The sequence below is a fragment of the Nerophis lumbriciformis genome, linkage group LG10, assembly GCF_033978685.3.
Source record: "Nerophis lumbriciformis linkage group LG10, RoL_Nlum_v2.1, whole genome shotgun sequence".
Taxonomy (NCBI): domain Eukaryota; kingdom Metazoa; phylum Chordata; class Actinopteri; order Syngnathiformes; family Syngnathidae; genus Nerophis; species Nerophis lumbriciformis.
Window position 1 is genome coordinate 27,086,925 of NC_084557.2, and position 144,179 is coordinate 27,231,103.

Here is a 144,179-nt window from a genome sequence, read left to right on the forward strand (position 1 = left end):
AGTAGTGAAATATTAGTATCGGGACAACACTAAACTTAATTTACAAACACACACATTTCGTTTACAAATTTTTATTCAATGAAATTGTCGGGATAGGTTGATTGGCAAGACTAAATTGGCCCTAGTGTGTGAATGTTGTCTGTCTATATGTGTATGAGGTGGCAACTTGTCCAGGGTGTACCCCGCCTTCCGCCCGAATGCAGCTGAGATAGGCTCCAGCACCCCCTGCAACCCTAAAAGGGACAAGCGGTAGGAAATGGATGGATGGATGGAAATTGTCTGCATAATTTGATGTAAAGTTCAGTTCAAAATGTGTGTTTAAAAAAAGCTTTCATAATAAGGCACAAATTAACCTCCATAGATCTCACCCATAGAACATACCACTTTATATAATTAGTGTTAGTAAAAGTATTTTAGTTTTATAATATCCAAGCTGCGGGCCGAAAAAGTACCCGGACCACACTTTGGAGAGCAGTGCAATGTAACGTCACGTGGGTTGCCTGCACTTCCGCTGTGCTCCACCAGAAGAGGAGACGATGTACGTGAGTGATGTAATGTCGCCTGCCCGCTGACCACGGATGGCTGTCTGTGCCAGGCTGTGCGGTGTGGGTCAGTCGCGGAGGTGCCGGAGGCGACCGCGGCAGAACCAGCAAGACCAAAGCAGCGATTCGGACATGGACGAGGAGGAAGAAGAGCGGATCGTGGGTCAGCGGCGAGGCGACGCCGGCGCAGAGGCCCCAGACGGCGGCGTCAACACCGCGGGGCCGAGTCGGGTGCACTGCAGCGGGGCTGGCAGCAAACGACACGGCGTGGGACTGCCGCACCCGCAGGTTTTGTCGGAATTACCGCCGGAGCTTTTAGTGGAGATATTCTCCCTGCTTCCCGGAATTGCACTACCGAATGTCGCCCTCGTCTGCAAGACGTTTAGACAGATTCTCAACACTGAAACCATCTGGAGAAGACGCTGCGTGGAAGGTAGGAACTCAACTGTCAAGCTGCTTTTGTTTAGTGGTCGGAAAGAAGACGCTATAAGTATATGGCGGGTATAAGTGCCGTCAAAGCAAAGCCAGGCCGGCTGACGTTGTTGCCAGGCCCCGGATGGAGCCACTTTGTACTCCTACTGATGGCATATAACATTTTATAGCTATTAGCCTTAAACCCACAGGTGCGTCGTATTTTGTATTACATTGTCAGTGCACAGTACTGCGGTACCGGTACCAAAAGTATTTCGGTACTTTTCTAAAAAAAGGGGACCACAAAAATATCATTATTGGCTTTATTTTAACAAAAAAAAAAAAATCTTAGGGTACATTAAACATATGTTTCTTGTTGCAACTTTGTCCTTAAAGGGGAACATAATCACAATTTCAGAATTGTTAAAACCATTAAAAATCAGTTCCCAGTGGCTTATTATAATTTTCGAAGTTTTTTTCAAAATTTTACCCATCACGCAATATCCCTAAAAAAAGCTTCAAAGTGCCTGATTTTAACCATCGTTATATACACCTGTCCATTTTCCTGTGACGTCACATAGTGAAGCCAACACAAACAAACATGGCGGAAAGAACAGCAAGCTATAGCGACATTAGCTCGGATTCAGACTCGGATTTCAGCAGTTTAAGCGATTCAACAGATTACGAATGTATTGAAACGGATGGTTGTAGTGTGGAGGCAGGTAGCGAAAACGAAATTGAAGAAGAAACTGAAGCTATTGAGCCATATCGGTTTGAACCGTATGCAAGCGAAACCGACGAAAACGACACGACAGCCAGCGACACGGGAGAAAGCGAGGACGAATTCGGCGATCGCCTTCTAACCAACGATTGGTATGTGTTTGTTTGGCATTAAAGGAAACTAACAACTATGAACTAGGTTTACAGCATATGAAATACATTTGGCAACAACATGCACTTTGAGAGTGCAGACAGCCCAATTTTCATCAATTAATATATTCTGTAGACATACCCTCATGTCAGCAGGCCAGGGAAGTTAGGGTCGATATTCTTCTCTTGATCATCTTCGGGACGGTGTGAGCCAAGACATCCAGGGGGTTTAGCTCGCTCGTCTGCGGGAACAAACTGCCGCCATTGCTTGCCGTGCTACCGAGGTCCTTTGTCCCTGAATTGCTCACACACTCCGGCAGATTCAATGGGGGTCTGGCGGCAGATTTCTTTGACTTTATCGTTGGAAATGCATCTGCTTTGAGTGTCGCAGGATATCCACACATTCTTGCCATCTCTGTCGTAGCATAGCTTTCGTCGGTAAAGTGTGCGGAACAAACGTCCAATTTCTTGCCACTTTCGCATCTTTGGGCCACTGGTGCAACTTGAATCCGTCCCTGTTCGTGTTGTTACACCCTCCGACAACACACCGACGAGGCATGATGTCTCCAAGGTACGGAAAACAGTCGAAAAAACGGAAAATAACAGAGCTGATTTGACTCTGTGTTTGAGAAAATGGCGGATTGCTTCCCGATGCGACGTCACATTGTGACGTCATCGCTCCTAGAGCGAATATTAGAAAGGCGTTTAATTCGCCAAAATTCACCCATTTAGAGTTCGTAAATCGGTTTAAAAAATATATGGTCTTTTTTCTGCAACATCAAGGTATATATTGACGCTTACATAGGTCTGGTGATAATGTTCCCCTTTAAATAAAATAGTGAACATACAAGACAACTTGTCTTTTAGTAGTAAGTAAGCAAACAAAGGCTCCTAATTTATGCAGGAACATATTGTGTCGTTTATCATTCTATTATTTTGTCAAAATTATTAAGGTCAAGTGGTAGAAAATTAATATTTAATCTACTTGTTCATTTGCATCATGTACCTACACTTCTGTTAAAATGTAATAATCACTTATTCTTCTGTTCTTTGATACTTTACATTAGTTTTGGATGATACCACAAATTTGGGTATTGGGTCACCCACATCTGCGGTCCTCTCCAAGGTTTCTCATTGTCATAATGATAAATTATAAATGGGTTGTACTTGTATAGCGCTTTTCTACCTTCAAGGTACTCAAAGCGCTTTGACACTACTTCCACATTTACCCATTCACACACACATTCACACACTGATGGAGGGAGCTGCCATGCAAGGCGCTAACCAGCACCCATCAGGAGCAAGGGTGAAGTGTCTTGCTCAGGACACAACGGACATGACGAGGTTGGTACTAGGTGGGGATTGAACCAGGGACCCTCGGGTCGCGCACGGCCACTCTTCCACTGGGTTGAGTTTTTCCTTGCCCTGATGTGGGATCTGAACCGAGGATGTCGTTGTGGCTTGTGCAGCCCTTTGAGACACTTGTGATTTAGGGCTATATAAATAAACATTGATTGATTGATTGATACCAAGTAGTTACAAGATCATACATTGGTCATATTCAAAATCCTCATGTGTCCAGAGACATTGATTGATTGATTGATTGATTGATTGAAACTTTTATTAGTAGACTGCACAGTACAGTACATATTCCGTACAATTGACCACTAAATGGTAACACCCGAATAAGTTTTTCAACTTGTTTAAGTCGGGGTCCACGTTAATCAATTCATATTTCCTGAGTTTATAAACATAATATTAATTTTAAAAAAACTCAAGAAGATTTTGTGATGTTAAAAAATATCGATGTAATCATAGTAGTATCGATTAGATACGCTATTGTACGTGGTATCGTTACAGTGGGATGTTAGGTGTAGATCCACCAATGGTGTTTGTTTGTATTGTAGCGTCCCGGAAGAGTTGGCGCTGCAGGGAATTCTGGGAATTTGTTCTGTCATGTTTATGTAGTGTTGCGGTGCAAATAGTCTTCCAAAATGTGTTTGTCATTGTTGAGTTTAGTTTCACTATATGGCACATGTTTATGACAGTGTTGGCATTGTTCATACTGCCACCCTTCGTGTGACATGTATGGCTGTTGAGTAAGTATGCACTTCATTAACTCGTGTGTAATGTGTAAATGGTCAAGAAAATTGTAACATTAGTTCAGTTTTGGGTGCAATGAAATCTTGGTTAGGGTTTATTAATTATGAACTCTTTGATTTGTGACTCTTTAAATTAGTAAAATGTGTCTAACTTGTCACAAAATATCAACAAGAGGATTGATTTTTCAAAAATTATTTTTAAGATTGAATGTTGCCATTAATCCCACGTGGGTGCTCGGCATTGTACGTGGGTGCTCGGGCCCAAAGCACCCCTGGGGTCGGCACCTATGCTGCTGATCCCAGTGCAGTTAAAAAAAGGGGAACACTACTGAAATATGTCGACCACTAAACGACATCTCTAAATGTGAGAATTTGTTTAATTACAATAATAGTGCAAAAACGCCAAGTAGTTGTTTGGAGTGTCAACATTGCAGTTTCATAAGGAATACATTAAACATAACCAGTTAATAATACTGTAAGTACAAATACATAATAGTTCTCAGCAAAAGAATGTATGACCTAATACTCCTTTGCATTGACAAAATACAACTAAAAAGAAGGTACTGTATGTTCCCATCAGGATGTCATGCTGCCGATACTGATACCGATCAACCATGAGTGACATCGGCAGATACCAATATCGATCACATGTATAAACTGCAAATGTTTCCATTTATTTATGGTGAGTGCTACTGACAGTTTTAACAATATCAACACATTATTTAAAATAGCTCATTACTCTCTTTTATTGCATTCAATTGTTTGAGCAAAACAAAGTCAATAGTACACAATAAGTAAACAAAATGAAAAACTACTATCTATTACTCAAGTGTGGTTTTTACCCTCTATGTCAGTGGTTCTTAACCTTGTTGGAGGTACCGAACCCCACCAGTTTCATATGCGCATTCACCGAACCCTTCTTTAGTGAAAAATAAAATGTTTTCTTTTGTTCAAATTCAAGACAAAGTTATAGGTTTTTGGTAACACTTTAGTATAGGGAACATAATCTAAGTAACAAAGACTTAATTTTGAGTTATTTGGATACTAGGGGAACATGTTCTAAGTAACAAAGACTTAATTTAGAGTTATTTGGTTAGGGTTAGGGTTAGAGGGTTAGGGCCAGGGTTAGAGGGTTAGGGTTATAATAAGGCCATGCCGAATAAGGCATTAATAAGTACTTAATAATGACTAGTTAAGAGCCAATATGTTACCAATTTTAAGTTAATAAGCAACTAATTAATGGTGAATATGTTCCCCATACTAAAGTGTTACCATATTTTTTTACTGGTGCACAAAATGAACCGTGCATGAACATCACCTTATTCAAACAACAAAACCAACACAGTGCATAAACTCACAACAAATTACACACCTGCAAATCAGTCTGACTTCTGCTGTTGTCTTATCCGTAATACGCCGATAGGGAGAAGTTTTTATTTACACGATGAGTCGGGTGTGTTTCGACCTCCGCTGAACCCCCGAGCCCGACTCACCGAACCCTTAGGGTTCAATCGAACCCAGGTTAAGAACCACTGCTCTATGTCCTCCTGTGTTCAGGGAGTTATTCCTTTAATTTGTAAACATTAACAAAAACGACCAAAAATGATTTTGAGAGAATATAAGTATCGATGAGGTGGCGACTTGTCCAGGGTGTACCCCGCCTTCCGCCCAAATGCAGCTGAGATAGGCTCCAGTGCCCCCCGCGACCCCGAAGGGAATAAGCGGTAAAAAATGGAATGATGGATGGATCTGATCACTCTTGCGTTGATCATATACTGATACTACATTTGGTATCTACACCATATATTTATGGATCGATCCACCTTCCTCTTACCTCTCCTGCTGACACACCAAGAGTAGTTCTTATATTATCCTCGCTCTTGACTCTTATTAATCTACTTGTTAATTTCCTGTTAATAGCTGCTTACTTTCTGCTGTAATGCGGTTTCATCTACACATGTAGCACTTATTTTTCAGGGTTGTTTCAAACTAGCTCAGCTATTAGCGTGCCTTCTACTGGCTTGTGCTTGTTGTGTGGCATGTTTAGCCTCGTCCTCCAGTGATAATGATACTGATGATGCTAAGCAACACAGTTTATTTTCCGTAATGAAGGTGAATATTATTAGCTTAGGGGAGCGGCTCCTCACTGTGTACGAAGACGCACAATTAGCTGGTAGGACTAAAAAGAAATATAGTGTCAGTCAAAGGGGGTCGGCACTTTGTGATCGTTATTAAAAGGCATAAATCAGCAACGGCGATCAAATACTTTTTCACGCAAATGGGCCAATACTGATCGATTGGCACATCCCCATTAAAAAGTGTAACTGGTCATTTGAGTTCATCTATAAAAAAAAAAGGTAAAAATTCGAGCAAATATATTCTATGGACTTTGCGTTGTGCGCAGGTTGCATGTTGGATTAGAGCAGGGATGTCAAACATGCGGCCCGCGGGCTGGATCAGGCCCGTGAACAGGTTCAATCAGGCCCGTGAACAGGTTCAATCCGGCCCGCGAGATGAGTTTGCTAAGTGTAAAATGGAGCTGCATTTTTAGATTAAAGAAACTGCTGTTCTGAATGTGTCCACTGGATGTCACAATAGCAATTCTGTTAGGCAAGCAAATAGTTTATACCAGAGCGAGCATGTAAACCAAGCAAGAGGTACATGGTAAAGCGGGGCTGTGACTCCTCCCCCTCAACCCCAACGTAAAACAAACCGGAGTAAAATAAACAATTGGTAACCCCATTTAAAATGCTGCATGACACACTGCACATTGATATACAGTCGTGGTGAAAAGTTTACATACACTTGTACTTGTACATACAATTGTCTGCACAGTTGCTCTTGAGACCTTGAGCTGCTTTGAAATGGCTCCAAGTGACTTTCCTGACTTGTTCAAGTCAATGATTAGTTTTTTCAGATCTGTGCTGAGTTCCTTTGACTTTCCCATTGTCGCGTTTGTAACCGAGTCTAATGACTGCATCACATGAGCCCTATTTAAATGGGCTCAGAGAAGTCAACAGGTGTCGTCAATCATAATCACTCAAATGAAGTTAAGAGGCCATGCCATGAAGCTAATTTGATTTGATTGTAACTTTTCTACATCACCCAAATTGATAATGTATGTTGTTGTGTCATGTATACTTTTGACCCAGCAGATTTGGTCACATTTTCAGTAGACCCATAATAAATTCATAAAAGAACCAAACTTCATGAATGTTTTTTGTGACAAACAAGTATGTGCTCCAATCACTCTATCACAAAAAATAAGAGTTGTAGAAATGATTGGAAACTCAAGACAGTCGTCACATTATGTCCTTCATGTGTATGTAAACTTTTGACCACGTCTGTAGTTCTGTGAAAATAAATGTCTTCTGTGCAAATTTAAAGAAAGTGAACAATGGAAATGACAAATGAGGTAGTTGATACATAGAATAGTTTTTATTTATGCTTTAATTTGTATTTTGTTTAATTGCTGTGACTTAAAGTTTAATTTCTTTGTAGATACACAGAGATTAAGTCTAAGTTCATTGATTCATTCTTCATGGTGTTTTCTGCACCAATTTTGTGTGTTTTGTCAAGAGGATTATTTGTGATATGTACATTTCCAGAATGTGCTTGTTCTATTTTGGGCCGAAATAAAACAAAGAACACAATCTGAAGTTGTCGTAGTTGTATTGTATTTTGAGCTATTTTATTTGAGCTAAAATGAGTTCACTCATACACCCCTGGATTAGAGCTTTCCCAAACTCTTCCCACACATTTCAGAGCATACTGTCATGATTAATAATTGATTTAGGTCTATGCCCGTACTTTGTGTCCTTTACAGTGTAAGACCATTCAATTTGATACTCAGTATCATACCACGCTTGTTGCTGACTTTACAATGTCTCACAGGCTGCACCTGTCCATTCCTCCGGTGTGTCTACAGTCAACAGTTTATATTTGGGTCATGTCTCTTGATCATGGTGCATTGCAGCCTCGGGGGTTGATCGGGCTTTTGCAAATGCTTGTAATAACAATGCCACAATGTGCAACACATCAGTGCTTAACACGTGTAACAGTTTGTCCGTTGTGACAATAACATTGTGCATGTGCGGCCCTCTCTGGTTATGTTTTCATGACACTTTTTGTCTCTGCAGAATTCCACATGAAGGAAGATCTGAGGAAGATGGAATCGGGAGGAGTTTCTAGCCGTGACCTCTATGTGAAACGTGAGTGCCGTGATTTTATAGCAAAGTCTTTACCATGTTAAGATAATAGATAAGATAGATACTTTTGTTCATGGAAGATGATTGTTAATAATGTACTATACCAAATGTTGTTAAACTTTTTTTGTCAGTAAAGTACCCCTGTCTGTCAGCCAAATACACCCCCAACCCAATGCTTCTCAATTATTTTCTGTTGCGTCCTCCCAAGAAAGAAGAAAATATTTTGCAGCCCCCTCCCCACTCTCCACCTTGACTATAAATAGTATTGTTTGTCTTTAAACCTCTGTATACCATTGTAAGCTTATTAACAGTAAAGGAAAGAACACACTGGCCATGTCTCGTCTCCCACCGTGGTTATAGTGAAGCCAAGTGTTGCAAACAGTACGCTTCGTCCTATTCTGGTACCGAAAAAAAAGCATGTTCCTTAAGGTCAGAGGCGCCCCCCATAGGGGTACCCGCCCCACCATTTGAGACGGATGGCCTAACCCAAAAAAAGCATTGTTGGTTGCGTATCAGTAGCTGATTTATTTATTTTATTTATGTCCAAAAGAGTCCTTAACAATGCCGGTACATATTACTCCCCTTGCGTATTATTTCACCGCACACCGGTAGCTAGTTCTCTTTTTATTTTTGTACAGTATTAATTAGGGATGTAACGATATCAAAATCTCACGGTACAATGTTATTGCAATATTATGGCCTCGGTGCGATATTACTGTGGTATATGTCAACAAAAAAAATAAATTATATTGTGTAAATTGGAAATGGCTGGGATGTTTAGGATAACACACTTTAATTGAACACACACATAATGCTCAAATGTAATCTTATTTATTACTACAAACATGTATTTTTAAGTGCAAAGAATTGTGCAGGAACAACCACTGTTTTAAGTAAATGTTTAAAAAACAACGAGACAATGTAAAATTCCAGTGTAACAAGTATACAACACTAATGTACAGTTTTCAGTTGAGTGTCTTTGAACTTTTACTTGATCAGAAGCAGTGTCCTCTGCAGTGGAAATTTTTTTATATCAAGTTGGAAAATACAGATTGTCAGAAAAGTTAACTAACAAATACCTCACAATCGGATGTTTAGCTTCGCTGGCTTCGAATATACAAACCCCGTTTCCATATGAGTTGGGAAATTGTGTTGGATGTAAATATAAACGGAATACAATGATTTGCAAATCCTTTTCAACCCATATTCAATTGAATGCACTACAAAGACAAGATATTTGATGTTCAAACTCATAAACTTTTTTTTTTTTTGCAAATAATAATTAACTTAGAATTTCATGGCTGCAACACGTGCCAAAGTAGTTGGGAAAGGGCATGTTCACCACTGTGTTACATGGCCTTTCCTTTTAACAACATTCAGTAAACGTTTGGGAACTGAGGAGACACATTTTTTAAGCTTCTCAGGTGGAATTCTTCCCCATTCTTGCTTGATGTACAGCTTAAGTTGTTCAACAGTCCGGGGGTCTCCGTTGTGGTATTTTAGGCTTCATAATGCGCCACACATTTTCATTGGGAGACAGGTCTGGACTACAGGCAGGCCAGTCTAGTACCCGCACTCTTTTACTATGAAGCCACGTTGATGTAACACGTGGCTTGGCATTGTCTTGCTGAAATAAGCAGGGGCGTCCATGGTAACGTTGCTTGAAAGGCAACATATGTTGCTCCAAAACCTGTATGTACCTTTCAGCATTAATGGCGCCGTCACAGATGTGTAAGTTACCCATGTCTTGGGCACTAATACACTCCCATACTATCACAGATGCTGGCTTTTCAACTTTGCGCCTATAACAATCCGGATGGTTCTTTTCCTCTTTGGTCCGGAGGACACGACGTCCACAGTTTCCCAAAACAATTTGAAATGTGGACTGGTCAGACCACAGAACACTTTTCCACTTTGTATCAGTCCATCTTAGATGAGCTCAGGCCCAGCGAAGCCGATGGCGTTTCTGGGTGTTGTTGATAAACGGTTTTCGCCTTGCATAGGAGAGTTTTAACTTGCACTTACAGATGTAGCGACCAACTGTAGTTACTGACAGTGGGTTTCTGAAGTGTTCCTGAGCCCATGCGGTGATATCCTTTACACACTGATGTCGCTTGTTGATGCAGTACAGCCCGAGGGATCGAAGGTCACGGGCTTAGCTGCTTACATGCAGTGATTTCTCCAGATTCTCTGAACCCTTTGATGATATTACGGACCGTAGATGGTGAAATCCCTTAATTCCTTGCAAAAGCTGGTTGAGAAAGGTTTTTCTTAAACTGTTCAACAATTTGCTCACACATTTGTTGACAAAGTGGTGACCCTCGCCCCATCCTTGTTTGTGAATGACTGAGCATTTCATGGAATCTAATTTAATACCCAATCATGGCACCAACCTGTTCCCAATTTGCCTGTTCACCTGTGGGATGTTCCAAATAAGTGTTTGATGAGCATTCTTCAACTTTATCAGTATTTATTGCCACCTTTCCCAACTTATTTGTCACGTGTTGCTGGCATCAAATTCTAAAGTTAATGATTATTTGCAAAAAAAAAAATGTTTATCAGTTTGAACATCAAATTTGTTGTCTTTGTAGCATATTCAACTGAATATGGATTGAAAATGATTTGCAAATCATTGTATTCCGTTTATATTTACATCTAACACAATTTCCCAACTCATATGGAAACGGGGTTTGTATTTTCTGGGTGACTATGGGAGTATTATTGTAGCAAAAATATTTGCAAACGTGTATTTCAATCTGTGCGTGTGTAGCCCTATTTGCCAGTGTGTGTGTGTGTGTGTGTGTGTCTGTATGTGTGTACTAATGTGTGTGTCTGTATAGTAAATATCTGTGTGTGTAATCAGATCTGTGTGTGTCTGTTTTAAGTTGTCTGTCCGTATTATGATTTGTCTGTGTATAAAAAAAATATCTGTCTGTCTGTATTTCGTTTGGCGTCTCTGTGTAAAAAACAAAAATGTGTATGCGTATTTAGACTTGTGTGAAGCGGGAATTTATTTATCGGCTGTCTTTTTACACGTGACTTTTGCGACACTTCCCCCAACTGCCCCTTGCCTTTCCTTGTACTCACCACTAGTCAGCACCTTGCAGCCACTCACACTAGTGTTGCTGTTGAGGCCAAGAACAATGGACTTTTCATCACTTGCTGTAAATAACGCGCCTTTACCGCTTGTAGAGAAGGAGCTTCACGTCCGTGTTTACATTACAGTTGAATGCATTAATAACCTAAAATGTAGATTGTTACTCGAACTGCTTTAGTAAGTTGAAATAAAAGCTCAGCAGGAAAAAAAAGATGGTAGAGAGGAAATCTAAAAACACTTTTATCGGCGATTTTTGTCAAAACATGTCAAGACACCTTTCCTCATACCAATCACACAGTTCCGGCATCACAAAAATAGCGCTACGAGTCACATCCACTCTATCCACCAAAACAAGGAAAAATCATCTTACATTATGATCATGCTTGTTGTAATGTTTTATATTGTAATATGCAATATTTTTGCCTAAATAAATGTTTCATGATAGATTGAAACAAAGTGTATATTCTTTTATAACCTGTTCTGATTGACAGTTTGCAATTACAGAATATTTAGCAAGCTGAATATTACATTTTATTAATGAATAGAGAATGTCAAAAAATTGTCATGCACATATACTGTATGAATACCGTATTTTCCGCACTACAAGGCGCACCTAAAAACCTCCAATTTCCTCAAAAGCTGACAGTGCGCCTTATAATCCGGTGCGCCTTATATATGGACCAATATTGAGCCACAACAGGTCTCGCAACTACGGTAACAACGCCGACTTCATGAAGTTTGCGGCTGCTTACCATAGTTGCGAGACCTAAACTTTATGTAAAGACCCAAAAATGACTCCTATTAAGAGACACGCTTACGACGCAGAGTTTAAACTCAAGACGATCAGTCACGCAGTAGAACACGGGAATAGAGCAGCAGCGAGTTTCTGAGGGAACAAAGCGAGATAGCTACAGTTGGAGGACAAACTCGAACAGTGAGTTGTTGAACGGAGAGCAGCAAGTAGAAGTGTCAGTACAATCACTGTTTGTTTTGTTGACATTCCCTTTAGCGCAGCTCCATCTAATGGATGCATAACGTAACCCCAGTCTCTACTGTAGCGTCTATTCTATGCGCCTTATAATGCGATGCGCCTTATATATGAACAAAGTTTTAGAATAGGCCATTCATTGAAGGTGCATCTTATAATCCGGTGCGCCTTATAGTGCGGAAAATACGGTACCATTAATTTTACAACATGTACAGAATATGAGAAGCATTTATTCAGGTAAAAATATCACAGATTAAATGACCAAACATCTTTGACAACCAAAGCATGATCATAACAATCCACATTTTGTGTTATTAATGCGTGAAACTGGTAAACATGATGTAACTCCTCTCCTCTGAATACAAGTGCTTCTACAGCAAGAATACAAATTCTGTATTCTACAAAATACTAAATAAGGCAAAAAAAAACAACACACTGCAGGTATTTTTCTTTTATTGTCATTGAAAGCGTGTTTATATCCTTTTTGTGTTGAACTGTTTAAAGCATAGTGTTTACAAACATTTAATGAAAGCCAACTAATTGTCTGGTCTTGGTAATATAAACTTGAAAATTATCTTTTTAGGGTACACTTATTAATGACAACATTTTTTATTTATTTGCGATTAAGCACAATAATTTTGAGTAAACTATGAACAAACTGTGATTGCACGATTAAATATTTTGATCATTTAACAGCCCTTATATATATATATATATATATATATATATATATATATATATATATATATATATATATATATATATATATATATATATATATATATATATATATATATATAAGGGCTTATATATATATATATATATATATATATATATAAGCCCTTATATATATGTATATATATATATATATATATATTCAACATTTTTAAAATGTTTAGGCATACAATCTAATGAAGAATGAACTTTTTATATTACTCTCCATCTTTTAATATTGTATCCGTCGTATGCAAGGCTGTATGTTGAAAGTATTTTCTCTCATAATTTACTGTTTTGAGTTGAAAGAATATCCTGGTGAAAGCACAAGCATCTTTGTATCAGGCAAGAGGATATTCAACCAAATTGTTTTGGGGCCCATATTTCCGGAAAGCTAAGGACCGAGGGGCAGGACCTCTCCCTTCCCCATCAGTCTTACTTTGTATTTTCCGGAGAAGCAGCGTCCGCTACAGTAGACATTTGATTTTGGTCTATTTATTTTATCAGCGTTACAGGAGCGCTCTGACAATGGTCATCAGTACTCTAGTGTTTTTAAGAATCTGCTGCAAACATGTGAATCTCTCACAAGTTTTTTTAACTAAACACGCAAGCCACGAGTTGAATAGCCCAAATGATGAAAAAGAGGAGACCTAAAATGGAACCTTGAGGACCACCACTAGTATAACAAAAATAAGTTGAACAAATGACTACTGAATGCAACTGAAGTAAACAAGCTACTGCAACACCTTAGGTACATAAGTCACATTATGAAAAAAAATTGTAATTGCTGAAAAGGAGAGGACCTAAAGTGGTGCCCTGAAGAACCCCTCAGGTGTTCTTTGTTTACTAGCGAAGTTAAAATGTCAATGCAATGATCTGCCAATGTGTTTACAGTGGTCCAAGTTCTTCTATACAACAGGAGCACTCTCGTGCTGCAAAAATGCTGTTCTTCCAAGTTTTGAACTGACGTCTCTGGTTGAATAGCCCTTGTCTAGGCAGATGATGTCATTCATTAGAAGTGCTGCATTGGTCAGAGCATTCCTCGGTGCACGCCGGATCCTCTACACATGCCTGTGTTGTGTTTGTCTAGGTGTTAACCCACGAGTGAAGTCGGGGCGCTTTATGAAGTTCCTACCGGACTACGAGCATATGGACTATAAAGACGTGTACATGCACTGTATGTACATATTGGCCCTGACACGGGTGGTTACAGCATGAGGAGCCATGTGTGTGTGTGTGGGTTTGATTTGTTACAAATTAAGCATCGCTTGCTGTGGTGTGACAAAATATATGCTTAATAATTGGAATTTTAATGGAGGTTAAGCACCAATAAAATAGGACTTTGAGTAAAGCATGTGAGTAAGTAGCATGATAAGGTTATAATAATGATTATGCTGCAATGTGTTCTTATGTTGCAGTGCTTCATCCATACAGACATATATTAGGCCTATGGCAGCCTGACATTGGCCCTTATGGAGGATTACTCAATGTTGTGGTAAGCATTAACATACAGCTTAAATATTGAGTATCACCCACTCTAAAATGTCAAGTAGGGATCATGTATTGAACGTGATGCAATATTTAGCTAAATATATTTGTCAACAAAGCCATTTTTGATTGTCTGGCTGGTGAATTATTTAAAGGTGGATGGGCTGTTCATCATCGGCTGGATGTATTTGCCACCGCATGACCCTCGTGTGGAAGATCCCATGAGAAGACGACCGCTCTTCCGTATCCACATGTGGGACAACAAAAAGGCCACTGTGGAGTGCATGTATGGACACAAGGGTCCCCACAAAGGAGACATCCAGGTGAGTGTGACTCACACACCCATTGGATTCTATGCACGAGTGTGCATGTAAAAAGTTGGTAATTTGCTAATAGTGTTATATTGTTATGTTTTAGACCGTTAAAAAGGATGAATTCTCAACGAAATGTAATCAGACAGATCATCACCGCATGCCAGGAGGCAGGCAAGAGGTAGGTCTATCAGTTATGCAATGTCCGTCACTTCCTCTAATCTCACTACGACCTCGATCATCGTGACATAATTATATTGTGTGATTTAGATTGTATTTACTGTGTGTGTATGTGTGTAGGAGTTCAGGACATGGTTGGAGGAAGAATGGGGCCGGACGCTAGAAGAAATCTTCCACGAGCACATGCAGGAGCTCATCCTGATGAAGTTCATATACACCAGCCAATATGAGTATGCCATTTTTACAACATCAGAGATTATGTAATGCAGTGGTTCTCAAAGTTTTTTAACCAAGTACCACCTCAGAAAACACTTGGCTCTCCAAGTACCACCATAATGACCAACATTAAATAGAGTAACATAGTAGGCCTAGGTAATCATTAAAAACAAGGCAGAGGTTTTATTTCGCAAGTATATTTAATATTTTTGGCCACTGTAACATTACACACCGTTTGAACAGTGTTGCATCAGACCAGTCTTCCTCTCAGGGAATGAAAGTCACTGGTCAATCCCAAATTCTTTTGTAGACATATATGTTGAGTAAGAAGGATCATCAAGACAGAATAGGAATACTATCAAGTTTTACTAAAGCTTTAGGAGACCAGTCTTACAGTGCGTTAATAGCAGCATCTAGAAGCAGTCCAAAAATCAAACGGGAAGAGACAGCTTATTGAATACGAAAACAGCCCCCACCCTGCCTAGAAAGAAGTCCAGCCTCATTGTTCTAATACAGATAAGGTAAAAAGGGAGTACATAATACTCCCAATACACATTCCAACGCCTTCAAGGCAAGGAACAGAGTTTACTTGCGGACATAAGATTCAAACACAAAGTGTACACATGGGAAAATATTAGCTGCTTTAAACATGACTATGAATAAAGAAAGAACTCTTAAAAATATATGCATTCTCCACAACAGTAACACTGTGTTTGAATGTAAGAAAAATAAAACACTGTACTTTAATCAAGTGATTATTTGGCGTACCACTAGATGTAGCCTGCATAGTGGTAAACGTACCATAGTTTGAGAATCACTGGTCAAATGTCTGATTTATTTTGGAGTCTAAAATTTCTGCTTGATTGCATTCATTACACATAACACACACTGGCCACACCATTAGGTACACCTCTGCGATGAGATTTGATGCAAGTCGGAAGAATTTAGTAAATAAATATACAGTGGTGCCTTAACCCCGGATTTAGTATGATTCAGTTAAAGCATACTTGCCAACCCTCCCGGATTGTCCGGGAGACTCCCGAAATTCAGCGCCTCTCCCGAAAACCTCCCGGGACAAATTTTCTCCTGAAAATCTCCCGAAATTCAGGCGCAGCTGGAGGCCACGCCCCCTCCAGCTCCATGCGGACCTGAGTCCGCTTTCCCACAATATAAACAACGTGCCTGCCCAATCATTATAACTGTAGAATGATGGAGGGCGAGTTCTTGGTTTCTTATGTGGGTTTATTGTTAGGCAGTTTCATTAACGTCCTCCCAGCGCGGTAACAACACACAACAACAGCAGTCATGTTTTCGTCTACCGTAAAGCAGTTCATCTGCCGTAAACAGCAATGTTGTGACACTCTTAAACAGGACAATACTGCCATCTAGTGCATTTGATGAAAGCACTTTTGTGCATGCCACACAGCAATGCATCATCAGAGAGGGTGTTCAGCATGGTTAGAAAAATAGTGACAGAGAATAGAACAAGGATGGACAATTCAACCCTTAACTCAACAATGAGTAGATGAGTGTTATGTGTGTGTATATGCGTAAATAAATGAACACTGAAATTCAAGTATTTCTTTTATTTATATATATGTATGTGTATATATATATATATATGTATGTGTGGGGAAAAAAATCACAAGACTATTTCATCTCTACAGGCCTGTTTCATGAGGGGGGGTTCCCTCAGAAATCTCCTGATGATTGAGGGAACCCCCCCCTCATGAAACAGGCCTGTAGAGATGAAATAGTCTTGTGATTTTTTTTCCCACACATACATATATTGCGCTCTACTACGGTATCGAGCACTATTTTTTGGATAACCTTATTAAGACATATATATATATATATATATATATATATATATATATATATATATATATATATAAAATAAAAGAAGTAGTATATTTACAGCTAGAATTCACCAAGTCAAGTATTTCTTATATATATATATATATGAAATACTTGACTTGGTGAATTCTAGCTGTAAATATACTCCTCCCCTCTTAACCACGCCCCCGCCCCCACCCCCACCCCCCACCTCCCGAAATTGGAGGTCTCAAGGTTGGCAAGTATGAGTTAAAGGCAAACATTTTCACAAAAAATACGTCTTGGTTTTAATATGATTAAAAACACAGTGACTTAGTCTCTGTGAAGAGCTCGGTATAGTCTTAGCATACAGTACTAGTCAAGAGTAAGAGCTTTAGATTCTGTGTTTCCAGAGTGTCACTGAATGCATCACATTGCTACAGTAAGTCGAGCCAAACAGTCACAGTTAATGTGGTGCCTATTGTCTGTCCTCTGTAGTTTGGTAGAGAACCTGGTCTTACACTGATACTACCTTGATGGCAAAAATGGAACTTGCTTGCGCTAAGAGTTTCAAACGTTGCAAGAAGTTGACCTCTTTAAATCGTGCTGAGACAGGAGGCGCAACCAGGCATTTTGCCAGAACGCATAAGACTGCATGAAAGCAATTAAGGCAGCAAAGTCACTTGTGACCTGTTGTGCCGTAAAACTGTCTCGTGTACATGCGTGTGATTGCATCAGTTGATGTAAACAAAGTTGTGCACTTGCTTATTGCCAGCACTTTGACAACGAAAGTGACAAACACTACTGAATTCAAGAAATAATATAATTAATATTAGAGTAAGAATAAAAATACACATAATCGAAAAATATCAAAACAACTTTTTGAAAAAACTGTGGTGGGATCAAGCATTTTTTCAGCCGCAACAATCTCCAAAAAATCCTGCAAAATCATGGAGCAACTGAATAGTACACATAATAATAGCTCTAAGGTTTTTTTTTTACGTAATTTAACTGTCAGTCGCCAGATTTGGCTGACATTTTGAAATAAGTCTGTTACACTGGCCTTCAAAATAATGCAGCATTTTCTTTATTTTAGCAAGTATGTTAGTTTGTGAATTTCGAAGATTTTTGATAAACCTAAAAACAGAAAAAGTCAGTCTTTTTGGTCCTCTGTGTGTGTATTTAAAAAGGAAAGGGTTTTTAACCCCCCTGCTGATATATTTAGTTTAGTTTTTTGGTCCTCTGTGTGTATATTTAAAAAGGAAAGGGTTTTTAGCCCCCCTGTTGATATATTTGGTTTCGTTTTTTAAATATATATATATATATCTGAATTTATGTGGAAATATCATTCTATTATTAGTGACTGTTTTGTTTTAAAAGGACAATTAGTTTTTTAATATAGATGTATGGCTTGTGGTTTGACTGAAAAAGGTTAAGATTGGTGTCATGGAAAGGCAGCTCTAATAAAGGATAATTTTTTGTTCTTACAGCAACTGCCTGACATACCGGCGCATCTACTTGCCACCTGCAATGCCGACTGACTTGACTCAGCCGGGCCTCTTCAAAGGCACCTATGGCAGTCACGGCTTGGAGATCGTCATGCTCAGCTTCCACAGGAACTCTGCACGAGCCACCAAACTCACTGTAAGTCCAATACCTACTGCTATATTTCACTCAATAACAGCTATTGGCGAATGCTTTTTTTATGCCATATTCATCAACAGATTATTTTTCATTTCACTCTGCTCTTTCATTCTACGAGCATGTTTTCACTTAGTGATCTTAAGGGACTAGCAGCTCCCCAACAACCATTACAATTAACACATGTTTTAGGCTGTGTGTTCAATTGGGTTATCTGTTTGCGACAGCGTATATTATACTCTTCCTTGTCTTGATTAAGGGCCATATAAATAAACTTTGATTGATTGATTGTTCTGTGTGAAAAAAAATCTTCCAATGCTATCATTCATCTTGTAAGGTCCTTGTAGGACTGTTGACCATGCAACTTTGTTTTTAAAATAAATAAATATAAAGACCGAAAAAAATCCTTCAATTCAAAACATGGCACACTCGTTCACTCCACAAAACATACATGCAAGTGATAAAGACAGGTCAAAAGAAAAACCTATTAATAATAAGCTAATGAATGACACCAACTTTCCCTGGCCGGCGGGACGAGGAACAGGATGTGAAAGTGTCAGCCGCCATTCAGTGGTAGTGCTCATGTAAAATGGCAGCCTGTGTTTGTGATGCAGCTTGTTAAAGTGGAACTGCACTTTTTTCAGAATTTAGCCTATCATCCACAGTCCTTATTTGAGACAAAAACAGACATCACTTTCACTTTTCTGTGCATCCTCAATCGTAAAAAATACTGCTCGTAAGAGGTGACTGTAACAATGCAGGTAATAGAATATGATCTATTCAGCCTATAAAGCCCTCTAAAAAACATCCAAAAACCTTCAACACTGTTTTATATACATGCTGTAAATATACAGTATACTGTCTGTAATGTGGTAACAGTCACATTCATGATAACATGTCATTTTTACTGTATTTTGATCATCTTAAGCATTGCCGGAACTTATTTCTGAGTGCATTGATTCCACAGAGCACAAAGCAACGAACGTTACCGTTATGTGCTCTGTGAAATCGATGTCAACAACAGCATCGAGAGCACCCTCTGTTTGCTATAACTAATGTCAGACTTTGTGAGAGCCTTGGAGCCTTATCAGGTAGTACTATTGCTAAACATAAAACAGCCACTTACAATGCCGACTGATGGCATGTTGTATCTATTAGCACTTGTGTTCTCCTTAAAGGGGAACTGCACTTTTTGGAATTTTGCTCATCGTTCACAATCATTATGGAAAAAAAAGAACATACGTCTTTTTTTTTTTTTTAGGATTTTAAAGATGATAAAAACGCTTGGAAGATGCGGCTAATGGGAGTCACCATTGTAGCCTTCAAAGTCCTCCATTAATGTTTTATATACACACTGCAAGTATATATATAATGTAGTACCAGACACGTTTGTAATAATAAGTAATATGTACAATATTAACCGTATTTTGGTAATTTTAAGCATTGCCGGAGCTAACTTACTACTCAGTGGCCTAGTGGTTAGAGTGTCCGCCCTGAGATCGGTAGGTTGTGAGTTCAAACCCCGGCCGAGTCATACCAAAGACTATAAAAATGGGACCCATTACCTCCCTGCTTGGCACTCAGCATCAAGGGTTGGAATTGGGGGTTAAATCACCAAAATGATTCCCGGGCGCGGCCACCGCTGCTGCCCACTGCTCCCCTCACCTCCCAGGGGGTGATCAAGGGTGATGGGTCAAATGCAGAGAATAATCTCGCCACACCTAGTGTGTGTGTGACAATCATTGGTACTTTAACTTTTTTTTTTACCCCGGTGCATTTTTTTCAGTTTCAACAGCATCGCACTTCCGACTTCTGACAACAAATGTGTGTTCGTACTTCCGGAAACAAACGCGAGTGTGTTTTGTAATCATGGCAGACTTGGTAACAGACAATGAAGACGACTATTTTTGGTCAAATGAGGATTCGCAATCTTTCCTTTTTGAACCTGAATATACGGAGGATGAAGTGCTGGTTACTGAAGCGATCACGAACAGAGAGTGAAACGTTGGAACAGACGGAAGCCAAGAGAGTGAGGTCGGCGAGACTTTGACGGTGTAAATGTGCAACTTGAAGCCAAACTATGCCGACATACAGTAAATGGGTTTCTTACCCAAAATCAGTGTGTGAATGTGTGTGTGAATGGGTAAATGTGGAAGTAGTGTCAAAGCGCTTTGAGTACCTTGAAGGTAGAAAAGCGCTATACAAGTACAACCCATACAACCCAACCCAAAATCAACTCGTAACTTCCACGGCCAGCTGGACCAAACGCACAACTGTCCATCGAGTGTTATTATAATTACATACGCTGTCGAGCTAGCTGTGTACAAAAAAAACATGAAATGTGGGCTAATACTCTAGGGATACTGTAATATGATTGTTCATGTTTTTCAGTCAGTACAGATTGGTTTGTGTTGTGAATTACAAACTCAAATGCGAATCGGGTGCTGACGTAGAAGCCAACGTATCTCTCTTATCTAATACCATAGCACACCAATGTGTTGGTACACTAGATCAGTGGTTCTCAACCTTTTTTCAGTGATGTACCCCCTGTGAATTTTTTTTTTAATTCAAGTACTCCCTAATCAGATCAAAGCATTTCTGGTTGAAAAAAAGAGATAAAGAAGTAAAATACAGCACTATATCATCAGTTTCTGATTTATTAAATTGTATAACAGTGCAAAATATTGCTCATTTGTAGTGGCCTTTCTTGAACTATTTGGAAAAAAAGATAGGTTTTTATTTATATTTATAAAGGATTTTTGAATTGTTGCTATTTTTAGAATATTTTAAAAAAATCTCACGTACCCCTTGGCATACCTTCAAGTACCCCCAGGGGTACGCGTACCCCCATTTGAGAACCACTGCACTAGATAAACAGTTTCACAGTGTTCACTCTTACAATAACAATGTTGCTACAGTTTGGTTATTATACAGGTTATGGAATGTATATTAAGTATTGTTAGCGGATTTTGAATGCATTTTTAAAGTGATTTCGAGTCAGAATGGATTGGTCCCATCAGTGGCATTGCTAACCACCTAGAACGAGATGATTTTTACAAGCTAAATTTCGCAAAAGTGTTTCGGCATGATGCAACCCTCCTTCCTCCTCGTATTGGAATGTTATCAATGACATCTTTGAGTGACTCCGACTCCCCAGTAGATAGGGGTAGCAAGTTTCCAACGTACCTGGCAATCAATGTGGTTCAGGTCAGCCTTGGTCAACTGTTGCTGACTGGAAAAATCGATGGTTGCTTGTTTTAACAGAGTGGCTGCATTTGGGTTTAGAAGCAGCGGCAAGCGTCATGTGTTGATGTGAGGTGCTTCATAAGATTCGAGTTGCTTGAAGCAAATGTGGATAAACTCTTTTTTCCTGCGCATAGCGTGCATGTTACATAAACATTCTTCCCTTTAATTTCAATGAGCGAAAAGTAGTGCTAGGTTTGGGAATGCTACCTTTCCCTGTCTCCGGATTGTCGCCATCATTGCGGTCTTCTCATGTGTCAGTCAGAGCGTGCAGTGAGACAGAATTAGCATGGCTTGATTCGCCCACCCAGCCAATCATCATCATCACATTTACAACTGTGTCATCATCCCCACTCCTGCTATCTCCAGGCAACTGATGTGTGGCCGAAACCTGACACCTTGCGCTTCATTCTTCAAACTGTAGTAACGAGCCACTTCACATTCTCAGTAACGGCAACGGCATTGCAACAATGGGAATCGTAATGATATAAGTACTTGTTACTGAAAATAATTACGCTGTTAGTAACGCCGTGATTACCAACACTGGTAATAAAAGTTAAAGTTAAAGTACCACTGATAGTCACACGCACACACTAGGTGTGGTGAAATTGCTCTCTGAGTTTGACCCATCCCCTTGTTTCACCCCCTGGGAGGTGAGGAGAGCAGTGAGCAGCAGCGGTGGCCGCACTCGGGAATCATTTCGGTGATTGTAATAGGTACAATACTCACAGTATAAATACTTTGTAGGGTGCAACATAAGACTAGACTGGCAATACACCATAGCCTATACGCTACTGCTATCTAACATCTTGGACTTGCAAGTCCAAGATGTTACCGTATTTTTCGGACTATAAGTCGACTTATATATGTTTTTTTCCTTCTTTATTATGCATTTTCGGCAGGTGCGATTTATACTCCGAAAAATACGGTATATGTTAAAAGTCCATTATACTTGCAAATGAGATTCAGAAGTGTAAGAAAACAAGATAACAAATCTGGCTAGCACCGTTATAATATTCAGCTGTTACATAAAAAAATTAGATTTCAATATTAAAAAAATAACATTAATGAACACTCAGAAAAGTACCGAAAAATGGCATCTTTGAGGACCGGTATCCCAGGTTTCAGGAACTGGTACCATATCAGTTCATATGTGAAAGGTAACAATTGCTATTAAAGAAGGAGCTGTATTATGCTAACGGTAATGCTAACAGTATTTTGCCCTTTATTTACAGGGAGACCCCAACGTTCCTGCTGGGCAACTGACTTTGGATGTTGACTTGAGCCAGCCTCTACTCCTCCCGGACTTGGAACATCAGCGCAATGTGGAGGAGCTGTCACGACTCGTACTTGGGGTACACCAACAAGTACGGAGCGAGGCGAGAGAGGACACTACCGCCCCGGTGAGAGTCCCAGCAGAGGGAGCATGCGGCGGTGTTAGCTCAGCAGAAGGGCTTGAGGTCAATCATGGCGTTGGTTCAGACGGTTGCCAGGCGGGTCCAAGCGGAGACACCGGTCCTCCTGAGACGCAGCCCTTCATTCTGCCTCTAGGAGTCATGGCTCGAAATGAGGTGTATCCTCGCACCTGCAGAAAATGGTAAGGCATTTGAAATATTATTGTGGAAGTAATGACACTAATAAAAAACATAAAATTGGGGTTAATCTAGTCCATGGGCATCCAAACTTTTTCCAGCGAGTGCCGCATACAGAAAAATTGAAGGATGCGAGGACTACCGGTACTTTCACACATTTTGTACTAAAGATACTAAAAACAATACAATGTAAGTCAATCAATATATGCTGAAGGATCTAAAAAAACTTAACAGCTTAGCTTTGATTGTCACACACACACTAGGTGTGGTGAAATTATTATTCTTTGCATTTGACCCATCACCCTTGATATGTAACAAAGCATATTAGTGTAACATCTAATCTACAAACCCCAAAACCAGTGAAGTTGGCACGTTGTGTAAATGGTAAATAAAAACAGAATACAATGATTTGCAAATCCTTTTCAACCTACACGGCGTGGCGAAGTTGGTAGAGTGGCCGTGCCAGCAATCGGAGTGTTGCTGGTTACTGAGGTTCAATCCCCACCTTCTACCATCCTAGTCACGTCCGTTGTGTCCTTGGGCAAGGCACTTCACCCCTTGCTCCTGATGGCTGCTGGTTAGCGCCTTGCATGGCAGCTCCCGCCATCAGTGTGTGAATGTGTGTGTGAATGGGTGAATGTGGTGATACTGTCAAAGCGCTTTGAGTACTTTGAAGGTAGAAAAGCACTATACAAGTATAACCCATTTATCATTTATTTACACTGTATATTCAATTGAATACACTGCAAAGACAAGATATTTAATGTTCGAACTGGAAAACTTAATTTTTTGCAAATATTAGCTCATTTGGCATTTGATGCCTGCAACATGTTTCAAAAAAGCTGGCACAAGTGGCAAAAACGACGGAGAAAGTTGAGGAATGCTCATCAAACACTTATTTGGAACATCCCACAGGTGAACAGGCTAATTGGGAACAGGTGGGTGTCATGATTGGGTATGAAAGCAGCTTTCATGAAATGCTCAGTCATTCACAAACAAGGATGGGGCGAGGGTAGGGATGACGCTCGAACCCGGTTTTCCCGGTTGTTCGATAAGAAAAGAACCGAGTCCTCGGACTCGAATCACTTTTTGAGAACCGGTACCCGTTATCGAGACCACTATAGTAAAGAAGAAGAGTTGGTTATTTATTCGAATCCCTGGGAACGAATCCCGTCCTGACCAGAAATGCTCCGTGAGACATCACAAGAAATGACGTCACGTAGCTCAGTCATTTGTCACGGTGGGGTGCGGTTCGTTCCCGGGACGCAAAACTGACGGCTCCGGACAAAAGCGTGCAGGTAGGAGATGATTTATTTCTCATAAATCATACACATTACAACAGACAGGAACGAAACAAAAGGAAAGCGTGTCGTTCGCACGAGAAGCTAAAGCAAAAACTTACTTTTTTTTAAAATTATTATTTAGCACAGGAATACTAGAAGCTAAGGTAACTTTAGCACAGGAATCATGCGCTCGAAAACCAGAATGCCAACGTAACTGTTGCAAATGCAAACAATGAAGCCACGACGAGTGACCGTAAAATGCAGGCTTAAATAGAGTCCCTGATGAGCAACAGGTGCGCGTACAAGGCAGGTGAAAATCATAAGTAACGATGGTGACTAAAACAAACCCCCCAAGTGCACAAAACAACTAAGGAAGTCCTTGTGTCCTTGGGCAAGACACTTCACCCTTGCTCCTGATGGCTGCTGGTTAACGCCTTGCATGGCAGCTCCCTCCATCAGTGTGTGAATGTGTGTGTGAATGGGTGAATGTGGAAATAGTGTCAAAGCGCTTTGAGTACCTTGAAGGTGGAAAAGCGCTATAAAAGTATAACCCATTTATCATTTATAATTAGTACATACAACAGTTTTGTAATATGTAATTAATTAAATTCAGTCATTATTAATATACTGAGATGAAGAATATCTTATTTTCAATAAGGTTGAAAGTATTTCTCATAATTCTTCTTCTTTGTACTTTGTAAGCACTATTCATTTGAACAACCTCTTAAACTGGATCATATCATCAATCAATCAATCTTTATTTATATAGCCCTAAATCACAAGTGTCTCAAAGGGCTGCACAAGCCACAACGACATCCTCGGTACAAAGCCCATATCAGTACAATGTTTAACTTCTTTACTTAATTCATTCCATCATTTAATTCCACATCATTTTAGCTGTTTGCAATTTTACCAAATCATTGAACTTTAATATTTTTGACTCAATAAATAAAGTGTTTGTATGTTCTCTACATCCAACATTATGCATCAGTCTAATTGATCTTTTTTGTAACACGGTTAACGAACGTAGCGCACATTTGTAGTTATTTCCCCACATTTCTGCACAATAACTCAGATATGGTAATACTATAGTAGCGAGCAGTAGAGAATGGGAAGTGATTTGTTAAACCAAATATTGTGTTTTTTTCCATGTACAACAACCTATCTGGACTCGATAAGAGAATCGATAAGAAATCGGTTCGATAAGAGGATTCGATAATAGGCTCGAACTCGATAATTTCTTATCAAACATCATCCCTATTTGCACATATTAGCTGTTTGCAATTGTACCAAATCATTGAATTTCAATATTTTAGATTCAATAAATAAAGTGTTTGTATGTTCTTTATATCCAACTTTATTATTCTAACTGATCTTTTTTGTAATAAGGTTAATGAATGAAGTGTACTTTTGTAGTTATTTCACCATATTTCTGCACCAATGGGTTTAGAGTGGGAAGAGGGAGTTTTGTGTATGGAGGCCTAGAAAATGGTGCTACACCACTGATTGTTATGCTGTTATTATTAGATGTTATTCCACTCATATCCGGTGTTACGCTTCATAGAGGTGTTTTGACTTGACTATAAGCAAACCTGCATTTGTTCAAACATTGACCAGACTTTGACTCTTTTTTTTTTTTGTACATCCATATCAGCTTCTACGGGACAGGCCTGATTGCAGGACATGGCTTTACAAGTCCCGAGCGCACCCCTGGCCTCTTCGTGCTGTTTGACGAGGATCGTTTCGGATTCATCTGGCTGGAGTTGAAGTCGTTCAGTCTCTACAGTCGCCTGACGGACGGCCTCGCCCACGCACACGCCCAAAACATGGAGCAATTCGAAGCCATGCTCCGCAACATGCAGTCTTGGACATCCTGATGATCCCAGCTTTAGGTCCCTTCCGGCAATGCAATGCATAATAATAATAATAATAATAATAATAATATACAGTACATTATACCCAAGTAACCTCCTCCCGCAACGTTACAATATATATTAGCTCATGACACGTTTTCCAGCTTTTATCTATACATGTTTGTCAAACATTTAATTTAACTGTCCAATCAAGGCAGTTTTATCTCGCAGACCTAAGCAATCCCTTTGGAAGGCCAGTGCAGCATGACAACGGGTCACAATATTTATTTATTTATTCCCTCCAGGAAAAACAGGAGCGATATTTCATGCCACTTCTTATGGAGCAAACTGTATGTGCCTCTGATTTTAAAACCGTGTGTGTGAAGCTAATGCATTTCAATTCAGTGCCCGGTATGCTCCATTATACACACATGCTGGTTTTGGTTTGTCACTTTAGTTTGCTACAGTACATAATCCCTGCGGAAAAAAAAGACAGCTTCTCAGGTACCTTTTTCTTTGGGCCACAAAATTGTTTTAATCAGTTTTAATCCTGAATAATTTCATTATTAAAGCAAGATGTGTAACAGGGCTATCTTTTAACTCTTATCAAACGCTGACATTCAGATTTCGTGCTCTTTGAGCGTTAGTGATAACATTTTCATTTTGGAATAATCCGAAGCATGATCTCACCACACCTTACTTGATAATGTCAACTGGAAAGATGTGTTAGAAAAGTAGAACATAAGCTATACAACTTGCACTGGATTTTGCGATATTTGCAGTGTATTGTTTGAAATGTATTACTTGTTCTGTTTATTGAAATGTATACCTTGCCTTTCACCAGAAACCTTCCTCTATTTTTCCCATACATGACTATCTAGCTATATATTTGAAAAACCCCTTCAATCAAAATTCATATGGAAGTATACCAAGTACTATATGAGTCTATGTTTGTGTGTCGTGTTATGACTTGTTGCCCAGTAGCTTTCCTACAACAAGTGCACTTTTTCCAGGCAGTATAGTAACTAAATACACTACGCAGACTGGGCAGCATATTTGTGGTAGACTGCAGCTATATTAACATTTGCACACAAAAAAGTACTTGAGCATCTTCAAATTGTGTCCCGTTCATCTGAACCAAAATGTAGAAATGTTCCTATCTTGAATTCATCATTACGTGACTAATTTTAATGACTAACCTTATTGTTGCTTTGTATTCTGTACTACTGTAGGGCTCATTTATTAATAAGCAAACTAATTAACTTTTCACATCTGTTTTTTTCTCTTTGTAATTTCGTTTTTCATTGTAATCGTACATACGATTCTTCCCCGACTGCTGTTTTATAGAGGGCCAAATGGGTAAAAATCTGTAAATAATTACTTGTGTGTCAATATCATTGATTACTGAAACCATTATTCAAATTATTATATGTAATCTTATTAAAATGTGTCAATCTATTAAATTATTAAACCATGAAATCAAATCGAGAAATAATTAAATGTAATGTAATTTAAATGTTTCATTGGTAAACCTCAATAATCATGAATTTAATCATTTGTTTAAATCAAATGATTAAATGTAGTTTTAGTGAAATAATGACATATTAAATAAATTCTTTTTTTTAATTAAAATTATTGATTTGATGATTTATTAATGACACATTTAAGTAATTCTTTAAAGATGTATTTAATCTTGTCCCATTTGGCCGTCCATACTCTTTTACCTCAAGTGCCATGGTCATGGAGCAAAAGAAAAACTGCATCTGAGCATCCGTGATAAGTATCTTTATTTCTAGAAATCCATTTCTGGTGCAAGCTACACTGCAAAAAGTGAAATTTAAGCAAGATTTAATGCCCATATTAAAAGATACTTATTTTGTACTCAAATGATATTTTTTCTCAATGGGCACTTTCTATGTTAGACAACTTCTCTTCTCCAGAATGAGACTAGTTGACTTGTCAAAATACCAAATTGTACGTATTCTGTCAACTCAAATGTATTTTCTTGTTCTGTTGGCATGTTATTGTATTTTTATATTAATATTTTTAGATTTCCTATTTTGTAGTATAGCTTTTCTCCTGTCGCCGCTTGAGACACATGCATTTTTTTTTCTCTTTTACATTATTTAATGATATAAATGATACATTTCATTAAAGTTTACACGTTCAATTCTTTATTTTTTGGGATAGCATTTTTGAAACTGTAAAAAGTGCACGTCTCTTACAGTCAATGAAAATATCTTGTTTCAAACTTTCATACAATTGCATTGATTTTCGAGTATTTCCTGCGGGATCAATAAAGCATCTACCTAAGTATTGTTAACCGCGTTCATCAGTTTAACCACCTCCAGTAAGTGCATCACAATCGATCATCGGTTTGAAATGAAGTCCGTCTGCTACAGTTCACTGCGCTCCAGCTTCTCCAGATGCAGTCGAAGTTTCTCTGGCAGGATCTGAGTCATGAAGACAAAGCGAGACTGTTTCAAGTGCTGACCAGTGACTTGCTTCTTTTCACTTATTCCCAGGAAGTGTTCTTCTCCTCCATAGTTTGGCCAGTGAGCAAGTCCATCCCCATTAGGAGACCTACATAAATGCAACAAGAAGACGTCTTAATGCTTGATTCCCGCTTTGCAAGGTGATCAACCAGGTCTGGTTTGTTACCCTGTGCGAGCAAAGGCACCCCAGTAACTCATCACGGTCTTGCTAAGTTGTTCTTCCTCTTCTGGACATGCATCTAAAACAAAGATTATTAATACAATAAACAATAAACAGACAGCATTTAAGATCTCACCAGTTAATCGGATGTGGGTCGTGGTAAAGCAAAATCCGAAAACGGCAAACACCTCGTCTCTATGGTCAGATCTGACAAAGCTTGGCCTGTGAGCTCTCAAAAAGTGAGGGGAATGCTGGTACTCGTACAAGTACACTGGGACACCTGCATCTATGAGGCAGAAAGCGTATGCAGCGTCTTCAAAACAAACAGCATTTTCTGTACTCCTAAGAAGAAGAATGGAGTAGTGCCTATAAAGGTTGGTCAGCGGGGGATACATCAGAATGGCTTTCTTAAAAGGTGAAATTAACAAAAAAAAATCAGCTTTTCTTAGAAAGCATTGTGGCTGTTTACTGTTTTGCTTTATTTTCTTCGATATATGATGACTTAACTTGATACGCGCAAAGCTCTCAATTTACCGGTCGATCTACATTCCCATCCTCACCTATGGTCATGAGCTTTGGGTTATGACCGAAAGGACAAGATCACGGGTACAAGCAGCCGAAATGAGCTTCCTCCGCCGGTTGGCGGGGCTCTCCCTTAGAGATAGCTCTGTCATCCGGGGGGAGCTCAAAGTAAAGCCGCTGCTCCTCCACATCGAGAGGAGCCAGATGAGGTGGTTCGGACATCTGGTCAGGATGTCACCCGAACGCCTCCCTCGGGAGGTGTTTCGAGCACGTCTGACCGGTAGGAGGCCACTGGGAAGACCCAGGACACGTTGGGAAGACCCAGGACACGTTGAGAAGACTATTGTCTCCCGGCTGGCCTGGGAACGCCTCGGGATCCCCCGGGAGGAGCTGGACGAAGTGGCTGGGGAGAGGGAAGTCTGGGCTTCCCTGCTTAGGCTGCTGCCCCCACGACATGACCTCGGATAAGCGGAAGAAGATGAATGGATAACTTGATATATTTAATTATGTCAGAATAGCGGTAATGTTTAAGACACATCGATTTTTTAGTATCAAATAACACAATATTTTTAATTATCTGTCATTACACTGTAGGAATATTGGTGTTTTTCCCCTCTATTTCCATTTATTCTTTATGTTTAATATAATGGGGAAAAAAATTAGACCTTTTTGCTCAATATGTTGAATAATATTCTTAAATTAAGTAAATGCTAGTGCCATTATCTTGACATAATGATATGCGCTCGGCATCATGATTTTTTTTTTTTCATGCTTGAAGTAAGAAATTGTTAGTTTAAAAAAGTAGTTTTATACTTGTGAGTGTTGATGACACAGCTTTGCAACAGTTGATATTCTAGTTTCAAGCATGTTTTACTCAATATAGGTCATAACATCTCAGCAACAAGCTGTAAAATCTTACTGAGATCATTTAGGACCAAAACTCTTAAAACAAGTAAAACACTAACATAGTAAGAATAATCATCTTATCAGAGAGAAAATAAGCAAATATCACCCTTATTTGAGATATTTAATCTTACTTAGATTTCAGTTTTTGCAGTGTAGGGTTAGATTTTAAGGATGTGCATGAAGATGATTGACTAAGAAAAAATGTTAGGTTAAGTGTTAAAGATTTTATGATATACACATAAAGTGATGTGTTGAGATGGACTCCTACAGAATTGCTGGCTCTCTGCTCCAGCAGAGTTTTGGTCACTATGATGTAGTCGGTACATCATATGTCACCGTGTTTAAATGAAAAGATTTTTGCTACGGCAGAAACATTGGTCGCTATGATACTGTTCCAATGGTTTATCACATGCGGCGCCCTGGTCACCAAGTTGATACTGCTTGTCAGTACATCATATGTGATCCGTGTTGAATACAAGAGTTTTTGCTACGGCTGATTACCGTATGTGATCTGGTCACTACGACGGTGTCATATGTGACCGTGTTGAAGGTAATTCCAGTTAGGGGAACATAACCATAACTCATCTATAAGAACTAACATTTTGTTAGCTCTCTGTGATGACTGTCAGTATGTACATGTAATCATGAAATATTGATTAAAATCATCATGCACTTGGACAGTCTCCTAGGAGAAACACTAACATGTTTCAAGTTACAGTCATGGACTCTGCACAAGATGGTTCTAATACCAGTCAAAATTACAAGCTGTAATACTCTTGTCAGCCTGTAGGGGTCATAAATAATTAAGGACTACAACTAGAGATGTCCGATAATGGCTTTTTTGCCGATATCCGATATTCCGATATTGTCCAACTCTTAATTACCGATTCCGATATGAACCGATACCGATATATACAGTCGTGGAATTAAACACATTATTATGCCTTATTTTGTTGTGATGCCCCGCTGGATGCATTAAACAATGGCAGGGGTGGTGTTATGGTATTTATTTATTTTTATTTTTTATCATAAAGAAATACAATCATGTGTGCTTACCCACTATATCCCTGCAGACTGTATTGATCTATATTGATATATAATGTATATATTGTGTTTTTTATGTTGATTTAATAAAAAATAAATAAAATAAAATAAACTTTTTTTTAATTTATTTCTTGTGCGGCCCGGTACCAATCTGTCCACGGACCGGTACAGGGCCGCGGCCCGGTGGTTGGGGACCACTGCTTTAAGGTGTATTGGCGCTCTGTACTTCTCCCTATGTCCGTGTACCACTCCATACAGCGGCGTTTTAAAATGTCATACATTTTATTTTTTGAAACCGATACCGATAATTTCCGATATAAAGCATTTATCGGCCGATAATATCGGACTGCCGACATCTCTAACTACAACCAAAATGGCGGATGGCTTGAAAAAAAACCCTACAAAATTAAAACGGCGGCTGGATATACTGTATACTTTAGGTCATGCCCACTCCAGGGGTCATAAATCATTCCCCTGCGAGCCTACCCTAAACTAGTGAGACCATGGAGGCCACGCCCACTTCCTGGGGGGTCATAAACTCCCCCCTCACTTCCGGTCATAAAACAAACCCCCGCTAAACCCCCCAAAAATGGGACCCATTACCTCCCTGCTGGACACTCAGCATCAATGGTTGGAATTGGGAGTTAAATCACCAAAAATGATTCCCGGGCGCGGCCACCGCTGCTGCTCACTGCTCCCCTCACCTCCCAGGGGGTGATTAAGAGTGATGGGTCAAATGCAGAGAATAATTTCGCCACACCGAGTGTGTGTGTGACAATCATTGGTACTTTAACTTTAACTTTATAGGCACTACTCAATTCTTCTTCTCTCCTATATAAGAATACTACCTCTGTGAGCATTTGCAGTCTTAATGGCAGGAATGACAAACAGCATATCTCCCAGCATCTCGGTAAAAGCGTCTCTAATTTTTGCACGGTCTTCACCAACTCCGACATATTCGTCTACCAGCAGATCCGTGACGATGGATTCTTCAGGCTGGAAAAGACCGTTTATAGAAAAACACTCAAAGAGAGCAGTGACACAAAGGAATAGAATATTATGAACCTTCTTACATTGGGGTTGTAGGCAGAAAACCCGTTAACAAACTGCTCTCGGTCTATTCCTTCAGTCCAGTTTGGGGGTAACACGTACTAGAAAAAGGAAGTATATGAGGGGTTTTTCTTGAGTGCAAACTTCTGGGCACAAACTGAATGGATGGCACTTACAGCAGGAAGCAACCAGCCGCCTTCGTGATCGTTGACACCAGTCATGAAAGGTACGTTCAGAATTTCCTGTTTCTCAAACAGCTCATTCAAAGGTTTTTTCAGGAAGACTCCGTCGATATTAATGTAAATTTTCATTGCTTTTTCCTTGGGAAGATAAGAGACAGCAGCCACAAGAAAATGACCACCTCGTCAGCAATTATAATACACACATATTGTAAATATTTGTGTTGAACTTGTTCAACAAGTTACATTGAGGGACATCACTATTGCACGTGCACAATTTACAATGTCCGAAAAGGAGTCGGAAGAAGTAGAATTTGTTTAATCCTCACCCTTCTCCATGCTTGTTACTTAGAATTAATTTGCGCCATTTTTATTACATTGTTGTGTTTTTCCTTGTTCCTTGCATTGAACAAAGAGAGCACAGTACCAAGTCAAACTCATTGTGTGTAAAACATGCTTGGCTAATGATTATTCTGATTCTGATGGTGACTCCTGACTGTTTTTAGTCCGAAAAGTACAAACCCCGTTTCCATATGAGTTGGGAAATTGTGTTAGATGTAAATATAAACGGAATACAATGATTTGCAAATCCTTTTCAACCCATATTCAATTGAATGCACTACAAAGACAAGATATTTGATGTTCAAACTCATATACTTTATTTTTTTTTTGCAAATAATAGTAAACTTACAATTTCATGGCTGCAACACGTGCCAAAGTAGTTGGGAAAGGGCATGTTCACCACTGTGTTACATCATCTTTTCTTTTAACAACACTCAATAAACGTTTGGGAACTGAGAAAACTAATTGTTGAAGGTTTGAAAGTGGAATTCTTTCCCATTCTTGTTTTATGTAGAGTTTCAGTCGTTCAACAGTCCGGGGTCTCCGCTGTCGTATTTTACGCTTCATAATGCGCCACACATTTTCCATGGGAGACAGGTCTGGACTGGGAGACAGGTCTGGACTGCAGGCGGGCCAGTCTAGTACCCGCACTCTTTTACTACGCAGCCACGCTGTTGTAACACGTGGCTTGGCATTGTCTTGCTGAAATAAGCAGGGGCTTCCATGATAACGTTGCTTGGATGACAACATACTGTATGTTGCTCCAAAACCTGTATGGACCTTTCAGCATTAATGGTGCCTTCACAGATGTGTAAGTTACCCATGTCTTGGGCACTAATACACCCCCATACCATCACAGATGCTGGCTTTTGAACTTTGCGCCTATAACAATCCGAATGGTTATTTTCCTCTTTGTTCTGGAGGACACCACGTCCTCTGTTTCCAAATATAATTTGAAATGTGGACTTGTCAGACCACAGAACACTTTTCCACTTTGCATCAGTCCATCTCAGATGAGCTCGGGCCCAGCGAAGCCGGCGACGTTTCAGGGTGTTGTTGATAAATGGGTTTGGCTTTGCATAGTAGCGTTTTAACTTGCACTTACAGTTGTAGCGACCAACTGTAGTTACTGACAGTGGTTTTATGAAGTGTTCCTGAGCCCATGTAGTGATATCCTTTACACACGGATGTCGGTTTTTGATGCAATACCACCTGAGATCTTATTTAACCCTACCTCTTCTCTTGTATCTATTTGTGCAAATTAATTCAGACCATATCTTTTGCATGTAGACTTACAATAGTTCACGTTTAGTCTGAAAAGGAGTAGGCAGAATATTTTATTCAATCCCACCCTTTCTCCATGCCCATTACTGATGATTCACTGACACAATAGTTTTACGCGTTGAGTTCAAAAAGGAGTAGGAAGAAGTAGAGCCTATTTAATCCTACCCCTTCTCTGTGCCCATAACAGATCATTCATTCACATCATACAGTGTGTTTAATAAATTGACTCTTACAATATTTCATTTGATAAGTCTGAAAAGGAGTAGGAAGCAGACCTTATTTAATCCTACACCTTCTCCATGTCCATTACTAATAATTCATTTGCAACATATTTTTACACAACTCTTACACTATTCATGTTTAGTCCGAAAAGAAGAAGCAAAGTTGATTTAATCCTCTGTTCTCCATGCTTGTTACTAATACTTCATTAGCACCATATGTTTACCATGTTGAATTTGACTAAATGTTATGTTTAGTAAAAGAGAGAAGCAGAGTTTTTGATCCTCCTCTTTCTCCATGTTCATTATTAATAATTCACACCATATAGTTTACATGATGACTCTTACACAATTTGTTTATTTTGAAAAGGAGTAGGAATAAGCAAAGTTTATTTATTAATGCTACATCATCTCCGTGTCCATTATTAATAATTCATTTGCACCATATATTTAACATGTTGACTATTATACTATTTCATGTTTAGTCTGAAAAGGAGTAGTAAGAAGCAACATTTATTTAATCCTACCCCTTCTCCATATCCCTTACTGATAAATCATTTACATCATACAGTATGTTTAATAAGTTGATGCTTACACTATTTTATGTTTAGTCCAAAAAGGAGTCGGAAGAAGAATCGTATTTAATTATATACCTTCTCTATGTCAATTACTAATAATTAAGTATAGTGCAGACGGTTTATTTCTACCCCTATTCCATGTCCGTTACTAATAATTAAATCATATCCTGCATCCATGGCAGCCTATTACTGATAATTCATTTATATCACACATACAGTATGTTCAACAATTTGACGCTTACGCTATTTATGTTCAGTCTAAAAAAAGAGTAGGAAGAAGCAGGCTGTTTATTCCTTCCCCTTTTACATGCCCATTACTAAGAATGCATTCGCACCATATTTGTCCATGTTGACTCTTAATTTAGTCTGAAAAGGAGTAGAAAGAAGCAGATCAGATTTATTCCCACCCCTTCTCTATGTCATAACTAATAATTAATTTGCATCATATTTTCACATAGACTCCTACACTATTTTTGTTTAGTCTGAAAAGGAGTAGGAAGAAACACAGTTTATTTAATCCTACTTTTTCTCCATGCCATTACTAATCAACCCTTGTGTGGTGTTCGGGTCTGTGGAACCCGTTTTCATTTTCTATTAAAAGAAATATGATACAATTAATTATTTTTTCAAACTGAGACTCACTGACTTTGGCTCATTTTCTGTGAAGAACATATATCAGAATACATATTTAATGACCACACACCATACACCCCCCCTACACATTTTTATTACATATAAGATGTCCGGGTCCACTGGACCGGGGCTAATAGAAGTGTGGAAATTGATGTTCTGTGTACCACACACACACACACACACACACACACACACACACACACACACACACACACACACACACACACACACACACACACACACACACACACACACAGCAGGCCTAGACAGGAGGAGGACAGCGTGTAGGTACACAGAACATCAGAGGGTCAAATGTGCGAGAAAATGAGAGCAGACAGTGTTGACAAACAATGTTGCAACCTTGCGTGGGAACCGCAGGTGCAGAAACACAAAAGAAGAATCCCTGTGGGATGCAGAAACTGGCAGATACATTTTCCGTGCAACGTTCATATTGTTGTTACAGCGTTTGTGGGTCTGATGAACCCGTTGCCTTTTGTGGCTTTTAATGCCTCACAATCAAACACTTTTATGTTAAAATACTGAACAGATGTTTACCTTATCCCAATAAACATCTGTATCTGCAACGGGTCCATCAGACCCACAAACACTGGCTGAGTAACAACAATATGAACATTACACAAGGGTTAATTTGCACCATATTTTTCAAAAAAAAAAGTATGATACTATTTTTGTTTAGTTTGAAAAGGAGTAGAAAAAAGCTCAGCTTATTCAATTCTAACCCTTCTCCATATCCATTACTAATAATTCATTCACACCATATGTTTAACAATAATGTATGTTGATCTATTTAGTCATTAAAGGGTTTGTAAATGGTGTGTTTAATTTCTCACAAGTTTAAATCCATTCTGCATACCTGTTCTGTAATTTTCAAAATGGTGTCCGGATCCAGGTTTTTCATGCAGTCAGCGATGTGTTGTGTACTCTCAATGTTACATCCTGTTCTATTGGCGATAGCCTGAAGACGCAGAACACGAAGGACCGGGTTAATCAAACATGTCGTCGTGAAACCCCACAACTATTTTTGACTGAAGATGCATCAACCTTGGTTACGGGCAGAGGATCATTCGTCACTAATGCGTCCATTGCAGCAGTGCCACTTTGAGCGATGGCTCGGTGGATCAGGCCGTGGGACAAAGGTGAGAGAAGCTGGGGATCGAACCACAATCAGGGTCTCTGTGAACGTGCGCTACTCTGAACAAAGAAGTTGATCCTCACCAGCATGGAAACGCTCACTCCGCCAGCAGACTCTCCAAATATGGTCACAGAAGATGGGTCTCCTCCAAAGTTGTGAATGTGCTTCTGGACCCAGCGGAGTGCTTGGACCTGATCCAGCAAGCCAAAGTTACCGGACATGTGCTCATCTCCTGTGCTACATGAGACACGCATCACACACCAATCAGTGTTCCACATCAGTCAAACATACTCCTGGCACAGTACGATGCAACCAGTAAGTCAAACTCTTATTAGGCTTTACAACGTGATCACGGCTATGTGGACAAATATGCTTCTGAAGTTGCATCAAAATGTCTGCAAGTGTCAGAAGTACGAAAAGAGGATCTTTGTTGGTTTTTACAGCTTCTATGAAAGCCATCACAAGATGAGGTATAAACCTGAACCCGAATCTGCGGCTGGTAATCATAAAGGAAATATGGATAATGGTCAATGACTCACATTACATTTGAGGGTTAAAGAAAAGATGGCTGAAGTGGACAATTTATTTAGATTTGTTTGGTAAAATAGTACCCTTTTGAAGATACAGTAACCTATTAAAAGGGTACATTTAAAAAAAGAAAAAAAAAAGAAGCATTTTTGTTTTGTTTTTTAAATTTTAACAAAATAGAATTGTATTTTTTTCTATTAAAAATGGGGTTTGTGTCGCTGGCCGGCCTGGCTGCGTGGGACCGGAGGTCCCTTGTTTCCTGGGCACCGCACCTGCTGTTTTGGGCTGGGCTCTCTCGGTGGCTGGGGCCGTACTTTGGCCCCCGCACACACTGGGAGACAAATATATTCTACATACAAATTCACATGCATACACACAATTATTCATACATACACACAATTATTCATACATATATACACACATACGTGTATTCATTCATTAATACATCCATACGCGCACACATTGGTACTTACCCACATACACAGGTACAAACGTACATACGCTCCCACATACATACACAAATACAGCACATACACACACACTCCCGGTACATTTACGGAACAAACATACATATACACATACTGTACATATTATACATATGCATACATACATGTAGCCGAGCTAAATTTTATTCTATTTTATTTTAATTTTGGTCATTTATTCACATCATTTTTTGTGGTGAACTTCCCCAAAAGTGTTTCTCATTGTAAATAGGTTCCACTCTATTATTTTCCATTGCATACCTTTTTGTTTCCCTGGGGGGTGATTTGGCGTTGCACCTTTGTGACCAGCTTCAGTGAGCACTGACGCTCGGAGCTGGTAAGTCACGTTTATGTCTCTCTCCTTTTTTTTTTATAAACTTTTTGGTTGTCGTTCTTAAAAGTGTTTTGTGGGAATGCGCACTGTCTTGTGACTTGTTGGTGGGCATGTGTGTTGAATTCCTGAATGTTGGTTGTTGAATTAGTGACAAAAAAAATACTTTTGTATGCTAAATGATGTGTGGATTAGCCTATTGCTAGCGGCAGTTGTTGCGGGGTTTCCTGGTCTCGTAAGTTTACGCACGGGTCAGGGGCTCTGTTGTGTGTGTGTGGACATCTTGTGTGCCGCTCTAGCATTAATATGAGTGTGTATTATTTTCTTCTTTATTTTTAGTGGAGAGAGATCGTTTTTGCCGTGGACTGTGTGTGACGCCCCGTTGTTTTTGTTTCTATTCAAAAAAGGTATGTATGTTATGAGGTATTTTTGACATAGTTTATTGTATAAAAAATATAAAAAGAGTCGATGTGGGTGGGAAAGATGAGGTGTATTACTGCACATTTTAAGGATCATTTTTCTTAATATATATTGTTATTTGCTGAAGTATATATTTTATATACTGTGTTTTATTTAATTAATTTAATTGAGACTATTTTATGCTTTATTTACCTTTTCATTATTATTATTATTATTACTATTTTAGTTATTATTATTATTATTATTTCCACATTAAGAATATATAATTGAATTGAGTGAGCACTGACGCTCGGAGCTGTGGAGAGAGATCGTTTTTGCGGTGGACTGTGTGTGACGCCTCGTTGTTTTTGTTTCTATTCAAAAAAGGTGAATAAATCCTCCATGATTCAACTCCAGTGTGTGCGCCTCACTACAAGATACACAACGCAGATCAGTGACTGTTACATACACTCATGCATATAATCACGTTTCATCAAACATGAATTAACGTTGTTCCCCTAGGGCAGTGCTTTTTCAATATTTTCTGTTACCCCCGCTTTAGGAAGAAGAAATTATTGCTCCCCCCCACCCCCACACTCTCCATTGTGACTATAAATTAAGTTAAAGTACCACTGATTGTCACACACACACTAGGTGTGGCAAAATTATTCTCTGCATTTGACCCATCACCCTTGATCACCCCCTGGTAGGTGAGGGTAGTAGTAGGCAGCAGCGGTGGCCGCGCCCGGGAATCATTTTTGGTGATTTAACCCACAATTCCAACCCTTGATGCTGAGTGCCAAGCAGGGAGGTAATGGGTCCCATTTTTAAAGTCTTTGGTATGACTCGGCCGGGGTTTGAACTCACAACCTACCGATCTCAGGGCGGACACTCTAACCATTAGTATAATTTGTCTATAAAATTGTTATAACTATACCTCGGCATAACATTGTACGCTTATTAACATTAAAGGAAACAACACATCGGTCTTTCCTCGTCTCCCAACGTGATTACAGTGAAGCCAAGTGCTACATACACTTCATCATATTATGGTATGGCCAAAAAAAGCATGTTCCCAGAGCTCACACGTGCACCACCCTGGCATCACACCTTTTTACAGTGGTGTCATACAGTGTGGAAAAACATACACTAAATATTGTATTTGTACGATCATTTCACCCTGTGTATGTAAGAGTGTGATGTTGTTGCGCTATATTATGAACTAGACAGGGTGTTATATTTTATTTTGAAGTATCGCTTTTATTTTGAAGAACCGGATGTCCGGTGCGGGAAGTGTCTTTGCTGTTTTTTCGATTATTTTACTTCCTCTTCCTTCGGAGAAGGTAATAGTTCTTCACTGCTCCGTGTTTCTTCATATTGTAAATATTATTCCTAAACGTTTCCAGATACTTTAAAAGTTAACCCAATAATGTTGTGGGTACAAGTGATGTGTTGTTTTGAGTCATTTTTATGCACAATTTTGTTTATTTAGAAGTAGAGCGTAGACTGTGTGAATTGTTTGGTAGTATTTACGCATGGTATTTACATCACACAGGAGCAGATATCACTCCGCCAGAAAGTTGAGACCTGTGTATGTGTGTTTCGTGTTTCCAACACAGGTGGCCAATAAATACTGAACCGACGGCATGGTGAAGTGTCTTTATTTTAAAAAACGACACAACGCAGAATAAGACTCACTACATGTACAATGTACGATGAATACCCATAATGTACAATAATTTCCCCCATTCAATATTTTGCCATTAGCAAACAGGATACATTGTGTACGTCAAAAAATATGATGGTTTTCTCCTTCCACCATGAACAGAATCAGTGGCAAAATACAGGAGGATAAATAACTGTTGCACTTTTCCTTGTCTCCTGTATTTTCATTGAACTTCACTCTACTTTTTCTTTAAGAAAGTTGTCACTCAATTGTTTTGTGGAGGGTTTTACAATAATAATTACCTGGAAAAGCCCCAAATTCCCAAGCGATACTGGATCAGAACCACCACCACATCCTGATAAGCAGCCAAAGCAGATCCATCAAACGATGAAGTTGATCCAATAGCAAACCCGCCACCATGGATCCACACCATCACCTGGTCAAACAAAGACAAAACATACTCATATTTTGCTTTTTCAAAATGTTTAAATGAAATACTGATTATGAATACTAAAAAGACTTGGAGAATCCTCCATTTGTTTTTGGTCTGTTTCTTTTTTCAGCGTTCACTCAAAGCACAAAACTATTAAACTTAATAACAATTTAAATGCCAAACTAAAATGGACAGAAAATTGGATAAAAGAAAATACAAGGATTACTATTGCAGAGAAGAGTAAATGTATGTTAGAAATATATTTTAAAAGAAGTGGGAGGTTCTGTCATTGAACAGGTTACTGAAGTAAAGCCACTCGGTGTCAATGTGGACAATACAACCGTCCCTGGTTTATCGCAGTTAATTGGTTCAGAACATGACTGGGATAAATTAACTTCCGAGAAGTAGGAATCAATCATTTTAATAGAAAAGAATATATCTTTATTGTACAACGGGATTGTAAGCAAAACTAATTTGTAATATAAAAAAAATTAAATATTTTCAAAGCAAGAGCATAAAAAGCCTGGTTATGACCTTCTAAAAAATTTTTCAACATTATGAGAGCCCTCGAGACATGAAATAACACTTAGGTCACCTTTACACTCTTATTTCAGTATAGTAATGCTGTCTGAGGCTGAGCCAATCAGTGGTCACAATACTCAACAGCACGCTCTAATTTGGTTGGTCTCCACTAGTAGCCAATACTATTCTAGTATAGATACATTTAGTTTATTTAGCTATGTATCTGCTTAAAAATGCTTAATTATGTTTAAAAATAATAAATACCGGGCAGTACGGTGGAAGAGGGGTTAGTGCGTCTGCCTCACAATGCGAAGGTCCTGAGTAGTCGTGAGTTCAATCCCGGCCTCGGAATCTTTCTGTGTGGAGTTTGCATGTCCTCCCCGTGACTGCGTGGGTTCCCTCCGGGTACCCCGGCTTCCTCCCACCTCCAAAGACATGCACCTGGGGATAGGTTGATTGGCAACACTAAATTGGCCCTAGTGTGTGAATGTGAGTGTGAATGTTGTCTGTCTATCTGTGTTGGCCCTGCGATGAGGTGGCGACTTGTCCAAGGTGTACTCCGCCTTCCGCCCGATTGTAGCTGAGATAGGCTCCAGCACCCCCCGTGACCCCGAAGGGAATAAGTGGTAGAAAATGGATGGATGGATGGACTAATAAATACCAATCTGCAATATGGTGAAGTCGCAATATTTGAAGCGCAGTGTGGTGAGGGAAAACAGTATGTTAAATTTGAACAGCCAAATTGATAAAATTTTACTGAAAATTGGCAGAAGTAGCACCCCCCACAACCCTGAATGGGACAAGCGGTAGAAAATGGATGCATGGATGGTTGGCAGTAATAAAGTGTTATGAAAATTCTGGTTAAATCATCAGTTTTGTCCCATTTAGATCATTGTCCTGTGACTGTATGTTGCTCAAAATGAAGCTGCTGGTGTCGTCCTTAACTGTCCAATTAGGACGTGTGTTACACGAATACATTTCTATCAGGCTTGGTCAACTGTGAAGGGTCAGATTGATTTTTCGGTTTTCAATTTTGTTAGAAAAACAATTTTAACAATAAGAAAGCCAATAATATTTTACAACATACAACATTCCACGTGTCAGTCAACAGAAAGTCGCTTCTTGATACCTCTTTCTCAAACTAATTTAATGCAGATGACACTTCAATAGAGAGCAATGGTGGCTTGGAATTTCCTTCTTCAATTTCTGATCATGGAAATGATGTATTCAGTAACTTTTTGTTAAAGATTAAGGCTTTATACATGTACTAGGGCTGTCAAAAATAATGATTATGATTATTAGTAATCATGTTTATACGCAGACTAATCACACAACTTATTTTGAATGTACATGCTGCTTTATCTTAGTCGTGGATGGTGACCTGAAAGGTGCAGTGATCAGGTCAATGCATACGTCAGTGCAAAGTTGAGTGAGCTGGTGTGCTCGCTGGCAAATTTCACTTTAAAATTCACTCCAATGGGACTTTAGATGAAACTGTTGCCAAGTTTTGAACAAAGTAACCACTTTTAATCAACTTTTAAATGTTCGAGATGATATTCTGACAATAAAATTGCATTTGTGTCAAAATGTCGGGCTCTCTCTTTAAGTTAATTTAGATTGTGCAAGCGAGCAATAACCTGCGATTAATCAAGATAACCCAAATTCAAAAGTGTGATTAATATGATTTCAAAAAATAATTTGGGTATAGGTTGATTGGCAACACTAAATTGGCCCTAGTGTGTGACTGTGAGTGGGAATGTTGTCTGTCTATCTGTGTTGGCCCTGTGATGAGGTGGCGACTTGTCCAGGGTGTACCCCGCCTTCCGCCCGAATGCAGCTGAGATAGGCTCCAGCATCCCCCGCCACCCGGAATGGGACAAGCGGTAGAAGATGGATGGATGTGTAAAAGCCTTTTTTAAATTTTAGAGCCCAGGAAGAACAGCGGCTGCTATGGCAGTAGCCAATGGGGATCTTAATAAACAAACTCCAGTGTCCACCACTACATCAACTACAGCAACAGTCCAAAACTAGTACCAAAAGATTCTTACTGGGAGTTTGGCATCATGAGCTCTGCTCTCAGGAGTATAGATGTTGAGGTAAAGGCAGTCTTCTGAAACGTCAGGAATTTCTGTAATTAAGCCGCCGAGCAGTTCAGACACATCTTGAAGAACTTGTCTACTTTGCATGCATCTGAAAAGGAATATATTTTTTTTAAATGTACAAATGCATAAAAACACATAACATGGCAGAAAACACATTGACTTGATTTTGGTTAAGAGTATACTTTAGTAACGCTTACATTGGAGGCTGCTTGGTGGCGTCTCTCACACCTTCCCACCTGTCCACATCCTGGGGTGCAGACAGTCTCAGAGCAGGGCCAAGGGGGGGCTTGGCAAAGGGGACACTCAAGTAGGCATAGACCCCCGTCTCCTTCCCCTTCACACTCACATAGTCACCTTTCAGGCTCCCGAGCGCTGTGTGGACTATGGGTGCTGTCAAGATAAAAGTGCTGAGTCAGAATCCTTGCGTCGTATACAATCAGTGGGTTAGGACAATTCTAAGCACCCCTGCCAAAAGATTCGATTGTGGCAGTTCCTCCAGGATTTCGCAGGCTTTTTTTCCCCGTTATTGTTGTGGCCTAAACTGATTGAATTTGTGGCCACTTTTTCAGAAAGTTGCAGTAAAAGTTGCAATGTTTTCTCTTTTTTTTCCAGTAACACTAAATCAATTTGTGATTTTAAGAAGCACAGGATTTCAACAAAAAATGTAAAATACTGTGTTAATGTTTTACTCATTTTACACCACAGGCTTAATGGTAGTTACTAAATGGCAGGAGAAGCACATATTTACCGTATTTTACGGACTATAAGGCACTCTTAAAAACCTTTTTTCCCCTTCAAAACTCTACAGTGCGCCCAATGTAACGAATACGTTTAGTCGAGCTCACCCACCTCAAAGCTATTTTATTTGGTACATGGTGTAATGATAAGCGTGACCAGTACATGGCAGTCAAACATAAAGGATAAGTGTAGCCTGCACTATGATGGGTCTCAAGTAAACAACACCAACATTTTAAAATATTCCATTGAAAATATAGAACATTACACACAGCGCTCAAAAATCTATCAAAATGTTTTAGTACGACTTTGGTAAATTATGAAGCTGCGCCGCTTGAAGGATTGTCAGCGCATTAAACATACAAGTATTATTATGGTGTGTGTATAAGGTAAGACATTATCTGGCGTTTTGTTTCGCAATATTATGCAAAAGCAACTTTTCTTACCTTCTGGTACCTGCTGATCTGTATTTGGGATCTGCAGAAATCCTGAAAAATTGCGCGCGTCCGCACCAACACTGTAGTTGATAAGCTTCTTTATTTTTTATTATTCATCCTCTGCTGTTGCCATTAATAATATAAAGTAGTGTAAAGTTCTTACTTATATCTGTCAGTAAACTCGCCATGAAAGCGCTAAAACATACCGCTGTAATGAGTTTACATTATTCACCCTGTCATGTCTGTGTTGATCATGTTTTTGTTTGGCCATGTGCTGTTTGTTTTTTTGGACGCTTTTTAGTTCCTGGTTGTTCACTCCCTTGTTTTGTTTCCATGGTTACCCATTGGTTTCACCTTTTCCACGTTTGGACTCACACACCCGTCACCAATCATGTCACTGTTATTTAAGCTTGTCTTTTTCTGTTGGTCGGCCTGGCGACATTATCTGCTGTTACCCTTGTCACTCATGCGTTGATTCCATGCCATTGTTCCATGATCATTTCCATGCTTGTTCCAAGTAAGTTTTTGTTTATTCATGTCACGTTTAGCAGTTCTTTTGTTTCATGTCCTTAGTCTACGTTAAGTGTAAGTTTTTGTTTCATAGTCAAGTTTGTACCTCCGCCTTGTGCGCACCTTTAGTTTGTTCTTTTTGTTATAGTAAAAATATATTTGTCCTTACCTTCACGCCATGTCCGCTCCAACTTTTATTGCATCTCGGGAAAACAAACCCGCCATAGTCCATGTCATGACACACCCAAGGAAATGTAGTTAATAGAGTTCCGGTTGGACGGTTTTTCACGGGACACATTTCCGGTGTCGTTGTTTCCGGATGAGGAGATGCTGCTCCGTTATTGATTTAAGTAAAACAGTTAGATCCATCTTTTGACACTTTTTCCACTCCCGTCCTTGCACGCTACACCGCTACAACAAAGATGACGAGGAGAAGACGCTGCCGAAGGTGAGCCACGTAAATAAGACCGCCCACAAAACGGCGCATCCGGAAGCGATTGTCCGAAAGCGTCTTAAAGATGATCTGTAAAACATAATCTATGCAACATTTTTACCAAAGAACCACCATTACATGTTATGTAGACCACAAAGAAGTGTTTTCCATTTAGAAAAAATAATAACAATATGACTCCTTTAATGCACCCTATAATCCGGTGCGCCTAATATATGAAAAAAGGCAAAACATAGACCATTGATCGGCAGTGCGCCTTATAATCCGATGCGCTCTATGGTCCGAAAAATATGCTATATAGTGATAGTTTATTACCGTTTAAAAGTTTCTATCTTAAACATTCGCTTTTGTTCCACCACATTTACACTCGCACATTAAGAGCATTTTTAAACTGTGGAGATCCATACATAGCGCTCATTTATGTTGGTAAATGAAAGGATGAGAGACCATCATCACACTTCAACATCTCTGTCATCTACAGTGGGGCAAAAAAGTATTTAGTCAGCCACCGATTGTGCAAGTTCTCCCACTTAAAATGATGACAGAGGTCTGTCATTTTCATCATAGGTACACTTCAACTGTGAGAGACAGAATGTGAAAAAAAAATCCAGGAGTTCACATTGTAGGAATTTTAAAGAATTTATTTGTAAATTATGGTGGAAAATAAGTATTTGGTCACTTCAAACAAGGAAGATCTCTGGCTCTCACAGACCTGTAACTTCTTCTTTAAGAAGCTCTTCTGTCCTCCACTTGTTACCTGTATTAATGGCACCTGTTTGAACTCGTTATCTGTATAAAAGACACCTGTCCACAGCCTCAAACAGTCAGACTCCAAACTCCACTATGGCCAAGACCAAAGAGCTGTCAAAAGACACCAGGAAAATAATTGTAAACCTGCACCAGACTGTGAAGAGTGAATCTACAATAGGCAAGCAGCTTGGTGTGAAAAAATCAACGGTGGGAGCAATTATCAGAAAATGGAAGACATACAAGACCACTGATAATCTCCCTCGATCTGGGGCTCCACGCAAGATCTCATCCCGTGGGTTCAAAATGATCATGAGAACGGTGAGCAAAAATCCCAGAACCACACGGGGGGACCTAGTGAATGACCTGCAGAGAGCTGGGACCAAAGTAACAAAGGTTACCATCAGTAACACACTACGCTGACAGGGAATCAAATCCTGCAGGGCCAGACGTGTTCCCCTGCTTAAGCCAGTGCATGTACAGGCCCATCTGAAGTTTGCCAGAGAGCACGTGGATGATACAGCAGAGGATTGGGAGAATGTCATGTGGTCAGATGAAACCAAAATAGAACTTTTTGGTATGAACTCAACTCGTCGTGTTTGGAGGAGGAAGAATACTGAGTTGCATCCCAAGAACACCATACCTACTGTGAAGCATGGGGGTGGAAACATCATGCTTTGGGGCTGTTTTTCTGCTAAGGGGACAGGCCGACTGATCCGTGTTAAGGAAAGAATGAATGGGGCCATGTATCGTGAGATTTTGAGCCAAAACCTCTTTCCATCAGTGAGAGCTTTGAAGATGAAACGTGGCTGGGTGCATGACAATGATCCCAAACACACCGCCCGGGCAACGAAGGAGTGGCTCCGTAAGAAGCATTTGAAAGTCCTGGAGTGGCCGAGCCAGTCTCCAGACCTCAACCCCATAGAAAATCTGTGGAGGGAGTTGAAAGTCCATGTTGCTCGGCGACAGCCCCAAAACATCACTGCTCTTGAGAAGATCTGCATGGAGAAATGGGCCAAAATGCCAGCTACTGTGTGTGAAAACCTGGTAAAGACCTGTAGTAATCGTTTGATCTCTGTTATTGCCAACAAAGGTTATATTACAAAGTATTGAGTTGAATTTTTGTTATTGACCAAATACTTATTTTCCACCATAATCTACAAATAAATTCTTTAAAAATCCTACAATGTGAATTCCTGGATTTTTTTTTCACATTCTGTCTTTCACAATTGAAGTGTACCTATGATGAAAATTACAGACCTCCGTCATCATTTTAAGTGGGAGAACTTGCACAATTGGTGGCTGACTAAATACTTTTTTGCCCCACTGCTACATGCTGTATATTTGTTTCGTCGGCTTGGCAGATAAGAATATGTTCCTAATGGTCTTAGCCTGAATAAATAAAGGTTAAATAAAAAAATTAATTGTGTCAGTGATGGCGCTACACCAAGGTTAGAGGGGGCTATAGCCTTGTCAGAAATCTGTTAAGCCCCAGTTGAGCCCTTCAGCATTTTTGAGCCCTATCAAGCAAATCCAACATTTCTTACCCATTGGTACCTGCTGTGGGGTATTTGGGATCTGCATAAGTCCCGAAGATTTTTAACCAAACCATGGAGACATTAGAAAACAATCTTGCCTTCCTTCATATTTCCTCCTTCCTCTAAATGGAGCATGCATGTAAATAAGACTGCCACAAAATGGGACAGCTTTGGGGCAGCCAATCGTCTCTGCGAAACCATCTTTGCTAATCCTATCACCGGGCTGAGTCCATCTTTCTGTGGCCAATCACACAACTGGGTTCATCTTTCCAAACCCTTATCAAAAGACCCCCTCGGTCCTCCTGTCTTCTACTACGGTGTTTTACCTGCAAGTCCATCTATCCATCCATTTTCTACCGCTTGTCCCTTTCGGGGTCGCGGGGGGCGCTGGAGCCTATCTCAGCTGCATTCGGGTGGAAGGCGGTGTACACCCTGGACAAGTCGCCACCTCATCGCAGGACCTGCAAGTCCACGTATAACTTATTTCAGGTTGACTTGTTGTAAACCCCGCCCACAGGCACCCGCCCCCCTCCATGTCAAGTTGCTGCCGTTTTGAAATGAATCGAACTGAAGCGAATGTGAAAAAGGAACAGTTGGAATTGAAAACCTACAACATGCACAAAAACAATACCAGTGTAAAAAAAATATGAAGATTAGCATTGAAAAGCATGTCATGACACTCAAAAATATCCACCAAAATATTGTATTTTTTCAATGTTTGAATTCATTTGTTTGTATTCAACATGTTACAATGCCAAAACTTGTCTCAGTGCCAATGAAGTTTTTTCTACAAATTAAAAAAAATTATTGGCAGGTTTTGGCTCCATATCACCTTTGCGTGTGAAACATTTTTGCCATTGTGGCTTGTGTCAAGCCTAACTATTTAGTTGAATATTCTTTGGTCAAATTCAGCTAAATCTACTTTTATATTGATCATGCTTGTGCTGTGTATCATAATTGATTTTATTGAAGAAATGAGAACTGAAGTCCTGAAAATACAAACCCCGTTTCCATATGAGTTGGGAAATTGTGTTAGATGTAAATATAAACGGAATACAATGATTTGCAAATCCTTTTCAACCCATATTCAATTGAATATGCTACAAAGACAAGATATTTGATGTTCAAACTCATAAACTTTATTTTTTTTTGCAAATAATAATTAACTTAGAATTTCATGGCTGCAAAAGGTGCCAAAGTAGTTGGGAAAGGGCATGTTCACCACTGTGTTACATCACCTTTTCTTTTAAGTGGAATTCTTTCCCATTCTTGTTTTATGTAGAGCTTCAGTCGTTCAACAGTCTCCGCTGTTGTATTTTACGCTTCATAATGCGCCACACATTTTTGATGGGAGACAGGTCTGGACTGCAGGCGGGCCAGGAAAGTACCCGCACTCTTTTTTTACGAAGCCACGCTGTTGTAACACGTGCTGAATGTGGCTTGGCATTGTCTTGCTGAAATAAGCAGGGGCGTCCATGAAAAAGACGGCGCTTAGATGGCAGCATATGTTGTTCCAAAATATGTATGTACCATTCAGCATTAATGGTGCCTTCACAGATGTGTACGTTACCCATGCCTTGGGCACTAATGCACCCCCATACCATCACAGATGCTGGCTTTTGAACTTTGCGTCGATAACAGTCTGGATGGTTCGCTTCCCCTTTGGTCCGGATGACACGATGTCAAATATTTCCGAAAACAATTTGAAATGTGGACTCATCAGACCACAGAACACTTTTCCACTTTGCATGAGTCCATCTTAGATGATCTCGGGCCCAGAGAAGCCGGCGGCGTTTCTGGATGTTGTTGATAAATGGCTTTCGCTTTGCATAGTAGAGCTTTAACTTGCACTTACAGATGTAGCGACGAACTGTATTTAGTGACAGTGGTTTTCTGAAGTGTTTCTGAGCCCATGTGGTGATATCCTTTAGAGATTGATGTCGGTTTTTGATACAGTGCCGTCTGAGGGATTGAATGTCACGGTCATTCAATGTTGGTTTCCGGCCATGCCGCTTACGTGGAGTGATTTCTCCAGATTCTCTGAACCTTTTGATGCTATAGTGTTACATGTTACTGTTCTTGCTTCGTCAACGTAATTAGACAGTTGACATGCGTGTTTGAGTGCCACTACGTTTTTATAGGCCAAAGTTGGAACGTTCGGGTCACGGCAATGGTTTGGACAGCAGTGCAATACATGGTTGCACAGGTCAGGTAAGGTTGCTTTACACTGTTGCTGCAGAGACGTTAGGGAGTGTTTCATCAGATGAATGGGTAAAAAGTCAATGAACAATCAAAGTTTATTTACAGTATATAGCCCTTAATCACAAGTGCCTCGTAGGGCTGGAGTTATGGCCAATCCCTTATCAGGGAGCTGTGTCACACAGGCCCTACAGCAAACCCAATAGTCATGGTTCATTTGTTGCAGACAGGCTTAACCAGTTCCATTAAGATTAGGGTAGGATAGACTTTTATTTATTCCACAATGGGGAAATTGCGTTGTTGCAGTGCAGGTATTTACATACAGTAACAGAAGTAGAGCATAATGACAAACAAAAAATAGTAATAAATACTACATAAATAAACAATCAAAAACATGGTGTGCGGCATAGCACTGCCAGTCTGCACCATACTGAAGCAGAATGACTCGATGATATGAAATGTATGAAAAAGCTGCTGATGGTGTGTTTGACAGAGAAGCAACTCGGAAGAAATACTGCAGACGTTCGCTCTCCAAGGTAAATGCTGTACACTATTATTACGTTACTTCATAAAACTACTGTAGTTGTTAGTAGTACATTTGATTGTACTTTTTTTATACAATCATTCTTATCTAAAAGTGTGTTTTTCTCTTTACATGTTAACATTGTGTTGTTTTGGGGGGGGCCAAGCACTGATTAAGTTGATTCCAATTCAATTTCAATGGTTGTTGATTTCAGATACAAGTGTTTACGCTTGTAAGCTGAGGTGCAACTGTACATCAATCAGTGATGGAAAGAAGACAAGAAAAAAGAAATGTGTTTAAAAAAAAACCCTAACAAGCAAACAGTAGTAAAAAAGTACTGCACAATCTAGTGATAGGAAAACAAATTCAATGTTAAAAAAAAAAAATAGGAGTAAAAATTAAATGAATGTATAGGAAAAGAATCAAGTTTGATTACAGACAAAGTAAAACGAGATTTAATGAAAATCATACCCATTAAGTATTCCAATGTTAGATGATATGAAAAGTAAACAAGTTTGGACACACACATTTCAGCAACAGTGGAGGACTAAAATTTAGGATTAAAAACACACTTGGAAGTTTGAAACACAAAATGAGTTGTAAACGCATTAAAGCAACAACCACTTCTGCAAAGTCAAACAAATACTGCTACTCACCGTCACTTTTTGCAGCAACACATGCAAACAAGAGGGTCAAAAGAAAGCAAAAGGTTTCCTTCATGGTGATCCTCCTTGTTGCTGGTGTAGGTGTGACTGGCCACACAAAGTTCTGCAAGGCTGCACTCGTCAATTCTTCTGTTGGTATTGCTGCTGCACTTTAGGAGTAGGAGTGACACTCTTTGCCTTACTTTCGCAATCTGCAGGCCGAGCCCACTTTTACCACTTTACATTTTCACCACACCACACCTGATGGAAAAAAACAGAATTTGACATCTATGCACTTTTCAGAACGCAATTATTGAAATTGAAAACGTATGTGTACACATTTGTATTCTACCCTGTGCAATAATACAATAAAATAATATTACACTAATAATATTACAACACAATACAAAGGTTTTTGACTTAGTATCTTATTAATTGGAATAATAAAATGAATTGTTGGCACATATGTTGGTTTTCTATGGCAACACGTGTTGCAATGCATTTTGGGATTGCTAGATAACGTCTAAAATTACGTTTAGATACACTGGAAAAATACAAAACCCAAAACCAGTGAAGTTGGCATGTTGTGTAATTCATAAATAAAAACAGAATGTAATGATTTGCAAATCCTTTTCAACTTATATTCAATTGAATAAACTGCAAATACAATCAATCAATGTCAATCAATGTTTATTTATATAGCCCTAAATCACAAGTGTCTAAAATGGCTGCACAAGCCACAACGACATCCTCGGTTCAGATCCCACATCAGGGCAAGGAAAAACTCAACCCAATGGGACAATGAGAAACCTTGGAGAGGACCGCCGATGTGGGGACCCCCCCTAGGGTATGTGTGCACGCACTTTCTAACATAATAACCGTGGATTCCGTGACTTGCCGCCATCTTAAAAGTATGCTAGTCTTTCACCCGTTAGCATGCCAATGTTAGCATGCTAATGTTAGCTCTTCAACGTCTTATGCTAGCATCTTAGATCATTTTCTATGTTTTTGAACAAAATAATCATGGATTTCATTATCTTTGAAGTATGTTAGCTCTTCCCCTGTTACCATGCTCCAGTTAACACCTTTTATACTAACATTTGAGCTAATTTGGTATGTTTTAACCAAATAATTATTGATGATTGAAACTATAGCCACTTTCAAAGCATTTTTAAATTACACTAAAACATCAGTTTAGCAACAAGCAACATAGTTTTTTAACATTCAAACCATTTCAACATTTAAACCACTTCAAAATGAAAACCGTTTCAACATTTAAACCATTTTAACATTCAAACCACATTTAAATAATTTAAACAGTCAAAAATGTCTACTTTCATCATACAAAACCCAAAACCAGTGAAGTTGGCACGTTGTGTAAATCGTAAATAAAAACAGAATCCAATTATTTGCAAATCCTTGTCAACCTATATTCAATTGAATACACTGCAAAGACAAGATGCTTAACGTTTGAACTGGTAAACTTTGTTATTTTTTGCAAATATTAGCTCATTTGGAATTTGATGCCTGCAACATGTTTAAAAAAAGCTGGCACAAGTGGCAAAAAAGACTGGGAAATTTGAGGAATGCTCATCAAACACTTCTTTGGAACATCCCACAGGTGAACAGGCTAATTGGGAACAGGTGGGCGCCATGATTGGGTATAAAAGCAGCTTCCATGAAATGCTCAGTCATTCACAAACAAGGATGGGGCAAGAGTCACCACTTTGAACAAATGTGTGAGCAAATTGTCCAACAGTTTAAGAATAACATTTCTCAACCAGCTATTGCAAGGAATTTAGGGATTACACCATCTATGGTCTCTAATGTCATCAAAAGGTTCAGAGAATCTTGAGAAATCACTGCACGTAAGCAGCAAGGTTGTGACTTTCGATCCCTCAGGCGGTATTGCATCAAAAACCAACATCAGTGTGTAAAGGGGGCTCAGGAACACTTCAGAAAACAACTGTCAGTATCTACAATTTGTCGCTACATCTGTAAGTGCAAGTTAAAACTCTACTATGCAAAGCCAAAGCCATTTATCAACAACACCCAGAAACGCTTCGCTGGGCCCGAGCTCATCTAAGATGTACTGATACAAAGAGGAAAAGTGTTCTGTGGTCTGACGAGTCCACATTTCAAATAGTTTTTTTTTAAACTGTGAGCGTTGTGTTCTCCGGACCAAAGAGGAAAAGAACCATCCGGATTGTTATAGGCGCAAAGTTGAAAAGCCAGCATCTGTGATGGTATGGGGGTGTATTAGTGCCCAAGACATGGGTAACTTACACATCTGTGAAGGCACCATTAATGTTGAAAGGTACATACAGGTTTTGGAGCAACATATGTTGCCATCCAAGCAACGTTACCATGGACGCCCCTACTTATTTCAGCAAGACAATGCCAAGCCACATTCTGCACGTGTCACAACAGCGTGGCTTCATAGTAAAAGAGTGCGGGTACTCGACTGGCCTGCCTGTAGTCCAGACATGTCTCCCATTGAAAATGGGTGACGCATTATGACGCATAAAAAACAACAACGGAGACCCCGGACTGTTGAACAACTTAAGCTGTACATCAAGCAAGAACGGCAAATAATTCCACCTGAAAAGCTTCAAAAATTGGTCTCCTCAGTTTCCAAACGTTTACTGAATGTTGTTAAAAGGAAAGGCCATGTAACGCAGTGGTAAAAATGCCCCTGTGCCAACTTTTTTGCAATGTGTTGCTGCAGCCATTAAATTCCAAGTTAATGATTATTTGCAACAAAAAAAAAAAATTCTCAGTTCGAACATTAAATATCTTGTCTTTGCAGTTTATTCAATTGAATATACAAACGTTTGTAAGTTGAAAAGGATTTGCAAATCATTGTATTCTGTTTTTATTTACGAATTACACAACGTGCCAACTTCACTGGTTTTGGGTTTTGTACATTGACATAGCATTTCAGTTCAGCGTCAGCTCTTTAACATTCAAACCATTTTAACATTCAAACTATTCTTACATTCATTTTACATTCCATCAGCATTTTAGTTCAGATTCAGCTTTGTAGGAAATGCTTCATCTAGTAATTTGTACTGTGCAATTGAGAATATATTTCATGTAAATATTCAGTAGTTGGCAGCACTGTTTAAAAGGGTTTAGTGTGTGTGCCTCACAATAGGAAGGTACTAAGTTTGATCCCCGATCTCGGGGGTTTTCTGTGTGGAGTTTGCATGTTCTCCCCGTGACTGCGTGGGTTCCCTCTGGGTTCTCCGGCTTCCTCCCACCTCCAAAGACATGCACCTGGGGATAGGTTGATTGGCAACACTAAATTGGCTCTAGTGTGTGAATGTTGTCTGTCTATCTGTGTTGGCCCTGTGATCAGGTGGTGACTTGTCCAGGGTGTACCTCACCTTTTGCCCAAATGCAGTTAGGATAGGCTCCAGCACCCCCCGCGACTCCGAGAGGGACAATCGGTAGAAAGTGGATGGATGGATGGATTCAGTAGTTGTTGTTAAAAGTCAATGTAAAAGTAGTGGCAACACACAAAGCGACAAACAGGATAAGTAACAGGACTAAAACACTTTTGAAGCTCTTCAAAATAAAACACTTCTCTGCGCTCACCAATACTTGACAATATGTTAAGAAAATATCAGTCACACACATATTAACACAATAGGATCATTTGTGTACATCTGCGTGTACGTGTGTAAGATTCATACAGTGTATCTAAACTTAATTTGAGTCGTTATCTTGCAATCCCAAAATGCATTGCAACACGTGTTGCCGTAGAAAACCAACATATGTGCCAACAAATCATTTTATTGTTCCAATTAATAAGATAATAAGTCAACGACCTTTGCATTGTGTTGTAATATTATTACTGCAATATAATTTTATTGCATTATTGCACAGGGTAGAATACAAATGTGTACACATAAGTTTTCCATTTCAATAATTGCATTCTGAAAAGTGCATAGATGTCAATTCTGTTTTTTTTCCATCAGAGATGATATGATGCAAAGGATGTAAATCAGCAGGAAATAGAGGGTGCATTATAGAAGTATTATTGTAGCAAATGCATGTCATGTTTTGGTGTGGTGAAAATGTAAAGTGGTAAAAGTGGGCTGGGCCTGCAGATTGCGAAAGTAAGGCAAAGAGTGTCACTCCTACTCCTAAAGTGCAGCAGCAATACCAACAGAAGAATTGACGAGTGCAGCCTTGCAGAACTTTGTGTGGCCAGTCACACCTACACCAGCTACAAGGAGGACCACCATGAAGGAAACCTTTTGCTTTCTTTTGACCCTCTTGTTTGCATGTGTTGCTGCAAAAAGTGACGGTGAGTAGCAGTATTTGTTTGACTTTGCAGAAGTGGTTGTTGCTTTAATGCGTTTACAACTCATTTGTGTTTCAAACTTCCAAGTGTGTTTTTAATCCTAAATCTTAGTCCTCCACTGTTGCTGAAATGTGTGTGTCCAAAGGCCATGTGGGTGTTGGCCAGCTGCCACCTGTGCAACTTGTTTACTTTTCATATCATCTAACATTGGAATACTTAATTGATATGATTTTCATTAAGTCTCTTTTTACTTTGTCTTTAATCAAACTGTATTATTTTCCTATACATTCATTTAATTTTTACACCTATTTTTTTATTTTTTAACATTAAATTTGTTTTCCTATCACTAGATTGTGCAGTACTTTTTTTTACTATTTGCTTGTTAGTGTTTTTTTTTTAAACACATTTCTTTAACCCCCCTAGAGGGGGGTGGGGTTACCCACATATGCGGTCCTCTCCAAGATTTTTCATAGTCCTCTCCAAGGTTTTCTCATAGTCATTCACATCGACGTCCCACTGGGGTGAGTTTTTCCTTGCCCTTATGTGGGCTTTGTACCAAGGATGTCGTTGTGGCTAGTGCAGCCCTTTGAGACACTTGTGATTTAGGGCTATATAAATAATCATTGATTGATTGATTGATTGGTTCTTGTCTTCTTTCCATCACTGATTGATGTACAGTAGTACCTCAGTTTACAAGCTTAATTTGTTCCTTGACTGAGCTCTTAGCTCAAAACACTTGTATCTGAAATCAACAACCATTGAAATGGAATTGGCATCAATTTAATCAGTGCTTGGCCCCCCAAAACAACACAATGTTAACATGTAAAAATTATAAACACACTTTTAGATAAGAATTATTGTATAAAAACAGTACAATCAAATGTACTACTAACAACTACAGTAGTTTTATGAAGTAACGTAATAATAGTGTACAGCAATTACCTTGGAGAGTGAACTTCTGCAGTAATTCTTCCGAGTTGTTTCTCTGTCAAACACACCATCAGCAGCTTTTTCATACATTTCGTATCATCGACTCTTTCTGCTTCAGTATGGTGCAGACTAGCAGTGCTATGCTGCGCACCATGTTTTTGATTGTTTATTTATGTAGTATTTATTACTATTTTTTGTTTGTCATTATGCTTTACTTCTGTTACTGTATGTAAAAACCTGCACTGCAACAACGCAATCCTATCCTAATCTTAAAGGCCTACTGAAACCCACTACTACTGACCACGCAGTCTGATAGTTTATATATCAATGATGAAATCTAAACATTGCAACACATGCCAATACTTACTAAAGTGCAATTTTAAATTTTGCGCGAAATATCCTGCTGAAAACATCTCGGTATGATGACGCCGGCACGTGACGTCACTTGATTGTAGAGGACATTTTGGGACAGCATGGTGGTCAGCTATTAAGTCGTCTGTTTTCGTCGCAAAATTCCAAAGTATTCTGGACATCTGTGTTGGTGAATCTTTTGCAATTTGTTCAATGAACAATGGAGACAGCAAAGAAGAAAGCTGTAGGTGGGAAGCGGTGTATTGCGGGCGGCTGCAGCAACACAAACACAGCCGGTGTTTCATTGTTTACATTCCCGAAAGATGACAGTCAAGCTTTACCATTGGCCTGTGGAGAACTGGGACAACAGAGACTCTTACCAGGAGGACTTTGAGTTGGATATGCAGACGCGGTACCGTGAGTACGCATGCAGCTGCGGCTTCCAAACATTTGATCGCTTGCCCGTACGTGCGTGCCGCTATGTGCATGTCACGTACGGAACTTTGGGGACTTTGGGGAAATATATGTGCTGTATGAACTTTGGGGAGGTGAACGGTACTTTGGGCTGTGGGATTGAGTGTGTTGTGCAGGTGTTTGAGTTGTATTGGCGGGTTATATGGACGGGAGGGAGGAGGAGTTTGTTATGCGGGATTAATTTGTGGCATATTAAATATAAGCCTGGTTGTGTTGTGGCTAATAGAGTATATATATGTCTTGTGTTTATTTACTGTTTTAGTCATTCCCAGCTGAATATCAGGTCCCACCCGCCTCTCACAGCATCTTCCCTATCTGAATCGCTCCCACTGCCCTCTAGTCCTTCACTCTCACTTTCCTCATCCACGAATCTTTCATCCTCTCTCAAATTAATGGGGAAATCGTCGCTTTCTCGGTTCTAATCGCTCTCGCTGCTGGTGGCCATGATTGTAAACAATGTGCGGATGTGAGGAGCTCCACAACCTGTGACGTCACGCGCATATCGTCTGCTACTTCCGGTACAGGCAAGGCTTTTTTATAAGCGACCAAAAGTTGCGAACTTTATCGTTGATGTTCTCTACTAAATCCTTTCAGCAAAAATATGGCAATATCGCGAAATGATCAAGTATGACACATAGAATGGACCTGCTATCCCCGTTTAAATAAGAAAATCGCATTTCAGTAGGCCTTTAATGGAACTGGTTAAGCCTGTCGGCAACAAATGAACCATGACTATTGGGTTTGCTGTAGGGCCTGTGTGACACAGCTCCCTGATAAGGGATTGGCCATAACTCCAGCCCTACAAGGCACTTGTGATTAAGGGCGATATATTGTCAATAAACTTTGATTGTTCATTGACTTTTTACCCATTCATCTGACGAAACACTCCCTAACGTCTCTGTAGCAGATTAATGTTATATTACACAATATGTTTTGAAATCAACAGTGTAAAGCAACCTTACCTGACCTGTGCAGTAGGTGTACGATCAACCATGTACTGCAGGGCTGTCCAAACCATTGCCGTGACCCGAACGTTCCAATTTTGGCCTATAAAAACGTATAATGCCTCATAACTTATATCGTAGTGTGTTTGTGCCGATTTGTGTGCGTGATTAAAAAAAAAGACAAGATTTACGCAAATCCAACCAATCTTTGAGAATTTAGCGCAGTTTTGCTATTTTGTCTAAAGCCTGCAACTTCCCCGCACACCGGAACCCTAATAACTTTGATTGTTTAAATTTGATTTAAACTTTTATTAGTAGATTGCAAAGGGAGATAATACATTATATGAAACAGTACAGTTTACACAGTACAGTACATATTCCGTACAATTGACCACTACATGGTAACACCCGAATACATTTTTAAACTTGTCCTCGTTAATCAATTTATTAACTAAAGTTCCTTGGGTGAATAATGTAAACTCACTATACCGGTATGTTTTAGCGATTTCATGGCGAGTTTACTGACAGATATAAGTAAGAAATTTACGCTACTTTATATTAGAAATGGCAACAGCGGAGGATGAATGTCCCATAACAAGAAGATAAAGAAAAGAAGAAGCTTATGGCTATGGTGTCGGCGCAGAGGTGCGCAATTTTTCAGGATTTACGCAGATCCCAAATACAGATCAGCAGGTACCAGAAGGTAAGAAAAGTTGCTTTTGCATAATATTGCAAAACAAAACGCCATATAATGTCTTACCTTATACACACACCATAATAATACTCGTATGTTTAATGCGCCGACAATCCTTCAAGCGGCGCGGCTTCATAGCTTACCAAAGTCGTACTAAAACATTTTGATAGATTTTTGAGCGCCGTGTGTAATGTTCTATATTTTCAATGGAACATTTAAAATATTGGTGTTGTTTACTTGAGACCCATCATAGTGCAGGCTACTCTAATTTCTTATTTTTGACTGCCATCTACTGGTCACACTTATCATTACACCATGTACCAAATAAAATAGCTTTGAGGTGGGTGAGCTCAACCAAAATATTCCTTACATTAGGCGCACCGGGTTATAAGGCGCACTGTCGAGTTTTGAGGAAAAACAAGGATTTTAAGTGCGCCTTATAGTCCGGAAAATACTGTAAATGTGTGCTTCTCCTGCCATGTAGTGTCTACTATTAAGTCTGTGGTGTAAAATGAGTAAAAAATCAACTCAGTATTTTTCATTTGTTGTTGAAATCTTGTGCTTCTCAAAATATTGATAAGAAATTCCTCAAATCACAAATTGATTCAGTGTTACTGAAAAAAATAAGCCTAATCGTACAAACATTGCAACTTTTGCTACAACTTTCTGAAAAAGAGGAAAGTTTAGGACACAACAATCACGAAAAAAAATCCTGCGAAATCCTGGAGGAACTGCCACAATCCAATCTTTTGGCAATGGTGCATAGAATTGTCCTAACCCACTGATTGTATACGACGCAAGGATTCTGACTCAGCACTTTTATCTTGACAGCACCCATAGTCCACACAGCGCTCGGGAGCCTGAAAGGTGACTATGTGAGTGTGAAGGGGAAGGAGACGGGGGTCTATGCCTACTTGAGTGTCCCCTTTGCCAAGCCCCCCCTTGGCCCTGCTCTGAGACTGTCTGCACCCCAGGATGTGGACAGGTGGGAAGGTGTGAGAGACGCCACCAAGCAGCCTCCAATGTAAGCGTTACTAAAGTATACTCTTAACCAAAATCAAGTCAATGTGTTTTCTGCCATGTTATGTGTTTTTATGCATTTGTAGATTAAAAGTAAAAATATTCCTTTTCAGATGCATGCAAAATAGACAGTTTCTTCAAGATGTGTCTGAACTGCTCGGCGGCTTGATTGCAGAAATTCCTGACGTTTCAGAAGACTGCCTTTACCTCAACATCTATACTCCTGAGAGCAGAGCTCATGATGCTAAACTCCCAGTAAGAACCCCTTGGTACTAGTTTTGGACTGTTGCTGTAGTTGATGTAGTGGTGGACACTGGAGTTTGTTTATTAAGATCCCCAGTGGCTACTGCCGTAGCAACCGCTGTTCTTCCTGGGCTCTAAAATTTCAAAAAGGCTTTTACACATGCACAACGTTAAGGCAAAAGGGATTATACACTTTCATGCATAACGGATAACTCCCCGGTTTGATTGATTGATTGAGACTTTTATTAGTAGGTTGCACAGTGAAGTACATATTCCGTACAATTGACCACTAAATGGTAACACCCGAATAAGTTTTTCAACTTGTTTAAGTCGGGGTCCCTAAATTGATTCATGATACAGATATATACTATCATATATACCAGTGTTTTTCAACCTTTTTTGAGCCAAGGCACATTTTTTTCATTGAAAAAATTCCAAGGCACACAATCATTAAAAAATGAAACTCAGCAGCCGATGTTGACAGTAAAATGTTGTTGTCGCAAGTGTTGGATATGACTTTAAACCATAACCAAACATGCATCACTATAGCTCTTGTCTCAAAGTAGGTGTACTGTCACGACCTGTCACATCACACACTGTGACTTATTTTAAGGTTTTTGGTGTTTTCCTGTGTGTAGTGTTTTAGTTATTGTCTTGCGCTCCTATTTTGGTGGCTTTTCCCGTTTTATTGGTGTTTTCCTGTAGCAGTTTCATGTCTTCCTTGAACGCTATTCTCTGCATCTGCTTTGTTTTAGCAATCAAGAATATTTAAGTTGTTGCTATCTTTCTTTGTGGGGACATTGATGATTGTCATGTCATGTTCGTATGTACTTTGTGGACGCTCCACACGCTGTAAGTCTTTGCTGTCGTTCAGCATTCTGTTTTTGTTTACTTTGCAGCCAGTTCAGTTTTAGTTTTGTTCTGCATAGCCTTCCCTAAGCTTCAATGCCTTAATTTTCTTATGGGCACTCACCTTTTGTTTATTTTTAGTTTAAGCATTAGACACCATTTTTACCTGCACGCTGCCTCCCGCCGTTTCCGACATCTACGATGCAATTAGTTACCTGCTGCCACCTACTGATATGGAAGAGTATAACATGGTAAGTCTGCCGATCTCCAGACAGCACAGATACTTAACAACAACACATTATTTGCGGATTACTGGTTTGCAAAAAATATTTTTAACCCAAATAGGTGAAATTAGATCATCTCCCACGGCACACCAGACTGTATCTCACGGCACACTAGTGACCAAAGTGTTATTTCATGTCTCGAGGGCTCTCATAATGTTGAAAAATGTATATAGAAGGCCATACACAGGCTTTTTATGCTCTTGCTTTGAAAATATTTAATTTAAATTTGAGGAAATTCATTTATCACATGTCCTGAACCAATTAACTGCGATAAACCAGGGACGGTTGTATTGTCCACATTGACACCGAGTGGCTTTACTTCAGTAACCTGTTCAATGACAGAACCTCCCACTGTACAAATTCAGTGCAGCTCATTCTTTTAAAATATATTTCTAACATACATTCATAACATAACATACATTTACTCTTCTCTGCAATAATAATCCTTGTATTTTCTTTAATCCAATTTTCTCTCCGTTTTAGTTTGGCGTCTAAATCAGTGGTTCTTAACCTTGTTGGAGGTACCGAACCCTTCTTTAGTGAAAAATAAACTGTTTTTTTTTTTTTCAAATTCAAGACAAAGTTATATGTTTTTGGTAACACTTTAGTATGAGGAACATATTCTAAGTAACAAATACTTAATTTAGAGTTATTTGGTTAGGGTTAGGGTCAGGGTTAGAGGGTTAGGGTTATAATAAGGCCATGCCAAATAAGGCATTAATAAGGACTTAATAATGACTAGTTAAGAGCCAATATGTTACTAATTTGCATGTTAATAAGCAACTAATTAATGGTGAATATGTTCCCCATACTAAAGTGTTACCATGTTTTTTTACTGGTGCATAAAATTAACCGTGCATGAACATCACCTTGTTCAAAGAACAAAACCAACACAGTTCATAAACTCACAACATATTACACACCTGCAAACCAGTCAGATGTTGCTGTATCCGTAATAAGCCGATAGGGAGAAGTTTGTATTTACACGATGAGTCGGGGGTGTTTTGACCTCCGCCGAACCCCTGAGGCTGACTCACCGAACCCCTAGGGTTCCATCGAACCCAGGTTAAGAACCACTGGTCTAAATTGTTATTAAGTTTGATAGTTTTGTGCCTTGAGTGAACGCTGAAAAAAGAAACAGACCAAAAACAAATGCAGAGGATTCTCAGGAGGGTAAACCAGACCCAAGTCTTTTTAGTATTCATAAATAGCATTTCATTTAAACATCTTGAAAAAGCAAAATATGAGTATGTTTTGTCTTTGTTTGACCAGGTGATGGTGTGGATCCATGGTGGCGGGTTTGCTCTTGGATCAGCTTCATCGTATGATGGATCTGCTTTGGCTGCTTATCAGGATGTGGTGGTGGTTCTGATCCAGTATCGCTTGGGAATTTTGGGCTTTTCCAGGTAAATATTACTGTAAAACCATCCACAGAACATCGGAGTGACAACTTTCTTAAAGAAAAAGGAAAGTGAAGTTCAATGAAAATACAGGAGACAAGGAGAAGTGTGCAACAGTTATTTATCCTCCTGTATTTTGCCACTGATTCTGTTCATGGTATCATATTTTTTGACGTACACAATGTATCCTGTTTGCTAATAGCCAAGTATTGAATGGGGCAAATGATTGTACATTATGGGAATTCATCGTACAATGTACACAGGGTGAAATTATCGTACAAATACAATATTTAGCGTATGTTTTTCCGCACTGTATGACACCACTGTAAAGGGTGCAAGGGTGGTGCACGTGTGAGCTCGGGAAACATGCTTTTTTTTGCCGTACCATAATACAAACCCCGTTTCCATATGAGTTGGGAAATTGTGTTAGATGTAAATATAAATGGAATACAATGATTTGCAAATCATTTTCAACCCATATTCAGTTGAATATGCTACAAAGACAACATATTTGATGTTCAAACTCATAAACATTTTTTTTTTTTTTTGCAAATAATCATTAACTTTAGAATTTGATGCCAGCAACACGTGACAAAGAAGTTGGGAAAGGTGGCAATAAATACTGATATAGTTGAGGAATGCTCATCAAACACTTATTTGGAACATCCCACAGGTGAACAGGCAAATTGGGAACAGGTGGGTGCCATGATTGGGTATAAAAGTAGATTCCATGAAATGCTCAGTCATTCACAAACAAGGATGGGGCGAGGGTCACCACTTTGTCAACAAATGCGTGAGCAAATTGTTGAACAGTTTAAGAAAAACCTTTCTCAACCAGCTATTGCAAGGAATTTAGGGATTTCACCATCTACGGTCCGTAATATCATCAAAGGGTTCAGAGAATCTGGAGAAATCACTGCACGTAAGCAGCTAAGCCCGTGACCTTCGATCCCTCAGGCTGTACTGCATCAACAAGCGACATCAGTGTGTAAAGGATATCACCACATGGGCTCAGGAACACTTCAGAAACCCACTGTCAGTAACTACAGTTGGTCGCTACATCTGTAAGTGCAAGTTAAAACTCTCCTATGCAAGGCGAAAACCGTTTATCAACAACACCAAGAAACGCCGTCGACTTCGCTGGGCCTGAGCTCATCTAAGATGGACTGATACAAAGTGGAAAAGTGTTCTGTGGTCTGACGAGTCCACATTTCAAATTGTTTTTGGAAACTGTGGATGTCGTGTCCTCTGGACCAAAGAGGAAAAGAACCACCCGGATTGTTATAGGCTAGGCGCAGAGTTGAAAAGCCAGCATCTGTGATGGTATGGGGGTGTATTAGTGCTCAAGACATGGGTAACTTACACATCAAATCAAATCAAATCAAATCAACTTTATTTATAAAGCACATTTAAAATTTACCACAGGGGTAGCCAAAGTGCTGTACAATGGACAGGTTAAAAGATAAAACGAGTACCGAGCAAACACAACACAACACAAACAGAACACGATAAAAAATAAATAAATAAAATAGACTAAATAAAAACATAAAAACATAAAAACAGGTTCACAGCAGGTGTATTATGGGGCGCCATTGCAGGATGGATATCACTCAGTGTTAAAAGCCATGGAATAAAAGTATGTTTTTAAGAGAGATTTAAAAACAGGAAGAGAGCAGGCTTGTCTAACACTCAGGGGTAGGTCGTTCCAGAGCTTGGGAGCAGCAACGGCGAAAGCTCTGTCACCTCTAAGCTTCAGCCTTGTGTCGGGGACCGTCAACAGCAGCTGATCGGCTGATCTTAAGGATCGGGTGGGGCAGTAAGGCTGAAGGAGGTCTGAGAGATAGGTTGGCGCGAGGTTGTTTAGACATTTAAAAACAAATAAAAGGAGTTTAAAATGTATTCGATAACGCACAGGGAGCCAGTGAAGGGACGCTAAAATAGGGGTGATGTGCTCACGTCTGCGGGTCTGTGTTAGCAGACGAGCAGCAGAGTTCTGCACGAGCTGCAGGCGGGCGAGGGAGACCTGGCTAATGCCTACATACAGGCAGGGGCGGATTAAGAAATTTTGGCCCCCTGGGCCTGACATGGTCTTGGCCCCTCAACCCCGCGCGTGCACGCGCACACACACGCACGCACTATGCAAGAAATACTGTATACTGTGAACAGACATGCACACTGTACTGTACAGAAGAGTGTACATACTGCACACACACTATTAGGTATACCACACAGACAAGCACAGGTTTCACACAGACACAGGTAGGGGGAGGGGATAAATGGCCTAAAAATAAAAATTTTGGAAAATGATTACGCCCACTTCAGTGACGGTGCATTGGGTCATTTGAGAGATATTATGTATTGGAAGTTGGTACCTATCATGAAATAAACCCCCCACCCCACCCAAAAAACTAAATTGGACATGATTTTTGCCCCCTTTTCCTCCCTTCTATCATTAAAAATAAAATAATATCTTAGGAAAACACTTTGGCATAACGGCAGCTGTGCAGCAAATTGAGGCTCAAAGTCTGTATCTATTTTGTGGGAAAGCTTGAGGAGGAGAAGGAGAAAGGTAAAATGATAACACATTCATCGGAGAGCACCACAAAGAAAGGTGTAGGCCAGTTCATGGTACAAGGGCTGCATGCAGGTCAAGATAGCCCATTTCCTCTGCCTGTCTTACCCATTCACCGAGAGACCACTGAGGACATAGAAATGCAAGTGGATATGGGGTTCGAAATACTGGCGTCGGTCAGAGGAGTCAATGTGGAGGATGTTTATAAACTTGTAGATGCACATATGACTGACAGCACAGAGCACAACAAAGGCTTTTCAAAGCTGTTGGCAGAGATGAACAACTTGGAAAAACCAGCAGGGCAGATCTTTTGTGGCACCCACACTACACTGGGCTTCAGCAGTGCCATGAATAAAGTGATGCGGTTGGCGGAGGCCGATATGAAGATGGAGCAAGTGCTACAGAGTTTCATGGTGGATCTGGATGTAGACAGCAAGAATGCTATAGTGGCTGGACAGGCACTGGACATGTCCTGAACTCAGTGTCAGACGTGGCTGCCGAATACTTGGATGAAGTGAAGCAGCTGACAGATCTCATGCTGCCCCATCTGAAGACTGTCCTGGCCAGGCAGAGGATGGACTATGGGATGGATGAGGAGACCTTCCCAATGGACCCTGTCAGTGAACAGGCTAGTAACATTGATGGCACCCCTGTGCACAACATTGGGATGGAGAGACAATGTGGCAAGGTGGACTACAGACTGAAGAAGTTGGGCACACTGAACGCAGTCAATAGGTCAATAATTTTACAGAAGAGCCAGGAGCTTCAGAGGTTTCAAGGCAGCAGCACAAGCAAAAAGAGAGGTTGAACTCAACTGGAGTAAACTCATGAAGGCAAAATTCGAGAGTTGGGCTGACGAGAAACAAGAGATGGCTCAAAGACAGGAGAAGAAGAGACTAGACATGCTGGACACACTGAAATCTTTTGGTGGCCCCTTCACGATAGTGGGGAAGTTGAAAAGTTCCTTGTCGATGAAAGTCTGAACAAGAATGCAAAGCTGCAGAGAATGAAGCTTGAGGTTCAGTTTGCCAGAGAAAGCACCAAGCTTCTGCCTAAAGTCAATCCTATCTTCAGAATCCAGGTGACAGACAGTTCCCAGAAATGGCGAAAGTGCAATTCTCCCAGTCATAATGGATACTTAGAATTTTATGGTGGTGGTAAGTATTCATGAAAACAGGTAGCCTAACATTAGTGAATGGGTGAATTCTGGAAATAACAACCTAAAAATCTTACACAGTGCACCTTTAAGCAAGGGGTTTCTTTCGTGCTTTCAATTTCGCAAAATCATCCACCACATCATTGAAGTCCAACTCTCTTGTCAGCTCACTCTCAATTGCCATTAGAGATAACGCATTTAATATTTTCTGAGTCATTCTTGTGCGCAGCTCATTTTTGACTCTTGACAAAAGAGAGAATGAGCGTTCTCCCTCACAGTTACTGACCGGTAGAGTGAGAAAAATCTGTAGCGCAATGTATGTATTAGGAAACGTAGGCTGTAGTCCAAAATGTATTATTGTTTTGAGCAGTCCTGAAGGGGTCCTCTCCTCATCAGTGTTGTTGAGCTGTATAAAAGATTTTAACTGTATAAGCTCCTGTCCAAGACTTTCATTGAGGTCAGATGAGTATGATTCAGTGAGAATCTTGGCCGTGTGAAGGACTGAAGCATTGGACTCTGTATCCAAAGAGAAAAGGACACTGAACAAATTGTTCAGATGTTTGTAGGCCTCCAGACGGTGATTAAGGCTTGAACTCAGTTGATCAGTAGAGGCAATAAATGTCTCTATTTGAAACAGTTGCCTTCCCTCAAGCACAACATCTGGGGATGCTGATTCATCAGCAAACTTTTTACGCTTCTTCGTCCGTTCAGCCCTGTAAGATGGGGTGCCACCCAACATGTTTAAGGCTTTCTGCTCAAAATGATCAAATAGATCTCTTTGGGAGAGAACAAAGGTGCGCAGAGATTCCAGCAATCTAACTGCTGTACCAAGGTCCATGTCTGCTTTTTGAAGTTGCAGACTTGTGGCCTGAAATCTGGACAGAACAGTGTCCCAAAAGCCTGCCATGAAGGCCATCTCAAGTGAATCCAGCTTCCGCACTAGACTGTCAGCTTCAGTTTGTGTGTCTCGTTTCTCTGTCTCATCAGTGGAAATACCCTGTAGTGCTGCTCTTATTTTACTGTAGTTCTGCCACAGTGCTTTGGTAGATTCTGCACGGCAACTCCAACGCGTGTTGGATAAAGCTTTAAGTGTGAGATCTATGTTGGAATTGCCAAATACCCTGTCCCATCGGTGTGTGGATGCAGTTGTGAAGTTGTAAATAGACTGAATCAAGTCAAAATACTTAGAGACTTCATTTCCACATCTGTCAATGCTGTTGACTCCCACCAAATTCAAAGAGTGAGCTGCACATGGAATATAGTGTATTAATGGGTTGCTTTTCTTTAAGTGAGCCTGCAACCCATTATACCTCCCTGACATGTTGCTGGCATTATCATAAGCCTGCCCCCTGCAATTTGACAGCTCTAACCCTAGATTTTCCAACACAGACATGACACAGTTAGCCAAACTTTCACCTGTATGGCTAGTAATGGGCTCAAAACCCACAAAGCGTTCAACAACACTGCCCTCTTTGCTAACAAAACGGAATATGAATGTCAATTGGTCCACATGAGATAAATCTGGGGTTGAATCCACAATGATAGAGTAGTATTTGCTTGCTTGCAGTTCATCTGCTATAGCCTGTTTGGTTTTTGCACCCATCAATTCAATGAATTCCTCACAAATGGTGGAGGACAGATATGAGGTATTACCTCGACCCATCTGCCCAAACTTTCTGATGTGATCCTTTAGAAAGGGATCAAATTCAGCCAGGACCTCCAGAATACCAAGGTAGTTCCCATTGAGAGGAGACCCTAACGATTAATTTTTACCCCTAAATGCAAGGCCCCTTTCTGCAAGGAATTTAATGACTGCAACAACTCTTTGTAACACCTGCCTCCAATAGCTGCTCTCTGCCTGAAACTGTTTGAACAGGTCTGCATCAACTGTGGTACCTGTGGCGCGGTTCAAGACTGCTTGCATGCAGGTTATGTGCATTAATGTTAATTCGAAAAACAAATCAGCAGCGTCATTCAAAAAAGCTTTTATCAATTACGCCAAATAGCGAAAGTGAAACCGCTTCTATCAAGACATGATCTTGAGAAATTAATCCACGCTTTTATCTCGACTCGTCTTGATTATTGTAATGCCCTGTATGTAGGCATTAGCCAGGCCTCCCTCGCCCGCCTGCAGCTCGTGCAGAACTCTGCTGCTCGTCTGCTAACACAGACCCGCAGACGTGAGCACATCACCCCTATTTTAGCGTCCCTTCACTGGCTCCCTGTGCGTTACCGAATACATTTTAAACTCCTTTTATTTGTTTTTAAATGTCTAAACAACCTCGCGCCAACCTATCTCTCCGACCTCCTTCAGCCTTACTGCCCCACCCGATCCTTAAGATCAGCCGATCAGCTGCTGTTGACGGTCCCCGACACAAGGCTGAAGCTTAGAGGTGACAGAGCTTTCGCCGTTGCTGCTCCCAAGCTCTGGAACGACCTACCCCTGAGTGTTAGACAAGCCTCCTCTCTTCCTGTTTTTAAATCTCTCTTAAAAACATACTTTTATTCCATGGCTTTTAACACTGAGTGATATCCATCCTGCAATGGCGCCCCATAATACACCTGCTGTGATCCTGTTTTTATGTTTTTATGTTTTTATTAATTCTATTTTAATTATTTATTTTTTATCGTGTTCTGTTTGTGTTGTGTTGTGTTTGCTCGGTACTCGTTTTATCTTTTAACCTGCTCATTGTACAGCACTTTGGCTACCCCTGTGGTAAATTTTAAATGTGCTCTATAAATAAAGTTGATTTGATTTGATGTGCTCAGCACTTCGCTCATGTTCACCAAATCTTTCTGAGTGTTTCCAATCACAATAGCCTGTCACAAAAGAATGCGTTTTTGGGGAAAACAGTTTGCATGCAAAGCAGTAAACATTACCAGTAGAGGGAGAGTACATCATCTACTCTCTTTGTACTCGTTGTCCATTGGGCAGGTGTGAAGTAAAATGTTCATTGTTTAGGCATCGGGTTTTGCCTCCTAGCCCACTGTTCCTCACAGAAGCTGGATAATGGCTGTGACGGTTGTGAAATGATTTTGCACCTCTTTGAATAAGAACTTCCTTCATTGACTCAGTGAGGGTATCAGCCCATTTAGCGGGATCACTAGGTAGAGTTGTCACTGTAGATGGTGTTGAAGAAAGATTCAACTCATTTTCTATGCTGTCCAGAGGTGCAGTGACCTCACATTCATCCGAGCAACTGGCAACTGCTGAGTTGGTTGAATCATTAGCATCCGAAGCATTTGGTTCAGTGCGTACACTTGTAGTGGTCTCAGGATCTTGGGAGCTACATGCTAGCTCAGGTGCATTGCTAACCTTAGCTGAAATTGCAGTAGCATTTATAGAATTGCTTTCAGCAGATGTCTTTGTACTGAAGAAGCTGGAGATATTTGGAACACTCTCAAGTAAAACTGATTCCTTTTTTTTCTTTTCTTGCTGAATTTTTTTTCTAGCTCCTCCACTTAGACGTTTATGATCCATATTTCCCTTCTTTCTGTGCACATTGGCTCTTTGCCTATCACAACAGCTTAACCAACTATGTGTGTGTGTGTGTGTGTGTGTGTGTGTGTGTGTGTGTGTGTGTGTGCGTGTGTGTGTGTGTGTGTGTGTGTGTGTGTGATGCAATTTTCAAAACTAGCAATCTAGCATTAACAGTCAAAAGCAGAAATCAGCTGATTTCTATAAGAACTGATAACAGATTTCCAATCAATGCTAAACTCAGACAGCGAAAGTCACTAGATGTCGTTTTGAGTCGCCAGTCATGTATGGCCAAAAGTCTCTAAATCGACTGCCAACGTTGCTTAATCGCCAACACACTGGGACTCACTGAAGGACTGACAGTGAATAAAAAAAGATGATTAAGATAATTGTGTACTTTTCTCTTCTGATATTTTCACTAAGGACCCCAAGCTATCTGCATGCAGCAACAATGTCTGACAGACAGGAGAGCGGAGTGGTCAGTGATGAATGGCAAGGGAACAGACTGATTTGTACTGAGGAGAAAGAGAGAGCCAATTACAGTGAAATAAATTCCAAAAGAGCCAAGTGACTAGCTGAAGGCAGGGACAAATGCCTTGGAGTGACCAACAAGAGTGCAAAGTACCAAATGGCAAAATGTGGGAAGACCAACAGGCAGATCTGCTTTTACCACTTATCTTCACAACCAAAAAGTCGCTAAATGATGTTTTCAGTCGCTAACCAGGTATGGCCAAAAGACGCGAAATCTAGCGGTAAAGTCGCTCAATCACACTGACAGTGAAACAAATAATTTTAAAAAAGATAGTAATCGTACAATGTCTTGTACTTTTGTCTTCTTTCTTAATATTTCTCAAAGGACACCAAAATGTCGCTATCTGCAGGCAGCTTGCTAGCTACGATGGCAGCAACAATGTACCTTAGAGTGACTGACCAACAAGAGCTCAAAGTACCTAATGGCAAAATGTGGAGAGACAGACACAATAAATTGCATTAAGATGAAGAGAACTGTTGCTATTATTAATTTTAACAACAACCAGAAAGTCGCTAAATGTCACCAGCCAGGTATGGCCAAAAGTCGCTTAATTGGCCACACACAGTAACAGAGAAACAAACAAACAAACAAAAAAGATCATAAAGATAATAGTTGTACAACTTTGTGTACTTTTGTCTACTTTCTAAATATTTTCACAAAGGACACCAAAATGTTGCTATCTGCAGGCAGCTTGCTGGCTATGATGGCAGCAACGATGTCTGCCAGACAGGAGAGAGTGGTCAGTGACGATCGAATCGAGAAAATGACAAAATGGGTCAAAGACCAAAAAGTTATTAACTGACAGCAGTGACAAATGTCAGACTTGTAGATGGACAAAATGGGAAGATGCTGATAATAACAGCAAAATGGAAAATATAAGAATTTCCAAGTAATGCTCAACTCAAGTGTGTGTGTGTCGTGTGTGTGTGCGCGTTAAACTTCTTGTGGAATGATTTCAAATTATCTCTGAGTCTGAACTGAGGGAAAGGAAACCAAATTTTGAGCAGTCACTCACGAGTTCAAAGTACCAAATGAGGAGATTCTAAAAGAACAGACCGGTTTATGAAAGACTCGATGGGGGAGGGGCACAGCTAAGAATACTTGAGTGAGATTCTGTGATCCAAATTCGAGATAGAGCTTTTTGATAATGATAATTTGTCAGAGTAAGGTTGTGTAATCAAAATTTGAGAATGAGCTTTGCCAATCAATCAAGAATATTTGCATTAAGTTCTGTGATCAAAATTCAGAAACAACCTTTAATAATTGATAAAGAATATGTGAGTGAGGTTGTGTGATCCAATTTGAGAATTAGCTTTGATAATAATGATTGAGAGCCTCTGGCCCTCTGTGGATCGTGGCCGCGGGGCCAAGTTGGCCTGGCCCCTTGGGGCCTCTGACCCTCTATGGATCGGGGCCAAGTTGGCATGACCCCTCGGGGCCTCTGGCCCTCTATGGATCGTGGCCGCGGGGCCAAGTTGGCCTGACCCCTTGGGGCCTCAGGCCCTCTGTGGGTCGCGGCCGCGGGGCCAAGTTGACCTGGCCCGTTGGGGCCTCTTACCCTCTATGGATCGTGGCCGCGGGGCCAAGTTGACCTGGCCCCTTGGGGCCTCTGGCCTTTTGTGGGTCGCAGCCGCGGGGCCAAGTTGGCCTGGCCCTTTGGGGCCTATGACCCTCTGTGGGTCGTGGCCGCGGGGCCAAGTTGACCTGGCCCCTTGGGGCCTCTGACCGTCTATGGATCATGGCCGTGGGGCCATGTTGGCCTGGCCCCTTGGGGCCTCTGGCCCTCTGTGGGTCGCGGCCGCGGGGCCAAGTTGACCTGGCCCCTTGGGGCCTCTGACCCTCTATGGATCATGGCTGCGGGGCCAAGTTGGCCTGGCCCCTTGGGGCCTAAGATTATTATTTTTGCAAAAGTAGTTTTGCATGCGTCGCGGCCGCGGGGCCAAGTTGGCCTGGCCCCTTGGGGCCTCTGGCCCCCTGGGCCTGGGCCCGGTAGGCCCGTTCATTAATCCACCTATGCATACAGGGCATTGCAGTAGTCAAGACGAGTCGAGATAAAGGCGTGGATTAATTTCTCAAGATCATGTCCTGATAGAAGCGGTTTTACTTTCGCTATTTGGCGTAATTGATAAAAGCTTTTTTGAACGACGCTGCTGATTTGTTTTTCAAATTTAAAATCTGAGTCGAACTTTACCCCCAGGTTTGTGACACAGTCGCTGAGATACGGGGTCAGAGTGCCGAGGTCAACGTTGGGGGAGGGAGAGCGACTTGGACCGAACAACATAACTTCTGTTTTATCTTCATTTAGGCTCAGGAAGTTAGCTGAAAGCCAAACTTTGATGTCGTGCAGGCAGTCAATAAGACGTTGAACCGTGTTATTTAGTGCCATGGGAAAATAAATCTGGCAATCATCGGCGTAAAAATGAAATGCAATACTGTACTTCCTAAAAATAGAACCAAGGGGGAGAAGGTAAAGCGCAAATAAAATTGGGGCAAGGATTGAGCCCTGGGGGACCCCATGTGGTAAAGGAGCTGTGGAAGACATAAAACTGTCTACTTTTACACAAAAACTCCTGTCGGTTAGGTACGACCGGAACCAGTTGAGGGCGGCGCCCTTAATGCCCACACAGTTCTCAAGACGAGTGATTAAGGTGGCGTGGTCGACGGTGTCGAACGCAGCAGACAGATCTAAAAGCACCAGGACAACATATTTACCAGAATCAGTTGACAGGAGGATATCGTTAAAAACTTTTAGAAGCGCTGACTCTGTGCTGTGGAGGGCTTTAAAACCGGACTGGAACAGCTCAGTGATACCATTATCCTCTAAGAAGGGCAACAACTGACTGTAGACAACCTTCTCTAATATTTTGGAAATGTATGGAAGATTAGAGATAGGTCTGAGGTTAGAGAGGAGAGAGGGGTCGAGGCTTGGTTTTTTAAGTAGAGGTCGTACCACTGCATGTTTAAACTCTACTGGAACTATTCCAGAAGAGAGGCTACTATTGATAATGTTAATGTGTGTGAAGGCGCCATTAATGCTGAAAGGTACATACAGGTTTTGGAGAAACATATGTTGCCATCCAAGCAACGTTACCATGGACGCCCCTGCTTATTTCAACAAGACAATGCCAACCTACGTGTTACATCAACGTGCCTTCATAGTAAAAGAGTGCGGGTACTAGACTGGCCTGCCTGTAGTCCAGACCTGTCTCCCATTGAAAATGTGTGGCGCATTATGAAGCCTAAAATAGCACAACGGAGACCCCGGACTGTTGAACAACTTAAGCTGTACATCAAGCAAGAATGGGAAAGAATTCCACCTGAGAAGCTTAAAAAATGTGTCTCCTCAGTTCCCAAACGTTTACTGAGTGATGTTAAAAGGAAAGGCCATGTAACACAGTGGTGAACATGCCCTTTCCCAACTACTTTAGCACGTGTTGCAGCCATGAAATTCTAAGTTAATTATAAAAAATAAAGTTTATGAGTTTGAATATCAAATATCTTGTCTTTGTAGTGCATTCAATTGAATATGGGTTAAAAAGGATTTGCAAATCATTGTATTCCGTTCATATTTACATCTAACACAATTTCCCAACTCATATGGAAACGGGGTTTGTATATATGGTGTGACTATGTGAAGCGATTATATGTAGAGTGTTACCGCGTGGTGTTGAAGGTGCATGTTGAGATCAGTGCGGATGTCCAGAAAGGGCAAGGCAGGATCGGAGGTCCGGGGACAGGCAGGTGGTCAGGGGCTGGAGCGAGGCGTCATTGTCCGTGAGGTCGAGATCCGAGAAGGCAGCAGGAAGTCCAGAGGGGATCCAGGGAGACGAGACACACAGTTCGAAACCAGGGAATGACGAAGGGCTGCTGGATGACGACACAGGACAAGACACAATGAACACAACGGAGGGGAAACACAGAGAGCGAGGAAGCACATAGGCAAGGAAGCTAGAGACGTGTACGGCTTACTGTACCGGTACAAGTAGCTACGTTCTGGCACTGGAGCGCAGGACGCGCTGGCTTATGAAGGCAGGGATCTCATCAGCGTCAGGTGTGTTGATTGTAGAGTGAGAGCAGCCGACCAAGCCTCCTGCAGGAGAGGAACACCCGTGGGCTCATCGGAGCACATAGCAGAGTGAGAGGCGGCAGGTGTTTGAACCAAAACATTTTTAATAGAAATAAATACAATTGTTAAAAATAAACAAACAAAACGAAAAAAAAAATTTTTCTTAAATGTACAATTTTAATAGGTTACTGTATCTTCAAAAGGGTGTTATTTTACCAAACAAATCTAAATAAATTGTCCACTTCAGCCATCTTTTCTTTAACGCTCAAATGTAATGTGAGTCATTTTCCATTGTCCATATTTCCTTTATAATTACCAGCCACAGATTTGGGTTCAAGTTTATACCTCATCTTGTGATGGCTTTCATAGAAGCTGTAAAAACCAACAACGATCCTCTTTTCGTACCTCTGACACTTGCAGACATTTTGATGCAACTTCAGAAGCATATTTGTCCACATAGCCGTGATCACGTTGTAAAGCCTAATAAGAGTTTGACTTAATGGTTGCATCGTACTGTGCCAGGAGTATGTTTGACTGATGTGGAACACTGATTGGTGTGTGATGCGTGTCTCATGTAGCACAGGAGATGAGCACATGTCCGGTAACTTTGGCTTGCTGGATCAGGTCCAAGCACTCTGCTGGGTCCAGAAGCACATTCACAACTTTGGAGGAGACCCATCTTCTGTGACCATATTTGGAGAGTCTGCTGGCGGAGTGAGCGTTTCCATGCTGGTGAGGATCAACTTCTTTGTTCAGAGTGGCGCACGTTCACAGAGACCCTGATTGTGGTTCGATCCCCAGCTTCTCTCACCTTTGTCCCACGGCCTGATCCACCGAGCCATCGCTCAAAGTGGCACTGCTGCAATGGACGCAATAGTGACGAATGATCCTCTGCCCATAACCAAGGTTGATGCATCTTCAGTCAAAAATAGTTGTGGGGTTTCACGACGACATGTTTAATTAACCCAGTCCTTCGTGTTCTGCGTCTTCAGGCTATCGCCAATAGAACAGGATGTAACATTGAGAGTACACAACACATCGCTGACTGCATGAAAAACCTGGATCTGGACACCATTTTGAAAGTTACAGAACAGGTATGCAGAATGGATTTAAACTTGTGAGAAATTAAACACACCATTTACAAACCCTTTAATGACTAAATAGATCAACATACATTATTGTTAAACATATGGTGTAAATGAATTATTAGCAATGGATATATAGAAGGGTTAGAATTGAATAAGCGCTGCTTTTTTCTACTCCTTTTCGACCTAAACAAAAATAGTATCATACTTTTTTTTTTTTTAATATGGTGCAAATTAATCAGTAATGGGCATGGAGAAAAAGTAGGATTAAATAAACGTTGCTTCTTCCTACTCCTTTTCAGACCAAACAAAAATAGTGGAGGAGTCTATGTGAAAATATGATGTAATTTACCGGGAATTATTAGTTATGACATAGAGAAGGGGTGGGAATAAATCTGATCTGCTTCATTCTACTCCTTTTCAGACTAAATTATGAGTCAACATGGACAAATATGGTGCGAATGCATTCTTAGTAATGGGCATGTAAAGGGGGTAGGAATAAACAGCCTGCTTCTTCCTACTCTTTTTTTGGACTTGTCAGGACTAGGACTGTGGCGTGGTTTGTTCTCCCGAGGTGCAAAAGATTTGGACCAGATATAACTTGCAGGTGAATACATATTTAATTTTACTATAACAAAAAGGAACAAACGAAAAGCGTGCACAATGGCGGAGGTACAAAACTAGGCTATTGAAAACAAAACTTGCACATAGGCAGAAACTGTGAACAATTAAAAAAAAGCACTAACTGTGGCATTAATAAACAAAAAACTTACTTGGCATGGACTATGAAGTGCGCAGAGGTAAGAGTGTAACAGGGATATGAATCCGGATGTCGCCAGAACGACAAACTGAAAACAATGAACTTAAATACTAGTGACATGATTAGTGAAAACAGGTGCGTGACTCAAAACGTGAAACAGGTGCGTGACGTGACAGGTGAAAACTAATGGTTGCTATCGTGACGAACAAACAAATGTGCACAAAAAGTCCAAAAACAAAACCGAACATGACTAAAACAAAACATGATCACACAGACATGACAGGACTGAACATAAATAGCGTAAGCGTCAACTTGTTGAACATACTGTATGTGTGATATAAATGAATTATCAGTAATAGGCTGCCATGGATGCAGTATATGATTTAATTATTAGTAACGGACATGGAATAGGGGTAGAAATAAACCGTCTGCACTATACTTAATTATTAGTAATTGACATAGAGAAGGTATATAATTAAATACGATTCTTCTTCCGACTCCTTTTTGGACTAAACATAAAACAGTGTAAGCCTCAACTTATTAAACATACTGTATGATGTAAATGATTTATCAGCAGTGTTGGGACTAACGCGTTACAAAGTAACGCGTTACTGTAACGCCGTTAGTTTCGGCGGTAACTAGTAATCTAACGCGTTATTTTTTTTTTATTCAGTAATTTAGTTACCGTTACTACATGATGCGTCACTGCGTTATTTTACGTTACTTTTGATGTAGTATCGGCTAGAAACAGAAGTGTCTCTCTTCTGAATCTTCCTCTGTCACAAGCCGGAGAGAAGAAAAGAGGCGCGGTCTATGTGTGTGTGTGGGGGGAGGTTTGATCCGCGGTTTGATATATGAAACAAACAAAAAAGTTGTTGGCACGTTCAGTCCACACACAGCGTGGTCATGGCGAGCGCAATAACGGAGGAGCTTGAACGCCCCCGCCATTGAATCGGTGTGTTTATAAGTGCAGATTCGGTTGTGCAAAACGAGGGTTTTAAACACATGCTGAACGTGCTTGAACCACGTTACGACATCCCGTCGCGCACCCACTTCAGCAATAAGATTGTGCCAGATCTTTATGAGCAGGAGAAGAAAAAAGTTGTGGATGAACTATCCCGAGCATCAGCTGTTGCGCTCATGACAGACGGGTGGACGTCCAGCGGAACTATAAGCGCTCACTTCATCACAGCAGACTGGGAGATGAGAAGACACGCCCCCTCTACGAGAGTCACCTTGCGGAGGTGCTGACACAAGCAGTGGAGGAATGGAAGATAAAGATATCCCAGTCACACGTGATAATGCCAAAAATCTAATAATTACAGAGAATGAGGCAGGACTGGGACCACAGATAGGTGCTTTGCACATGTAGTGAATTTGGCATCACAGAAGGGAATCTCAGTCAATAGGATGGAGCGCCTCTTTGGGAGGATCAGGAAGGTTTCTTACTTCCACCCAAGCACAACAGCTGCTCATGTGCTTAAGACAAAGCAAGAAATGCTAAAGCTGCCTGCTCATACATGATGTCCCAACGAGGTGGAACTCCACTTATGATATGTTGGAACAGCAGGCAGCTATATACTCTGCATCGACCCACAACACCCTGAAGACAAATGTCACCCTGTCTGATGATGATGTGAGAGTGGCAGATGAGGTCCTCTAGGTGCTTAAACCCCTCAAAAGTGTTCCATCTCTACTGAGCACTGAAACTTCACCATCTGTGTCAATGATCCTGCCACTGAAAACAAGTATTCTACAATCCATGGCTCCAAGTGTGGAAGACAGCAGCATCACTCCAGATGTCAGGCTTTATTTCACTACCTATGTTTCAAGGAAGATGATGTTTCTTCTTATGTTGCACTTAAACTTGTTTTTTATTAATGGTCATTGGTCCAAGTTTAAAGAAAGGAGGAATGCCTTTTTATGTTGCACTGTTTTTCATTAATTATGTTAAAAGGAAAATAAAAATGCATGTCAAGTTGATCAACAGATTGTATTATTCTCCAGTGCAATAACAGTACTGAAATGAAGGCAAAAAGGGCATTAATGGGAGCTTTAAAAAAAGAAAGAAAAAAAGAAGTAACTAAATAGTTACTTTTCACAGTAACGCATTACTTTTTGGTGTAAGTAACTGAGTTAGTAACTGAGTTACTTTTGAAATAAAGTAACTAGTAACTGTAACTAGTTACTGGTTTTCAGTAACTAACCCAACACTGTTTATCAGTAAGGGATATGGAGAAGGGGTAGGATTAAATAAATGTTGCTTCTAACTACTCCTTTTCAGACTAAACATGAAATAGTATAAGAGTCAACATGTTAAACATATGGTGCAAATTCATTATAAGTAATGGACAAGGAGAAGGTGTAGCATTAATACAAAACCCAAAACCAGTGAAGTTGGCACGTTGTGTAATTCGTAAATAAAAACAGAATACAATGATTTGCAAATCTTTTTCAATTTATATTCAATTGAATAGACTGCAAAGACAAGATATTTAATGTTTGAACTGAGAAACATATTTTTTTGCAAATAATTAGCTTACAATTTAATGTCCGCAACACATTGCAAAAAAGGGGCATTTTTACCACTGTGTTACATAGCCTTTCCTTTTAACAACACTTAGTAAACGTTTAGGTACTGAGGAGACCAATTTTTGAAGCTTTTCAGGTGGAATTCTTTGCCGTTCTTGCTTGATGCACAGCTTAAGTTGTTCAACAGTCCGGGGTCTCCGTTGTTGTATTTTACGCATCATAATGCGCCACACATTTTCAATGGGGGACAGGTGTGGACCACAGGCAGGCCAGTCTAGCACCCGCACTCTTTTACTATGAAGCCACGCTGTTGTGACACGTGCAGAATGTGGCTTGGCATTGTCTTGCTGAAATAAGCAGGGGCGTCCATAAAAAATACGTTGCTTGGATGGCAACATAAGTTGCTCCAAAACCTGTATGTACCTTTCAGCATTAATGGTGCCTTCACAGATGTGTAAGTTACCCATGCTTCGGGCACTAATACACCCCCATACCATTACAGATGCTGGCTTTTCAACTTTGCGCCTATAACAATCCGGACGGTTCTTTTCCTATTTGGTCCGAAGGACACAACGTCCACAGTTTCCAAAAACAATTTGAAATGTGGACTCGTCAGACCACAGAACACTTTTCCACTTTGCATCAGTCCATCTTAGATGAGCTCGGGCCCAGCGAAGCCGACAGGGTTTCTGGGTGTTGTTGATAAATGGCTTTCGCTTTGCATAGTAGAGTTTTAACTTGCACTTACAGATGTAGCGACAAACTGTAGTTACTGACAGTGGTTTTCTGAAGTGTTCCTGAGCCCATGTGGTGATATCCTTTACACACGGATTTCGCTTTTTGATGAAGTACCGCTTGAGGGATCGAAGGTCATGGGCCTTTCCGCTTACGTGCAGTGATTTCTCCAGATTCTCTAAACCTTTTGATGATATTACCGGTACTATGACTGTAGACGGTGAAATCCCTAAATTCCTTGCAATAGTTCGTTGAGAAATGTTGTTCTTAAACTGTTCGACAATTTGCTCACACAAAATATTGTGTCAGTGAATCATCAGTAATGGGCATGGAGAAAGGGTGGAATTGAATAAAATATTCTGCCTACTCCTTTTCAGACTAAACGTGAACTATTGCAAGTCTACATGCAAAAGATATGGTCTGAATTAATTTGCACAAATAGACACAAGAGTAGAGGTCGGGTTAAATAAGATCTGCTTCTACGTACTCCTTTTCGGACTAAAAACATGAATTATTTAAGAGTCACCATCAGAATCAGAATAATCTTCATTAGCCAAGCATGTTTTACACACAATGAGTTTGACTTGCTACTGTGCTCTCTTTGTTCAATGCAAGGAACAAGGAAAAACACAACAATGTAATAGAAATGGCGCAAATTAATTCCAAGTAACAAGCATGGAGAAGGGTGAGGATTAAACAAATTCTGCTTCTTCCGACTCCTTTTCGGACTTTGTAAATTGTGCACGTGCAATTGTGATGTCCCTCAATGTAACTTGTTGAACAAGTTCAAAATTGTATTAAAATTGCTGACGAAGTGGTCATTTTCTTGTGGCTGCTGTCTCTTATCTTCCCAAGGAAAAAACTATGAAAATTTCCATTAATATCGACGGAGTCTTCCTGAAAAAACCTGTGAATGAGCTGTTTGAGAAACAGGAAATTCTGAACGTATCTTTCATGACTGGTGTCAACAATCACGAAGGCGGCTGGTTGCTTCCTGCTGTAAGTGCCATCCATTCAGTTTGTGCCCAGAAGTTTGCACTCAAGAAAAACCCCTCATATACCGGTACTTCCTTTTTTTAGTTCATGGCTCCCCCAAACTGGACTGAAGGAATGGACCGAGAGCAGATTGTTAACGGGTTATCTGCCTTCAACTCCAATGTAAGAAGGTTCATAATATTCTATTCCTTTGTGTCACTGCTCTCTTTGAGTGTTTTTCTATAAACGGTCTTTTCCAGCCTGAAGAATCCATCGTCACGGATCTGCTGGTAGACGAATATGTCGGAGTTGGCGAAGACCGTGCAAAAATTAGAGACGCTTTTACCGAGATGCTGGGAGATATGCTGTTTGTCATTCCTGCCATTAAGACTGCAAATGCTCACAGAGGTATTCTTATATAGGAGAACAGAAAATGCTGTTCTTTTTGAAGACGCTGCATACACTTTCTGCCTCATAGATGCAGGTGTCCCAGTGTACTTGTACGAGTACCAGCATTCCCCTCACTTTTTGAGAGCTCACAGGCCAAGCTTTGTTAAGAGTGACCACGGAGACGAGATTTTCACCGTTTTCGGATTTTGCTTTACCACGGCCCACATCCGATTAACTGGTGAGATCTTAAATGCTGTCTGTTTATTGTTTATTGTATTAATAATCTTTGTTTTAGATGCATGTCCAGAAGAGGAAGAACAACTTAGCAAGACCGTGATGAGTTACTGGGGTGCCTTTGCTCGCACAGGGTAACAAACCAGACCTGGTTGATCACCTTGCAAAGCGGGAATCAAGCATTAAGACGTCTTCTTGTTGCATTTATGTAGGTCTCCTAATGGGGATGGACTTGCTCACTGGCCAAACTATGGAGGAGAAGAACACTTCCTGGGAATAAGTGAAAAGAAGCAAGTCACTGGTCAGCACTTGAAACAGTCTCGCTTTGTCTTCATGACTCAGATCCTGCCAGAGAAACTTCGACTGCATCTGGAGAAGCTGGAGCGCAGTGAACTGTAGCAGACGGACTTCATTTCAACCCGATGATCGATTGTGATGCACTTACTGGAGGTGGTTAAACTGATGAACGCGGTTAACAATACTTAGGTAGATGCTTTATTGATCCCGCAGGAAATACTCGAAAACCAATGCAATTGTATGAAAGTTTGAAACAAGATATTTTCATTGACTGTAAGAGACGTGCACTTTTTACAGTTTCAAAAATGCTATCCCAAAAAATAAAGAATTGAACGGGTAAACTTTAATGAAATGTATCATTTATATCATTAAATAATGTAAAAGAGAAAAAAAATGCATGTGTCTCAAGCGGCGACAGGAGAAAAGCTATACTACAAAATAGGAAATCTAAAAATATGAATATAAAAATACAATAACATGCCAACAGAACAAGAAAATACATTTGAGTTGACAGAATACGTAACATTTGGTATTTTGACAAGTCAACTGGTCTAGTTCTGGAGAAGAGAAGTTGTCTAACATAGAAAGTGCCAATTGAGAAAAAATATAATTTGAGTACAAAATAAGTACAAAATAAGTATCTTTTAATTTGGGCATTAAATCTTGCTTGAATTTCACTTTTTGCAGTGTAGCTTGCACCAGAAATGGATTTTTAGAAATAAAGATACCGTATTTTTCGGAGTATAAGTCGCACCGGAGTATAAGTCACACCTGCCAAAAATGCATAATAAAGAAGGAAACATATATAAATCGCACTGGAGCCCGCCCAAACTATGAAAAAAACTGCGACTTATAGTCCGAAAAATACGGTACTTATGACGGATGCTACAGATGCAGTTTTTTTTTTACTCCATGGCACTTGAGGGAAAAAAGTATGGACGGCCAAATGAGACAAGATTAAATAAATCTTTAAAGAATTACTTAAATGTGTCATTAATAAATCATCAAATCAATCATTTGAATCATAAAAAACTAGAATTTATTACATTATTTCATTATTTCACTAAAACTACATTTAATCATTTGATTTAAATTATTATGTTATTAAATTAATGATCATTGAGGTTTACCAATGAAAGATTTACTTGCATTACATTTAATCATTTATTGATTTAATTATTTCTCGATTTCATTTCATGGTTTAATAATTTAATAGATTGACACATTTTAATAAGATTACATATAATAATTTGAATAATGGTTTCAGTAATCAATGATATTGACTCACAAGTAATTATTTACAGATTTTTACCCATTTGGCCCTCTATAAAACAGCAGTCAGGGAGGAATCGTATGTACGATTACAATGAAAAACAAAATTACAAAGATAAAAAAACAGATGTGAAAAGTTAATTAGTTTGCTTATTATAAATGAGCCCTACAGTAGTACAGAATACAAAGCAACAATAAGGTTAGTCATTAAAATTAGTCACGTAATGATGAATTCAAGATAGGAACATTTCTACATTTTGGTTCAGATGAACGGGACACAATTTGAAGATGCTCAAGTACTTTTTTGTGTGCAAATGTTAATATAGCTGCAGTCTACCACAAATATGCTGCCCAGTCTGCGCAGTGTATTTAGTTACTATACTGCCTGGAAAAAGTGCACTTGTTGTAGGAAAGCTACTGGGCAACAAGTCATAACACGACACACAAACATAGACTCATATAGTACTTGGTATACTTCCATATGAATTTTGATTGAAGGGGTTTTTCAAATATATAGCTAGATAATCATGTATGGGAAAAATAGAGGAAGGTTTCTGGTGAAAGGCAAGGTATACATTTCAATAAACAGAACAAGTAATACATTTCAAACAATACACTGCAATTTTGCAAAATCCAGTGCAAGTTGTATAGCTTATGTTCTACTTTTCTAACACATCTTTCCAGTTGACATTATCAAGTAAGGTGTGGTGAGATCATGCTCCGGATTATTCCAAAATGAAATTGATTGGCAACACTAAAATGACCCTAGTTAGTGTGTGAATGTGAGTGTGAATGTTGTCTATCTGTGTTGGCCCTGCGATGAGGTGGCGACTTGTCCAGAGTGTACACCACCTTCCGCCCGATTGTAGCTGAGATAGGCTCCAGCACCCCCTGCGACACCGAAAGGGATAAGCGGTAAAAAATGGATGGATGGATGGAAAATGTTATCACTAAAGCTCAAAGAGCACAAAATCTGAATGTCAGCGTTCGATAAGAGTAAAAAGATAGCCCTGTTACTAGTGGTGTGCCGTCAGGGCCAGCAAGGCCTTCTCTGCTGGCCTAACATAACCAGAAATCATGATCATAATTAAAGATGAAAGTAATTTTTTATTTACTTTCCCTAAATATCTAAAAGTATTCATATTCTCTTCGTGTCCTTCAGTGCTGTTGTTTTTAGTTTATGGAGTTTTTCTCCAATCAGAATTCAGCTAGCTTATGTTGCCATGCTGTACCAAATCGGCCTGAGCTTTCAGATTCAGCAATGCGGGCGCCCGTGCACTGTCAGTGAACGGGCACATATAGTTGATAGATAATTGCGATAGCCAATCAGATCACGAGTTGTTGTCAGTAAGGCTTTCTAGAGGGCCTAAGGCAGATATATATTGTGATGTTATGAGCTAGATAACACAAGAACTCCATTACCCAGCATGCCACAGTAGTGCAGAGCATGCGCAGTAGCCCCGTTTAGCTGGCAGCGGATGTTTTGATGAGCACCTTGTGGAGTAAACTTTAAGAACTCAGCCAACATGCCTCGTCTGCATCTTTTATGATTAGACAAGACAACACATATATTTGCAAAGCCATTTTCAAGAAGGATATTCAAAGAGAAACTACATCTTGTGAGACCATGTCGGCCAACCCCGGAAGCTCGAATGAGTTCTACAAATTGTGAGTTCAGATGTTATTTCTTTATTTTTTCACGTTTAATATGTTTTTTGCAATTTTCATTTTGACAGTATCACATAAGATATGTTTTAACTGCTGATGCGGGTTTATTGATTTCTAAATGCGCCAGAAAATAACCCGTTTTGTACACTGTTGGTGGTGATTCAATGCCTAGTAGTGCGTAAATGTGTTTCTGTATAGTATTTCTCTAGCAATGGTCATGTGGTGACATCAATTATGGTATTTTGAGAGGTAATCATTGAAGTCGGACATCACTGAAAGCCTAGGTGGGAAATGCACGGACCGCCACGGCCTGTTACACATCTTGCTTTAATAATGAAATTAATTCAGGATTAAAACTGATGTCATCATTCCCAATTTTGTGGCCCAAAGAAAAAGGTACCTGAGAAGCTGTCTTTTTTCCCCCGCAGGGATTATGTACTGTAGCAAACTAAAGTGACAAACCAAAACCAGCATGTGTGTATAATGGAGCATACCGGGCACTGAATTGAAATGCATTAGCTTCACACACACGGTTTTAAAATCAGAGGCACATACAGGTTGCTCCATAAGAAGTGGCAAGAAATAGCGCTCCTGTTTTTCCTGGAGGGAATAAATAAATAAATATTGTGACCCGTTGTCATGCTGCACTGGCCTTCCAAAGGGATTGCTTGGGTCTGCGAGATAAAACTGCCTTGATTGGACAGTTAAATGTTTGACAAACATGTATAGATAAAAGCTGGAAAACGTGTCATGAGCTAATATATATTGTAACGTTGCAGCAGGATTACTTGGGTTATAATGTACTGTATATTATTATTATTATTATTATTATGCATTGCATTGGGCAGCACGGTGGAACAGGGGTTAGTGCATGTGCCTCACAATACGAAGGTCCTGAGTAGTCCTGAGTTCAATCCCGGGCTCGGGATCTTTCTGTGTGGAGTTTGGATGTCCTCCCCGTGACTGCGTGGGTTTCCTCCGGGTACTCCGGCTTCCTCCCACCTCCAAAGACATGCACCTGGGGATAGGTTGATTGGCAACACTAAATTGGCCCTAGAGTGTGAATGTGAGTGTGAATGTTGTCTATCTATCTGTGTTGGCCCTGTGATGAGATGGCGACTTGTCCAGGGTGTACCCCGCCTTCCGCCCGATTGTAGCTGAGATAGGCTCCAGCACACCCCGCGACCCAAAAGGGACAAGCGGTAGAAAATGGATGGATGGGATATTTATAAGACGTTGGTTTGAGATACAAGTGTGTTAAGTTAGGAGCTCTTTCACAGAACCACTAAGCCCGTAAATTGAATGGAGAGCAGATGTGGTAAATTTGGTGCTATCGCTCTCACACTTAAATATGGCCCCTCACGGCAAAGAATGCTCAGCAACATGACACAAAAATATTAGATTAGATTAGGGGTGTCCAAAGTGTGGCACGTGGGCCATTTGCGGCCTGCAGCTTATTTTCTTATTGGCCCCCCGACACATTTTAAAGACTAAATAAACACATCCTGGATTAGGACATTACACAAAAAACAACAAAAAAATTGAACTGGCCCAAATATTCCCAGAAATGGAACCTGTAAACCAAAATGTCCAACAATTGTGTATGATCTTTGATGATTTCTGCGCGCCCTGTCATTATGAACGTGTGTACTAATTTTTTGCAAGGTACGGTAGGTTTTTTTAGTGTGCGAAGGGCCTCAAAAAAGATTTAGTTGGCCGAATAATAATATTTGTAAAAAAATAATAATGATAATTAATTAAATATCTTACTTAGTGGCCTAGTGGTTAGAGAGTCCGCCCTGAGATCGGTAGGTTGTGAGTTCAAATCCCGGCCGAGTCATACCAAAGACTATAAAAATGGGACCCATTACCTCCCTGCTTAGCACTCAGCATCAAGGGTTGGAATTGGGGGTTAAATCACCAAAAATGATTCCCAGGAGCGGCACCGCTGCTGCCTACTGCTCCCCTCACCTCCCAGGGGGTGAACAAGGGGATGGGTCAAATGCAGAGAACAAATTTCACCACACCTAGTGTGTGTGTGACAATCATTGGTACTTTAACTTTTAACTTTAACTTTAAGAACAATAGCCCCCTAGTGTAAATATTGTTAAATTGTATTTACAAAATTGTTTGCTCAAAATATTTTCCTATGTTTTTTATGATTATCATTTTTAAATTAAAATTATTTGAAATCACCAAAATCATTCAATGATCTTGAAAAATGTCCAGGTAAAATGTATCAACATAATGATCGGTATTGGCAACACTATGCACTGTACAGGACGTGGTCCCCAACCACCAGTTGTGGGAGCTGTACTGGTCCGTGTGCAGCGTTGGGACTAACGCGTTACTTTGTAACGCGTTACTGTAACGCCGTTAGTTTCGGCAGTAACTAGTAATCGAACGCGTTATTTTTTATATTCAGTAACTCAGTTACCGTTAGTACATGATGCGTTACTGTGTTATTTTACGTTATTTTTTATGTAGTATCGGCTAAAAACAGAAGATCTGAGTGTGTTTTATTGCAGCGCTGCAGTGTTGTCCTTCTGAATCTCTTGTGTCACAAGAGGCGTGCTCTGTGTGTGTCTGGGTGTGGGTGTGGGTGTGGGTGTGGGAAGGGGAGGGGAGGGGGGTGTGCGCAATACAACGTAAACCGTTGGCCAACCAAAAAGTAACCACAGAACACTACACAGGTATAGTGTTCTGTGGTTACTTTTTGGTTGGCCAAGCGGACGTGACGACAGGCTGTCCTCACTCAGGTCTACAGGGACCTGGAGGGGGCGTGCCTTAAGTCCGGCTGGAAATCGGGAGAAATTTGGGAGAATGGTTGTCCCGGGGAGAGGCACTGAAATTCGGGAGGGTTGGCAAGTATGAGATATTCTCACTTCTTTTCTTTTGTCGAGCACAAAGAAAAGAACATTTTAGTTAAATGGAAGTTGTGTCTTGGATCAAAGATCCCGTCTACTGCCCAAAACAACAATTCAAATCTGCCTGGTTAGGCTTTGTGTATGTCACGTGTGCCTTCCTTAGGTGAAGCCAGGTTTACAGCTATGTTGTTATTATGCTGTTTGTTACTTATGTATGTTATGTTACAGCTATTTAAAATAGTTTTGTCAATTTGTTCTGGCCTGAAATAAATTGGCCCTTTGAAACATATCTTTGTCTTTGTGCGTTGTATGTAGACCACATTGCTTAGCAGAGTTCAGTGATGCAAATACATGTCAAGTTGATCAACAGATTGTATTATTCTCCAGTGCAATAACAGTACTGAAATGAAGGATAAAAGGGCATTAATGGGAGCTTTAAAAAAAAAAAGTAGAAGTAACTAAATAGTTACTTTTCACAGTAACGCATTACTTTTTGGTGTAAGTAACTGAGTTAGTAACTGAGTTACTTTTGAAATAAAGTAACTAGTAACTGTAACTAGTTACTGGTTTTCAGTAACTAACCCTACACTGTCCATGACACATTTGCTACTGGGCCACATAAAATAATTAAAACTTTACTTTTTTATTGTAATATTTTCAGAATGTGTTTGTTTTATTTTTGGCCAAAGAAAGACAAATAAATTCATAATGATAATCATAAAAAACGTAGGAAAATATTTTGAGCAAACAATTTAGTAAATACAATTTAAAAATATTTAATGCAAGACAATGTAACAATATTGTAATATCCCAGGAATGTCGGCTCATACAACTTCTTTGTTTGTCTTGTCTTTATTGCACAAGATGCGATTCAACCACACAACAAGCCAAATGTGCGTGTCCCCTCTTTTCCCGGCAATACTCGGACCACTACTTCTTATCCTTAACGTCACTTCCCTAGCTCTCCCCGGAAGTCCCGCCCCCCAGCCAAGTCGTTGGCTAACACCCCGTAGCAAGCCTCTACAATATTTACAGAATTATACAACCAATACTCTTATTTACTTTTATTACAAACAAAATAAATTAACTTGTAGTGCAAAACAACTGAATACAATATAAAAAATGTAGATATATTTTAACAGCAACACTAACTATTTTTAGGAAATTAAAATGATGACTACTAAACCGATCTGATATCCAAATCAGCAGTGTCACGTTTCTAGGTTTTCAAAGTAAAAGCACATGCAGTGTTTGTTTACCCTAAGTTTTATAAAGGGATGCTTTTGAAAAGTCAAATGTCACATACAATCAGGCTTGCTGGACTTGAAGAAAAGTAAAAGAAACATTCCAAGAATAAAAAAAATAAAAAAATAAAAATAAAAAAAGCCAAATGACGACGATGTCGCTGCGTGTCGCTAAAAGGTATGAGGTGTGCTTTTTGTGTTGTTCTTACGCGTGCATGATCGCCTTTGATTGAAAAGTAAGTGCATTGTGTGTTGTGTGCACATACATTGTCACTCTATGGACGACACTTTCGGTTCTGTCAACAGAGCCGCACACATACAAACATGTTCAGAAGTACCTTTCAAGGCGGCTTTCTGTCTATTTTGTACAGCATCGGGAGCAAACCTCTTCAGATTTGGGACACAAAGGTAGGTGACCGACGACTAGAACACACACAAAAAAAATCGATTTCAGCTTCTTTTCTGACCCTGCTTGTGCAGCGTAACCAGGGACGGCTCCAGGATTTTCTCTCTCCCGGGGCCAAAGGGGGACTTGATCGATTCGTGTGGGAGCTAAGAAAATAATACATTTTCATGACTTCAGTCCTAATTTTTTTTTTTAATTGAAGTCAGTTGTGATACACAGCACATGCATGTTCGATACAAAAGTGGTTTTAACTGAATCTGACCAAAAAATATTCAACAAAATAGTTAAACCTAACACAAGCTTGATTGATTGATTGATTGAAACTTTTATTAGTAGATTGCACAGTTCAGTACATATTCCGTACAATTGACCACTAAATGGTAACACCCGAATAAGTTTTTCAACTTGTTTAAGTCCATCCATCCATCCATCCATCTTCTTCCGCTTATCCGAGGTCGGGTCGCGGGGGCAGCAGCCTAAGCAGGGAAGCCCAGACTTTCCTCTCCCCAGCCATTTCGTCCAGCTCTTCCCAGGGAATCCCGAGGCGTTCCCAGACCAGCCGGGAGACATAGTCTTCCCGACGTGTCCTGGGTCTTCCCCGTGGCCTTCTACCGGTGGGACTGCCCTAAACACCTCCCGAGGGAGGCGTTCGGGTGGCATCCTGACCAGATGCCCGAACCACATCATCTGGATCCTCTCGATGTGGAGGAGCAGTGGCTTTACTTTGAGCTCCCCCTGGATGACAGAGCTTCTCACCCTATCTCTAAGGGAGAGCCCCGCCACCCGGCGGAGGAAACTCATTTCGGCCGCTTGTACCCGTGATCTTGTCCTTTCGGTCATAACCCAAAGCTCATGACCATAGGTGAGGATAGGAACGTAGATCGACCGGTAAATTGAGAGCTTTGCCTTCCGGCTCAGCTCCTTCTTCACCACAACGGATCGATACGGCGTCCGCATTACTGAAGATGCCACACCGATCCGTCTGTCGATCTCACGATCCACTTTTCCCTCACTCGTGAACAAGACTCCGAGGTACTTGAACTCCTCCACTTGGGGCAGGGTCTCCTCCCCAACCCGGAGATGGCACTCCACCCTTTTCCGGGCGAGAACCATGGACTCGGACTTGGAGGTGCTGATTCTCATCCCAGTCGCTTCACACTCGGCTGCAAACCGATCCAGTGAGAGCTGAAGACCCTGGTCAGATGAAGCCATCAGGACCACATCATCTGCAAAAAGCAGAGACCTAATCCTGCAGCCACCAAACCGGATCCCCTCAACGCCTTGACTGCGCCTAGAAATTCTGTCCATAAAAGTTATGAACAGAATCGGTGACAAAGGGCAGCCTTTGTTTAAGTCCACATAAATCAATTTATGGTACAAATATATACTATCATCATAATACAGTCATCACACAAGTTAATCATCAGAGTATATACATTGAATTATTTACATTATTTACAATCCGGGGGTTGGGATGAGGGTTTGGTTGATAACAGCATACTTCAGTCATCAACAATTGAATCATCAGAGAAATGGGCATTGCAACAGTGTAGGTCTGACTTGGTAGGATATGTACAGCGAGCAGAGAACATAGTAAGTTCAGAAAGCATAAGAACAAGTATATACATTAGAAATACATTTGATTATTTACATTTGGTTATTTACAATCCGGGGAGGTGGGATGTGGAAGGGGGGAGGGTGCTAGTCAAGGGTTGAAGTTGCCTGGAGGTGTTTTAGTGCGGTTTTGAAGGACGATAGAGATGGACTTTCTTTTACACCTGTGCAACGATGGCAAAAATGTTTCATGCGCAAAGGAAACAGATACATGCGCCTTCTAATAACCAGACAATACAACCGAAATGCGACAACAAGGGTTTTTATCCATAGGCATAATTAATGAAAACAGACAAACTATGCATTGGCAATTTTTTGCGGATCACAACATAATAACTTAAGAAATAATTAATAGTGAAATTATTATTAGGCCTCTAAAGTACAAAGTGCTCACAACATAACAACTTAAGAAATAATTAATAGTGAAATTATTATTCGGCCTTTCCGCCCTAAAACAACACGTCCAGGCAACTTTAACCCTTGACTAACACCCTCCCCCCCTCCGCATCCCACCTCCCCGGATTGTAAATAATCAAATGTAAATAATCAAATGTATAATATACTTGTTCTTTTGCTATCTGAACTCACTATGTTCTCTGCTCGCTGTACATATCCTACCAAGTCAGACCTACACTGTTTCAATGCCCATTTCTCTGATGATGCAATTGTTGATGACTGAAGTGCTGATATCAACCCCCCCACCCCCCTCCACATCCCACCCCCCGGATCGTAAATAATGTAAATAATTCAATGTATATACTCTGATGATTAACTTGTGTGATGACTGTATTATGATGATGGTATATATTTGTACCATGAATTGAATAACGTGGACTTAAACAAGTTGAAAAACTTATTCGGGTGTTACCATTTAGTGGTCAGTTGTACGGAATATGTACTATACTGTGCAATCTACTAATAAAAGTTTCAGTCAATCAATCAATCAAACATAATAACTTAATAAATAATTAATAGTGAAATTATTATTAGGCCTCTAAAGTACAAAGTGCTCACAACATAATAACTTAATAAATAATTAATAGTGAAATTATTATTAGGCCTTTAGGGTACAAAGTGCACCCACATTGCCTCAACGAGAAGTGTAAACAACTCAATTTACAAATGATCGCTCTGGAGGGGTGGGCCAAAAAAGTTTGCATTCATGCTGTGATTGGGCAGTCAAAAGCTGGCGCTGGTGTTTGGAAGGATGGGCCCGGTTTCGTGATTGGCCACAGAAAAATGGACTCATCCCGGTGATCGGTTTAGGAATATTGGACTCACGGAAATGATTGGCTGTCCCGTTTTGTGGGATGTTAAAAGTTAAAGTACCACTGATAGTCACACACACACACACACACTAGGTGTGGTGAAATTACCCTAACCCACCTTGGGAGGTGAGGGGAGCAGTGAGCAGCAGCGGAGGCCGCACTCGGGAATCATTTTGGTGATTTAACCCCCAATTCCAACCCTTGATGCGGAGTGCCAAGCAGGGTCCCATTTTGAGGGTTTGAACTCACGACCTACCGATCTCAGTGTGGACACTAACCACAAGGCCACTGAGCAGTTGCTGACAACACAGCCGGCTCACATCCCGCCCAATGAATATGCGTGGTGGTCAAGCTCGCTCTTTTCTTAAATGGTACTAGGAGCCATTCAGCCTTTCTCGAAGAAAATAATGCATTATGCTTGCATTGTTTTCGGTTGTACGAATCGTTCAATTAAAAAGGGAAGAAGAGCGCAAGATTTTACGAAACAATGAGAAAAGCAGCTCACGCTCCAGTCTAAGGGAGCGTAGTCGAATAATGCATGAGTTTTCAGTGATCACTTCGTTAAAGGTTTTGTTTGATATATATATTTCTTAAATACATGATTGGCAACACTAAATTGACCCTAGTGTGTGAATGTGAGTGTGAATGTTGTCTGTCTATCTGTGTTGGCCCTGCGATGAGGTGGCAACTTGTCTAGGGTGTACACCGCCTTCCGCCCGAATGCAGCTGAGATAGGCTCCAGCGCCCCCCTGCCACCCTGAAAGGAACAAGCGGTAGAAAATGGATGGATGGATGGACGTTTGCGACAAGTGTTTGCTTTCTTCTACAAACCCCGTTTCCATATGAGTTGGGAAATTGTGTTAGACGTAAATATAAACGGAATACAATGATCTGCAAATCCTTTTCAACCCATATTCAATTGAATGCACCACAAAGACAAGATATTTGATGTTCAAACTCAGAAAAAAATGTTTTTTTGCAAATAATAATTAACTTAGAATTTCATGGCTGCAACACGTGCCAAAGTAGTTTGGAAAGGGCTGTGTTATATTACCTTTTCTTTTAACACTCAGTAAACGATTGGGAACTGAGGAAACTAATTGTTGAAGCTTTGAAAGTGGAATTCTTTCCCATTCTTGTTTTATGTAGAGCTTCAGTCGTTCAACAGTCCGGGGTCTCCGCTGTCGTATTTTACGCTTCATAATGTACCACACATTTTCGATGGGAGACAGGTCTGGACTGCAGGGGAACCAGGAAATTACCCGCACTCTTTTTTCTACGAAGCCACGCTGTTGTAACACGTGCTGAATGTGGCTTGGCATTGTCTTGCTGAAATAAGCAGGGGCGTCCATGAAAAAGACGGCGCTTAGATGGCAGCATATGTTGTTCCAAAACCTGTATGTACCTTTCAGCAGTAATGGTGCCTTCACAGATGTGTAAGTTACCCATGCCTTGGGCACTAATGCACCCCCATACCATCACAGATGCTGGCTTTTCAACTTTGTGTCAATAACAGTCTGGATGGTTCGCTTCCCCTTTGGTCTGCATGACACGATGTCGAATATTTCCAAAAACAATTTGAAATGTGGACTTGTCAGACCACAGAACACTTTTCCACTTTGCATGAGTCCATCTTAGATGATCTCAGGCCCAGCGAAGCCGACGGCGTTTATGGATGTTGTTGATAAATGGCTTTCGCTTTGCATAGTAGAACTTTAACTTGCACTTACAGATGTAGCGACGAAATGTATTTAGTGACAGTGGTTGTCTAAAGTGTTCCTGAGCCCATGTGGTGATATCCTTTAGAGATTGATGTCGGTTTTTGATACAGTGCCGTCTGAGGGATCGAAGGTCACGGTCATTCAATGTTGGTTTCCGGCCATGCCGCTTACGTGGAGTGATTTCTCCAGATTCTCTGAACCTTCTGATGATATTATGGACCGTAGATGTCGAAATCCCTAAATTTCTTGCAATTGCACTTTGAGAAACGTTCTTCTTAAACTGTTTGACTGTTTGCTCACGCAGTTGTGGACAAAGGGGTGTACCTCGCCCCATCCTTTCTTGTGAAAGACTGAGCATTTTTTGGGAAGCTGTTTTTATACCCAATCATGGCACCCACCTGTTCCCAATTAGCCTGCACACCTGTGGGATGTTCCAAATAAGTGTTTGATGAGCATTCCTCAACTTTATCAGTATTTATTGCCACCTTTCCCAACTTCTTTGTCACGTGTTGCTGGCATTAAATTCTAAAGTTAATGATTATTTGCAAAAAAAAAAAAGTTTATCAGTTTGAACATCAAATATGTTGTCTTTGTAGCATATTCAATTAAATATGGGTTGAAAATGATTTCCAAATCATTGTATTCTGTTTACATTGACAGCTAACACAATTTCCCAACTCATATGGAAACGGGGTTTGTAAATAAAAGAAAGCAAATGTGAGCAAAACTAAAAGAGTTAAGTTCTTACCAAAGGCAGCATTCATAAATGAAGCTCTCAGCACTTACACAATGTTGACATATACACTTATATTTTGATAAAGACGGGGAAAAACACGCTACTCGTAAACGATGCGTACAACAACAGCAATGAACATGGCTTATTTAGATGTGAAGTGAAATCATGAAATGCAACCTTAGCCGAGCAAAAACAATGCATATTTATCTGGGAGAGTCTTTATAGTAATTTCCTTGACCCAGCCACACACAAATAAGTTATAGACCGCCATGCTTTTCCAAGTTTTTATCTGTTTTGTGGTGTAAAATGGCGTCTGGAGCACAATCGTTCGATATGTCTGCACTGCAAAAACTAAAATATAAGTAAGATTAAATATCTCAAAAAAGGGGGGTATTTGCCTATTTTCTGTCCGATAAGATAATTCTTCTCACTAGGCATATTTTCTGTTAGTCTTTTACTTGTTTTAAGTGTTTTGGTCCTAAATGATCTCAGTAAGATATTAATGCTTATGGCTGAGATTTTATGACCTATATTGAGTAAAACATGCTTGAAACTAGAATATCAACTGATACAAAGCTGTGTCATCAACACTCACAAGTATAAAACTACTTTTTTAAAGTAATAATTTCTTACTTCAAGCATGAAAAAAAATCATTATGTCAAGATAATGGCACTAGCATTTACTTAATTTAAGAAAATTTTTCAACGTATTGAGCAAAAAGGTCTGTATTTTTTTTCTACCAAGAAAAGTACACTTGTTATTAGTGAGAATATACTTATTTTAAGGTATTTTTGGGTTCATTGAGGTTAGCTAATTTTACTTGTTTTGGAAAGTCTTGAAAAGCCAAATTTTCTTCTTGTTCTATTGGCAGATAATTTTGCTTAATTCAAATAAAATACCCCTCATTTTTGTATTTTTTTTCTTGTTTTTGAACCCTGACTTTTTGCAGTGTGGGAACACTCAACAAATATTTTTTTTTAATAAAGTATAGGGATCTATTCCATTGCATAGTTAGATTTTTTTGCTCGTATCTGCTTTTTGCAGGAAGATTGACGCCTCTTTTGTACTCAGATAGTTTGCGCACTGCTTGCTGTACAACAGCCATTTAGCATTCGTTCAGGGTAGTGTGGCCGAGCGGTCTAAGGCGCTGTATTAAGGCTCCAGTCTCTCGGGAGGCGTGGGTTCAAATCCCACCACTGCCATTTTACAACCTGACCCCCCTACCCCTCCACACCCTGAATTGTAAATAATGCAAATAATTCAATGTATACACCCTGATGATTAACTTGCCAACCCTCCCGAATTTTCCGGGAGACTCCCGAAATTCAGCGCCTCTCCCGAAAACCTCCCGGGACAAATATTCTCCTGAAAATCTGACGATTTTCAGCCGGAGCTGGAGGCCACACCCCCTCCAGCTCCATGCAGACCTGAGTGAGGACAGCCTTTTTTCCCGACGGGAGGACAACAGGGTGACAAGAACTAAATCATCCAGACTAGAGATAAATTGTATTATTATGTTTATCTTACCTAAAAATAATTATATTTATTAATTTAAAAAAAATAAAAAAATAAAATGTTTACTATATTTTGCTAAAAACATTTAAATTAAATGTATTTTTAGTTGTATTTTTTCTGACTCCTTATTACATCCAGCCATAGAATTATACATTAAAATAAACATATTTGAAATAATTCATTTTAAATTATCATAATAATTAATTTAAAATGACCATATTTAATTATTAAAATAATTGCTTGTTTATCAACAACTTTAGCATTTTATTCATTACATTTTGAAGCTCTCAGAAGCCAAGTTATGTTATATTCCTTAAGATTTATTTAGGCCCGGCTGCACTAAATGATAATATAAATACATTTAATAAAGTCAAATACAAATAAGGCAACAAGAGAAGTATCCTACACTTCTCTTTTGTAAAGTAAATCTGAACAGCCGACATGGGCATCTACATCAACTATATGATTTGCCTGAGAAGCTGGACAGGACATAAAAAAAAAAAAAAAAAAAAAAAAAAAAAAAAAAAAAAAAAAAAAAGATTTATTTATGCAAGTTTGAAGTATCAATTATCTAAACACAGTTTTTTTTGCATATTTTCAGGATGTAGATATATATATATATATATATATATATATATATATATATATATATATATATATACAGAGGTGGGTAGTAACGCGCTACATTTACTCCGTTACATCTACTTGAGTAACTTTTGGGATAAATTGTACTTCTAAGAGTAGTTTTAATGCAACATACTTTTACTTTTACTTGAGTATATTTATAGAGAAGAAACGCTACTTTTACTCCGCTACTTTTATCTACATTCAGCTTGCTACTCGCTACTAATTTTTATCGATCTGTTAATGCACGCTTTGTTTGTTTTGGTCTGTCAGACAGACCTTCATAGTGCCTGCGTTTCAACAAATACAGTCACTGGTGACGTTCACTCCGTTCCACCAATCAGATGTAGTCACTGGTGACGTTGGACCAATCAAACAGAGCCAGGCGGTCACATGACCTGACTTAAACAAGTTGAAAAACTTATTGGGGTGCTACCATTTAGTGGTCAATCGTACGGAATATGTACTGTACTGTGCAATCTACTAATAAAAGTTCCAATCAATCAATCAAAAGTGTGAAGGAAGACCCTTTTTTATTTCAAAAAGCCTAAAGACTGACTGCACAGTTCCTGTCTTCACAATAAAAGTGCCTCTCCATCGCGCCTGCGCTTTCAAAACAAGAGTCTCCGAAAGCCAGCGCAAACAAGCTAGCAAGCTACGGAGTTTGCCGCCAATGTATTTCTTGTAAAGTGTATAAAAACGAATATGGAAGCTGGACAAATAAGATGCCAAAAACCAACCACTTTCATGTGGTATTAGACAGAAAGGAGGAACTTTTTTTCTCCTCCATTTGAAAACGTGGACGTTATCATCACTACTGTCTGATTACAATCAATGCAAGTCATCAGAATCAGGTAATACACCAACTTATATTCTTGTCTTCATGAAAGAAAGGAATCTATATGTGTTAAACATGCATGTATATTCATTAAAACACCTTTAACATGTAAACAAAAACGGCAAAATAAATAAATATAAATTATATACTGTATATATATATGTGTATATATATATATATATATATATATATATATATATATATATATATATATATATATATATATATATATATATATAAATAAATATATATATGTATATGTATATGTATATATATGTATAAATGTGTATATATATATATATATGTGTGTGTATATATATATATGTGTGTATGTGTATATATATATATATATATGTATATATATATGTGTGTGTGTGTATATATATATATATATATATATAAATATATATATATATATATATATATGATATGTGTGTGTATGTTACTCATCAGTTACTCAGTACTTGAGTAGTTTTTTCACAACATACTTTTTACTTTCACTCAAGTAAATATTTGGGTGACTACTCCTTACTTTTACTTGAGTAATAAATCTCTAAAGTAACAGTACTCTTACTTGAGTACAATTTCTGGCTACTCTACCCACCTCTGTATATATATATATATATATATATATATATATATATATATATATATATATATATATATATATATATATATATATATATATATATATATAGCTGTCAATATACTCCTCCCTTCTTAACCACGCCCCCAACCACGCCCCCCCACCCCCGACCACGCCCCCACCACCTCCCGAAATCGGAGGTCTCAAGGTTGGCAAGTATGGTGATGACCAGGCCCGGCCCTAATCAATCTGGCGCCCTAGGCAAGATTTTAGGTGGCGCCCCCCCACATCGGCAGTGAAGTGTATATACTCACAAGAACCCGAATAGCTTTGTCTTTGACCTTTTTTTTTTACTTACAACTATACCTAATATATAAAGGGGTGGAAAAGTGACTATTACCTGCAGGGCAAACATTAGCTAACCAGAAGGCAATAATGTAAACAAAAAACACCTGCTTAAAAGATCTAATACAAATGTCCCTGAGGAATGTAAGGTGGGAGTACTGTAATTACCTAACCTTACATTATTATTTTCCATAACAATTTAGCCCCCTCCACAATATTAACCCGACGTTAAAACAGAACTAGCTATTTATTGATTAGCAATTGCCGAATCATGTAACATTAGCTTAATGCTAAAAAGCCAGGTTACTATCACATTCTGTAACAGACAAATAATTTCATGTAGGCTAACGTTACCTACCTGCTACCTCTGTCTTTTCTCGTTTCTCCTCTTCTTTTCTCTTTTTTCTTCCCTGGGCACCTGACAGTTTTGGCCGTTTTGACATCTTGTGTTGATTTTTTGATGTGGTGACGTCCAAAAAGAGTCATGATACGGGAAGGGAGGGGATGCGCACCGTGCGTGGGGAGGAGGGGGGGGCGTAATGTTGTAACAAATAATATTTCTATTAAATAGGCTTTACTTTGCATTAACGTGAGATTATTTTTTGTATTTAGAAATAATAGTAACAACTTTTTTTTTCTTTTTTTTTTTCTCCAACATTTGTGGCACTGGCATGGCGCCCCCTGATGGACGGCGCCCTTAGCATTTGCCTATACGGCCTATGCCACGGGCCGGCCCTGGTGATGACTGTATTATGATGATAGTATATATCTGTATCATGAATCAATTTAAGTGGACCCCGACTTAAACTAGTTGAAAAATGTATTCGGGTGTTACCATTTAGTGGTCAATTGTACGGAATATGTACTTCACTGTGCATTCACTGTGGAAATGCAAGCAATTAAAGGTGCTCAAACCAACACAATGAAAGCTTTCTGAACAAAACATCAACATCTTAGCTTTGTGTTACAGGTGACAAAGCAAATTGTTTTTTTTAATAACAAATTAATTGAATTGAATATTTTTGGGGGGTTTCCCAGGTGAAGAATGGTCATATAAAACGAGTTACAGACAATGACATCAACTCGCTTGTGCTGGAGGTGGAGGGTGCAAACGTCAGGTGAGTTTGATGTTCTCAACTCCAACCGTAGTTTTTTATTCGTAACAATATACACGCTTATACCTTGTTCACCTGTCTGTCCTCCCGACAGTACGAACTACATCACGTGTCCAGCTGACCCCAGGCAGACGCTTGGCATCAAGATGCCTTTTCTCGTGATGATTGTCAAGAAAACCAGGAAATATTTCAGCTTTGAAGTCCAGGCACAGATACAGGCACCTTACACGTGTTCGGGATACTCGATAATTGTTGCTGTTAAAGATGTCTCCTCTCCATTTCACGTTCAGGTGTTGGACGATCAGAATTTACGCCGACGGTTTCGGGCGAGCAATCACCACAGCAAGACGCAAGTCAACTCATTCATGTGCACCATGCCGATTAGTGTTGATGATCGCTGGAACCAGTTTCAGTTTAACTTGGCTGATATTACCAGGAGGGCTTATGGAACCAGTTATGTCGAGACACAACGTGTTCAGGTATGTGTGTGTGTGTGTGTGTGTGTGTGTGTGTGTGTGTGTGTGTGTGTGTGTGTGTGCGCGGAGAGGATGCCATCATACAACCTCCATTAACTGGACGGACAAATGCACAGTAATATGCTTAACTGTCATGCAAGTGTAAAAATAAGTTAACCACTGTTAATATTAAAATGAGTAAGGAATATTTCAAATGTAGATTATGTCTTGTGTAAAAAAAAAGAAGTGAAATACTTACATTTAAAGCTTGGATTATGATACAGCGTTACCGCGGCTCACTCATCCCACTCCAAACCCTCTGAAAGAGCTTGAGGTGCACCTTTACAAACTTTAACCTGCGGACTGCAAAGCTGTGATTGGTCTGCTTTTTCAATACAGAATTTTCAATATGTAAAATATCCATTACTGTTTTTTTTTTGCAAAAACAACATTTTAAATCGAAAGCCTTTTCTGGTTTTGGAGCAACATGTACAACTCGAAGAAGCAACTTTGGTAGAAATTGTGAGTAAATGCTGAAAAAAAAAAACAGAAATGCAAAAAGTTAGCATGCTCGCCAGATAGTGTCAGGTAACAAACATACGACTTTTAGGTGTGTGCCTATACAAAGATCAACATGCGCTAGTATTAGAGATGTCCGATTATGGCTTTTTTGCCGATATCCGATATTCCGATATTGTCCAACTCAACCTATACCGATATATACAGTCGTGGAATTAACACATTATTATGCCTAATTTTGTTGTGATGCCCCGCTGGATGCATTAAACAATGTAACAAGGTTTTCCAAAATAAATCAACTCAAGTTATGGAAAAAAATGCCAACATGGCACTGCCATATTTATTATTGAAGTCACAAAGTGTATTATTTTTTTTAACATGCCTCAAAACAGCAGCTTGGAATTTGAGAGAGCATGACGAGGTTGAGGTGGGCGGGGTTGGGGGGGGGGGCTTGGGGGGTGTATATTGTAGGGTCCCGGAAGAGTTAGTGCTGCAAGGGGTGCTGGGTATTTGTTCTGTTGTGTTTATGTTGTGTTACGGTGTGGATGTTCTCCTGAAATGTGTTTGTCCTTGTTTGGTGTAGGTTCACAGTGTGGCGCATATTTGTAACAGTGTTAAAGTTGTTTATACGGCCACCCTCAGTGTGACCTGTATGGTTGTTGACCAAGGCAGTGCCTTTATGGTTTATTGGCGCTCTGTACTTCTCCCTACGTCCGTGTACCACTCCGTACAGTGGCGTTCTAAAAAGTCATACATTTTACTTTTTGAAACTGATACCGATAATTTCCGATATTACATTTTAAAGCATTTATCGGCCGATAATATCGGCAGTCCGATATTATCGGACATCTCTCGTTAGTATGTTAGCACACCAACAGTTCGCATTCGTCAAGTACCAAATATATGACTGTGGAGGTGAAAACCTGCAAAAATAGTAAAAAAAAGCTAGCCTGCTAGCTAACTGTACAGGTGTCAAAAAATATGGTTGCATGCCTGCAAAATGTGCATGCTTAAATATGTGCATCAAGTATCAAAATATATGACCTGCAAAGGTAGCTTAAAAAGCCAGCATGACTATCATTAATTGACTAACATTAAGGACATGAAGTAGCGATTTGACTTCGGAATGGTTTGAATTGGTTGAGAAACGTGGAAGTAGTAACAGTATTTAATAGGTAAGTATAATGGAGGAGTGGGAAGAACGGGAGAAGTAGCAGAAAAAGAATGGGACAAACATTTGTTATGGGAATGCCATTACCAGGTGGGTTAATACCATTTTACGATTTAGTACTATTTTAACAGCCCAGGGTTTGCATCCCTGCAGGCCCACTGCGCCAATATGTCACTATTGCTGCGCACCCTACTTTGATGGGCTAAATAGGGCTGTCATAGTTGAGTTGAGTTAAGTTTGAGTTTATTTGGAACATGCAAGCATACAACATGATACATCACAATTTCCAGTTTCTCTTTTCAACATGTTCGAAAAGGAGTAGGAAGAAGCAGAGCTTATTTAATCCTACCCCTTTTCTTTTACATAACAGTTGCTAAAACTTTTTTTCACTTCCTGTTCACAATTTATTCACAATATACTCCATAAGTAATCACAATAAAAATAAATAAATAATAATAATTTAATAATAATAATTGGTGAAGTAAGTCATATTTCATATGATGAGATATAAGTAAGATTATTTTGAGAATGAATGAATGAATGGATGGATGAAATAAATTGAGAATGTTTGTCATGGTTCTTGTTCTTTGTACTTTGCAAACACTTTAAGTTTGAAGAGTTTCTTGAAGTGGATCATATTAGTACATTGTTTGATTGCTTTGCTTAATCCATTCCATAATTTAATTCCACATACTGATATACTGAAGGTCTTAAGTGATGTACGTGCATACAAATGTTTTAAATTACATTTTTCTCTAAGATTATATTTCTCCTCTTTTTTTGAGAAGAATTGTTGTATATTCTTGGGTAGTAGGTTATAGTTTGCTTTGTGTATAATTTTAGCTGTTTGCAAATTCACTATGTAGTTAGTTAACGCGATAATAACGCATTAACTATAAGTTCCTTTAATTGCGCTAATTTTTTAAGCGCGCGATTAACCCGCATGTGTCCTGACTCTTTTTTGACCCTCTGTCGACTCATTAGCGTGGGGAAAAAGTCATGGCGTCCGGTTACTGTTGAGCCAAAAGCTCGAAAATAGCGAGCAGAAATGCACAAATTAAGAGGTTCATTATGGAACTCTCAGATCCACAGTCATGGCACGTCGTTCTCCCGACAAGACTATTTCATCTTCGATCGCGGTGAGACGACAACACTGGAGCGAACGCCTGCTGGCGGGCTTTGTCACTTGTAGAGAGGAGGAACTTCATGTCCGTGTTTACATTACAGTTGAAAGCATTGATAATATTAAAAAAAGATGGTAGAGAGGAAGTCTACACTCAGTTTTTTTTTAATTTTATTTTATTTATTTATTTTTTCTTATTTTTTATTTTTTTATATATATATATTTTTTTTTTATTAAATCAACATAGAAAAAACACAAGATACACTTTCAACTAGTGCATCAACCCCCAAAAAAACCTCCCTCCCCCATTCACACTCATTCACACCCACTCACACAAAAGGGGTTGTTTCTTTCTGCTACCAATTTTCTGGTTCCCACAACATAGACAACACGTCTGCAAGGGACACAGTCCCTGAAGCACACATGATTGTGTGTGCCGCTGGTCCACTAACATTTTCATTAATTACTATTTTTATGTAATTATTTTTATATTGATTTACTTTCTTTTTTATCCAAAAAATGTTTATTTATTTTTCTTTTTTCTTTTTTATTAAAAAAATAAATAAAAAAGGACCTCATCTTCAGACCAGGTTGTAAATGAAATTAGATTTGTTTAAAGGGTTTTTAAAACCAGGTCCAGTCCAGATAATGTCCAAGTCGGGCTCAGCAACACACACCTTCATTCATGTACACTGAAAAAAATTAAAAAAAATTAAAAATTTGGGAACACAACAGATTGCATATAATATAGAAACAAAATTACATTTTCAAAATAAGCATTTATGTACAGTCCAGATTATGTCCAGTCAGTTTTTAATAGGAGACTTTTAAAGTTAAGTCTTACACACACACCAGGTGTGGTGAAATGTATCCTCTGCATTTGACCCATCCCCTTGTCCACCCCCTGGGAGGTGAGGGGAGCTGTGGGCAGCAACGGTGGCCATGCTCGGGAATCATTTTGGTGATTTAACCCCCAATTCCAACCCTTGATGCTGAGTGCCAAGCAGGGAGGCATTGGGTCCCATTTTTATAGTCTTTGGTATGACCTCGGCCGGGGTTTGAACTCACGACCTTCCAGTGTCAGGGCGGACCTTCTAACCACAAGGACACTGAGCAGGTAAATGATTTGTCAAAACATGCGAAGACACCTTTTCTCATACCAATCACACACTTCGGGCTTCACAAGAATAGTGCTATGAGTCACATCCTGTCTATCTGCAATAGCAAAAATCATTTGTCATGCTCAAAGATGTTTTGTCATGCAATATGTGATATTTCTACCTTAATGAACGCTTTCTGGCGGATCAAAATAAAAGTGTATATTCTTTTATAACCTGTTCTAATTGACAGTTTTTTTTCACACTTTATAGATAATAGTGAAGGTTAAAACATTGTCATGCACAAGTATGAATACCATTAACTTGTACAAGATGTAGAGAATATCAAAAGCATTTATTCAGGTAGAAATATCTTATTTTACATTATATTTGACAATCAAAGCATGATTGTAACAATCCACATTTTGTGTTGTAAATGTGCAAAGCTGTTATCTGATCATGGAAGTGTTGCTCCTCCCCTCTGAATGCAAAGCGCTTAGACCGCTAGAACACAAATTCTGTAATCCTACACAATCTGGCAAGACACCAACGCACTGCCGGTATTTTTTTGTTTTCTTTAAAAGCGTGTGTATGTCCTTTGTGTTGAGCTGTTTAGAAAAACATAGTGTATAACAAAACATTTCATAAAGCAAACTAATTGTCCAGTCATGGTAATAAAAAACTTTAAAAATGACCATTCTATGGGCACAATTATTAATTATGAAAAATTATATTTATATGCGATATCGCGATTAATTTAAAGTTAACTATGAACAAACTGCGATTAATCACGATTAAATATTTAAATTGTTTGTAGTTATAAACATACAGGACTACAAGTGATCAATAGCAATATATCTCCACATTCTTTGTCTTATTTTTGTCACTTATACATGTTATTTGTTTTTGTTTTTCAGATTCATGCAAATTGTCGTATTAGGAGGGTGTATTTCACAGATAAACGGTATACAGAGGACGAGCTCCCGCCAGAGTTTAAGCTGGTTATTCCTGTCAAGAAACAAGACGGAAGGTGGGTCCTGCTGGAATTCATAAAGTACATTTAAAAAGTAAATATTTGGATTATTCAATGTTTACAACTTCTATTTGCCTTTTTTTTCTTGCAGCAAAAAGGGAGGTTCCAGAGTTGCTCCATTAGCATAGACCTAAAATAGTTTTGAGCATTTTTTTTAATGTGAAAAACCGTACGATTCCCCTAAAACATATATACAGTGTAATATTGCCGTTTGAAACAAATAAGCTTCTAGTTATTTGTGGGATTCCCTTTATTTTCATAAACAAATCCCACTGAACTTGCATGACTTACTGAAGTTAAATTGTGTTTTGTTCATTGCAAAACAACGTTCCTCGTGTTAAGAATGATGTAAATATCTCTTGTGAAAAATAATAAACAAAAACTAAGTATATTTTTTGTAAACTAAAGCTTGGGCCAAAAAAAAAGCCAAAAATGTTGCATGTTGTCGGACAACATAAGACTGCTTTAAACGTGACACATTTCATTCATGAATTAAAATGAATGATACATTGTGTAAACTTACATTAAAGAATACTGCAATATTCATTGTGACTTTTGTTTGTGTAAAAACAAAACAAAAAAGTTTGAGATATTTGGCTTTTGGGTAAAAACTTCAAGACAAGCCTAACCTTTGCCTTTTTCTTGTTATGTCCTATAGTTAAGCATCAGGTGTTCCCACAAGTGATCATGAAATCACCTCAAATCCTAATAACTACAACTGATTAAACATACCTAGGGTCAGAGGTCAATTGTACAAACCCCGTTTCCATATGAGTTGGGAAATTGTGTTAGATGTAAATAGAAACGGAATACAATGATTTGCAAATCATTTTCAACCCATATTGAGTTAAATATGCTACAAAGACAACATATTTGATGTTCAAACTGATAAACATTTTTTTTGTTGCAAATAATCATTAACTTTAGAATTTGATGCCAGCAACACGTGACAAAGAAGTTGGGAAAGGTGGCAATAAATACTGATAAAGTTGAGGAATGCTCATCAAACACTTATTTGGAACACCCCACAGGTGTCCAGCTAATTGGGAACAGGTGGGTGACATGATTGGGTACAAAAACAGCTTCCCAAAAAATGCTCAGTCTTTCACAAGAAAGGATGGGGCGAGGTACACCCCTTTGTCCACAACTGCGTGAGCAAATAGTCAAACAGTTTAAGAACAACGTTTCTCAAAGTGCAATTGCAAGAAATTTGGGGATTTCAACATCTACGGTCCATAATATCATCAAAAGGTTCAGAGAATCTGGAGAAATCACTCCACGTAAGCGGCATGGCCGGAAACCAACATTGAATGACCGTGACCTTTGATCCCTCAGACGGCACTGCATCAAAAACCGACATCAATCTCTAAAGGATATCACCACATGGGCTCAGGAACACCTCAGAAAACCACTGTCACTAAATACAGTTTGTCGCTACATCTGTAAGTGCAAGTTAAAGCTCTACTATGCAAAGCGAAAGCCATTTATCAACAACATCCAGAAACGCCGCCGGCTTCTCTGGGCCCAAGATCATCTAAGATGGACTCATGCAAAGTGGAAAAGTGTTCTGTGGTCTGACAAGTCCACATTTCAAATTGTTTTTGGAAATATTCGACATCGTGTCATCCGGACCAAAGGGGAAGCGAACCACCCAGTCTGTTATCGACGCAAAGTTGAAAAGCCAGCATCTGTGATGGTATGGGGGTGCATTAGTGCCCAAGACATGGGTAACTTACACATCTGTGAAGGCGCCATTAATGCTGAAAGGTACATACAGGTTTTGGAACAACATATGCTGCCATCTAAGCGCCGTCTTTTTCATGGACGCCCCTACTTATTTCAGCAAGACAATGCCAAGCCACATTCAGTGCGTGTGACTACAGCGTGGCTTCGTAAAAAAAGAGTGCGGGTACTTTCCTGGCCCGCCTGCAGTCCAGACCTGTCTCCCATCGAAAATGTGTGGTGCATTATGAAGCGTGAAATACGACAGCGGAGACCCCGGACTGTTGAACGACTGAAGCTCTACATAAAACAAGAATGGGAAAAAATTCCACTTTCAAAGCTTCAACAATTAGTTTCCTCAGTTCCCAGTCGTTTATTGAGTGTTGTTAAAAGAAAAGGTGATGTAACACAGTGATGAACATGCCCTTTCCCAACTACTTTGGCATGTGTTGCAGCCTTGAAATTCTAAGTTAATTATTTGCAAAAAAAAAAAAAAAGTTTATGAGTTTGAACATCAAATATCTTGTCTTTGTAGAAAAGGATTTGTAAATCATTGTATTCCGTTTATATTTACATCTAACACAATTTCCCAACTCATATGGAAACGGGGTTTATACCTAAACTCTTTTACTGGGAGCCAGATAACACTACACTTTCTAAAACATATCATGGTGTGTGTAGTGATTCAAGGTAAACACTGTAATTGCAATTGGCTGAATTGCTGTCTTTTAAAAAAAAGCATTTTTAGAGATTTTTTCCAACGTTAACCTTCATAGCCACCTAGTGGACTTTCAACTAATTGCATCACGTATTATACAGCTGTGGTGTCGAATGTTATGGACAACTTGTGCACGTCTTTACACATATAGTGAGGTTTTGTTGAAATTATGAAAACATTCGTCTGTTTGGAATGCCGTAGAATTGTGTGATACCTCATCCTTTGGCACGGGTCACAATCAGGTAAGCGCCCTTTCCCCTTCTCCCGTTGAGTCCCTGAACGCATCTGTGAGCATGCGCACTAGGCCCGCCACACAGCGTCTCATCTCTCGCGAGGAACGACGCCGTTATCGTACCTTCGACAAACAACACGAGAATTCATCATTCACACGGTAATATAAGCCCGTCTTCGCCTGCGAAGTACTTGTTCGCCAGTAGAGGGGAAATAATCCATTTTAAAACAAAGTGTATCGTTATTTTTTCTTAAAGGTTTAGAAATATGGTGCAATAATTTCATGGCCTTTAGGCCCAGCTAGCATGCTAACACCAGACTAGCTTTTGCCGCGACTCTTTGCATTAGCTGTGACATTATCAAGCAAGCTAAGCTAACGCTAGCTAGCATTTTGGTACACTATATCAAATAAACGCCGTTTATCCGAGTGAATTATTAGTGATGCTTACATAATTAAAAAAATATATATTTTTCAGGTTAGGTTTGGAAGTTACTGGCCATCAAAACGTCTTTCATTTTCATCAAGGCTATGGAGACTGCGCTGTAATAGCCTTTAAATGTAAATAGCGTAACATAATATAAGACTATTTTACACAATTCAAACCGTTTTGCTAAGTCAACCTAATTCGAGTCTTACCTTAAGTAAACATTAGCTGAAAAGTCGGTTTAGGAAAATGTGAACTCGAATTAATTTGCTTGTGTCTGGCACGCAATCAAGTCAACATTGATTTTCTTGCATAATACTGGCAGTCACCCTTATAGTTTACATGCAATATATATTTCAGTATGTGTCAACATATTAACATGTTACTTCATGTATCTAGATAAATAAATTTAATCCATGTTAGAATGTTGAGGTAATGCGGTTGTAAATGTATGTTGTCAAACGGGTGTCAAACACATTTTCATTGAGGGCCACATCGCAGTAATGGCTGCTTTTTTAAAATTAATTTACATTATGCATGAGGGTAATAACCTGTGATTAATCATGATCCATCGAAATGCATGTGCATTTCATTATTTTTTTTAATGCATAACTTGCTTTAAAATCATAAATAAAGATGACAAGCAGATATTTAACTGTTTGTTTTTATCTCACAAAAATAGTTTTGCAATACAGTATATAATATAATTGGCATGATCAGATATTAAAGTTTAAAATATGCATTTTTTTTTCTCTTGTCAAAATGGGAAGAACGAATGCATTTAGTAAAAAAAAAAAAAAAAAGTATTTTATTGAAACCCATTTTTTTCTGGCTTTCGCGGGCCACATAAAATGATGTAGCGGGCCAGAACTGGCCCCCGGGCCTTGAGTTTGACACCTGTGTTGTAAAATGTAGTGGTGCTAATTTCTTGTCTGTTATATAAATAATAGCAATCCATTTTTCTACCGCTTTCATTGTTAATGCAATTCTCATAATGTCATATGCTGACTGTGTTTTTATAATTACTTTTGTCTAAACATGTGTGTCATATGTGATAGAGGTAATATACAAAACCCCAAACCAGTGAAGTTGGCACGTGTCCATCCATCCATTTTCTACCGCTTGTCCCTTTTGGGGTAGCGGGGGTGTCGCTTGAGCCTATCCCAGATGCATTCGGGCGGTAGGCGGGGTACACCCTGGACAAGTCGCCACCTCATCACAGGGCCAACACAGATAGATAGACAACATTTACACTCACATTCACACACTGGGGCAGGGGTCGGCAACCCGCGGCTCCGGAGCCGAATGCGGCTCTTGGATCACTCTGATGTGGCTCAGCTGCATACTTGCCAAACCCCCTGATTTTACCGGGAGGTTTCCGGATTTCAGTGCCTCTCCCGGAAATCTCCCGGGGCAAACATTCTCAGATTTTCACCCGGATAACAATATTGATGGCACTGCCTTTAACGTCCTCTACAACATGTCTTCGCGTCCGCTTTTACACCATGCTATCTGCGTGCCGGCCCAGTCACATGTAGTATGCGGCCTCTGCTTACACACGCAAGTGACTGCAATGCATACTTAGTCAACAGCCATACAGGCTACACTGAGGGTTGTGATATAAACAACTTTAACACTGTTGCTAATATGCGCCACACTGTGGACCCACACCAAACAAGAATGACAAACACATTTCGGGAGAACATCCGCACTGTAACACAACAGAACCAATACCCAGAATACCATGCACCCCTAACTCTTTCGGGCTACATTATACACCCCCGCTACCACCAAACCCCGCCTCCCCAACCCCGCCCACCTCAACCGACGCACGGAGGGGGGCGGGGTTTGGTGGTAGCGGGGGTGTATAATGTAGCCCGGAAGAGTTAGGGATGCATGGGATTCTGGGTATTTGTTCTGTTGTGTTTATGTTGTGTTACGGTGCGGGTGTTCTCTCGAAATGTGTTTGTCATTCTTGTTTGGTGTGGGTTCACAGTGTGGCGCATATTAGTAAAAGTGTTAAAGTTGTTTAAACGGGCACCCTCAGTGTGATCTGTATAGCTGTTGAACAAGTATGCATTGCAGTCACTTATGTGTGTCTGCACAAGCCGCATATAACATGTGACTGGGCTGGCAAGCTGTTTGTACAGGTTGTAGATGGCACTAAAGGCAGTGCCATTATAGCACACCCTTATTATTGTTGTTTGGGTGAAAATCAGCAGACATTCGAAAGAATAGTTGCTCTGAAATTCGGGAGTCTCCCGGAAAAATTGAGAAGGTTGGCAAGTGTGATGCTGTCAAGCGGCATTCATATAAAACTTGCGGGCCGCACTAACATTACATTTTCATATTAAGGTGCGGGCCGCGTGTCTGAGACCCCTGGTTTATACATAGCACAAAGCAAAAAAAAACTTTGTATGCAGTGTTATTTCATTTTAAATTTCAAAAGAGTTTTGTGGCTGCCATTGTTTTCTTTATTTTGTGAAACGGGTCAAAATGGCTCTTTGAGTGGTAAAGGTTGCTGACCCCTGCACTAGGGCCAATTTAGTGTTGCCAAGCATGGGTTGACTCCTGCCGCTGTCGATATCGTTTCATCAGGCGAAGAGGGACGGTATAGGTTGTTCTCCTTAGTGTCCTCTCTCAGGTTGTACGGTATTGCTTGTATTCCGACAAGTATGCGAGCACAAGTCAGCTAACAATTGAGGTAAAGGGATTCGCTCTATTCCACCTATACAGTGCTCTAAAAAAACACCCAAAAACTTCCATCAACGTTTTATATACACGCTGTAGGTGTGTATAATGTAGTAACAAGCACATTCAAAATAAGATATAATAATGCCCGATTTTGGTCATTTCTATACATCCATCCATCCATCCGTCCATTTTCTACCGCTTGTCCCCTTTGGGGTCGCTGGGGGTGCTGGAGCCTATCTCAGCTGCACATGGGCGGAAGGCGGAGTACACCCTGGACAAGTCGCCACCTCATCACAGGGCCAACACATAGACAAACAACATTTACACAGTAGGGCCAATTTTAGCGTTGCCAATCAACCTATCCCCAGGTGCGTGTCTTTGGAGGTGGGAGTTAGCCGGAGGGAACCCACGCAGTTGTGTAATTCATAAATAAAAACAGAATACAATGATTTGCAAATCCTTTCCAACTTATATTCAATTGAATACACAGCAAAGACAAGATATTTTAATGTTCGAACTGAGAAAGACAATTTTTTTTTTTTGCAAATAATCATTAACTTAGAATTTAACGGCAGCAACACATTGCAAAAAAGTTTGCACAGGGGCATTTTTACCACTGTGTTACATGGCCTTTCCTTTGAACAACACTCAGTGAACGTTTGGGAACTCAGGAGACCAAATTTGGAAGCTTTTCAGGTGGAATTCTTTGCCGTTCTTGCTTGATGTACAGTTTAAGTTGTTCAACAGTCCGGGGTCTCCGTTGTTGTATTTTATGCTTCATAATGGGCCACTCATTTTCAATGGGAGACAGGTCTGGACTACAGGTAGGCCAGTCTAGTACCCATACTCTTTTACTACAAAGCCACGCTGTTGTGACACGTGCAGAATGTGGCTTGGCATTGTCTTGCTGAAATAAGCAGGGACGTCCATGAAAAAGACGTTGCTTTGATGGCAACGTTTGTTGCTCCAAAACCTGTATGTACCTTTCAGCATTAATGGTGCCTTCACAGATGTGTAAGTTACCCATGCTTTGGGCACTAATACACTTTTGAACTTTGCGCCTATAACAGTCCGGATGGTTCTTTTCCTCTTTGGTCTGGAGGACACGACGTCCACAGTTTCCCCAAAAAATTTGAAATGTGGACTCGTCAGACCACAGAACACTTTTCTACTTTGCTTCAGTCCATCTTAGATGAGCTCAGGCCCAGCGAAGCCGATGGCATTTCTGGGTGTTGTTGATAAATGGCTTTCGCTTTGCATAGTAGAGTTTTAAGTTGCACTTACAGATGTAGCGACAAACGGTAGTTACTGACCGTGGTTTTCCAAAGTGTTCCTGAGCCCATGTAATGATATCCTTTACACACTGGTTTTTGATGCAGTACTGCCTGAGGGATCAAAGATCACGGGCATTCAATGTCGTTTTTTGGCCTTGCCGCTTACGTGCAGTGATTTCTCCAGATTGTCTGAACCTTTTGATGATATTACGGACCGTATATGATGAAATCCCTAAATCCTTGCAATAGCTCGTTGAGAAATGTTGTTCTTTAACTGTTGGACAATTTGCTCACGCATTTGACCACAAAGTGGTGACCCTCGCCCCATCCTTGTTTGTGAATGACTGAGCATTTCATGGAAGCTGCTTTTATACCCAATCATGGCACCCATCTGTTCCCAATTAGCCTGTTCACCTGTGGGATGTTCCAAATAAGTGTTTGATGAGCATTCCTCAAATTTCTCAGTCTTTTTTGCCACTTGTGTAAGCTTTTTTGAAACATGTTGCAGGCATCAAATGCCAAATGAGCTAATATTTGCAAAAAATAACAACGTTTACCAGTTCGAACATTAAATATCTTGTGCTTGCAGTGTATTCAATTGAATGTAGGTTGAAAAGCATTTGCAAAGCGCCCCCGTGACCCCGAAGGGAATAAGCGGTAGAAAATGGATGGATGGATGGATGTATTCTGCTTTTATTTACAATTTACACAATGTGCCAACTTCATTGGTTTTGTACAATATTCTCTCAATGGTGTGCCAGTGCATGAAGCAAGAGCCCGGAAATGGCCCCAATTTACATACATGTGAGAGATTTACCGTATGTTCCATCAGATACTCTCAAGGTGCATGTCTGATTAATATTAATGCACAAAAAACAATCTTAATGTATAGGAGTAGTAAATTTATCAACATTTTTCCTCGAACTTTCCTTAAGATGGGCACTTTCCACTTTATTGTGAATATACTGTATTGTGTGTGTGAGAGTACGATTTATTTAAATAAACATTAGGAAATGTAAGCATATTTTATATGAAACTCAACAGTTTGTGTTAAATACAAATGCTTTAATATACTGTACATTCAATTAATCAGTTCCCCCATTTTCTCCTCAATTACTGTGCCTAATATCCCTTTCAACTTAGAACATTCCTGGAATTCTGAAAATATATATTTAAAAAATAAATGGTATCCTTTTCAATATCTTATTTATAATAGTGTAGTAAAGGGAGAGGTTTCACTTATTCTAGATCTGAGCTATGTCAGAAGAGGAACTGGAGGAAATTGTGCAAATAACAGTGGAGGACTTAAGCCCGGAGGGCCCCGCAGGTGAGAATCAATGGAAAAATTACAAAAGTATTGGTATTTTATGTAAAAAGATGTCATATAAACATCGGTCTTACCTCTGTTTGGCTAAAGAGTGTGTACTTGTGTCATAGCAGACATGCTGGACAATCATGGACAAAATGAAGAGAATCCTCAGAAGAAAAAGAGAAAATTCAGCAACAGTCAGGAAAACTATGGCAACAACCAGGACATATCTTATATTAAGGTATTTAAGCTTTTCTCCCTTGGATGTAATCCTAAACCCTTTTATTTTTACAATGTGACACTTTGGGAGGCATTCGCTCACATATTTGAAAAACTTTCTTGCCAGAATATGATGGTCTCATTCACAACATCGGTCAACCAGCGATTGGAAGTAATTGAATCAAAGCTGCAGTCTGTGGACACCACTTGCAAGGCTCTAACACAAAGGCTGGATAGCATAATGAATTATGCAAAAAATCCTATCCAGGTTCCAATGGTTGCAGGGTCACCTCAGGGGGCCACTCAGACCTGGAACAAAGTGCGGTGGTAAGAATCATGTTCTCGCAGATTTCAGACCAATTTATCTGTATTAGGCTTTAGGTATTTTTAGTGCTGCATAAATGATGCATTGGGACTATTGCGCTATTTGATCACATTTCTTATGTAAATCTGAAGGGCAAGTAGCTCATTCCTTAAGGCTTGGACATTACACTGGTGGGTCAGCAGCATCTTGCTACGTCCAGTTGTAGACAGAAAAAATATAAACATTTTCATTGCTATTTTAGCAGAATATTAAAAGACCCTATGCATATAGTCAAATATACACATTTTTATGATCTTTATGTTGCCTCTGAGTCAAAAAGTCATCCCTGGGATCCCTGCGTTAGAGTAAAAACTGACCAGGATAAATATGATTGTTAGAAAAGAAAATTACTTAAATGTAAGTCAAATGTATCAATTGAACACTTGTCTCTCGCATCCCCCTCAGTGTTGTTCCTCAAACAAATGTGATTGTGGGCAGTGAACCGATGAAGCAAGAAGACCCTTCATTGGAAAATCTGCTCAGCAAGTGAGTTGCTTTTAGTCTCTTGCTGCATTCAAGCCTGCTGGTAAATTATTTTTGTGAAGAAGCAGTTTTACTGTTGTCAGTCCTGACCATCTTTTGAGAGCTTCGATAATTTTTCCGTTGTATTTGACCAGAAACTAACCAGTAATACACACAACTTGCTGTCATATTGAGACAGAAATGTAGGCTTTTTCAAGGCGAGTTGACTGCGGTACTGCAACAACCTAAAACGAGTTACATAATCACTAATCTTTTTTAGGAGAGGTTTAATGTGTATACCTGGTAGGTGAGACTCTTCCCATTAAGACTAAATACAGCGGAAGTTACTCTCTAGATTCCGTAATCTTTTTTCCAAACTTTTATCGTCGCTTTAGCCATTTTGTAATGAGCTGCCAGGACAGAGACATGTGCACCATTTTCTGTCGCTATAGCATAATACATTTCCTGTTTTATGGTCATCATCACACTCACGAACCGTTGTGAATCCCCATACCTAATTTGGCCACTGTTAATAACAATATGCATGTTTGTCCTTCAATAACAATATGCATTTTTGTCCTTCTGCATGGGGTTTTCTTTGCAGCACAGTGGCTAAGAAGCGACAAAACACAATCCTGGTGAAGGTGCCAGCCCCCGAGGAGAGTCAGGAGGAACAGGATAGCGGCTCAGAGGCCAGTGACTCCGTTTCCAATGGAGGAAATCCAAACAATGCACAAAATGGACAGAATGTCACGCTAATCACACTCAATTCTGAGGGTAAGACTTTTCACTTTAGACGAGCCCAGTGAAATTCAAATGTCAGAGCTGCCAACTGGATTCTGCAGGAGACCCACATACATTTCCTTTGTCCACCAACATCCTTGGTAAAGTTAAACATTTCCCAGATTGTAATATTTTTGTGTGGATATTAAATAGGGATGCAACGGTATGCGGTAAAATGATTCCAGCCTGCACCGGACAATGCGCTTTATAAACCACACTTCTTGTGTGTTTGCGGGGGTGTGCTTGTACAGTGTCACAAAAAGCCTTCCCCACAAGTAATCTTCAATCTCCGTGCCTCTTCTCTGTCATTTTGTTGTAATTGGAGCCCAGGAGAAAAAGGAATAATGACCAGCACTAGCATAGAAGTTGAAAGACAAAATTTTAAAAAAGCAGCAGCTTCATTCAAATGCACCTCGAGAGAGACAGCGTCTTACCGTTTTCTGGCAGATCAGTTGTTGCATAGGAATATTCCGCCCACAATGTGGACTGCGGACACCGTTGACTATACTGGAGAAATACATTTACCGACTGAGTTAATCAGAACAAAAATAACACATTTTTAGGTAAATACTTTTGAATTCAACTTTCTGTTTATGTGTTTGCTCTAATTTAACTCCTCATATTTATCATGTACGAATAAACGAAGAAAAACTCACACTTGTTGTTCAAATAATTGTTGACTCTTTGGATAAAAAAATATTGTTCCTGAAATTATTAAACTTTTTCTGTGATGGCAGACAATATTTAAAACTACTGTATCTCAAATTCAAACTTAACTTTAATGTGTTTTTATTAACTATAAGCTATTTTAAGTAATAAAAAAAAACCCTGCAATTTGGGTCTCCATTAAGAAGAGATGGTGCGTCTTAAAGCCAAACCACTGGTAAGTGGCAATTTACCATTTAAAAGCATTGTTGAGTAACTGTTAACTTTTAATAAAAGTATTTACATCAGTGATTCTTTGTTTACTTCAGAATGCAGTGTTTGCTGACAAGCACAATTAAAAAAAAACTTTAAGAGGAATAAAGGTTTCTCCCTTAACACCCAAAAAATGTAGCAAAACAGAACCAGAATCCTGTACAGGTATACCACTAATATAAAATACTGAAGTCTTTCCCTGGACATTCAAAGGATGACGAGGACATGATTGATCAATAATCTCTTTATTACTTGAACAGGTTATTTTTGGCCGCAAATTTCGCAAAACCAATGAAAAGCACATCCACATATTTGCAGCCATCTTCACTCATCTCTCATCCAATAATCAATCAGGACTCAGCCTGTGCATATTTACAGCTTCACATACATCCTGAAATTCTAAAACTCATATAAGTTCCGGGTCATTTCACATAGCTGTCAAGTCTCTCGTTTCCCCCAAGATGCGACCGTATCTTGCCCTTCTGTACTCTGGTTCTCCCATTTATTAGTTTGTCGTAAATCTCCCACCTTTTTACATTCATTAAATCAAATCTCCTGGATTGCATACACTAAATATCGTTAGCTCTTAAATATGTATTGTAATGATTATATATGAATCCTCTGTTAGTTCTACCATAACATCCATTTTTATTATCCTTACACAAAGCATTGCTTTTCATTTCATTATATCTATAATGTCAGTAAATATAGATAAAACCACAAACCAAAAAAAGGTCAGGTGTTGTTAAAGTGAATAGTTTATTATATTTTACCTGTCTCCTACACTTATACCTGGCACTATATTGAAAGCACATGCACTGATACAACTGGCTTCTGGGCCTGTTGGTAACAGCCACACGGTTATTTTCTTTTTTTTTTTGGCCCACATCCTTTTCAAAAAGACCTATAATAGTGATTGGTTTGACAACAAAATACGTTTCCTTTGTGAGGGGATCAGATGTCTCAGAAGATGGGCAGTCGTTGACAGGACATCTGGATTCAGCCGTATTTTACCTGGCGTTTGTAGCTGTAACTTCTAATTCTAGTTCTAGTCAACTGTTTTGTCAAAGTAATCTTGCGCCCCAGCTCCAGATGAATGATAGTTCTTGATGCTGCGCCATTTGAGGGATTGGAGATTGCAAATGTTCGCTTTAAGATTGGGCTCTTGCTCTGTACACTTCTTTTAATGTTATTAATCGCTAGATGATGAAATATGGACATTGATTCCTGTCTCTCTTTGAGTAACACTGCATTCATTATTTCAGTAGGTTTACTTAGTTGCTTGTGCATAATGCACTATTTGTGATAGGTGGTCTTCACATGCAGACTATTATCCATTCAATTTTAAATCATATTTATGTTTTAAGTTTAAAAACTGTGTCTTATATTCAAAACACTTTGTGGCTCTCAATGTTGTTGTTTTTACCAGGGTGAAACAATTTGCTTTTCAATTCTCGCACTTCCCCTGTTTTGCCAGATGGGAGTGCTGTTGTATTAGGCGCTTTGCAGTTTATCAGTAAAGATGTTTGTCATTAATACAGTGGAAGGATTAAAATGTTCCACCCTGAATGACTGAAGTTGTTCACACGGTAAATCTTGAGTTTGAATAAGTGTTTATATGGTTTCAGATGACTACCCTGGGGGCACATGGTTAGGCGATGAGACGAACCCAGAGATGCGGGTTCGCTGCCCAGTCTCGCCAGCTGACATGCTCCATATCACCTCAAACTGCCGCACAGCAGAAAAAATGGCTTTGACACTGCTGGACTACCTTTTCCATCGGGAGGTCCAGGCCATGTCTAATCTGTCTGGTCAAGGCAAACATGGCAAGAAGCAGCTGGATCCACTCATGATTTATGGCATTCGATGTGAGTCCAATGTAACTTTAAAAAATGTTCCTCATTTTAGAAGATATGTTTGTGCTACTATTTGAAGACTTTACAGTGACCCAATTGCAGACCTTTTTTTTCCTCCACATGACTATTGCCTGATAAATGTAGAGCTTACTGTACTGTATATTAAAGTAATATGTGTAAACCTTAAGTCGCCCAGGGATTAACTCATTGCCCCTTGAATCCATAAATGAACTCTGAAAACTTCCCATATTTTATCTCCTGCCATTACAAAGCAGCATTGAATAGAACACAGAAATAGGCTGCAGTCTCTATTCCCATGGTGGGTTACAACAACATACATTCATCATTGCACACAAGCGTTAATGTGCAACACATTTTATAACATACCAGACTTTAAATGACAAGCACATGTCTGGAAGAATGATCCAAGAAGAGACACTCTTAATTCACTGGGCTCTTTGATTGCTGTTTCTGTCCTGTAGCTACATAGTGTATTTTGCACATGCATATAGAGTCCAAATCAGATTATTGAGGGGATACAAGACTGCATTGGAACTGAAGCATAGCCGGTTGAATGAATCACTTAATTTTCCTCAAAAGAAAAGGAATGAAAGAGCACTTGTTTTTCCTGTTTGTACTTGTCCCATTGAGTGTGGAAGGGCAGCCTTCTCCCATATGACATGTCTGCAGATGACCCTCAGTGTACCCCCTCTCATTTTTCTACCCCAGGCTTTGGCTGAGTGATAAATTTGTGTAGAATTGAGTTGTAAATTACTTGATCAGTTCTTGGGTTTCGCGAGACAGCCATCAACGGCTGTTGCGCTCCTTCATCAAGTGGTTACATTTCCTTGCACTAATCAAATGACTTTTTTGTGCATCTCGTTCTATCATGTGCTTTGTGTATTCTGGTGCCCTTTATTTGTGCCGCTGTCACAAAGTAATTTCAGTTTGCAGCTATTCAATTCATTTCTGCATTCAATAAGAATATTCCAATGTGTAAGCAGTTTAAGATGTACTCAGACTTCTTTTGCTTCTCTGCAGGCCACTTGTTCCACAAATTTGACATTTCAGAGTCAGACTGGTATCGCATCAAGCAAAGCATTGACTCAAAATGTCGCACTGCCTGGAGACGCAAGCAGCGTGGTCAGAGTCTGGCCGTCAAGAGCTTCTCTAAACGTACGCCTCATGTTTCAGGCTCAGGTAATGTACATATCATGTGGTTCTTTAAACAGGGCCGTAAAGTTTCACACTATGTTTTCTTTAATGCGATCACTCATTCTCCATTGCACCAGACATTAACCTTAGAAATATCGATTAACATGTAATATCTCACAACCTTCTTTTCTATTTTGTGGTAAAAGTAATAAGTAAGATTGGTATAGTGGCACATGTTTCAGAATAGACAATGAATAGAAAATGTCTTTATAATATAACATACCCAAGTATAAATACCAACTGCTTACATACATACATACATACATACATATATACCGTACATATATACATACATATATACCGTACATATATACATACATACATAGGTACCTACGCTCCACATACATACACAAATACAGTACATACCTACATACTCAAAGTTCGTACATCCACAAATCAAATCAAATCAACTTTATTTATAGAGCACATTTAAAATTTACCACAGGGGTAGCCAAAGTGCTGAGGCACATTCACTGTACAAACATACATATACGGTACACATACATGTACATATACATTCACTGTACAAACATACATATATACATACTGTACATATACATTCACTGTACAAACAAACATATACACATACCATACCATACCAACTTTATTTATAAAGCCCTTTAAAAACAAGCACAGTTGAAAAACAAAGGGCTGTACACCACAAAGAAATAGAGGCAAAGGACAGACTAAAAAATAACATTTAAAACAGAAATAAAAATACACAATTAAAAAGCAAATATAAATTACCCTAAGAACAGTTTGTTAGATAAAAACAGTTTAAAAAGTTAAAAGCTAAAAACAGTTCAAAGTCTCATGCTGGGTTAAAAGCCACATACTGTACATATACAAGTACATATACATACATGCACTCATGCATATAATCTCATTTCATCAAACATAAATTAACGTTGTTACCCTAGGGTAAACTGGGTAACACATGGCACACTGACAAAGCTTAACCTATTGTTACTATAACAATCTACAAGGTTAATATAGCTGGCTTCTCTTTCTTCCCCTCCATTTTTCTGCTTTCTTTTGTATCTCTAGTTATCATTACATATATATGGTATTTGTATTGCTCCATTTGTAGTGTAATAATGCTCTTTGTCATTTCTGTTTTATTTATTTCACTAACTGCTTCTTTGCTATCACTTGTACCATCATATTTGTACATATCGTATTTGCTGATGTTGCTCTGTTGTTGTTATTGTTGTGTTTGCTGTTGTCGTTTTTGTCTCTCTGTCTTATTCCCCTCTTGTCCCCAAAATTTCCCCCTCTGTCTTCCTTATTTTCTCTTTCTATCCCCTTTGCTCCGGCCCGGCTGCACCAAATGATTATATAAATACATTTAATAAAGTCAAATACGAATAAGGCAACAAGAGTAGTATCCCACACTTCACTTTTGTAAAGTACATTTGTACAGCCGATATGGGCATCTACATCAACTATATGATTTGCCTGAGAAGCTGGACAGGACAAAAAAAAATAAAAAATACCAACTGCTACCAATTATACCAATTATTAAAATGCTTAATTTTTTCTCCTACAGTTCCACCGAAATAAGTACTTTATTCATTAATTGTATATTATACACTTACTTTAGAGTTATTTTAGGAAGTTTCACATACAGTGCGTGATGTTGCAGGTGGTTGCAATCAGCACACAATGCATGCTCTCCTTCACTCCCTGTGAAACATCACCTCTCACCTCCTATTGAGGGAAAGTAGGACTGCAGAGGAAACCCAAATATCCTGTGAGCACACACTAGGGGTAGTTGGTGAGGCCATGTATTTTCAGGCCACACATGCTTTAAAAATCAAAATACAAATACTGCAGTTTATTATGACACATGCACAAGATATGCTGACATGATACACCCTCTAATCCAATTACATATTAAAAGAAAAGAGGCAATTCAACACCATTCTAGCAAAAAGTAGCAGTAAAGCAGAATGTTTCCACACGTCCTCTGGAAACCCTTCCTCTTCTGGCAAACTGCAGTAGTACAGGTTATTTACTTATATCAATGTATGACCATAATAATGAAAAATGGGAGACATTTAATGGGAAAAAAACACACAAATGGATTTGTTCATCCATTTTCTTTGCTCATCATCCTGTTCAGGGTCACAGGGATGCTAGAGCCTATCCCGGCCACACACACACCCAGTACTGATTGCTAGTTTTATCTTGTAACTGAAGCATATAGACCAGTGGTCCCCAAACTACGGTCCGCGGGCCGCCAGCGTCTAAATTCCGGCCCGCGGGAATTCCCAAGTTTAAAAAAAAAAAAAAAAAAGTATATATATAGATATATATATTTTCTATTATTATTTTTAAAAATCTGTCCTTTCTAATCCATTTTCTACCGCTTGTTACTCTCTGGGTCTCCTAGCCGCAAACCTTTTTACTGAGGCATACTACATTCTTCACAGTGCTGCCCTTCCTGTTTTAAACATATTTATACCCCAAATATTAATATAGACTCTTGGCACTGAACCAGAAAACTTGGTTGTTATGAAAAAATGACCATAAACTGCTTCATTCATTTCTGATATCAAATGCTCTTTAATTGTTTCACATTTGTATTAGAGAGTAGGTATGATTGTGTTTATTTTATAGCTGGTTGGCAGACTTCAGTTACTGTGTACCCTGTTTTTTTATATGTGAACTTGTGTAGCATTGTCTTGGGTCATGTCACAGATCCAGCAAAGGTGTCAGACTTTTGATGGTGTGTTTAGACTGAGGCCTGGAGTTTGGATGACAAGATCAGGAATCCCTGTTGTTTGTAAATGTCTGATGCACATGCACAGTATAAACACAGCCTTGTTCACAGATGGCCGAGTGTTTTATAAAAGTTTAAAATGGTTTGTGTTGCCAATTCTTTAGATGATTTTGCCTCAAGTGGGAAAGGAAGCATCTAATATACAGTACTGTATATGCTCCTGTGTGCTTAAATCAGGTCCACCTAATTCTTGACCCACCCCCACTGAGCACACAAACACCCTTGTAATGTAGTGTTTCTGCTCTGGATCAGAGGGAGGCCTCGCAGAAGAAGCCACCCACATAGAAACAGCCACCCAGCAGACGTTGCACTATGCGTTGGCCAATCAGCAGGTCCAGTTCCATCATATTGGCGAGGATGGACAAGTTCAAGTGGTGAGTATCAAGCGTTTGTCCCTGGCTATTTCTCTAGATTGGTTATTTTCCAAAAAGAAGCTAACTGCATAAAGTTTACTGTCTTGTAAATGGTGAAGTGCATATTTGCAGTGTGCAGAAAGGGATTAGGCTACGCAACACAATGTAGCAGAAATCTTCTATATCCTTAACATTAAAAGAAGAGGTTGCTCTGGGATAAATTCTACAGCTGTTTGAGTTAAATTGTAATCAGACGATTATGACATAATGGGTGGGCTGACAAACAGGAAGTGTCTGGTACTAATTATGCTTTTCTTATTGGTGCACCTCGAGTAGCTCCAAATAGTCAAACCACGCTAAAAAGTTTTTAGTGAAAATGAAGTATCTAGAGAATGTATGCAGACAGGTTTAAGGGGGACCAATGATGAATTCCGTTACAGTGTTGGATACTTGTGTCAAACTGCTAAAGCGTCAAATTATAAGGTTCATGCATTTTTGCGTGAGCTTGTACACATTTTTGGATGCATCTGTTCGCGAGGTTTTGCAGTCCGGCTACGTTGCGATGTCACAGTGAGGTGGATGTTCATATATCGACTTTCTACAAAACTCTCAGCCAAAGGGGGATGAGCTACTCCCCTGCTGCCTTTCTCAACGAGAGATTGCAAGGAATTTAGGGATTTCACCATCTACGGTCCGTAATATCATCAAAAGGTTCAGAGAATCTGGAGAAATCACTGCACATAAGCGATGATATCACAGACCTTCGATCCCTCAGGCGGTACTGCATCAAAAAGCGACATCAGTGTGTAAAGGATATCGCCACATGGGTTCAGGAACACTTCAGAAAACAACTGTCAGTAACTACAGTTTGTTGCTACATCTGTAAGTGCAACTTAAAACCCTACTATGGAAATCAAAAAGCCATTTATCAACAACACCTAGAAACGCTGCCAGTTTTGCTTGGCCCGAGCTCATCCGAGATGGACTGATGCAAAGTGGAAAAGTGTTCTGTGGTCTGACGAGTCCACATTTCAAATTTTTTTTAGAAACTGGACGTCGTGTCGTGTCCTTTGGAACAAAGATGAAAAGGACCATCCGGATTGTTATAGGCGCAAAGTTTAAAAGCCAGCATCTGTGATGGTATGGGAGTGTATTAGTGCCCAAGACATGGGTAACTTACACATCTGTGAAGGCGCCATTAATGCTGAAAGGTACATACAGGTTTTGGAGCAACATACGTTGCCATCCAAGCAACGTTATCATGGATGCCCCTGCTTATTTCAGCAAGACAATGCCAAGCCACGTGGTACAACAGCGTGGCTTCATAGTAAAAGAGTGCGGGTACTATACTGGCCTGCCTGTAGTCCAGACCTGTCTCCCATTGAAAATGTGTGGCACAATATCCATCCATTTTCTACCGCTTATTCCCTTTATAAATAAAGTTGATTTGATTTGATTTGATTTGGGGTCGCGGGGGGCGCTGGAGCCTATCTCAGCTACAATCGGGCGGAAGGCGGGGTACACCCAGGACAAGTCGCCACCTCATCGCAGGGCCAACACAGATAGACAACATTCACACTCACATTCACACACTAGGGTCAATTTAGTGTTGCCAATCAACCTATCCCCAGGTGCATGTCTTTGGAAGTGGGAAGAAGCCGGAGTACCCGGAGGGAACCCACGCAGTCACGGGGAGAACATGTAAACTCCACACAGAAAGATCCCGAGCCCGGGATTGAACCCAAGACTACTGAGGACCTTTGTATTGTGAGGCAGATGCACTAACCCCTCTCCACCGTGCTGCCCTGTGGCACAATATGAAGCCTAAAATACCACAACGGAGACCCCAGACTGTTGAACAACTTAAACTGTACATCAAGCAAGAATGGGAAAGAATTCCACCTGAAAAGCTTCAACAATTGGTCTCCTCAGTTCCCAAAGGTTTACTGAGTGTTAAAAGGAAAGGCCATGTAACACAGTAGTAAAATGCCCCTGTGCCAACTTTTTTGCAATGTGTTGCTGCCATTAAATTCTAAGTTAATGATTATTTGCAAAAAATAATTTAGTTTTTCAGTCCGAACATTAAATATCTTGTCTTTGCAGTCTATTCAATTAAATATAAGTTGAAAAGGATTTGCAAATCATTGTATTCTGTTTTTATTTACAAATTATACAAAATGCCAACTTCACTGGTTTTGGGTTTTGTAGATTAAGATCATAGGAGCAGGGCAAATAGCAGATCCTGATGTTTTTTGTTCAAAGGGTATTATGTTTTTTTGTCTACATTTAATACACTTTCTTGTGGCCTACATAACATGTTATGGTGGTTCTTTGGTCAAAATGTTGCATAGATTATGTTCCACAGTTAATCTTCAAGCCGCTTTCTGAATGTCTCTTCAAGATCCGCCATTTTGTCAGCGGTTTTATTTACGTGCCTCCACTGTGTCTTCTTCTCACCAGCCATGTTGTAGTTTTAGTGCTTCCATGTCGAGTCTACAGTGCATCCGGAAAATATTCACAGCGCTTCTCTGTTCCCACATTTTGTTATGTTAGTCTTATTCCAAAATGTAATGAATACATGTTTGTGCTTAAAATTGTACACACAATACCCCATAATGACAATGTAGAACTTTTTTTTTTTTTTTTACATAATTTTTTCACATTTTTTTTCAAATGTATTAAAAAATACTACGAAATCACATGTACCATAGTATTCACAGCCTTTGCCAATACGCTCAAAAGTAAGCTCAGGGACATCCTGTTTTGACTGATCATGCTTGAGATTTTCCGACAGGTTAATTGGAGTCCACCTGTTTTAAATTCAATTGGTTGGACATGATTTGGAAAGGCACACACCTAGTTATATATTATAAGGTCCCATACTTGACAGTGTATAGCAGAGCACAAACAAAAAATGAATTCGAAGGAATTGTCTGTAGACCTCTGAGACATGATTGTCTCGAAGCACAAATCTGGGAAAGGGTACAGACAAATATCTGCTGTTTTTAAAGGTCTCAATGAGCACAGTGGCCTCCATCATCTGTAAATGGAAGACGTTTGGAACCACCAGGACTCTTCCTAATGTTAGCCAGCAGTTTAAACTAAGCAATCGGAGGAGAAGGGCCCTACTCAGGGAGGTGACCAAGAACCCGATGGTCACTCTGTCAGAGCTAAAGAGAGCAGAACCTTCCAGAAGGACACCCATCTCTTCAGGGTTGTATGGTACAGTAGCCAGACTGACGCTATTCCTTCGTAAACATTTGCGAAAATGCACCTGAAAGACTCAGACCATGAGAAACAAAATCTTCTGGTTTGATGAGACAAAGATTGAACTCTTTTAGTGTGAATGCCAGGCGTCATGTTTGGAGGAAACCAGGCACCATTCATCACAATCCAGGCTAATACCATCCATACAGTAAAGCATGGTGGTGTCAGCATCATGCTATGGAGATGTTTTTCAGCGGCAGGAACTGGGAGACTAGTCAGGTACAGGAACTGGGAGACTAGTCAGGTAGAGGGAAAGATGAATGCAGCAATGTACAGAGACATCCTGGATAAAAACCTGCTCCATACCGCTGTTGAACTCAGACTGGGTCAACGGTTCATTTTTCAGCTGGACAACGACCCTAAGCACACAGCCAAGATATCAACGGAAAGGCTTCAGGACAAATCTATAAATGTCCTTAAGTGGCCCAGCCAGGTCCTGCAAAGAGGAATGGGCGAAGAAGAATGTGTGAAACTGCCCAAAGATAGGTGTGCCAAACTTGTGGCATCGTATTCAAAAAGACTTGAGTCTGTAATTTCTGCCAAAAAGTATATCAACAAAGTATTGAGCAAGTACTGTAAGTACTTAAGAACTTGTGATTAAAAAAAATGTTTTTTTAATACATTTCAAAAAGCTCCTAAAACGTCTTAACATTGTCATTATGAAGTATTGTGTGTACAATTTTAAGGACACAAAGGAATTTATTACATTTTGGAATGAGGCTGTAACATAACAAAATGTGAAAAAAGTGAAACGCTGTGAATTATTCCCAGATGCACTGTACGTTACAACTGTACGCTACTTTGTATTAGAAATGGCAACAGCGGAGGATGCATGTGCAAGTATGAGCCAGTCTACCCCACAACAAGAGGATAGAGAAAAATTAGCCTTTTGACTTCAGCGTCAGACTACAATGGTGGACTCGCGCAAAGATCTTTGGTTAAAACTTAACCATATTTAGAAATAGCCGCTGACATCACCAATGGGAAAAATGTCACAGATGAGGCAAATTCCAAGTGGCTTGTTTGGAGGAAGTATTAAGGAAGACAATATTGTTTTATGAATCTCTGCCATGCCTCCATGTTTTTATTTACATATTTTGGGACTGATGCAGATTCTCAATACACAAAAACAGCTACCAATAGGTAAGAAAAGTTGGTTTTGCATAACAGGTCCCCTTTAAGGCATTGACACTGCTTTTGTATTGCATTTCTTTTTAATTAAAAACATGACTACATGATCATAGCACCTGTTGCCCTCTTATGTTGCTCTATTATCCAGCTGGAGGGGGTATCATGATATGACCATGTACTGGATCTTCTCCAAACAGGAGTTTGGCAAGTGATGCTGACATCAGATTATAAACATGTCAATATGTCAATCTCTGAGTTTATAGATGACACTATGACCAAATTGTTGAATTTTCTAATCATTTTGAAATTTACATTGTTTTTTTTTCTTGTTTTTATTAGAAGCCACTTATTTTATTGAATGACAGATAAACACATGTTGTGATCTGTATTGAGTTCCATATGGAAATGTGGTGTTTCTCCTTGGATTTTTGTCAAGCTTGGTGGTATGCATCAATACCCCTCAGACCAGGCGTGCGGCATGAAGTGTTTATGCTTTCAAAAAATTCTCCCCCCCTCTCATCTCCTCACGCATTTCTGTCTTTTCCTTCTCATGCATATATGTACTTTTCCTTGGCACTGCACAAATGGAGGAGATATTTGATCATTTGCACTGGCTTTCCAATTGTAGTTGCATAGCTCTTGTTTATATGTTTGACTAAAATGTTCCACTAAGATATAGTAACTGAAGGTCATGACACTTTTCTGTGGTTGCGTACCAACAACTGGTCTGAAACCAACATATGTACCGTATTTTTCGGAGTATAAGTCGCACCAGAGTATAAGTCGCACCTGGCGAAAATGCATAATAAAGAAAGAAAAAAACATATATAAATCGCACTGGAGCCCGGCCAAACTATGAAAAAAACTGCGACTTATAGTCCGAAAAATACGGTACATTTAATTTTCGAGAAAGAGTGCCATATACCACCTTATTCTGAGCCTTTTTGCGCACCGGCTTTTATTAACAAATTGACACTAAGAGCTGGAAATTGAAAACATTTCTTAAAAGATTGATAGCATAATGAAGCATTTCAGTAGCCATCTTTTCAGTGGTCTGTGTTGTTACACTGACATCTTTATAAGCTAAGAAAAACATGAATCAAAAATAATTTTGCTAAGTTGACATTGTTTGTCTGCTTGATCAGTTAAATATCTTACATGGATTTACCCTCTAACACAGTGACCCCATAAAAGCTTACCTGCAGTCTAGAATATTTTATTAAATTTATTTAATGTTCTTACCTCCTTGTGTCTTTTGCAGATTCCACAGGGCCAGTTGCACATTGCACAGGTGCCTCAAGGAGAGGAGGTGCAGATCACACAGGACAGTGAGGTAAGTCTACATTTGTAGGTGGGAGTGTGAGGAAAAATAATTTCCAGTATGTTATCCTACTCTAATGCGCAGAGAGAAGACAAACACATTTATTTAATTTCCAATATACATGCCACATTAACCCTTGAAGTGACTGAAACAAACATTTAATTTGGTTAAATAATAAATAGAAACAATATGATTCTATACTGTAAATTTAAAAAAGAACATAAAGTGCATCAATAACAAGAAAATAAACATTTCAAAAATGAAGTTGGCATTTTGTGAGGGAAAATATATATTACAAGCATAAACAAGCATAATCTTAAAGAAATGTAATGTATCTATAGCAATGGAGGGAGGCAAACATTATGTTATCGTCTAATTAGCATGCTCAGCCACAATGCAAAACTTTGTTTTTGTCTGCACAGGTAAAAGGGAGCTTTTTGATTTGTATTACAAAAAAATGTGTGACATTGTCTCATGTTTTTCAACCTTATTTGACATTTCAACATAAATGTATTTACTTATGGGTGTTCGTTTCATTTTGTGGAGCGGTAGCCACTCATGGTGTTTCCTGGGCTCCATTTAAGTGCGCACTGATTTTAAACAATGTTTATGTCACTGTACATCTGACATCACTATATTGATATACAGTAGATGCATTATAATGTGCTGCGTCCAAGTCAGCTTTGGTATCTGTGTATAAAGTATATTAAGAAGCAAAATTTAATGGATGTCATCGACTGTATGCCATTGGAACGACAAGCTACATAGTTATGTGTTCGTTAGGGGTGTAACGGTACACAAAAATTTTGGTTCGGTACGTACCTCGGGAGACATAGTCTTCCCAACGTGTCCTGGGTCTTCCCCGTGGCCTCCTACCGGTCGGACGTGCCATAAACACCTCCCTCGGGAGGGGATCGGGTGGCATCCTGACCAGATGCCCGAACCACCTCATCTGGCTCCTCTCGATGTGGAGGAGCAGCGGCTTTACTTTGAGCTCCCCTCGGATGACAGAGCTTCTCACCCTATCTCTAAGGGAGAGCCCTGCCACCCGGCGGAGGAAACTCAACCCAAAGCTCATGATCATAGGTGAGGATGGGAACGTAGATCGACCGGTAAATTGAGAGCTTTGCCTTCCGGCTCAGCTCCTTCACCACAACGGATCGATACAGCGTCCGCATTACTGAAGACGCCGCACCGATCCGCCTGTCGATCTCACGATCCACTCTTCCCTCACTTGTGAACAAGACTCCGAGGTAATTGAACTCCTCCACTTGGGGCAGGGTCTCCTCCTTAACCCGGAGATGGCACTCCACCCTTTTCCGGGCGAGAACCATGGACTCGGACTTGGAGGTGCTGATTCTCATCCCAGTCGCTTCACACTCAGCTGAGAACCGATCCAGCGAGAGCTGAAGATCCTGGCCAGATGAAGCCATCAGGACCACATCATCTGCAAAAAGCAGAGACCTAATCCTGCAGCCACCAAACCGGATCCCCGTAACGCCTTGACTGCGCCTAGAAATTCTGTCCATAAAAGTTATGAACAGAATCGGTGACAAAGGGCAGCCTTGGCGGAGTCCAACCCTCACTGGAAACGTGTCCAACTTACTGCCGGCATTGCAGACCAAGCTCTGACACTGATCATACAGGGAGCGGACCGCCACAATCAGACAGTCCGATACCCCATACTCTCTTGAGCACTCCCCACATGACTTCCTAAGGGACACGGTCGAATGCCTTCTCCAAGTCCACAAAGCACATGTAGACTGGTTGGGTAAAGTCCCATGCACCCTCAAGGACCCTGCCGAGAGTATAGAGCTGGTCCACAGTTCCACGACCAGGACGAAAACCACACTGTTCCTCCTGAATCCGAGGTTCAACTATCCGGCGTAGCCTCCTCTCCTGTACACCTGAATAGACCTTACCGGGAAGGCTGAGGAATGTGATCCCACGATAGTTAGAACACACCCTCCGGTTCCCCTTCTTAAAGAGAGGAACCACCACCCCGGTCTGCCAATCCAGAGGTACCGCCCCCGATGTCTACACGATGCTGCAGAGTCTTGTCAACCAAGACAGCCCCCAGCATCCAGAGCCTTAAGGAACTCCAGGCGGATCTCATCTACCCCCGGGGCCTTGCCACCGAGGAGCTTTTTAACTACCTCAGCAACCTCAGCCCCAGAAATAGGAGAGCCCTCCACAGATTCCCCAGGCACTGCTTCCTCATAGGAAGACGTGTTGGTGGGATTGAGGAGGTCTTCGAAGTATTCCCTCCACCGATCCACAACATCTGCAGTCGAGGTAAGCAGAACACCATCCTCACCATACACAGTGTTGATAGTGCACTGCTTCCCCTTCCAGAATCGCTTCGAAGTCGTCCGGAAGTCGTTTTCCATGGCTTCCCCGAACTCCTCCCATGTCCGAGTTTTTGCCTCCGCAACCGCTGAAGCCGCACACTGCTTGGCCTGTCGGTACCTGTCCGCTGCCTCAGGAGTCCCATGAGCCAAAAGAACCCGATAGGACTCCTTCTTCAGCTTGACGGCATCCCTCACTTCCGGTGTCCACCAACGGGCTCTAGGATTACCGCCACGACAGGCACCAACTACCTTGCGGCCACAGCTCCAATCAGCCGCCTCGACAATAGAGGTGTGGAACATGGTCCACTCGGACTCAATGTACAGCACCTCCCTCGTGACATGCTCAAAGTTCTTCCGGAGGTGGGAATTGAAACTCTCTCTGACAGGAGACTCTGCCAGACGTTCCCAGCAAACCCTCACAATACGTTTGGGCCTGCCAGGTCTGTCTGGCATCCTCCCCCACCATCGCAGCCAACTCACCACCAGGTGGTGATCGGTAGAAAGCTCCGCCCCTCTCTTCACCCGAGTGTCCAAAACATGAGGCCGCAAATCCGATGACACAACTACAAAGTCGATCATGGAACTGCGGCCTAGGGTGTCCTGGTGCCAAGTGCACATATGGACACCCTTATGTTTGAACATGGTGTTCATTATGGACAATCTGTGACGGGCACAAAAGTCCAATAACAAAACACTACTCTGGTTCAGATCCGGGCAGCCATTCTTCCCAATCACGCCTCTCCAGGTTTCACTGTCGTTGCCAACATGAGCGTTTAAGTCCCCCAGTAGAACGAGGGAATCACCCGGGGGAGCACTCTCAAGTACTCCCTCGAGCGAATCCAAAAAGGGTGGGTACTCTGAGCTGCTATTTGGCGCGTAAGCGCAAACCAAAGTCAGGACCCGTCCCCCCACCCGAAGGCGGAGGGAAGCTACCCTCTCGTTGATCTCCAACGTGCAGGCTCTGAGCCGGGGGAAAACAAGAATTGCCACCCCAGCCTGTCGCCTCTCACTGCCGGCAACGCCAGAGTGGAAGAGAGTCCAGCCCCTCTCGAGAGAACTGGTTCCAGAGCCCTTGCTGTGCGTCGAAGTGAGTCCGACTATATCTAGACGGAACTTCTCGACCTCGCGCACTAGCTAAGGCTCCTTCCCCCCCAGCGAGGTGACGTTCCACGTCCCAAGAGCTAGCTTCTGTAGCCGAGGATCGGACCGCCAAGTGCCCTGCCTTCGGCTTCCGCCCAGCTCACACTGCACCTGACCTCTATGGCCCCTGCTATGGGTGGTGAGCCTATTGGAGGGGGGACCCACGTTGCCTCTTCGGGCTGTGCCCGGCCGGGCCCCATGGGGACAGGCCCTGCCACCAGGCGCTCGCCATCGTGCCCCACCTCCGGGCCTGGCTCCAGAGGGGGGCCTCGGGGACCCGCGTCCGGGCGAGGGAAATCTGGGTCCTTTCTTTTTATTCTTCATGGAGGTCTTAATGATTCCTACTTTGCAGAAATTATTATATGTCGCGGTCAATTTCTGAACCAATTAACAGCGAATACTGGGGACGACTGTATTTATAATTTAAAAACTACATACGCAATGATAACCAATACGTTTTAACACCACTACTACACTTATTGCTGGTATGTCATTTTAGTCGTAGTTTTCAGTGTTGGGTGACAAATTATAGCTTAATGAAAGTTACCGTATACAATTGCATATCCAGCAAATATGTGCCTTCTGTTAGTACAGTACGTTTAAGTAAAGCACTTAAATAATAGCTGACTATTAAAGTCATTAGTGAATTTGAACAAAAACAGATGTTGGTCTTCGAATGCCTCCATGTTTGTATACCCGCCTACTTTTTCATGGAGTTACAACTTTTGTTTTCATGTAAATCCCAGATGTCTGGTGTCCCCCACCAGGCGTCACTGCATGCGCTAACAGCACTGACCTGCCAGATGAAATTAAAATACAAAACTTTCTGGCAACTGAAGAGTAATTTCTGCATTAGCATCACTGTAGATGACTTTGTCAGGTATTTGGGGAGAGATTTATTTCAAGGCGCCAGTCTATGTAAACACACAACTGTAATCGCATAGTATTTGATGTTCAGCACATGCATTACAGCTTGACATTTGAGCAGAAGTCATTGACACTTTGACCACGTGTTTTTCACATTTTGGACTCAAATTTTCACGGAGAGGAGGAAGCTGAGTGAGAGGGACCAGGCGAATCGAAGGCAGAAAAGCTTTTAAAGTCTTTACTGGCTGATGTCAGATTTTCTTTTCTCCTCTCCCCTTCCTATTTCATGATTATGTTTGTTTTCTAGAGTTCAAAGCTTAGCAACAGAAACCCACATCTTCCAACCGCCGTTCACAGAGAATGTTTCATTCTCAACAGACCCCTTTCCACCAAGACACTGCATGTTAGCTTGCTTGAAAAGGAAAATAAGCTGTTTGCGAGATTAGACAGGTCTCCAACAATATGACATCTAAGACTGCTGTAATCACATGAAATGCAATTAGCGAGAAAAAACGGTGGTAATTTGAGACATGTTTGAATATGGCACATATGATCCATCTTGTGCAGTGCTGTTTATGGCATTGTTGGTGTGCTTATCCAATGCTCCTTGCATTGCAGTTAGACTCATGGTATGTGTGCAGAGGACGTTCTGTCTTTATTTTGCCATGTTGTAAGTAAACATGACAGAATAGTTCATATATATACAAATACATTGGTACTGTATATACAGTGTATTGTATAGTAACACTGATGTATATGTAATATAGTGCCATGGCAACTGCACGCTGAGAATCCATACAACAGCTGTGCTTGTGACATCAATATTACTACTGTAGTTTAGCAATTTCTTAATCTATTGTTAATGTTTCAGAATAAACAACACGCTTAATCCTTTGTATTTTTAATGGCTCATCATCAGCACTTTAAATTTAACATGGGAAACATGCTCAGGTGTTTGTCTCTTTCAAATCCCCTATGATTAGGATGCAATTTGCTGTGTTATGTCGGATCTTATCAAGTTGCATGTCTTAGAGAATGTATTTTCACTCTGAAGACTCTCATGATGGATAGCTTGTAGCTTCTGACTTGACACGCCATTTCTGCCTTTTAGGGGAACCTCCAGATCCACCAGGTGCATGTTGGTCAAGATGGACAGGTAAGAACATTGAATTAAATGGGGGGCAGAGTAGTGAACAACTGTGGGTGCTTCCGTATGTACTCCTGACACTCCTTTGTACTGGAACTCAAAGAGTTGGTCTTCATTCAAACACAAACAGGACTTGTAACATGTTTGTAACACGGCAAAGGCAAGGCAAATTCATGTTCATTACAGGTCTTCATAATAATAAACATTAATAATAAACTATCCAACTCTATCAAGGCTTAACTGAAACTGACAATTGTTAAGGTTCTTATTGTTGATAGGCTGCTTCCTGTGTCAGAGGATGATGTTAGTGGTTACAAATCAAGTAGTGATTGTAGGAGTGAAAGTGAAATCGAAATACCTGAGAGTGGACCTACATTTATTATAAAATAGAAGTGTTGAAGAATAGACGCGGTAGTACTGCACAGCACTGCAGTAATGCAGTGGAATGGTTAAGGCCAGAATGATGCAGGGAACGGGGAGGCAGGCCTAACGGTGCTTCAGCATGGTATGAAACAACTGTCCCAGTTTCAGTGTGCATAATGTAATGGAAGATAGTGATGTAGAGCACGGCCCACGCTGCTGCTTACTGCTCCCCTCACCTCCCAGGGGATGAACAATGGGATGGGTCAAATGCAGAGGACAAATTTCACCACACCTAGTGTGCGTGTGACAGTCATTGGTACTTTAACTTTAGATGTTTCACAGCTCATCATGAAATGGCGTAATAACAATATTGCTAAGAATACTTGACAATCCGGAAAAGATTTCACTGATATTTGCTGATCTTTTAATGAAAAATAAAATTTTTAATGAATTCCATTAAAATGGTCCTTGGAAGACAAGCGGTAGAAAATGAAAATTCCTAAACCCTAGTAATACAGCCAAATTACAAATTCAGGTATCGATTCAATACCAAGTAGTTTTAGGGTCATCAATGTTCATGATTTAAATTCTCCTGTTCCCATAGATGTATATTCTGAGTTTATAAACAATTTAAAAAATTCAAAAATATTTTATGATAATATAATATTGATGTAATCATTGTATTATTGACTAGATATGGCTCTTTTACTTGTTGCCAATATACAGTGGGGCAAACAAGTATTTAGTCAGCCACCAATTGTGCAAGTTCTCCTACTTAAAAAGATGAGAGGCCTGTAATTTTCATCATAGGTACACTTCAACTATGAGAGACAGAATGGGGTAAATTAATACAGAAAATAACATTTTAGGATTCTTAATTAATTTATTTGTAAATTCCTCTGTAAAATAAGTATTTGGCCACCTACGAACAAGCAAGATTTTTGGCTTTCACAGACCTGTAACTTCTTCTTTAAGAGGCTCCTCTGTTCTCCGTTACCTGTATTAATGACACCTGGCCTCGTTATCGGTATAAAAGACACCTGTCCACAACCTCAAACAGTCACACTCCAAACTCCACTATGGCCAAGACCAAAGAGCTGTCAATGGACACCAGAAACAAAATTGTAGGCCTGCACCAGGCTGGGAAGACTGAATCTACAATAGATAGAGGTAAGCAGCTTGGTGTGAAGAAATCAACTATGGGAGCAATTATTAGAAAATTGAAGACATACAAGACCACTGATAATCTCCTTCGATCTGGGGGTCCACGCAAGATCTCACACTGTGGGGTCAAAGTGATCACAAGAACGATGAGCAAAAGTCCCAGAATCAGACGGGGGGATTTAGTGAATGACCCGCAGAGAGCTAGGACCAAAGTAACAAAGGCTACCATCAGTAACACATTACGCCGCCAGGGACTCAAATCCTGCAGTGCCAGACGTGTCCCCCTGCTTAAGCCAGTACATGTCCAGGCCCGTCTGAAGTTTGCTAGAGAGCATTTGGATGATCCTGAAGAGTATTGGGAGAATGGCATATGGTCAGATGAAATTAAAATAAAACTTTTTGGTAAAAACTCAACTTGTCATGTTTGGAGGAGAAGGAATGCTGAGTTGCATCCAAAGAACATCATACCTACTGTGAAGCATGGGGCTGTTTTTCTGCAAAGGGACCAGGACGACCGATCCGTGTAAGGGAAATAATGAATGAGACCATGTATCGTGAGATTTTGAGTGAAAACCTCCTTCCATCAGCAAGGGCATTGAAGAATAAATGTGTCTGGGTCTTACAGCATGACAATGATCCTAAACACACCGCCCGGGCAACGAAGGAGCGGCTTCGTAAGAAACATTTCAAGGTCCTGGAGTGGCCGAGCCAGTCTCCAGATCTCAACCCCATAGAAAATCTTAGGAGGGAGTTGAAAGTCTGTGTTGCCCGGCGACAGCCCCAAAACATCGCTGCTCTAGAGGAGATATAAATGGAGGGATGGGCCAAAATACCAGCAACTGTGTGTGAAAACCTTGTGAAGACTTACAGAAAACGTTTGACCTGTGTCATTGCCAACAAAGGGTACATAACAAAGTAGTGAGATGAACTTTTATTATTGACCAAATACTTAATTTCCACCATCATTTGCAAATAAACTATTTAAACTGGGATTTTCTGGATTTTTTTTCTCATTATATCTGATAGTTGAGGCATACCAATGATGAAAATTCCAGACCTCTTTCATCTTTATAAGTAGGAAAACGTGCACAATTGGTGACTGACTAAATACTTTTCTGCCCCACTTTATATGTATAGAGCCACCCTTTTGTTTATATTCAGGAGCATTAGCTTGTTAGCGGTTAGCTACTATATCATCCTACGGTGGTTAGTGAAGCATGTTTTTCGCTAACCCTCGTCCTGGAGGGATGATACTTAGAGGAAACATAGTTTATCTGTCACCATGGAGGCGAGGATTAGTGATATAGAAGTAGCTAAAACATTACGGAGAGATGTAAAACACTACGGAGAGACGTAAGCCGCTAGCCAGCTACCAGCTACTAGCTAGCCACGTTTTAAAGCACTGCTTGCAGAGCAGCGCTTCAGTTACTATAGTTACATGTACTTTGTTAGTTTTTAAGCCAAAATACGTCCATTCTCCCTCTTCTGTCTTCACACTCTTTCTGCCTGCAAGTGCTGTTTGTGTGTGTTGACTAACATGCGCCGAAGCCCGTATACCAACAATGTCACCACGGCGCGCCTCAAGTTGATTAAAAAAAAAAGTACCAATATTTTTCAATGACAGTATAGTATCTTTTTAATTCATTAGTACCGCGGTACTTTGTTTGTACCGGCATACCGTAGAACCCTAGTCAAGTATTCACGGTACTTGTTAGTTTCCTGTTAATACCTGCTTACTAGTGGTGTCAAAATTAATTGATTTAAGAGTAAATTGCGATTCTTATTTTGAACGATTCTTAAATCGATTAAAAAAATCAAATATAGATTTAAAAAAACAAACTAAAATAAAATGTTTTCAATCCGTCTTCAGCTACTCAGGCAAATCATATTGTTGATGTAGATACCCATATCTGCTGTACAGATTTGCTTTAGAAAAGATAATTCTGGGATACTTCTCTTGTTGCCCTATTTGTATTTGATTTCATTACATTTTGGGATATAATTTTACAAAACAAAACCAGTTTTCTAGTAATATGGAAATGTATCACAGCTGTTTATCTGTTTTATGGAGGAATGTAGTTTATCATAGAACCGACAATCAATGTTATTAAAAAGTATTCTTTTTAGAAAGAATCTTTTTAAATCTAGAAGCGAATTGTATCATGTGCTGCCCAAAGATTCACAGCCCTCATGCTTACTTTCTGCTGTAAAGTAGTTCCAGCTAAACTTCTTATAGTTTACTAAGAACTAATTTCTTCTTTTTTCAAGCCAATTTTGCGACGAGCTTAGCGATTAGCATGCCTGCTCTTGCTTGCTGTTCGTCAGTGTATAACATGTTTAGCCTTGTCCTCCAGTGATAACGCAAACAATTACAGTTTATTTGCCGCAATAGAAGTGATGATTATTAACTTAGGGATTTTCTCCTTCTGTTGGTTTATAACATGTTCTTTGACTACTTTGTCTTGTTCACTGCACTCCAGCAGAAACTTGCATCTGATCACAGACAGACACGTACATACAGACACATACAGACAGACACACACAGTCAAGCAGGTTTTGGTCAGTGGGGACCTGGCCTGTGCATGACTATTGCAGCCTGTATATGGACCCGAAAAAACACACATTATTTCAATTGCATTGTTTCAATATGTTTGTCCGGAGGCAAGGCTTTTGGGAAGGAAGCCTTCTCTCACGCTGGCTGTCTTGCTGTTCAATGTGTTATTTTGTACGGACAGGTGCCCTACACGACAGGCATTTGTAAGCTTTTTTTTTCGTACAAAGCAAACTGAGGTTAAATGCAGTAAATGCATGTGTGCAATCATTGCTATTGAATTCCTTATGACCGCTTAACAATGGAAAAGGGCCAATTTGATACCTCTATTCTCCAATCTTTAAACTTTGTAGTTATAAAAATATTAAACTAGAGTTTGTTCCTTACATGTCTTATTGGATCCATTTGCCACTTTGTTGTAATTATGTATCATTTAGGGATGTGCCTAAAAGTATTTTTGTGAAAAAGTACGAGATCAGACCCTGCCAATTAATGCCTTCCAACGGCAATCACCTCTGACCGATACTTAATGTATTTTTGGTCACAGAGGCGGCTACCGGTTAGATGTGTATTTCCATACAAAGTAGGGCTGGACGATTATGGCAAAAATTACAATTGTGATTCCAGCACCCCCCGTGACCCCAAGAGGGACAAGCGTTAGAAAGTGGATGGATGGATGGATGGATTGAAATAACCATTAATAACATGATTATTATTTTGAAAACACAAGTATTTGTTGTACTACCAAAATACAGATGAAAATATGACATAAAAGAACAACCGGATATAAATTTGTGATGAATAAACAAATAAAATAAAATTTATAGTATCAACAATACATTTAAATAAACATTGCAATATAAAAATAAATAAAAAATCGAGTTTTTCCGATTTCCCTGTATCCATTTTCTACCGCCTGTCCCTCATTTAAATTTTTTAATTTAGTTTGTCACTATTAAACGTATTTTAGCACCATGGAGTGTGTGCTTTTTGTGTCATAATTATCCATCCATCCATTTTTAGAATTTAATAAAATGTTTGAACCTTAAATGCAAAAATGTTCGCATACATTGTCCAAATACATCTTTGGACAATTTTGACCAGTTTTTTTAGTCAAAACATAATTTCGTAAATTTATCAATAAGTGCTTTAAAACATACTTGTGTAAGGTACTTTTTTGAAACCTCTTTTTTGTTAGCGCAGTCATACCGGATGTTGCGCATAGCGCAGTTATTGTGAACGGGGAAGAGTGCAGCTGTTCTGAGCTTGAAAAGTTTGGAGACGACTTGAGGCTGTTTTAAAAAAAATAAAAAAAATAAAAAAAAAATTCTCAAGTTGCTACTGCGGTTCTGTGTGTACATTGATCTTACATGGTAAATTTTAAATGTGCTTTATAAATAAAGTTGATTTGATTTGATTTGATTGATGATGATGTTCACAACAACAAACACAGATGAGATGTGTTGTGGGTGTATGGATTGTTCTTGTAGATTTAGCGTCATAGTTTAGTCCGTGTTTGGAGTGGCTGGCTCAACATTGTTTAGTTCTGGAAGATGCTGTTGAATGTATTGTGGCTGTTTGAGAGGCGTTTAACAGCTTTTTATTAAAACAGATTCTGTTTTATTGGTCAACAGATCGAGGATCCTCGATCTGTTGACTCGATTGTTAGCTATTTACGGTTTCAAATGCATTTTAAAAAAATCCAAGCATATGTGTTCTTGCCTTACATTAGGATTGTGAATGATAAACAGCACATCTCTTTCCAATTTTTGCACATTTTTAGTATGACTGATCTGATGATAATGTCAGAGTGCAGAAGCGTTACTCCAGTAACATAGAATCTACGTTGCAGAAGATATTCAAAGTGGAATATTTAAAATGGCTGACTGAGTTTGTGGCATTTTATGATGTTCAGATGGTATTTTCACATACTTTGCGGATTGTAAATACAAACGGATATGGTTTATAGAATGCAATGAAACACAATTAAGCATATCAAATCAACTTGTTTTTCCATTTTACTGGTACTTTAAAGGCCTCATGTTTTTTTGTGTCTTTGTACCTAAGATTACACTTTTGGTACCTTAATGGGTTTTGTACTTTCAATATTTAATGTTGTTACTTTATGGAATAATAATTTTTTATACATTTAGATTTGTATGCATATATGGCACGCTGCAATCTAATGAGTTCAGATAAATCCAAAATGTTCTAAAATACTGGATATAATGTCTTTATCTTTCACCCAGTTAACATAACCATATTTGACGTAAAAGGTGTTATCGAACGTAAAAGCATATAAAATAACGAAATGCAAAATAATGTCACAGCTACTTTGCTGAGTAACTAATTACTCTTAAATTGAGGTAACTGAGTTACTAATTCAATTACTTTTTGGGAGAAGTAATTTGTAACTGTATAACTAATTACTTTTATTAAGGTAAGATGACCAACACTGGTAAAACACTCCTACATACATCACACATAGGACGGTTTATCAAGTAAGAATTGTTTTAGTTATAGTGTAAAACTTACAAATGTTGCTTTGAATGATGAATGAAAAATCGACACAAATAGTAACGCTGTGGACAGCTAGAAGACCAAACGGCAATTGTATCTCCCATGAGCAAACTCGTCCAAAAGGTGGCGCCATAGCACAAACTGTTCAGTGTATTTGCTTTGTTTTTTGGGGAGTTTTTTTGGGTCATGGCTGTCAGCGAAGAAAAATCCATGAATTAGCCGCATCGTTTTATAAATCGCAGAGTTCAAAGCGAAGGAAAAAAGTAGCGTCTTATAGTCTGGAATTTATGGTTCATGGAATTTACGCTCACTTATGGAAGATCAGTATCAGAATCAGCAGCATAAACCCTGATCGAAACAGCCTTAGTGTCATTGCTATTCATTATTTAAACATTTATTCTAATGTAGATAGATTAAATACAGGGTAGCTTAATTCACCAGTACTTTGCTAATGAAATCACCTATTGAAACTAATATGCAAGCAACAACCTATTTAATAATTTAAAAAAATATCGACTTTACTATCTTTCAATGCAGCAGCGAATGTGATTGCATAAACATAGAAGTTGGTAAAAATCCTTCCACCAACATATGTCATAATATCTAAAAAGATCATGTGTTAGAATCACAAGCAGCATCCTGAATCTGCATCTGGAAATATGCTCTTTCAGCTGCTCAGTTATTTATTCAATTGATGAAGATCTCAATCATCCATAAAATTTGTTTCTGCATAAATATTTATTTTGAGAGCATTTTTTTGTGTTTTTTACAATAATAATAATACATTTTATTTAGGAGGCGCCTTTCTGGGCACTCAAGGATGCTGTACAAAAAAACAGGTACCAATAAAATCATTAGTTACGAAACAAAAACAAAGATAGCTGAATTAAAGTGATTAAGCAGTCAGTCAGGAATAAGTGTGTTTTGAGTCTCGATTTGAAGAGGAAAAATTGTTACATTTTATTGGCCACTTGTGTGTTTTCAACTAATTGATTTTCTCACCAAGTGTCCTTCCTTGTTTTTTCTGTCTCAAACACAAACATAGAAATGCCCTCATTTGACCTGCTTGTTGAACCAAACTGCTGCAGTCCTTTCTATCTTTCTCAACCTGTGACCGTGATTAGGCTGGTGCGAAGTTTTAAACTATATAACACATTACATTTTTATCATCTATATCAAGATTATATGCTGTAAAGACTGTAAGTCTGGGTGCATATGCATTAGATACATTGTTAAGGTTTTGGTTCTCGCAGACAGACTATTGAGTCCAAGGATGTGAGAACTACAAAACTGCAAAAGACTTTAATCTCTTTGGGAGTGTCAGGGTGTTTTTTTTTTAACGCTTAAGTTGTGTTTGTAGAATGACAGGCCGTTCCAAAACAAAATAACAGAGACCTTTTTTTCAGTCTCTTGTTGCACATTGAGCTTTTAACACAAGTATTATGGTAAAGCAGATGATTATTATTATTATTATTATTATATTACCAGATCATATCTTAAAGGGGCCCTTTTATGATTTTTTTCTCCATTTAAACATTTCCTTGTAAAAAGTTAAAGTTAAAGTACCAATGATTGTCACACACACACTAGGTGTGGCGAGATTATTCTCTGCATTTGACCCATCACCCTTGATCACCCCCTGGGAGGTGAGGGGAGCAGTGGGCAGCAGCGGTGGCCGCGCCCGGGAATCATTTTGGTGATTTAACCCCCAATTCCAACCCTTGATGCTGAGTGCCAAGCAGGGAGGTAATGGGTCCCATTTTTATAGTCTTTGGTATGACTCGGCCGGGATTTGAACTCACAACCTACCGATCTCAGGGCGGACACTCTAACCACTAGGCCACTGAGTAGGTACTAGGCCACTGAGTAGGTCAACATAACATGTAAAGGTGGTGCTTTGGTCAACATTTCTGTCTCTTCAGAATGCACCATTATGTTGGCGGCTTTATTTACGTGCCAAAGTTTTCCAGGCCGAGACCCTTCGACTGTGTCTTTCCCCGTCAGCCGTGTTGTAATTTTTTAGCGCTTCCATATTGAGTCTACTGAAAGACAATAGTCAGAACTATACACTATTTATTAGAAAATGGCAACAGCGGAGGATATTAGCGTGCATGTAGAAGCCAGTCTGCCCCACAACAAGAGGATGGAGAAAAATAAGGAATTTACTGACTACAACTTTGGGATTACTCCTGGATAAAAAAGGCGGACTCGCGCAAAGCTCTTAGTGTACAACCGCTACCATATATGGAGATATCCGCTGACAAAACTAAGGCAAAATGCGTCACTAAAGTCTCAAATTTTAAACGGCTCTTTTAGTGCAAGTTTGAATGAAGGCAAGATTGTTTTATAAATATCTTTGCAATGCCTCCATGGTTTGATTTCAAATGTTCTGGACTTATGTGGATCCCAAACAGGTACCAAAAGGTAACACAAGTTAGTTTAGTAGAGCCCCTTTAAATCAGAATGCCAGAAAGTACATAAAGGGCATTAAGAAACATCTCACAAAAAAGTAAATACATGACATATACATAAAAATGTTTGCATACATTGCTCTCCTTATTATGATTGCTCAAATGTGTTTTGGACTACCATTGGAAAAACCTTGGACAAACACAGTACTAATCAAACTAAATCCCGTGGACTCACCAAAATGTCCCCTTTTTTGTTTACAGAGGCCTTCATCAAGCATTCTATGTATGATGTCATTGTTTTTGTAGTCTTGCAGTGTGGGGGCTATGTTTTTGTAAGCTAGCCCACACACTTCATCACATTGAGTTCGCTTCCACTGTTGCTTTCCCTGGGGCAGTTTTCTTCTCCCCCTCATTTCCGTCTTATCTTTTTCTCCTATGCTCTACTATATCCTTTTTGACACCTGTTCTATATGGCACCTTCCACTTCCTGCACTTCATGCATTGTCAGGTGTTCAGCATAGTCATTAAAAAATCAGCTGCTTCTGGGTTCATTGCCTCACCAAATCACCCCAGATGATTTACAGCAGGATTCACAGTACCTGTCAGAGTTATCAGTCATGTGCATGGTTTCTGGTGATGCTTTATTCTTTGTAACGTTTCTTTGGGCTTTTGTAGATAGTAGTCAACTTTTTTACACCCATTTTCCACATTTAACCTTTCGCTATCCGTGCTTTCGGTTACTCCCAGAGAATATTTGGGGAACTGTATTTCTCTATATACATACTATGATGGATCTGTTCTGACAAAAATATTTTTGTAATACCCTCTAATAAAAAAAAGTGTTTGTGTGACCGACACACCAACAGTAAGGATTACCAAAACATTATTATTCGATGTGTAAGCAGGACTTTGCTGTAACTATTCTAATGGATCTTGTCGAGCTGCTCATTACTCCACAATCTACGAAGATTTACATCAAAATCTTTGTCAGTCAATGCCAGTAACAATTGTGTTGTCGAAGCAAAATTGGATCCAAAAATGTTTCTCTATAAAACAGAAGAAATAGAAGCAGACCAGTGAAACTATAATATAGTCGTTTACTGTACTTCCTGTCTGTTCGAGCTTCTTATCGAGTGGCCGACTCCCTTTTCGACTGTGCTGCACTGATGCAGACCAAATGGGGGATTGAAACATGAAAGACTAGATTGATGAAGAGGAGGGAATAGAGGGGGAAAGCTGTGGAGAGGAAAGCCAAAAAGAGAAACTGTCTGGAAGAAATGCTTTGTGCCATTCATAATTAAATACAGGGACCAGTTGAGCTTTGAATAACAAGAAAAAAACATTAGTGTACCAGATACCAACTAAAATTGAAAAAAAAAGTTTTCTCCAGCTCAAATGGTTTAGGAAGTGTCCACATTGACCTCAAAGGAATCATTATTAATATTTCCATCTTTGCTGGCTTGTATGTTCCCCCTCAAATATATCAAAGCAGGAAATGAAGGGTGAAATAACAAATAAAAAACATTGGTACTTATTTTGACAGTTTGCTATACAATTAAAACAAGATTGTCCCTGTCAAAATGGCCTACAGGGGAATCTCTGAAGTCAGTTCTGAGATGCTGGTTGAATTGTTAACTTCTGATTGCTATTAGGGTTGTTCCGATACAAACATTTTGTTACCAGTATTTTGAGACTTTTTTAAATAAAGGAGACCACAAAAAA

At 39.8% G+C, this 144,179-nt stretch overlaps 5 protein-coding genes and 1 non-coding gene across 12 annotated transcripts in view; 5 read left to right on the forward strand and 1 right to left on the reverse strand.

Moving 5' to 3' along the window:
* Positions 1-501: 501 nt before the first annotated feature.
* fbxo31 (F-box protein 31) lies at positions 502-27,142 on the forward strand. Of its 2 annotated transcripts, XM_061969943.2 has the most exons (10): positions 502-975; positions 8,065-8,136; positions 14,023-14,109; positions 14,351-14,427; positions 14,576-14,743; positions 14,838-14,912; positions 15,032-15,141; positions 18,433-18,586; positions 23,062-23,423; positions 26,356-27,142. In XM_061969943.2, the coding sequence occupies exons 1-10, from the start codon at positions 579-581 to the stop codon at positions 26,576-26,578; spliced, it is 1,725 nt and encodes a 574-aa protein (XP_061825927.1). In that variant the 5' UTR covers positions 502-578; the 3' UTR covers positions 26,579-27,142. The 2 variants fall into 2 exon arrangements, with proteins under 2 accessions (XP_061825927.1, XP_061825928.1); XM_061969944.2 differs by lacking the exon at positions 14,023-14,109 and having other exon boundaries at positions 503-975.
* Positions 27,143-28,700: 1,558 nt separating this feature from the next.
* On the reverse strand, positions 28,701-51,540 carry LOC133612493 (fatty acyl-CoA hydrolase precursor, medium chain-like). Its single transcript, XM_061969945.2, has 13 exons — positions 51,378-51,540; positions 43,779-43,971; positions 43,528-43,669; positions 40,827-40,960; positions 37,202-37,355; positions 37,028-37,132; positions 36,840-36,941; positions 32,908-33,051; positions 32,755-32,832; positions 32,530-32,677; positions 29,346-29,495; positions 29,216-29,288; positions 28,701-29,137 (listed from the first exon to the last, which is right to left on the reverse strand). Exons 1-13 carry the CDS (start codon positions 51,439-51,441, stop codon positions 28,951-28,953), a joined length of 1,674 nt encoding a protein of 557 aa, XP_061825929.1. The 5' UTR covers positions 51,442-51,540; the 3' UTR covers positions 28,701-28,950.
* A 3,971-nt stretch (positions 51,541-55,511) lies between these two features.
* LOC133612491 (fatty acyl-CoA hydrolase precursor, medium chain-like) lies at positions 55,512-82,030 on the forward strand. The gene is made up of 13 exons (XM_061969942.2): positions 55,512-55,680; positions 59,902-60,094; positions 60,204-60,345; positions 62,739-62,872; positions 75,249-75,402; positions 75,472-75,576; positions 75,663-75,764; positions 80,638-80,781; positions 80,863-80,940; positions 81,018-81,165; positions 81,236-81,385; positions 81,443-81,515; positions 81,594-82,030. Exons 1-13 carry the CDS (start codon positions 55,617-55,619, stop codon positions 81,778-81,780), a joined length of 1,674 nt encoding a protein of 557 aa, XP_061825926.1. The 5' UTR covers positions 55,512-55,616; the 3' UTR covers positions 81,781-82,030.
* A 6,932-nt stretch (positions 82,031-88,962) lies between these two features.
* LOC133612128 (cilia- and flagella-associated protein 20-like) lies at positions 88,963-105,685 on the forward strand. 2 transcript variants are annotated; one of them, XM_061969297.2, is made up of 6 exons: positions 88,963-89,137; positions 99,422-99,501; positions 99,593-99,716; positions 99,789-99,977; positions 104,781-104,893; positions 104,988-105,685. In XM_061969297.2, exons 1-6 carry the CDS (start codon positions 89,054-89,056, stop codon positions 105,022-105,024), a joined length of 627 nt encoding a protein of 208 aa, XP_061825281.1. In that variant the 5' UTR covers positions 88,963-89,053; the 3' UTR covers positions 105,025-105,685. The 2 variants fall into 2 exon arrangements, with proteins under 2 accessions (XP_061825281.1, XP_061825282.1); XM_061969298.2 differs by having other exon boundaries at positions 88,965-89,137; positions 99,593-99,704; positions 104,988-105,452.
* trnal-aag (transfer RNA leucine (anticodon AAG)) lies at positions 95,596-95,677 on the forward strand. Its single transcript has one exon. It is a non-coding gene; the product is annotated as a tRNA-Leu (tRNA).
* Positions 105,686-107,237: 1,552 nt separating the features above from the next.
* The window catches only part of banp (BTG3 associated nuclear protein), a 65,092-nt gene continuing 28,150 nt past the window's right edge, over positions 107,238-144,179 (forward strand). Inside the window, exons 1-11 of one of the 5 annotated variants that reach the window (XM_061969938.2) lie at positions 107,238-107,727; positions 113,209-113,287; positions 113,398-113,510; positions 113,616-113,815; positions 114,258-114,338; positions 114,919-115,091; positions 117,644-117,883; positions 118,913-119,047; positions 122,124-122,245; positions 127,884-127,955; positions 133,413-133,457. In XM_061969938.2, coding sequence (XP_061825922.1) covers positions 113,218-113,287; positions 113,398-113,510; positions 113,616-113,815; positions 114,258-114,338; positions 114,919-115,091; positions 117,644-117,883; positions 118,913-119,047; positions 122,124-122,245; positions 127,884-127,955; positions 133,413-133,457 — 1,251 coding nt within the window. In that variant the 5' untranslated portion in view covers positions 107,238-107,727; positions 113,209-113,217. Of the gene's footprint in view, positions 107,728-113,208; positions 113,288-113,397; positions 113,511-113,615; positions 113,816-114,257; positions 114,339-114,918; positions 115,092-117,643; positions 117,884-118,912; positions 119,072-122,123; positions 122,246-127,883; positions 127,956-133,412; positions 133,458-144,179 lie in introns of all 5 variants that reach the window. The other 4 variants (XM_061969937.2, XM_061969936.2, XM_061969939.2 and 1 more) reach the window with 4 other exon arrangements.

Coding starts and splice junctions, on each gene's coding strand:
- fbxo31 (XM_061969943.2), top strand. CDS start 579: ATGGCTGTCTGTGCCAGGCTGTGCGGTGTGGGTCAGTCGCGGAGGTGC. Junction 14,744..14,837: donor CCCACAAAGGAGACATCCAG/GTGAGTGTGACT, acceptor GTTATGTTTTAG/ACCGTTAAAAAGGATGAATT. Junction 23,424..26,355: donor CCTCGCACCTGCAGAAAATG/GTAAGGCATTTG, acceptor CATCCATATCAG/CTTCTACGGGACAGGCCTGA.
- LOC133612128 (XM_061969297.2), top strand. CDS start 89,054: ATGTTCAGAAGTACCTTTCAAGGCGGCTTTCTGTCTATTTTGTACAGC. Junction 89,138..99,421: donor TTCAGATTTGGGACACAAAG/GTAGGTGACCGA, acceptor GGGGTTTCCCAG/GTGAAGAATGGTCATATAAA. Junction 99,717..99,788: donor AAGTCCAGGCACAGATACAG/GCACCTTACACG, acceptor TTTCACGTTCAG/GTGTTGGACGATCAGAATTT.
- LOC133612491 (XM_061969942.2), top strand. CDS start 55,617: ATGAAGGAAACCTTTTGCTTTCTTTTGACCCTCTTGTTTGCATGTGTT. Junction 55,681..59,901: donor TGTTGCTGCAAAAAGTGACG/GTGAGTAGCAGT, acceptor TTATCTTGACAG/CACCCATAGTCCACACAGCG. Junction 75,403..75,471: donor GAGTGAGCGTTTCCATGCTG/GTGAGGATCAAC, acceptor TTCGATCCCCAG/CTTCTCTCACCTTTGTCCCA.
- LOC133612493 (XM_061969945.2), bottom strand. CDS start 51,441: ATGAAGGAAACCTTTTGCTTTCTTTTGACCCTCTTGTTTGCATGTGTT. Junction 36,942..37,027: donor ATCCTCTGCCCGTAACCAAG/GTTGATGCATCT, acceptor CTGCGTCTTCAG/GCTATCGCCAATAGAACAGG. Junction 29,289..29,345: donor GACCCACATCCGATTAACTG/GTGAGATCTTAA, acceptor TCTTTGTTTTAG/ATGCATGTCCAGAAGAGGAA.